Source organism: Mustelus asterias, chromosome 10, assembly GCF_964213995.1.
Source record: "Mustelus asterias chromosome 10, sMusAst1.hap1.1, whole genome shotgun sequence".
Classification (NCBI taxonomy): Eukaryota; Metazoa; Chordata; class Chondrichthyes; order Carcharhiniformes; family Triakidae; genus Mustelus; species Mustelus asterias.
Window position 1 is genome coordinate 98679530 of NC_135810.1, and position 135997 is coordinate 98815526.

At 44.5% G+C, this 135997-nt stretch overlaps 1 protein-coding gene across 6 annotated transcripts; it reads right to left on the reverse strand.

Moving 5' to 3' along the window:
- Positions 1 to 11749: 11749 nt before the first annotated feature.
- On the reverse strand, positions 11750 to 116542 carry LOC144499799 (periostin-like). Of its 6 annotated transcripts, XM_078222293.1 has the most exons (23): positions 115959 to 116344; positions 115576 to 115674; positions 84736 to 84800; positions 75131 to 75288; positions 73441 to 73605; positions 67781 to 67927; positions 65949 to 66090; positions 61774 to 61986; positions 60077 to 60211; positions 57218 to 57366; positions 53105 to 53241; positions 50726 to 50856; positions 48693 to 48823; positions 46715 to 46817; positions 41187 to 41254; positions 38118 to 38163; positions 29249 to 29326; positions 26897 to 26977; positions 23695 to 23733; positions 19977 to 20063; positions 18174 to 18260; positions 16423 to 16464; positions 11750 to 12802 (listed from the first exon to the last, which is right to left on the reverse strand). In XM_078222293.1, the coding sequence occupies exons 1-23, from the start codon at positions 116075 to 116077 to the stop codon at positions 12738 to 12740; spliced, it is 2487 nt and encodes an 828-aa protein (XP_078078419.1). In that variant the 5' UTR covers positions 116078 to 116344; the 3' UTR covers positions 11750 to 12737. The 6 variants fall into 6 exon arrangements, with proteins under 6 accessions (XP_078078419.1, XP_078078420.1, XP_078078421.1 ...); XM_078222294.1 differs by lacking the exon at positions 29249 to 29326 and having other exon boundaries at positions 115959 to 116481; XM_078222295.1 differs by lacking the exon at positions 19977 to 20063 and having other exon boundaries at positions 115959 to 116121.
- Positions 116543 to 135997: the final 19455 nt, after the last annotated feature.

Sequence of the window (135997 nt, forward strand, 5' to 3'; positions counted from 1 at the left end):
TGTCAACAAAATGAAGGAGATTGTCATCGACTTCAGGAAGCGTCAAGGAGAACATGCCCCTGTCTACATCAACAGGGACGAAGCAGAAAGGGCCGAGAGCTTCAAGTTTTTAGGTGTCCAGATCACCAACAACTTGTCCGGATTCCCCCATGCCAACATTATAGTTAAGAACCTCTGTCCATTATAGTTAAGCACCTCTACTTTCTCAGAAGACTAAGGAAATTTGGCAGGTCAGCTACAACTCTCACCAACTTTTACAGATGCACCATAGAAAGCATTCTGGTTGTATCACAGCTTGGTATGGCTCCTGCTCTGCCCAAGACCGCAAGGAACTACAAAAGGTTGTGAATGTAGCCCAATCTATCACGCAAACCAGCCTCTCATCCATTGACTCTGTCTACACTTCCCGCTGCCTCGGCAAAGCAGCCAGCGTAACTAAGGACCACGCGCACCCCGGACATTCTCTCTTCCACCATCTTCCGCCGGGAAAAAGATGCAAAAGTCTGAGATCACGTACCAACCGACTCAAAAACACCTTCTTCCCTGCTGCTGTCAGACTTTTGAATGGACTTACCTTGCATTAAGTTGATCTTTCTCTACACCCTTGCTATGACTGTAACACTACATTCTGCATTCTCTCGTTTCCTTCTCTATGAACGGCATGCTCTGTCTGTATGGTGCGCAAGAAACAATAATTTTCACTCTATGTTAATACATGTGACAATAATAAATCAAATCAAATCCGTCTAAGGCTCCAAATGCTCCTTCTAAATAAGACAATGATTTATTCTGTTTTTCAATTTAGTCTACTGTATTCACCATTCACAATGCTGCTGGCTCTATATTGGGGAGACAAAATGTAGATTGTGTGACTTCTTTGTAGAATTTCATGTCCCTCCCCACCCCCCGATGGGATTTTAGGTGGAGTGGGTGGGGGCGTCAAGGGTGGATGGGGGTGGGGGGGGGGGGTGGGTGGGGGCGGAGGTGAAAATGAAGGGACAAGATTTTCTCTCAGTATCCACCCTCCCGACCACACAGCCATTTTACACAGGGGCAGGTAAGACCTCCAGTGGGAAGCCCATTCTTGCCCCAATTGGAACATAAGAACATAAGAACTAGGAGCAGGAGCAGGAGTAGGCCATCTGGCCCCTCGAGCCTGCTCTGCCATTCAATTAGATCATGGCTGATCTTTTTGTGGACTCAGCTCCACTTACCTGCCCGCTCACCATAACCCTTAATTCCTTTACTGTTCAAAAATCTATCTATCCTTGCCTTAAAAACATTCAATGAGGTAGTCTCAACTGCTTCACTGGGCAGGGAATTCCGCAGATTCACAATCCTTTGTGTGAAGAAGTTCCTCCTCAACTCAGTCCTAAGTCTGTTTCCCCTTATTTTGAGGCCATGCCCCCTAGTTCTAGTTTCACCTGCCAGTGGAAACAACTTCTCTGCTTCTATCTTATCTATTCCTTTCATAATCTTATATGTTTCTATAAGATCTCCCCTCATTCTTCAGAATTCCAATGAGTGTAGCCCCAGTCTACTCATTCTCTCCTCATAAGCCAACCCTCTCAACTCCGGAATCAACCTTGTGAATCTCCTCTGCACCCCCTCCAGTGCCAGCATATCATTTCTCAAGTAAGGAGACCAAAACTGTACACAGTACTCCAGGTGTGGCCTCACCAGCACCTTCTCCAGCTGCAACATAACCTCCCTGTTTTTAAACTCCATCCCTCTAGCAATGAAGGACTAAAATTCCATCTGCCTTCTTAATTACCTGCTGCACCTGCAAACCAACTCCTTGTGGATCTTGCATAAGGACACCCAGGTCCCTCTGCACAGCAGCATGCTGCAATTTAATCTATTTTGCTGTTATTCTGACCAAAATGGATGACCTCACATTTACCAACATTGTACTCCATCTTCCAGACCTTCGCCCACTCACTTAGACTATCCCTATCCCTTTGCAGACTTTCACATCCTCTGCACACTTTGCTCTGCCACTCATCTTAGTGTCATCTGTGAATTTTGACACACTACCCTTGGTCCCCAACTCCAAATCATCTATGTAAATCGTAAACAATTGCGGTCCCAACACTGATCCCTGAGGCACACCACTAGTCACTGATCGCCAACCAGAAAGACACTCATTTACCCCCACTCTTTGCTTTCTGTTAGTTAACCAATCCTCTATCCATGCTAATACATTACCCGTAACATCGTGCACCTTTATCTTATGTAGCAGTCTTTGGTGCAGCACCTTGTCAAATGGTTTCTGGAAATCCGGATACACCACGTCCACAGGTTCCCCATTGTCCACTGTACATGTAATGTTCTCAAAGAATTCCACCAAATTAGTCAAACATGACCTTCCCTTCATGAACCCATGCTGCATCTTACCAATGGGACAATTTATATCCAGATGTCTTGCTATTTCTTCTTTGACGATAGATTCAAGCATTTTCCCTACTACAGAAGTTAAGCTAACCGGCCTATAGTCACCCGCCTTTTGTCTACCTCCTTTTTTAACAGTGGCGTCACATTTGTTGTTTTCCAATCTGCAGGAACCACCCCAGAGTTCAGCGAATTTTGGTAAATTACCGCTAGTGCATTTGCTATTTCTCCCACCATCTCTTTTAGTACCCTGGGATGCATTCCATCAGGACCAGGAGACTTGTCTATCTTTAGCCCCATTAACTTGCCCAACACTACATCTTTCGTGATAATGATAGTTTCTCGGTTCTCACCTGCCATAGCCTTCCTTCAATTTTTGGCATGTTATTTGTGTCTTCCAAAATACCAGTTCAATGCCTCAGCCATTTTCTCATTTCCAGTTATTACATCCCCCCTCTCATCCTCTAAAGGGCCAATGTTTACTTTAGCCACTCTTTTTCGTTTTATATATTTGTCGAAACTTTTGCTATCTGTTTTTATCTTCTGAACTAGTTTACTCTCATAACCCATCTTACTTTTCTTTATAGCTTTTTTCGTGGCTTACTGTTGACTTTTAAAGATTTCCCAATCCTCTAGGTTCCCACTAATTTTGCCACTTTGGATGCATTTTCTTTCAATTTGATACCCTCCTTTATTTCCTTAGATGTCCATGACTGATTATCTCTTTTTCTACAGTCCTTCCTTATCACTGGTATATAAGTTTGCTGAGCACTGTGAAAGATCGCTTTGAAAGTCCTCCACTGTTCCTCAATTGTCCCACCATAAAGTTTTTGCTCTCAATCTCCCTCAGCCAACACCTCTCTCATTCTTTTGTAGTCTCCTTTGTTTACCACTAGTGAAGACATGTAATGGCTAATTATTGGTCACAAGGGCTGATTCCACCCCAGCATTAATTTTTGCGCTGATGGGAGGATTGAACTTGCCTGGGAGAAGGCGAAATTAAATTGAGTTAGATCCCGGACGGGAAGGGGGAGGGCAGTGGCAACTCCATCAAAAGCCCGCTTCTGAAGTCAGGCACCCGCCCCCCACACCCTTAAGGTCCAGTGGCCTCTGGACATCCCTCCCATCCAACCTCTCCCCTGAGACCCTGCTCATCTCCTTCACGCCCCTAAATCCGACTGTACACTCCCCACCTTGAGACCCCTTGAACTCACAAGGGCTTCTGATGCCTGGACCTAGTCTCAGGCGTTCTCCTGCATTTCTTCTTCCAGTCCACTGCAAGACTGCAGCACTGCCAGTCAATCTGGTTGGCTGACAGCTCTCTAAAGTTGGGCTTCCTCCAGAGTGAGGGACAGAAGTCCCTCCCACAACCACTTAATGCGTATTTAAGCGTGGAATGGTTGTAGGCACTCGGAGTTGGATGGGATGCCTTCCCCACTGACTGTTCAGATAGCAGGAAGTGAGACCCGACTATCTAAAAATTCTGGGCCCCAGTATACTCTATAATTATGACCCTGAGCTCCCTGACATTTGAACTTTTTTGCATTGCTCACATGCTGAGCTCTCTGTCCTCGATCTTCCCGCAGTATTCCAATGAAATTCAACCTAAATTCAAGAAATAGGACCTCATCTTTCAAATAGATACTTTAAAAACCAGACTCACTATTGAGTTCAGCAATTTTAGACTGTATTCTCTGCCCCCATTTAGTTCCCTTTATCTTGGCATGTTTCAGTTTTAATCTCGTTTTTGCTTTTGGAGAGTGTTCATTCATCTGTAATTCACACTTCCTCTAGAATGGTTCCTGCGATGAGAAACTTCAGTGATGAGGATAGATTGGAGGGCTTGGGACTGTTCTCCTCAGAGAGAAGAAGGCTAAGAGGAGATTTGATAGAGATGTTCAAAATCATGAGACGGCTCGACAGAGTGGACAGGGAGAAACTATTCCCTCTCAGAAAAGGATCGAGAACGAGAAGACACAGATTTAAAGTGATTTGCAAAAGAAGCAAATATGATGTGAGAAAAAACTTGGGTCTGGAATGCTCTGCCTGGAAGTATGGTGGAGGCAGGTTCAGTCAAGGCATTCAAGAGGGGATTAGATCATTACTAGAATAGAAATAATGTGCAGGGATACAGGGAAAAGGCTGGGGAATGGCACTAAATCATGATGCTCGTTTGGAGAGCCAGTGCAGACATGATGGGCCAAATGGCCTCTTTCAGTGCCATAATAATTCTGTGATACTGTGATTAGACACATATCTTTTGTTTCTTTATTTCTCCCATTACCACTCCTCTTTTGGCCTTGCATTGTTAACTCTTTTGTAGTTTATTTTGTCCCTTCTTCCACTCTGTCACAGACCATAAGACCATAAGACCATAAGACATAGGAGCGGAAGTAAGGCCATTCGGCCCATCGAGTCCACTCCACCATTCAATCATGGTTGATTTCAACTCCATTTACCCGCTCTCTCCCCATAGCCCTTAATTCCTCGAGAAATCAAGAATTTATCAATTTCTGTCTTGAAGACGCTCAACGTCTCGGCCTCCACAGCCCTCTGTGGCAATGAATTCCACAGACCCACCACTCTCTGGCTGAAGAAATTTCTCCTCATCTCTGTTCTAAAGTGACTCCCTTTTATTCTAAGGCTGTGCCCCCGCGTCCTAGTCTCCCCTGCTAATGGAAACAACTTCCCTACGTCCATCCTATCTAAGCCGTTCATTATCTTGTAAGTCTCTATCAGATCTCCCCTCAACCTCCTAAACTCCAATGAATATAATCCCACGATCCTCAGACGTTCATCGTATGTCAGGCCTACCATTCCTGGGATCATCCGTGTGAATCTCCGCTGGACCCGCTCCAGTGCCAGTATGTCCTTCCTGAGGTGTGGGGCCCAAAATTGCTCACAGTATTCCAAATGGGGCCTAACCAGTGCTTTATAAAGCCTCAGAAGTACATCCCTGCTTTTGTATTCCAAGCCTCTTGAGATAAATGACAACATTACATTTGCTTTCTTAATTACGGACTCAACCTGCAAGTTTACCTTTAGAGAATCCTGGACTAGGACTCCCAAGTCCCTTTGCACTTTAGCATTATGAATTTTGTCACCGTTTAGAAAATAGTCCATGCCTCTATTCTTTTTTCCAAAGTGCACGACCTCGCACTTGCCCACGTTGAATTTCATCAGCCACTTCTTGGACCACTCTCCTAAACTGTCTAAATCTTTCTGCAGCCTCCCCACCTCCTCAATACTACCTGCCCCTCCACCTATCTTTGTATCATCGGCAAACTTGGCCAGAATGCCCCCAGTCCCGTCGTCTAGATCGTTAATATATAAAGAGAACAGCTGTGGCCCCAACACTGAACCCTGCGGGACACCACTTGTCACCGGTTGCCATTCTGAGAAAGAACCTTTTATCCCAACTCTCTGCCTTCTGTCTGACAGCCAATCGTCAATCCATGTTAGTACCTCCACTTTGTTTTATTTCCATTCCCACACTTCACTTGCTTAACACAAATTAAACTTCTAATTTTCCCTCATTTCGATGGAAGATTGTCACCTGAAATATTTACTCTCTTTCTCTCTCCACAGATGCTGCCTGACCTGCTGAGTATTTCCAGCATTTTCCCTTTCTTTTTTTTTAATCAATGCCTGATAAAAGAGATGTTCATGTTTGATAGGTGGTGTTAAGACAGGTGGAAATACCATTCAATACTTTCTGAATAGTATATCTGATTAAACCTTGCTGACAAAGAATTTTTTTTTTTGCTGATGTTTCGGGGCTTTTTGCATTAAGGCTATTATTAGCTTTGGTGTTATTGTTGGATCCATGAAGTGTTTATTTGCACCTTCAGCCATAAAGCACAGAATGCAATAGTCCCTTGGAATTTCCTTGGGCAATGAAACTTTGATCTGGTTTTGAGTAGATTGTGTGAGGTTAGTTGGGAGTTATTTTTGTTCAAGTCACGTTGGACAATAATGAACTGATGTGAGGAAATGCGATGTATTGTTTGCTTATTTACTTTGCAAAGCCCATATTGCACTGAGTCAATGATGCAAATTTGGACTTAGATGTTGCTTTGCATGTTTATTGATGCAATAAAGAAAACTTAACTACCCATATCTCATCTCGCCAAGTGTTTTCTTATCTTGACTTAAAAATGATTAAAGGATCACATTGGTAGAATACTTCATTATTCAATTAGTTTCTCAGGGTGATGTTAGGTCACTATTACATTGGGAAATGTAGGACATACTGGTAATGCTTAAACATAACACATACAGATCATTTATAGGACTGGTCAACACAGCTATACCTAAGAGTATGTCTAAGGAAGATCCCAAACTTGTCAATGTCTGTCTTTGAACGCGTTTGTTCAAGAGGAAAAGCTATTGTTTCTTCAAGGTGCAGTGAGTCACAATATATGTACACAAGTACGAATCTGAAACAGGAGGAGTAGACTATTCGGCCCCTCAAGCCTGCTCCGCCATTCAATAAGGTAATTGCTGATCTAATTTTAACCTCAACTCCCCATTCCTGCCCTGATAACCTTTCACCCCTTTCCTAATCAAGAATCTACCTACTTTTTGAGGAAGAGGGTTCCAAAGTTTCACCACTCTCTGAGAGAAAAGTATTTCCTAATTTTTGTCTTCAGTGAGCGACACCTGATTTTTAACAATGGCCCCTCGTTCCAGATTCTCCCACAAGAGGAAACATCCTTTCCACATCTACCCTGTCAAGACCCGTAATGATCTTATGTTTCAATCAAGTTGCCTCTCACTCTCCTAAACTCCTGCAGACACAAGCTTAGCTTGTCCAAACTTTTCTTATAAACCCATTAATCTACGAAACCTTCTCTGAACTACGTCCAATGCATTTACACTATCAGGATGGCACAGGGCACAGTGGTTAGCACTGCTGCCTCACAACGCCAGGGACCCAGGTTCGATTCCCGGCTTGGGTGACTGTCAGTGGGGAGTTTGCATGTTCTCCCCATGTCTGCGTGGGTTTCCTCCGGGTGTTCTAGTTTCCTCCCACAGTCCAAAAATGTGTGGATTTGGTTGATTGGCCATGATAAATTGCTCCTTAGTCAAGGGGATTAGTAGGGCAAATACATGGGGTTACGGGGATAGGGCCTGGGTGGAATTGTTGTCGGTGCAGGCTCGATGGGCTGAATGGCCTCCTTCTGCACTGTATGTATTCTATGATCATAAGGAGACCAATACAGTACACAGCACCCCAGATGTGGTCTCACCAATGCCCTGAATAATTGAAGCACACCTCTCTACTTTTGTAATGAATTCACCTCACAATAAACCAGAACATTCCATTAGCTTTTCTAATTACTTGCTGTACCTGCATACTAACCTTTTGCGATTCATGCACAATAAAACCCAGATCCCTCTGCATCTCAGAGCTGTGCAATCTCTCACTATTTAGATAATAAGCTTTTTTAAAATTCTTCTTGCCAAAATGGATAATTTTACCTTTTCTCACATTATACTTCATTTGCCAGATCTTTGCCCATTCATTTAACTTATCTATAATCTATTGCAGCGTTTTAATAACCTCTTTGCAACTTACTTTCCTATCTATCTTTGTACCATCTACAAAATTAGCAACCATACATTGGTCCCTTCATCCAAATCTCTGTATAGTCCAGCATTTATTGCCCTTCCCTAATTGCCCTTTAGAAGGTGGTGGTGAGCTGCCTTCTTGAACTGTTGCAGTCCCCGAGGTGCAGATACATACACAGTATTGTTAGAGAGGGAATTCCAGGATTTTGACCCAGTGACAGTGATATATTTCCAAGTCAGGATGGTGACTGCTTTGGGGGGGGCCTCCAGGTGGTGGTGTTCCCAAGTATACGAACGTAAGAACTAGGAGCCGGAGTAGGCCGTCTGGCCCCTCGGGCCTGCTCCGCCATTCAATAAGATCATGGCTGATCTTTTCGTGGACTCAGCTCCACTTACCCTCCCCGCTCACCATAATCATTAATTTCCTTACTGTTCAAAAATTTATCTGTCCTTGCCTTAAAAACATTCAATGATGTAGCCTCAACTGCTTCACTGGGCAGGGAATTCCATAGATTCACAACCCTTTGTGTGAAGAAGTTTCTCCTCAACTCAGTCCTAAATCTGCTTCCCCTTATTTTGAGGCCATGCCCCCTAGTTCTAGTTTCACCTACCAGTGGAAACAACTTCCCTGTTTCTACCTTATTTATTCCCTTCATAATCTTATATATTTCTATGAGATCTCCCCTCATTCCAATGAGTATAGCCCCAGTCTACTCAGTTTCTCCTCATAAGCCAACACTCTCAACTCCAGAATCAATCTTGTGAATCTCCTCTGCACCCCCTCTAGTGCCAGTATATCCTTTCTCAAGTAAGGAGACCAAAACTGTACACAGTACTCCAGGTGTGACCTCACCAGCACCTTATACAGCTGCAACATAACCTCGCTGTTTTTAAACTCCATCCCTCTAGCAATGAAGGACAAAATTCCATTTGCCTTCTTAATTACCTGTTGCACCTGCAAACCAACTCCTTGTGATTCTTGCACAAGGACACCCCGATCCCTCTGCACAGCAGCATGCTGCAATTTTTTATCATTTAAATAATAGTCCATTTTGCTGTTATTCCTACCAAAATGGATGACCTCACATTTACCAACATTGTACTCCACCTGCCAGATCCTCACCCACTCACATAGACTATCGATATCCCTTTGCAGACTTTCAGCGTCCTCTGCACACTTTGCTCTGCCACTCATCTTAGTGTCATCTGTGAATTTTGACACGACTCCAAATCATCTATGTAAATCGTTAACAATTGCGGTCCCAACACTGATCCCTGAGGTATACCACCAATCACTGATCGCCAACCAGAAAGACACTCATTTACCCCGACTCTTTGCTTTCTGTTAATTAACCAATCCTCTATCCAGTATCTGCTGCCCTTGCCCTTCCAGTTGGTAGCAGTTGTGGGTGGGAAAGGTGCTGCCTAAGGATCCTTGGTGAGTTCTCACAGTGCATCTTGCAGATGGTACACACTGCAGTCACTGTTCATTGGTGATTGAGGGAGTGAACATTTGTGCAAGGGGTAACAGTCAATTGGGCTGCTTTTTTCTGGATGGTGTTGAGAATCCAGAGTGTTGTTGGAGCTGCACTTATCCATCCAAGTGGAGAGTATTCCATCACACTCCTGACTTGTGCCTATTAAATGGGGGACAGGCCTTGGGGGGGAGGGGGTGGGGAGTCAGGAGGGGAGCCTACCTACCACAGGATTCCAGACTTTTGACGTGCTCTGATAGCCACAGTATTCATATCGCTAGTCCAATACAGTTTCTGGTCAATGGTAACTCCCAGGATGTCAATAGTGGGTGATTCAACGATGGTAATGCCATTATTACTCAGAGTCCCTTCTAGAAAACATTCTGCTCTTCCCCCATACAGCAGGAGGAAAACAGTTAGGGGAGCGATCTTACCAGCTCCTCACACCAGTCAATCAGCGTAGCGAGCTGGTAAGATTGCTAGAGAGGCAAAAAACTGGGTCTGCGCTCAGTTTCTTGCGTCTCGTGACTGTACCAGCCTCGATTCTGCCAGCGTAATCTGTCTCATGCCTGGGAAGGATGCGAGGCTGATTTAAATATTCATTAGGTTATTTAAATGTTATTAGTGAGCCCCTAACACCACAGGTGGCCCTCACCGGTGAGGACCACGTATGGTCCCTGGCAACGGGGTCAGACGTCATGGCCTCGCCAGGGACCGGAGGATATTGAGGCCCCCCGGGGAGTTGGGGACAGGGGTAGGCAGTGCCCCTTGGGCAGTGCCAACCTGGCACTGCTGGCCTGGGACCCTGGCTACACCACCAACTGTTTGAGCCAGAAAAGTGGGAAGAAGTATAACTTCATTAAGGGTTAAGGTGTCATCGCTCCTCAGTCATAGCTCCACCAAGGCCATTCCAGTCACTGTGACCATCCACAATAAACTCACGGATGACACAGATTTTATTCACAAGGGAACATACGTTCCGGAGGGAGATGCAAAGTGGAGCAGTGACAACCACACTGGCAGAGTCTACAGGGTCAGAAGAGGGAGACGGATTGAAAGTATTGATTGCCCAACCTCCAGTGAGAAGCGGACTCAGAGTCAGCACCACCCATGAAATAGTGGCCTGTAGCCCCTGGGTCTCAGTCGACCGAAATGGGGGCCAAAAAAGTCAGGGCTGCAATCCCACAACTTCCAAAGCACCATTCCGTGCAATTGCCGCTCTTCCCAGAGTGCGCCAATCAGGGATTCAGTTCTTAAATTTCTTAGGGCTAATATCTCTGTTGATGAAGACCAAGAACCTACCTGCTTTGCTAACCACTCTCTCAATGTATTCTGCCAGCTTTAAAGGTCTGTGCCCTTGCACCCTCCTATGATCCCTCTGCCCCTGCACACTCTTCACAACTGCTCCCCAACAGAAGCGGGGGTGTGGAATGGCACTTAAAATACGAGGGGGCCAAAATCCCCCACCTGCGAGCTGTTCCCCATAAGATAGGTGGGCGGGTGCTGAGATCGGCTGAGCACCTAGCATATTCCAATAAATAATTAAAGGTTGATTGAGCAGGTTGTCAAGCCAATTGATCAGGATATTAAACTTTTATTTTATTCATTCGTGGGACATGGGCGTCACTGGCTGGCCAGCATTCATTCCCCGTCCCTGGTTGCCCTTGTTCAGAGAGTGGTAAAGGGTCTGGAGTCACATGTCAGTCAGGCCGGGTGGGGATAGTAGATTTAGTGATTTAGCCATTAGTGAACCAGATGGGTTTTTCTGACATTCAACAATGTTTCATAGTCACCAGTAGATTCTTAATTCCAGATATCTTTATTGAATTCAAATTCCACCATCTGCCGTGGCAGGATTCGAACCCAGGCTCCCAGAACACTAGCTGAGTTTTTGGATTAGTAGTCTAGCGATAATACCACTAGGCCATCGTCTCCCCATAATTTCTTTAGTTTATTTTTTTATTAGTGTCACAAGTAGGCTTACATTAACACTGCAATGAAGTTACTGTGAAAATCTCCTAGTCACCACACTCTGGCACCTGTTCGGGTACACTGAGGGAGAATTTAGCATGGCCAATGCTCCTAAGCAGCACGTCTTTCGGACTGTGGGAGGAAACCGGAGCATCTGGAGGAAACCCACGCAGACACGGGGACAACGTGCAGACTCTGCACAGACGGTTACCCCGGGGGTCGGAATTGAACCCGGGTCCCTGGCGCTGCGAGACAGCAATGCTGACCACTGTGCTACCATGCCGCCCCAGCTACATTCGAATGGATAAACATGGAAGAACTAAAACGAACAACACACGTGAGAAAGTACTCTTTATTGAATAATTGTTTCTCAAGGAGAATACAAAAAAAAGCACCAAGTTCAGCATATTTTCCACAGATTTTCAGGCATGGTAAAGGTTGGTTTCCCAAAAATAGAACAAGGTAGGATTTAAACTGCAAGAATAGCAAGAATGAAGGAAAAAAAAAACCTTTCAATGATACAAAACTTGAGCTACAAAAGTGTTGAGAAAAAAGGCAATACCACTCATTTTACAAAAGTACGAACAACTTGAACTTGTGGATGTGGACTGCAAAGCTTTTTATGCCTTAGTACAAAATACATGATAGAAATAGCCCAAAGACTCACTAGAGCAAGCAGTGACTTTAATATTTTTTTCTTCTTAATCACACCGACATATCAGTTTCCGAGCATTAGCCAAATCCCCGTCTGTAATTAAGCCCAGCTTTAAAAGTGGAAACAAACAGATAACATAAAGCAACCTTTAATCTTTTTAAACCGCTGACTTTGAAAAAATTTGAATTGATATGTCCTAGAATAGGTTCCTGTTGCATATAATCTCAATACTGAGAAAACCAAGAGGTACATATTGATTCATTTTATTTCCAGATATGCCCCGAATTTAAAGTAGCAAATCCCACTGTTAGTCCGGGGAATAACTGGACATTTTGACTATTTGGTAAATTTTGTATCCGTCTTACATTCTAAAAAAAGGTCCCTGACTTAATTTTCCAATAGTACCAATGGAATGCCTCCAGGATCCATCCAAATTTGACTCTCAAATATACTAACATTCAATGTGAAACATAACGAGATAGAAAGTTATAATACGCTTTGTCTTTTCCAATTCAACAACCATGTAACCTGACAGGAGTTTGTGACATGTGCAAAAAGCTGACATCCTTATCATTTGTCATTGCTGTCGGCCAGGCCTCAGTTTTAAATTAAACCATTTGCATTTAGTGGGATGTCCTGCATTTTCAGAGAGCAACATTTTCAAATCCTCCTCAAGCTCGAACCGGCTTTCTTCTTATTGGGAACTTCTTCCATGTTTGTCTAGCACTTCTTCCACCTGAATGGGGACATTATAAAAATCGGTGAGTGCGATACTTAAACTTAAAGGACATATTTGAAAATACAGCCAAGTGCAATAGGGCTGTTCTGTGAGGCCTTGAGGCAATCTTATGTGACAATCTCGAATAAGAGGTCACGGGTATAGGTTGAGAGGCGGTAGATTTAAAACTGAGAAGAGGAGGAACTACTTCTCGCAGAGGGTAGTGAATTTGTGGAACTCGTTGCCCCATAGCGTGGTGGAGTTCTAAATCGTTGAGTGGTTTCAAGAAGGAGATGGATATATTTCCAATAAAAAAGGCATAAAGTGATTTGGGGAACAGGTGGAGAGGTGGATTTGAGACCAGGGAGAGATCAGCCAAGATCTGATTGAATGACGGAGCAGGCTCGAAGGGCTGAATTTGCCTACTTCTGCTCCTAATTCCTATGGCTCTGTGTTCCTGTGCCTTGATGTGGACCTGCCGGCGTTGGACTGGGGTAAACACAGTAAGAAGTTTGACAACACCAGGTTAAAGTCCAACAGGTTTATCTGGTAGCAAATAAACTTGTTGGACTTTAACCTGGTGTTGTTAAACTTCTTCCTGTGCCTTGGCCAGATCTAATCAATGTTGTAATTATTCTAAGAACTGTTCATTATAAATCCAGTTGGGTGAGAACTTTTATTTACAATTTAACGGCTATTTCACTGTTAATCCAGTGTCAGAATTTTACATTTATCGTGATAATATGTTCTTTGAGTCTATACTTGCACACTGGGTACAATAACATGCCTTGAAAGGAACTTTCTGCTTCATCTGGAGGACTGTCTCTTAAACCTAGCAAGATCTAACTCAGCTGGAGCAGGAACAGACATCCGCGAAAAGTATAGTGTCAAAATAAATAGTGCATGGACCCTAGGCATTTATTGAAAGGAGAATTGGAGGTATTATAGGTAAACAGGACTGCCAGATATTTGCCCCAACAGAAATAGGAGAAGGAAATTAGTGTTTGTTGAAGCAGATTGAGGTTGACTGCGAGGATAGAGGAATCCATGAACACATAAGAGTACTGGATGGAGTGGAGTTGGTGAGCTTTTGCTCTGTTAACTCTTCTGTTCTTAGCCTAGAAACTGGCAGGTATATATAACCTGGCAAAAATCTAATTTTAAAGCTGCCATTTTATGCTTGTGATAGGCAACAGAATGATCTCATTTTGGTCGAGGAATGTAATGGGGTTGCCATCCATTCTCAGCTGCTAAAACGGGTACATAAGCTTTCAATTTGATGGGTGCTTATTATTTGCCAGAAGTGCGCCATTGACCACATTTGTTTTTATTCATTCGTGGGACATGGATGCCGCTGGCCGGCCAGCATTTATTGCCCATCCCTAGCTGCCCTTGGAGGGCAATTCAGAGTCAATCAGATTTCTGTGGGATAAGGCGGAAGGGTGGCCTGGGCAAGGTGACCTTTTGGAGAGCTGGTGCGGTCTCGATGGGCCGTAAGGCCTCCTTCTGCACTACAGGGATTCTCTGGTTCTAATGCTCTCAGTCAGAATGAGAGCTATTATTCAAAAACAATCAGTGATTGCTTATTTTGTGCGCAGTTGAAGCATTTGTATTTCTTGTGGCATTTTTCGTGTAGATTTTCAAACTGAGATTCTGGGACCTTAGGGTTTTATGATGGATTCTCGGGGGTCCAGGGAGACATCTGAGGTGGAATTTTCCCATCCCTGCTGCCATGGGAATTGCAGTGGGCGGGACAGAAAATTTGACGGACCATGCAAAGGTCCGTTGACCTCGGGTGGGAATTTCCGGCTTGGGGCGAGCGCAGCTGGAAAATCCCGCCTCTGATTTCTGTCTATCGACCGACCAAACTATTTATCCTTTGGACTATCAGATAGTTATTTGCTATCTGGTACATGACACTGAATTAAATAAAGGTGACAGCATAGAATTAGGCCATTCTTGCTATGCTGGTGACTCCTCCCAATCTATTTACTTTACCTTACTCCCATCAATTGTCCATCTATTCCTTTTCCCCTCATCTAGCTTTGTTTTAAATGATTCTATACCGTTCACCTCAACCATTCCACATGGTGGCGAGTTCCACATTCTCAACATCACTTCAATGCATTCCGGGAAGAGTATTTAACAGGCGACAAATGTAATAAAGACTCTCATTGCATTGTCGCTCGTAATGAATTTCTAGTTCACTGTCTTTTGGAAGGGAGGGATGCCAGAAATGTGAACACATTTTTGCAGAAAAAAACTGTATGGGGCCGATTTTACGAAATCGGGACTGAGTGCCGGGTCTGGTTGTCAAACGGATCCGCGCCCGGCAGCCGCGCTCCAGCGCGCCCATACTCCTTTTTTCGGCGCCGGTCTATTGGGCGGGGCTTAGCGCTGTTAGAGCGGCCGGAGCTCCAACTGCGCATGCGCAGTTCAGAACAGACCGCAGGCAGCGCGCCCGGGAGCGAAAGGCAAAGCAGCACAGACAGCAGAGAGGATGAAAGGATGCCCTTTGGAGGATAATGTCCACGTTATAATCACAGGAACTAAAAACCTGACAGTCCAAAATCTGGGATAATATTACAGGACAGGGATGGGGGATATACATTTTGAAATATTATCCCAGATTTTGGACTGTCAGGTTTTTAGTTCCTGTGATTTGGACATTATCCTCCAAAGAGAATTCCTTTCATCCTCTCTGCTGTCTGTGCGGCTTTGCCTTTCCCTGGGGGGAAGAGGGGGGGATGGAGAAGGGGAGTGACGTGTCTCCCGGGGGGGGGGGTTGATGTGCCTGCCGTTGGGGGGGAGGGGAGATGGAGAAGGGGAGTGACGTGTCTGCCCCTGGGGGGTGGGGGGATCCCTCCTCTGATCCCTCCTCCGGTGGGGAGGAGGGATCGGCCGCAGACTGGCAGCGCTGCCCCCCGCCCCCCCCCCCCCCCCCGCCCCCCGCCCCCCCAGGGAAAGTTAGAGCAAGGCCAGGAACGTGTCGACGGACTGCAGATCGGAAGGATAGTGGAGGGAGACCAGCAATCAAGCTAGGTTGGGGGCCTGCCTCCCCGGGGGATTCCGATCCGGGGGGGTGGGGGTTGGGGGGGGTGGTGGGCCGCCGGGGTGGTTCGCGGGGGGGGTCCGCGAAGGATGGTCAGGGGGGATTGGCTTCGGCGGTTCCCCTGCTGAATTGGAGTCCCATTCGGACTTTTATTTAGTAGGTCGTTTAATGCGCGGACGCGAAATGGGCCGCAACCTGTTAAAGTCGGATTCGTCGGTAAAGTTGGGCGCGAGCTTCATTAAGTCGATTTAAATGCATGCAAATGCATCTGAATCGTCGCGCCGGCCGATTCGGGTGGGGCTCGGTAAAGATGCGATCTGCCATGAGTCAGGTGCAGATCGTGTTTTAGGCCCGACGCCCAACTTTACCGCGATGGGCGTGAAATTTTGGTAAAATCGGGTCCTATGTACCACTAATTGATAATATTCCCACATTCTCTAAATAGCATAAACTGACTTGATCCACCGGCTTCGATTTTCCAATCAGAAAGCTGGTGTCTCTGTCTCTGGATAACCCAGGCTTCATGTCCAACACTGAAAGATTATGCAGATGGTAATATTATTGTAAATAATCAAGTCTAACATACCTGGCACTCGTCTGTAACCATGAGCAACTCTCCTTGATGGTTCTTCAAAAAAAAATACATTTGATTAGAAATGAAACAGAAATCCAACAAATGTACAGTTTCAAGTTTAAAAGTTTATTTATTAGTGTCATAAGTAGGCTTACATTAACACTGCAATGAAGTTACTGTGAAAATCCCCTAGTCGCCACACTCCGACTCCTGTTTGGGTACACTGAGTGAGAATTTAGCTTGGCCAATGCACCTAACCGGCACGTCTTTCAGACTGTGGGAGGAAACCCACACAGATACAGGGAGAACGTGCAGACTCTGCACAGACAGTGACCCAAGCCGGGAATTGAACCCGAGTCCCTGGCGCTGTGAGGCAGCAGTGCTAACCACTGTGCCACTGTGCCGCCCCAATCAGTCAATCAGTCATGAGCCATTAAGAGAAAAGGCAAACAATTTTATACTCGTCCTCAGAATTTTCAATGGTATGTTTTATTTGGTTCTATCTGATGGGTAAATCTAAACAGCTTTAGTGGTGTACATATACTTGGTTCTCTTTGCTGAAGATTTATTGATAAATGAAGTTAACTACACAAGAATAACATCAGAGACAGATGTGACATTTGTCTCAGTGTGGAAATCCTTGCCAGCAGTTACTGTGTTGGTTCTAATGCATCTGGCAGGATTTTCCAGCCCTTCCGTGGGGCCCCCACAGGCACAGGACGGATGAGCCAAGCAGAATGGCATAGACATCGGCAGGACCTTTTGGTCCCGCCGGCAGCCAATGGCAAGCTGGTTCCACTGCCGGAAAACAAGCCGGGCGGTGAGAGTGTGGCTGGGGGGGAAGGGGTGTATGTGTGAAAACCCTCCCATAGTTTTTGGAGCCACTTCATTCAATGTGCTAAGCTTTCCCAAAAGCTTTAGCAAACTATATATAACCAGGCCTCAGTATGAAGTTATCATGCAAATAGATCAGAGCTTTCACCATCTTTATGATGTTGCTTCACTAATTTCCATACAACTGATATATGAGTAAATACATAGAATCATAGAATCCCAACAGTACAGTAGGAGGCCATTTGGCCCAAGTCTGCACCGACAATAATCCCACCCTGGCCCTATCCCCGTAACCCCACATATTTACCCTGCTAATCCCTCTAGAATCATAGAAGAATCATAGAAACCCTACAGTGCAGAAGGAGGCCATTCGGCCCATCGAGTCTGCACCGACCACAATCCCACCCAGATCCTACCCCCACATATTTACCCGCTAATCCCTCTAACCTACGCATTTTAGGATTCTAAGGGGCAATTTTTAACCTGGCCAATCAACCTAACCCGCACATCTTTGGACTGTGGGAGGAAACCGGAGCACCCGGAGGAAACCCACGCAGACACGAGGAGAATGTGCAAACTCCACACAGACAGTGACCCGAGCCGGGGATCGAACCTGGGACCCTGGAGCTGTGAAGCAGCAGTGCTAACCACTGCGCTACCATGCCGCCCTCTAGCATACACATCCTGGGATACAAAGGGGCAATTTAGCAAGGCCAATCCACCTAACCCGCATGTCTTTGGGACTGTGGGAGGAAACCGGAGCACCCAGAGGAAACCCACGCAGACACGGGGAAAACGTACAAACCCCACACAGACAGTGACCCAAGCCGGGAATCGAACCCGGGACCCTGGAGCTGTGAAGCGGCAGTGCTAACCACTGTGCCACAATTGAAAATAAGAACAATGTGATTTTCAGAGGAAGATCTTACCTGCGTGAAGAAGTTTTGTGATTTCCTTTTCATGCTCGCTCAATGGCTCACCCTCAATCGTAATTTTAGTGAATGAAGAAGAAGAGCCTGCCAAAGTAGCAGTTAATGACAGCATTAGTAACTGACACACATTATCTGTACAGGAAAGCACTTCCTTCAGGAAGAATTCTGAACTAAGTCATGTTTGGTCGAATGCTAAAAAAACCTAATTTATTCCATGAAACACGGTGTATCCGTTGCATAATTTTCAAAAGTTAATAAACTAAATGTTTTGCATTCCACTGCAATTGGTACTGGAAAGATTGCAGTTTCCTTCAATCAGATGTGTTTAACAGAACACAAGGGCTTTTTTTATGTGCATCTGAGATATAAAAAACCCAATCATGTTTGACAAACACTTCAGCCTTTCGAACACCACGTAAATTTTGTCGATGTTAGAAATCTGTGAGTGACAACTTGGTGAATTAGAATCTCACGTGAACAAATTGTATTCATCATTGCTTGAAGTGTTGTGTGAATGTGATAAACAGTGACTGGGTCTCGCAACCCGCAACATGTTCCCTGTGAATGGAGCATCGTGTCGCTAGCTATGGTAGATGACTTGCCAACTTGACCAACTGCAATCAGTTCACATTGTGGCATAAAAAGCATGTACCACCACTATTAACCAGGTACTCTCGAAGTTGACCATGTTTGGTACCTTGGTATCTCGAACACAAATGAAACCGCCCTTAGACTGTTAATGGGAGGCTAAGGGGTAGGGATGATTATTCACTATTCAGAACACTATGCTGAATATGAATATTGTTAGTGAAGAGGAAAATGCAGGGAAGGAGGTTTCCACTGGCTGCATTTGAGTATCCTGATCTCCATGAAACACAACCACAATAATTAAGACACAAGGTTGTACATCGATAAGGCTGGGGGTGAAGGTGGAGTGGAGTTTACAAGTTTCATTTGAAGCGAATGTCCAATATCAATTGTAAAACATCTTTGCTAATGAATAAAATAAATTCCCCTCCCCTTTCCCCCTTGAATTATTTAACAAAAGACAATCGTACCCTCTGAATGTTGTGTTATTCAGTGTCCAGTGTAAAAAAAATCTCTTAGCACTGAAAATATGTTTTCTTCTATCATTCATAAGATCCCTACAGTGCAGAAGAGGCCATTTGGTTCATTGAGTCTGCACCGACTCTCTGACAAAAGTATTTTACCCTGGCACTCTCCCCTGCCCTATTCCTGTAACCCACACATTTACTATGGCCAATCCACCTATCCCACACATCTTTGGACTGTGGGAGGAAACCGGAGAGCCCGGAGGAAACCCACACAGACACAGGGAAAAGGTGCAAACTCCATACAGTCACCCAAGGCTAGAATCGAACCAGGATCCCTGGTGCTGTGAGGCAGCAGTGCTAACCACTGTGCCACCCCGTGCCGCCCATTAATAATAAATTAAATTGAGAATACAGATATAAGGAAGTTTCCACAAGAGTGAAGGGGGGATGGAAACAAATGCAACCTTGGATTGTTAATGTAGGTTAGGCAGAATATTTCTATGTTGGAGTTTGATATCTGGCAGCAAAGAACTAAACACAAAGAAATGTTTTTTTAGATTGTTAATGAAGGAAAACGTTGTTTGAGTCACAAATATCCAGAGAAAATTAACTTTCACACAAAATATAATGTGAATCCCACATGTAGGGTAAGAGATGGGAAACACAGGCTATTAGTTGGTTGGAGTTGTAAACAGGGAATGAAGATCCTATGAGTCCATGCCTCAGGAGCCGCAAGCTCACTAACCTCCGTGAAGGAGTTTTTGGATTTCTTCATCCTCAAGTAATTTGGGATCACCCTCAATAATCCTGGTAACCTTGGTGTACTGTGTTCCTAACAAGATACATGTCAATGATGAACCTTAAATATTTTCACTGCTTCCACCACAGGAAGACACATATATCGGAAATACAGAAAGATTATTGGAATCTCTGATTGTAATTACCAAATGTTGGCCGAAATTCTCCGGCCGTTCACTCCGGCGGGATTCTCCAGTCCTGCCGGCAGTGCGCCCCTGTCCGCGGGTTTCCCGCCGATGTGGGGTGGCGTCAATGGGAATTCCCATCGACAGTGGCAGGACCAGAGAATCCCACTGCTAGCAAACAACGCGCCACCTCCCGCCGGTGGGAAACACGCGGCTGGGAGGTCGGAGAATCTCGCCCATTTAGTGAAATTATTTTTTTTAAACTGAGTCTGATGAAATACATTTTATTAGCCTAAATGTTTCTTAAATCAGGTTCACACATTTTTATTAATGTCATTGAATGACCAAGACATAAAAAGTTATGTGATATTATTGAAATGCTTCATACATTGTGTTAAATTCCTGTAGCATATTTTAACAGATAGGTTAATAGTTTGATCCTGCTATTAAGAGGACGTTGAGACAATTACACAAAGCGTTTATACGATAATATCTCGAGAGATAATTTCTGGGTAATCGTTTTGGTGAAGGAAATGGAACAATTTTCATTTCCTCCTGTGATATTTATCTAATCAAACTAAGCGCTGCTGGAAGCACTCCATCTTCTTAAAATGCTTCAGTAGCATTAGGGGAGTCAATTTCGATTTTTCCTCTGAACTTACATTAATCTCAAACAAAACTCCAAATAGCTGTCAGGACAGAAAGGATTTTATTCCATTAGTCTGGACCAAATAATAATGTACAATCCATGAACTATGTTGTTCAGTGATTACTTCTGACCTTACGCCACGGAAGGCACAGCCCTGATGTATTCTCAGAGAAATATATCCGAGGCTGCACTATTGCTCTTGACCTTAATGAGTCATTTCCCCATGATTTTCTACTTCAATACGGTGATGTACATCAGTCTAGCTCCGCGCTTAAAAGGGTATTTTACTCATTCGTTGAAGTGACTTTTTAGTAGAATTGTGTCTTTCACCACCTGAACATCAGGGTGGCGTTGGATTCCAGGGCCTCATTGGGTATATGGCCGGTGAGGGGCAGAGGAATCCAGACTGGTTAGGCCAAAGTCAAGGACCTGCAAGAAAAATCTCCTTCGGTTAGGTGGGTGATAAGGGTGAGGGGATGCAGTGGTGCTAAAAATCAGGGGACGGGTGTTGTTGATCAGAAGTACAGGCCAAAGGAGGCCCAAGCACTCCACTTCTCAATGCCCACCAAGAAACTCTTAAAAATAATTAAACTTTCTGGGCTACCTCGAGCCATTGAACCATCTACGGGCAGCTTTGACCTGGGGGAAAAGCCACCATTGCTCCTCTGCTCAGGCCTCTGGTTCAAATCACAGATCCAATTCTGAAGACATCATTGGAGCCTGACCAATCTATGTAAAGAGAATTCCCACCAGCCTGGGATTGGTGTCCAAGCCTTCTTCAATTTGCACTCGATCAAACTTAGGACGTGGCAAGAAGTGGCTCAGTTCCCCATTCCATTTTAAGACCATAAGACATCGGAGCAGAATTAGGCCACTCGGCCCATCGAGTCTTCTCCGCCATTCAATCATGGCTGATATTTTTCTCATCCCCATTCTCCTGCCTTTTCCCCATAACCCCTGATCCCCTTATTAATCAAGAACCTATCTATCTCTGTCTTAAAGACGCTCAATGACCTGACCTCCACAGCAAAGAGTTCCACAGATTTTAGCTACCACCACCCACCCCACATCACCACCTGGCAGGGAGAGATAAAATGGAGGATATTAGCTCAAAACTCTGCCAACTTTCCTTAGCATTGTTGTTGTTACACAGCAAAGTGCAACTATGAAATGGGCAGAAGGGCAGCTAATGAGATCGGCATTCTTGGCTTCCTGCCTCTGTCTCCTGCAGCTGTGACCATCGATTAGCTAAAGGGGCAGCCAAAAGGCTGGTATTGGTTTCACCTCCCTCAACCTAAAGCCTGTCGTGAGATTTGGAAAATCCTGCATGTCAAGTGCTTTACTCGTGTCAGATATTGTGGGAGTGGAGTCGGGGAGAGGGGAGGTTGCCGGAATATAAGACAGAACATTAATCCTAACACATGCCCTTCACTAAACCAATATTAGCACACAGGATTTGTGCGATGGATACTTTTAAAACACGCGATAAGTGCTTGCTATTGGATTAATTCTTACATATCTAGCTCACAAGATATTATTCTAGCTCACTGGCAGCTTGTACTCTGAATTGTCTTTGGATTCAGAAGATTACATTCTGCGACTGACAGTGACTGAGAACAATGTTACCAACTCTACCACCAGCTCTGATAAAACCCGGCCATTGGCAGTTTATGGATCCTTTCTTCACCCTTATCGAGCAACATCATTAAAGCTATCCTTGGCAAGAGAATCCTGCGGCATAAATGTGTGCACATCAAGTCGGTGCAAAAACGTTTACCACTAGCATCAGTTAGGGCAAGACGGGCTGTGAGCTGGTCTATGCTGATCGATTTGTGGAAATCATTTCCTTTACCACCCTCCCTTTGTTTGAGAGCACCATGGCCTCTTTTTGCTCTTAACGGTTAAGCACGCAACCAACCTATTAAAATTGCACTCCCAGTGCTAATTGCTGATAAAGGCAACACACAAACTCTGACAGTCAGGGTTTTTTATTTTTACATTTTATACTTGCCACTTCAATGTTAAAACTGACGGTGGGCGGAGAGGGGCATTCCATTTGTGCCATTTGAATCAAAATTACTGTGGAACGCTTGTCTGAACAGTTAACTCAGTGTTATTCTTGTAGCATAATCTACTCGCCTTATGAGGGGATGAAGCCCAGTGATCAAAATAGGATTACTTTTTTTAATAGTCTCACAACACCAGGTTAAAGTCCAACAGGTTCATTTGGAATCACGAGCTTTCGGAGCGCTGCTCCTTCCTCACCTGATGAAGGAGCAGCGCTCTGGAAGCTCGTGATTCCAAATAAACCTGTTGGACTTTAACCTGGTGTTGTGAGACTTCTTACCCCAGTCCAACGCCGGCATCTCCACATCATGGCTATTTTTAAAATGGCATTTCGACTTGCTGCTCTGTGAATACTTAATAAGTTAACGTCACTCTCCATGTAAACAAATCTACAAAAATAAACTTTTCTCCATTAAAATGGCCACAAAGGGTTTCTCAGCATTCCTAGAAGTAGAGATCCCAGGAATGTTTGATGATGCAGAGGGGAGGGGACGTCCTGGGAGAGATGAGCGATCAAAACTAGTCCATGATGTTAAATCAATCCCAAGCCAGTTGATGATGGATAAAACGAGACACTAATAATTTTCTTAATAATTAGTGTATTTAAAGAATGCAGCATTACTTATGTCTGCTTCCTACTAATTGGCCCTGCGTCCCAGCAGTCTCTCTTTATAAGTACTCTAGGTACATAATTAAACAATATCCTTCATTTGTGTATCTTAACAATATAATTTATATACTATTAACACAGGACCCCAGCTTGACTATGTTATAAATTACACCAATTCTTGGAAGCAATTTTAATTTAAAAAAAAACTACAAACCTCCTCCATCAATGAGTTTGGTACTTCCTTCAATTGTTCCTGAATAGCCAATGAGAGAGAGAATAAGTTAATTCCATTACGTCTCTGCTGAAACTATATCAATACTTTCTTGGTATTATAACATTGTAAATCAACCAATATACACAATTGGGAAATTCATTCTGAATTTCATATGCTTTCTGTTTCTAATCTTGGCACATCTATTATTATAACTTTGAACAATTAATTATATTAAAATATTACTGATAGGTTTGCACAGAATGGTTCCTGTGCCCAGACAGGTAAGTCTGATAGCCATCCAAAACTGATGAACGAGCCTCAATGGCATGATACCAGTGAGTTGTATGCCTCCAGGCAGGTTGCCTAGTGATTTCAACATTGGCCCTTTACATCACCTGCAGTAGGCCAAAGGTAGGTCTAGTGTGAGAGGGGTAAGCAATCGGGAGGGAGAAGGGCAATAAAGAGAAGGTAGGGACAGCAACCGGCAGAGGGAGAGAGAGAGACAACAATCATTTTGTGGGGTTAGGGATGGTTGGTGGCTGACAGCAGCCCAATTTTTTGAATGTTTAATGAGGCGGGATAAGCAGTCCTGTACCTCACAGTTTTCAGATTCAGTGATTTAGTGGCAGATTGCAGTGGTTTCTATAAAGACGGCGTGTGAAACCTTGGGTTTTCCTGAAAGCTGGTGCCGGCTATGTTCAAGGCAAACCACTTTGATAAAATGGGCATTAAACAGACATTAGGACCCATATTTCCTTATGCAAAGGGCCTAATGTCTGCTTTAAGCCCATTCTTTGATAACCTCTTTTGAAGAATGTCTCAATTAGGCAGATGGCACAAAATCCAAGACACACATGTTGCATGCCAGAAAAATGACTGATAATGAAACAATTCCTGAAATTTGTTTAGTATTGTTGAAATACTAATTACGGTTGGCTTGGCAAAAACTAATACAATGCTTTCAAATAAAGTGGGTTCACATTTAGTAAAAATAATTCATTTTCTGTAGAAGCTGGTCTATGCCAATTGCACTGGTTTGCTTCTATTCTCGTCAACCTAAATGGCAACAAATGGAGGTTTGTTTCTGTTTCTCACACTCTCGGTTCAGTATATTTTGAATCGGTGGATGTGTGGGGGGCTGAGGGGGTGCATGGATGAGCACATGAAGCTCCGTGTATTTTGCCCCATCAGTGTGTCATATCCAACCTCAGATGATGAAGAACATGGAATCAGATAGCCCCTCAGAATTTAGATGGTTAATTAAGTGGCAAATAGTGAATGGTTGAGTGGTATAGGCTGCTGCTGACTAAGTAACGACATTATTCCCAGTGCTAAATCTGTGGGGACCGTTACTTTTCAGCTCCCCTGTCTTGGTCAGGATTCAGCAGCATGGCTACCAAGATGCAAGTTATTTTTAAAACATATGAACCCTTCCTGGGGAGCCAGGAAGAATAGAATTGTTCCCCTGACTTCCATAGCTTGAAGATCCTTGCCGGCCCCTTTCCACTACCTGAGGGCTACAGGTGCAGTGACCCATAATTGTGTCTGCTTCATTGGTACGCTACCTGGGGATGTGCAGTAGGGGATCTGTAGTTCGTGTGTCTAACTTAAGTAAGGCCTGAGGCCAAATTCAATCAGGCCTTAGGCTTACATGCTGCAGCACACAGATTATTCCCTGCATCCAGTTTGCATTGTTAGGCTGGTGCTATGCAATTTATGCCCTGCTTTACTCATCATTATCCTCCCTACAAATCTTCAAACTTCAGGTAGCAATACTGCGACCGCATAGCCCCTAATTTAAGTGTACTATTATCTTTTCTAATCCCACTAGTGTTGAATTCAAATTCATCCTTTGTCACCACTTTGTCCACACCAGTGGTTTAAAAATTCCCTTCTTTTCCCAATCATCGTCACTTCCATTTGTTCAATGTTCACTCCTCTCCACCTTGGCTCAATGTCCTCGTCACTTTATTCCTTGCTAGTATGAAGCCACTATCCCTGTACTGGTCTTTGCTGCTCCCTTTGCCCAACAGCCCTCAAGCACCTTGCAGGATTTGACCTACCGTTCACTTCCTCCTGGTGTCTATCATGTGCATTTCTCTCTCTGCTGCTGCTACTGGCCTGATGTTCTAGTTTCCCCTACTGACCAAAGCACTGTTACCTCTGCCCTAGTGCCAGTCTCGCTGGCTCACTCCTATCTAACCTCCCACTGACCATAGCCTCACGTTGACTAATGCCTCCTCTTCATATCTCACAGAATTTATAGAATCTCTACAGTGCAGGAGGCCGCCATTCGGCACACTGAGGCTGAAAGACAACAACCTCACCCAGGCTCTATCCCCATAATGCCACATATTTGCCCTGCTAATCTCCCTGACACTAAGAGACAATTTATCATGGACAATCCACACATCTTAGGACTGTGGGAGGAAACCGGAGCACCCAGAGGAAACCCATGCAGACACAGGGAGAATGTGCAAACTCCACAGAGACAGTCACCTAAGGACGGAATTGAATCCGGGTCCCTGGCATGTGAAGCAGCAGTGCTAACCACTGTGCCACCGTGGTGGCCACATTTGTCCCCAGCAAGCCTGCTGGATGACATTTGAGCTTGCTTCTGCTCAGGGTTATCTTAGCTTCCTCGTCGGTTCTGCAATTTCCATCATAGAATCCCTACAACGCAGAAGGAGGCCATCCGACCCATTGAGTCTACACCGACAACAATCCCACCTAAGCCCTATCCCCGTAACCCCACATATTTACCCTGCTAATTTCTCTAACCCTCGCATCCCAGGACACTAAGGGGCAATATACCTTGGCCAATGTACCTAACCTGCACATCTTTGGACTATGCGAGGAAACCAGAGCACCTGGAGGAAACCCACGCAAACACAGGGAGAACGTGCAAACTCCACACAGATAGTGACCCAAGCCGGGAATCGAACCCAGGTCCCTGGAGCTCAGACTCAGCTGTGCTAACCACTGTGCTGCCCTCCTCTTCCTTTCTAGCACTGTTAGTGATTTACTAATTCATAATTTACTTTTTAAATTGAAGTGCGCCTATCAAATGTATATATATGAATGTGTGAATGAAACAGAGAACTGCTGTTTGATTTTCCATTGTATTCACTCATGAAAACTGCTTATGAGAATGGCACATAGCTAGATAAAAAATGATCAAGATAAAATATGAAGAGCTCACCACTTTGGATGACCTTTCCACTAATTACTTTTATTTCTGGTTTAGATGTAACAATTCTTGTAACTTCTGTGACCTTAGTTTCTGAGAAGCAAGGATATTTGTGTTGTTATTTAACAAGAATTCACTCCTTCAGATTCAAGTCCAGTGGACGTAGAAAACCTCGGAAATGATAAGTACATGAAAAGGGCATCCTCCGCTGAATTGCGCTTAACATAAAATTGAAACTTCCTTACACAATGTAGTATCACCATTCATGCATTTGTATCAAATTCCTTGGGTCACTACTTTATAAGCAAATGTTAACTCATTTTAAATAGTTTCACTGGTCTCAACATCAGGACAACTTGTATTTCCGTGGGTCTTAATCCCCTATCTGTACAGTGCTGCAACTCGATTCAGCTTTGCAGATTTACCGAGCATCTTTTGATTTTCCAATTCTGAAAGATCAACTGAGGTAAGGGAAACTGGAAACTCATTTTATTTTCAATCATTTTGCTTTTTAAAACTTGCAGTTTGGTTGCAATCCTGTGCTACTCCTAATGCAACTTCAAATGTTATTAGGGTTCAGATACAACAAAGTTAAATGGATATCAAAGTGGAGTCTGCCTTTTAATTACTGCCAACTAAGCAGAGGCAGAAGATCAGTTAGATATTTAATGCTTTCATTACCACTCGGTAAATCAGGAGATGGTGGAAAAGTAAGACTTTATCCCCTTATCCTACCCCTCACCGTGGCTACAGGACACTGTTTGTTAGTATGCCAAAGTAACTTCACTAGTTGCTCCTTTATATTTAGGTAGCTCGAGTACCGATGAATCATATCCAGCAGGATGTTACATCTGAGTGTAAAATGGGCAGAAAATATATTCATCCAGGAGTGGGATGCACTAAAATCTGTGCAGGCGTTACATTTGTGGGACCTTTTATTGAGGTGACCCAAGCCCACTCCAATCACTGCACCGGCACTTACCCGAGGGCCAGTCTTCTCTTGGGTGAGTGAGCCACCTTTAGAGATAGGATGAGGTCCGAGGATCAATTTCTATTGATTCTCATTCCTCTTGGTTTGGTTTGGGGCTGGTCTCACAGTGTCGATTCTACCGGAGCCAAAACAATGATGATCCCATCAGACACAATTTCCAATTGTTTCCAGACGGTCATTCGGCAAAATCTGGAACTGATGAATTTTGCAATGCTGCACGGCCCATGAAGGTTCCTGTTGCAGCAGCCAATTTCCTTAACCTCAGCATTAAGGTACAACATGTGCAGGTCGAAATCTAGTTTATGATATTAACCTGACACCTGGGAATACATCAGGGTCAAACGGGACAAAACCCAGATCCCTCTTACCTCACTTCCTTCCCCCTAGATGTTGGCAATAAGTCTCTTTTTGTTTGCAATGTCATTCAGATTTACATAAAAATACTTTTCATACTTTTGTTTTAGTATTGATACAGTGAAATGTCCATTTCATTCAAAATGGACATCTTCTCACTGGGTTAACATTGGCACAGAAGGTTTTACAAGTTCACATTCCCGGCGCAAATCGATATCTGCTGCGTGCAAATATTAAACATTCAGGTGCATGCTCCTCAGGATTTTAGATCTGTCCATCATTCCTTAGGCTTGGGCAGTCAAGAATTGGGGGGACAGGGAGGGATCATTTCTGTAACATTGTTATTGTGAGTGGGAATAGAGATTAGAAGAAATTTGTTCACACGGGGGTTACTGGAGAATACGATGCCATGACACAGGGAGGGAGAGGGCATGGCATCTTTGAAAGGCAGAAGTGGAAACGTATTTGAAGCAGTGGAAGTTACAGGGCTATGGGGAAAGTGCTGGGGCAGTGGGACTAGTTTTGGGTTGCTCCATCAAAGAGCCGGCACAGACAACAGAACCATGGCCCTGATTTTACCGGCATGCCTGCCCCGATTCAAGGCGGGCGAGGCTCGCAAAATGGCATTGTCCATTGGCCTTGGGCGCGATCTTACAAGCCTCGGGCAGGCGTGCCGGTAAAATTCTGGCCTGAATCTCCTGTACTGCAAGTGTTTACGGTCCCATTACTGGCAGGCGAGGAAGTAAATCCTTCGTCCTTAGATTGCTGCCAAGATATGTGACCTTCTGCACAGAAAGAGATCTAATCAGTGCGTTGTTTAGCGTTCAGTGAATATCTGATGGTGCTTTACAGCCATTCGTTAGAAAGGAAAAATAATTCAGTAGCTCACACCTCCACAAAGCCCGGGTCCCATTAGCTTCAAGGGAGAAGGGTAAAATGAGGAAAGATTAGAGGAACAACAGTTGGGTTAAAGAAAAAAAAAGGTGTTGCAAATAGAGTGCCTGTGAACGTGTATCTACCATATGGAATCACTCGGGTAATAGTTGTTCCAATCTCTCGGGGAATGTTTGGCTGAGAAATGACCTTGATAATGCGAGCTGAAAATGCAAGGACAATATGATTTAAAGGCAGGTATCCTCAAGCTATAATACATTAATCGATCATCACTTCCTCCAGTTTCACCACAATCTGCAATCCACGTCATACTCCCGTGGCTGAGGAGAGGCAGCTGCAAAATGATTAAAATGCAACACATTTTGTAATTATACACATCTGTCTCTGCAATTAAATGGGATTTAAGCTTGAGTTTGTTGTTATGCTGAAGTCTTGTCAAAAATAAATTCTGAATAAGTTGCTTGTAATCAATTGCATCATAGTTTATCAAAATGTTGTTTACAGACTGAAGGTTGAAAGAGCTAGGTCTTTTCTCCTTGGAGAGGCGAAGGATGAAAGGTGACCTGATAGAGGTGTATAAGATGTTGAGGGGTATTGATAGAGTGGATTCTCAGAGGCTTTTACCCAGGGCTGGAATGGTTGCCACAAGAGGTCACAGGTTTAGGGTGCTGGGGAGTAGGTACAGAGGAGATGTTGCAGGTAAGTTTTTCACTCAGAGGGTGGTGGGTGGAGGCGGATTCGATAGGGTCTTTTAAGAGCGTTTTGGATAAGTTCATGGAATTTAGTAAGATAGAGGGTTATAGGTAAGCCTAGTAGGTAGGGACATGTTCGGCGCAACTTGTGGGCCGAAGGGCCTGTTTGTGCTGTAGCTTTTCTATGTTCTATGTTCTATGTTCTATGAAGCTGATTAACCCTGCCCAGCAGTTCTGTATGGGCTTTCAATGGACACTTTGTTAAGTGATTATGTGAGATAATTGTCAAGCAGTAGTTATCAGAACCAAACAGTCCATAGACGCTCCAAATTCTGGTCTGATGCCCCACTCAGTCATCTTCCATTGTTCCCCATTCTGGTTTGTTTCACATCCCTTTTGTCACCGGGTGGCATGGTGGCACAGTGGTTAGCACTGCTGCCTCACAGCGCCAGGGACCTGGGTTCAATTCTCGGCTTGGGTCACTATCTGTGTGGAGTTTGCACATTCTCCCCATGTCTGCGTGGGCTTCCTCCGGGTGCTCCGGTTTCCTCCCACCCTCCAAAGATGTGCTGGTTAGGTGGATTGGCCATGTTAAATTGCCCCTTAGTATCAGGGGGACTAGCTAGGCTAAATGCATGGGATTATAAGGATAGGGCCTGGGTGGGATTGTGGTCAATGCAGACTTGATGGGCTGAATGGCCTCCTTCTGCACTGTCTAATTCTAACTTTTTTTCCACCAAACTACAATCACTTCCATCACCTTCGGTCACTTCCATCAATCTTCAGCCTTATGGGACACATGTGGTCCACTCAAATCTCTTGTCATAATCGAGTCTTTTGATACTACAAGTATGTCAACTGCTTCTCATTACTTCTTGGACAATAATGATTATCTTCTTTGCACCTTGTGTTCCAAAATATTCTTAACATCCTTCTGGTATGTCCACCCTTTAGCATGATAGTGTAGCATTGCTCATTCTCCTCACCACTTACTGATACATCTTCAATCTTCCATAGTCTGTCAAAAGAATCCATCACTGCAGCAATTTATTTCTTTAATATTTTATCATCTCTCTTGATCTTTGCAGGCATATAACGCTCCCAGCATTTTCTTCACCTCACCATTGATGTTCACTTTTTCCCCGACCTTTTTCCTTCCTCTTGCTGCTAGTAGGTCTAAAGGCAGATGATGCCGAACCATATTTCTTTCTTTCATTGTGATTTAATTTCTATCATCATTGTGATTTAAGACTGAGATAAAGAAGAATTAGACAGTTGTGAATCTTTGCAATGATCTACCCAAGAGGGTTATGAGTGCTCTTTCAGTGAATAGGGTCAAAGCTGAGATTGTGGCCGTGATATTTCCGGCTCACCCCTCCCATCGCTGGGCGGAGCAAGCCAGTGAAATCGCACAAGGGCCGAGAAATCAGGATCACGTCTGGTTTTTCACCTCTCACGTTCTTGCCAACAATGGATATCCAGTGTGCCAGAAATGGGTCTGCCCACTGACTCAAGTGGCTGGAAATGGTCTAACCCATTTCTTTCATCCACTAAGTGCATAGGATTGGGAGTACAGACAATTTAAGGGTTGTCAGGGACAAAAGTGGGGAATTATGCTTGGAGCCCAAAGAAGTAGGGGAGATCCTAAATGAATACTTTGCGTCGGTATTCACAAAGGAGAGGGATGTGTTGACTGGGAGTGTCTCGGAGGGGAATGTTGAACCGTTGGAGAAAATCTCCATTACAAGGGAGGAAGTGTTAGGTTTGTTAGAGAATATAAAGACTGACAAATCCCCAGGGCCTGATGGAATCTATCCAAGGCTGCTCAGGGAGACGAGAGATGAAATCGCTGGGCCTCTGACGCAAATCTTTGTCTCGTCACTGGACACAGGTGAGGTCCCAGAGGATTGGAGGATAGCTAATGTGCTCCTGTTATTTAAGAAGGGTAGGAAGGATAACCCGGGTAATTATAGGCCGGTGAGCTTGACATCCGTGGTGGGGAAGTTGTTGGAGAAGATTCTTAGAGATAGGAGGTATGCGCATTTAGAAAGGAATAAACTCATTAACGATAGTCAGCATAGTTTTGTGAGAGGGAGGTCATGCCTCACTAACCTGGTGGAGTTTTTTGAAGAAGTGACTAGAATGGTTGACGAGGGAAGGGCCGTGGATGTCATCTATATGGACTTTAGTAAAAAGTTTGACAAAGTCCCTCATGGTAGGCTGGTGAAAAAGGTTGGATCTCATGGGATAAAGGGGGAGGTGGCTAGATGGGTGGAGAACTGGCTTGGTCACAGAAGACAGAGGGTGGTAGTGGAAGGGTCTTTTTCCGGCTGGAGGCCTGTGACTAGTGGTGTTCACAGTAAGAAGTCTCACAACACCAGGTTAAAGTCCAACAGGTTTATTTGGTAGCAAATACCATAAGCTTTCGGAGCGCTGCCCCTTCGTCAGATGGTGTGGTTATCTGTTCTCAAACAGTGCAAACAGACACAGAAATCAAATTACAGAATACTGATTAGAATGCAAATTCTAATCAGTATTCTGTAATTTGATTTCTGTGTCTGTTTGCACTGTTTGAGAACAGATAACCACTCCATCTGACGAAGGGGCAGCGCTCCGAAAGCTTATGGTATTTGCTACCAAATAAACCTGTTGGACTTTAACCTGGTGTTGTGAGACTTCTTACTGTGCTTACCCCAGTCCAACGCCGGCATCTCCACATCATGACTAGTGGTGTTCCGCAGGGCTCTGTATTGGGACCTCTGCTGTTTGTGATTTATATAAACAATCTGGAAGAAGGTGTAACTGGGGTGATCAGTAAGTTTGCGGACGACACAAAATTGGTAGGACTTGCAGATAGTGAGGAGCATTGTCAGAGGCTACAGAAGGATATAGATAGGCTGGAAATTTGGGCAAAGAAATGGCAGATGGAGTTCAATCCTGATAAATGTGAAGTGATGCATTTTGGTAGAAATAATGTAGAGAGGAGCTATACGATAAATGGCAGAACCATAAAGGGTGTAGATACACAGAGGGACCTGGGTGTGCAAGTCCACAGATCCTTGAAGGTGACGTCACAGGTGGAGAAGGTGGTGAAGAATGCATATGGCATGTTTGCCTTTATAGGACGGGGCATAGAGTATAAAAGTTGGGGTCTGATGTTGCAGATGTATAGAACGTTGGTTCGGCCGCATTTGGAATACTGCGTCCAATTCTGGCTGCCACACTACCAGAAGGACGTGGAGGCTTTGGATAGAGTACAGAGGAGGTTTACCAGGATGTTGCCTGGTATGGAGGGGCTTAGTTATGAGGAGAGATTGGGTAAACTGGGGTTGTTCTCCCTGGAAAGACGGAGGATGAGGGGAGACTTAATAGAGGTGTATAAAATTATGAAAGGCATAGATAGGGTGAACGGTGGGAAGCTTTTCCCCAGGTCGGTGGTGACGTTCACGAGGGGCCATAGGTTCAAAGTGAAGGGAGGGAGGTTTAACACAGATATCAGAAGGACATATTTTACACAGAGGGTGGTGGGGGCCTGGAATGCGCTGCCAGGCAAGGTGGTGGAGGCAGGCACACTGGGAACATTTAAGACTTATCTAGATAGCCACATGAACGGAGTGGGAATGGAGGGATACAAAAGAATGGTCTAGTTTGGACCAGGGAGCGGCACGGGCTTGGAGGGCCGAAGGGCCTGTTCCTGTGCTGTATTGTTCTTTGCCCAAAAAAACGGATCTGAAACTCTCCCGTTTCCACACTAACTGGACACTTCGAATTTTTCTCATAAAATTTCGCCCAGTGAGTTAGATGTTTCAATTCCAGAGGAATCAAAGGATATGGGCATCAAATCAGAAAGTGGGGTTGAAGTCAAAGACCAGCCAGCATCCTTTTGGATGGTAGGCCAGTTCCTATTTTTTTTTGTTATACACTCAAGCTAAAAAGTAACCAGAAACTGTTTTTTGATCTTTTCCCAGGTATGGTGAGAATTATTTGGTGGATGCGCCTGTTCATTGAATTGGGCATGCTTCGTGTGTGTCACTCAGCTGTGATCAAGGGTTGGTGCCAGCACGGTCCTCAAGATGAATGGTATAAATATAATCAGTCCAGAGAAGAAGAAAGGGTGAAAGAAATCACAGAACGACTGAGTCAAAAGTGGAGCTGCCACTGGGAAGTGGTAAGCCCTGGTTACATGGAGGGAGTGTTCTACAGGAATCGAACTATCGGTGCACGTGTGGAGGAAGGGAAGGGGCTTCAGATAAAGTGCATCTGCAATGGGAATGGAACAGCGGTGGGGATCCAGTGGCGGTGGTTTCAAGACCAATTTGGCATGTTTGCCCCTTTGGTAGGGGATGTCGGGGTGCCATATAAAGGAAAAATATCCCAACAACCCAACGGAAAGAATGGCCTGATACTAATTCAAACATTAAACTGGCCTCAGTTTTGGGAGAGGCACAGCGGTAATGTCCGTTGTGAACCAAGTGATGACAGTGCCTACGGTAGCTCTCATGTGAAGTTAGAGGCTATCAGGAAACCAGATAAAGATGCTGCCGGGCGTCTGGGCACCCCTTGCCCCATCTTGCTTCCTAATCCACAGACAAATGGGTTAGAAGTGATGGAATCTGGAGAGTTTTTATATAATGATGTGCGCTTTGAAATTGTCCCAGTTGTTTTTAATTTAAGCTCTCTGCATATGCCGGACGGATTGTGCCATAGTAACTATTTGAATTTGTTCCACCTCATGCTGAAGGAGTTGGTTGGGGACTCACAGGCGAGGAACCAAAGGACAGACTGGCAGAGCCCTGACCCAGACATGGGTGAGGGGCTGAAGACCACACGCAAAAGAAGAGGCCTAGCTGAATGGGTAGGGATAGGAGCTACCGCGGGTGTGGCTGGCCTGAATCGTATAGACATTGAATCAATGTGGGAACACGATGAAGTCATGCGGAGGCAACTGAAGGGGCTTTTGACTAAATTAAATGACCAAAGTGGGGACTTAATCCACGAACAGGGTAAAACTCTGCTCTCCACCCAAGAGATTGTGACCGCCATGCAGTCCATTGTCAGTAAGGTCAATGAGATCATTGGGGAAAAGAATCAGGAGTTTGCACAGCAGAACATTTCCAAAGCAGTCACCTGTAGCATGTATGGAAACTTTGTGCTGACCTTGCTGCAAAAGGGATTATCTGACCTTGAATCTAATCGCATTCCTGCCTTTGTCAAGAATCACCACCTGGCCATGTGGTTAGGGAGCAATAAGACGGAAGAAGAATATAAGCGCATCAAGAGGCATGGCTTGGCCTTTTTCGCCCCTCGGGCCCACTCTCAGGGCACTGACGGCCAGGTTCCAGTGATACTGGCAGTCCCAATTGTCATGAACTCCACAGCCTTTCCTATGCAATTGTATAAGGTGGAATCCATAGGAGTCATTGAACTTTCCAACGACAATGCCATCTTTAAGGAATTTCGGGACCATCCTCACTGGTTGATTAACAAAAGGGGCACATGGCTAGCCCCAGACTTAGAGTGTTGCCGACAAGCTGGGAACGAGTGGGTGTGCAGGTGTGACGTGTACCAGCATACCACACCCGCCTGTGGATTCACACTGGATAAACATTCTCCAAACTGCACAGTCGCTGTAAGCCAATGGAGTCCTGGGCAGGCAAGAACTGCCTATGTGGGCAGGGGAAGGTACTGCGTTACAACAAGTGCCTCGTACCTCTATCATGGGGAGACCTTATGCCCGATCAATACTCCGATGTTTTGTCTCTCTCCAGTGGAACCGGTCAAAGTTGGAGGCAAAATGTTATTACCGGTTCACCTGCACAACGTGACAGAAATACAGTTGGAACTGCCCCTTCAGGAGGAAGCTCTAAAGTCGGTGGTCCATTTTGGACACCCTATTCCCCCTCTGTCTATTAGTCTGAAGTCAATCCTTCAACGTACAGCTACCTCGCAAGAACATTTGGTCCGTATGCAACAGGACAATAAAGATATTGAAAAAGGAGTCAAAACCTTAGGAGACCACAGATGGTGGGATGTGGTATATAATGTGGGACAATCCGTTTGGGCTCGCATGACGTCCTATGGTTTCTTAATTGTTCAATTTGTGTTAACCATTACAGTCATTATTACTTTGAGACATTTGCGTGGCATTTGTCACCGGTTGGAGACTCAGCTGCATGACCGGCGGGCTCTACCTGTTTATATGGGCCTCTTGGAAGGTCACCATGAATATGTGTAGCTCCCATGGAATGAGCAAAATCCACAAAATTAGCAGTAAATAAATTGGTACGATGTAATTTTTTGTAAACTCAAGGTGAACAAACTGTGAGGAACGCGACTGAAAAGGAAAGGGGGAAAAAATCCAGAGTGTAAAAACCAAGGTTGATTAAGAGAGAATGCTAGAATTGGCTTTGTGTCAAATATCCCATCACGGTTAATCAAATCTTGAGGATATTATCCAATTCCAATGTGCTAATATTGGATAGCAATTTGAACAAAGGGAAAATAAGAATCACTCAAGTCGTTAACATTCGACGCGAGATGTTAGTCTTAGATTGGGCAGGCCTATAGAGTCACTGCAACTTGCAATATGGACTATTAACCATCTGGAATGACCCAATGCATCTCCTTATAATGTCAGAATACAAACAGATTAAATCGATTAAGTATTAAGATGGTCATTATGTCACAATCTGGTGGTTTTGTGAGAGGGAACCTCACTTCAATATAAATTCTGTTTGACTTATGTATCATTTATGATTTTCATTAAAAGGGAAAGTCCTTTAAAGATACTTGGAAGGTCTTTTGGGCATCTGATAGATGGGATATATAAGAATGGGTAGCAGCCAGCATGTTGTTAAAGTGTATGGGACTGTCAGAGGTCCAACACCTACAGAGGTCAGACTTGATCACAATGTGTCTTCAGGAAACCAGGTTGTATAATCATGATGATTATTATACTATTGGTATCTGAGTAATTAGCTACATTTGGACAATACACTCGAGCCTGAATCACAAGGAATTATTCAATTGAGGCTCACTGAATGGGCTTCACTGATTCCTTCAGCACATTCAGGTTGATCATGTGACCATTCATTTTAACCTGCAGCAAACTGATAGTCAGCTCCAGTATTCACTCCTTTACTTTTCTTCCATTCAGAGTCACGATTTTCCAGCCTCTCTGTACCTGGCGCAGATCATGCCGATCCCGGAAAACTGCGTATGGGCCTAAAAATCGGTTTCGTGCCTGGCGTAAAACTGTTTGCAATCATGCCGGCCTCTTTCTAATGGCGCGACTGGATCGTGCCCAGAAAGGGCGTGAGGCCAATTAGCATGTTTAAAGTGGCATTTAAACATGCACAACCCATTTGATGCAGAATTCTCCCCAATCCCGGCCCTTCCGAGCTACAGGCGAGACTGATCAGCATCACTACTCGGCGTGATGGCCATGCCGGGGACGCTCAAAGACCAGCGAATCCCTGGGCCGTCGGGGACATCTGGCAGTGCCCACCTGGCACACTGGCAGTGCCAGTTATGCACTGCTAGTGTGCCAGGGGCAGTACCAAGGGGGTGGAGCCTGAGTTGCGGTGGAGCCTGAGTGGAGGCTATGATTGGAGGAGGCTATGATGGGGGGCTATGCAGGAACAATTCCATTCCCAGGATTTTCCACCCCACCTACCCCATGGCAGCCTCGGGAAGCAGCAAGAACAGAATTAATTTGGGGGAATATCATGGGGCGGGAGGGGGTCTGGGTTCTGTTGTGTACCACCCCTCCCTACTCCTGACCCCCTGCTGCCCCTCAGTGATACCCCCCAACTTCTACCTTTATTCATCGGGCCAGGAATGAAAGACCAGCAGCGATCCCAGTAGGGATGCAATGATGAGGTAACGGCAGTGTTTTCCTTCATGCTGTGCTGTGATCCTGCCTGATCATGTGGGGAAATCTTAGTTAACTACTGAAAGGTTCTCTAAGGAAGGGACAGACACTTGTATTTGACAATCCAGTCTCTGAGTCATTGGGATTGAAAACATTCTCTCTGGGTTTCATGCTTGAAGACAGGCAAGTCCTGATAACCATGACAAATATACATGTCAATAGCAGATCTCCCATGTGACATCTTCATCCTCTGATCCTTTCGGTTTCACCTTACTGCTATTTTTTTTTCCTTGTTTCATTTTACCTACATATTTCAAACCTTAAAGTACTAATTCAAATAAACGATAAATGTTTTATAGCAAGAAGCATTAATTACAATACAAACAATTTCAAACTTTATAGAATATTGCTAATCGCTAAAGAACTTACTGATGATGGGCAGTCTGATTTCTTTGTAGGTGTAACCCGGGACGAACTAGCCAAAGAAAACAAAGTAAAAAAGATCAGCGATCATTATTGTTTTATAGTACCTCATTCAATCTTCTTATAGTAAATTCTAGAGAGTTAACATCCCACTGACTAAACAACAGGTTTATATTACTTCCCAGTCTCCCAACCATTATGGCAAGGTAAGTATGAAAACAATAAAAGCACAAAGCCTTGTTCTACAATCTACTTTTTTACCTAAATACTTTCCAATGGGACATCATAACTGATTGCCTCTGCTGAGATTACAATTCATCAAAAATGCATTCACTATGACAAGAAACCAAACTAAAAATGAAATAGAGCCTGAGTGGTGTAATCATTAATCATGACAGAGAGACACCTCTTCTTTCCCCATGTTGAACATAAGCAATGATTAGGAATGATTCTGGATGTTAAAGGACATACAGCATTGGATAAGGCAAGAGAAAAGTGCATGACCTGCTGAATTCTATGAATTGTCTTTAGTTCGAAGGAATCCAGTTAATCTGGATTTGACTGTGAATATGCTTGAATTTAATTCCAGAATGGGAAAAGCTCCCTTTTTTCTGGTTCATTCGTGGAACATGGGCGTCACTGGCAGGCCAGCTTTTATTGCCCATCCCTAGTTGCCCTTGAGAAGGTGGTGGTGAGCTTCCTTCTTGAAACGTTGCAGTCCATGTTCTGTGGGTTGACGCACAATGACGTTACAGAGGGAATTCCAGGATTTTTACCCAGCAACTATGAAGGAATGCCGGTATATTTCCAAGTCAGGATGGTGAGTGGCTCGGAGGGGAACTTACAAGTGGTGGTGTTCCCATTTATCTGCTGCCCTTGTCCTTCTAGATGGAAGTGGTCGTGGGTTTGGAAGGTGCTGTCTAAGGATCTTTGGTGAATTGCTGCAGTGCATCTTATAGATAGTACACACTGCTGCTACTGAGTATCGGTGGTGAAGGGATTGAATGTTTGTAGATGTGGTGCCAATCAAGCGGGCTGCTTTGTCCTGAATGGTGTCAAGGTTCTTGAGTGTTGTTGAAGTTGCACCCATCCAGGCAAGTGGGGAGTATTCCATCACACTCCTGACTTGTGCCTTGTAGATGGTGGATAGGCTTTGGGGAGTCAGGAAGTAAGTTACTCGCCGCACCTTCCTCACTGGACTCTCAAATACACTCTCAGAAAATGGCCAAGTTCTTTTTCCCAGGGTAGATACTGGGGGGCATAGGTTTAAGGTGAGAGGGGAAAGATTTAAAAGGGATCTGAAGGAGCAACTTTTTCACACAGAGAGTGATCCGTACATGGAATGAGCTGCCAGAGGAGGTGGTAGAGGCGGGTACAATTACAACATTTAAATGACATTTGGACAGGTACATGGGTAGGTAAAATTTAGAGGGATATGGGCCAAATGCAGGCAAACGGGACTAGTTCAGTTTAGGAAACCTGGTCGGCATGGACGAATTGGGCTGAAGGGCCTGTTTCCATGTTATATATCTCTATGACTCTATGTCATAAATTCAATGCTGCAGGAAGCCTTGAGGGATGTACAAAGTGCAGAGGTGAAATTAAAAAGGGAAATTAGGTCAGCAAAGAGAGGACATAAAAAAGTACTGGGAAGTAAAGTCAAGGAAAACCCAACCATGTTTTATAGTACATAAAGACCAAGAGGGTAACTTTAACAAGTGTAGGTCCAATTAGACATCATGAAAGTAACTTGTGTGTGGAGACACATGGGTATACTTTTCAATGAATACTTTGCAAGTATTTTCACGAGAGAGAGATGAAATACACTTTGTAGGTAAGGTGGAGGGATGTGATATATTAGATGGAATAAGCATAACAAAGGAGGAAATATCAAGATGGTTTTGTATCTTTGAAAGTGAATATATCACCGGGCCCAAATTAAATCTATCCCAGGTCGCGAAGGGAAACAAGGGAATAGTGGAAGTTCTGATCATTTTTTTCCCCTGATTCTCTCTGGCTCCAGGGATGGTGCCAGAGGACTGAAGGTCAACTCAGATTGAACCATTGTTTAAAAAACTGCAGCCTGGTAATTAAATATTTGTTTTTTTTGAAAAGATATTTCAGCTTCTACCTTAAGCCCATGTGCATGTGCCAACCTTTATTCCACTCCCTGTAAAATGATATTAAAAAGTGTGGAGTAATCAGGCCTTTTCATAGAATACCTACAGTGACAGAAGGAGGCCATTCAGCCCATTGAGCCTGCACTGACAACAATCCCACCCAATCCCTGTAACCCCACTAATTCTTCTAACACTAAGGGGCAATTCAGCACGGTCAATCAATCTAACCTGTACATCTTTGGCGTGTGGGAAGAAACCGGAGCAGCCGGAGGAAACCCACGCTAACACGGGGAGAGCGTGCAAACTCCACACAGACAGTCATCCGAGGCCGGAACTGAACCTGGTTCCCCTGGCACTGTGAGGCAGTAAAGCTAACCACTGTGTCGCCATGCCACCCTTTTAATGTCCTGGTTTGCTGTCTGTGAGAATACTCCAATATGACTGCTTAACCTGCTGGTTGCCTGGAGATCTCTCTGACTTGGTGCCGGATTCAAACAAAAGGGAAATCTGCACCATGGCGACCACTGGATCTTTGTGGGCAGCCTTTTGGCAAGGCCAGCTGCAAACACTGTCACTTTGCCACTCACTGTGATATCCAGCTCATTGTATTCGTTAATCTTGTTAATATGGGGATTATAGAAATACATTTGAAATCACAAATTTGGAACATCATAAAGACATAAATTTATGTGAAAATATATTTTAAGTATATTGTGTGTAGGAATTATTTTGTTAACATAAAGATATGATCACTATGTAGCCACATCTTCACCAAAGGAATGTGTTATAACACATTTGCTGCACACAATTTAACTGTAATGCCAATGCTTCTAACTCACTGTTGATTATTATATATTTACACATTATTTATTATTACTAATGCAAAATGTTATGCATCATATAATGCTTGGCTCAGTTATTGTGATGCTCTAATTTTAAACTAAAAGAAACTTACCTTAAACTGAATGTACTTGATCATTTTTGTCAGAATCCTGTACAGAAAGTCACTTCCTACGGGAAGATCTGCGGAAGTAGATTCAAGATTTAAAGTCACGACCTTAAATATTTATAAACCTTCACTATCGCAACACTTTAATAATCAGTTACTTCCCTCCCTAACAGCACTGTGGGTGTACCTACACCTCAGATACTGCAGTGGGTTTGAGAAGGCAGCTCACCACCACCTTCTCGAGGGTGACTAGGGATGGACAATAATTGCTGGTCTAGCCAATGATGCCTACATTCCATAAATGATTATAAAAAATAAGAATGATTAAGCCAAAAAAAACAAAATTTTGACATAAACGCAAAATACTGCGGATGCTGGAATCTGAAACAAAAACAGAAAAATGCTGGAAAATCTCAGCAGGTCTGACAGCATCTGTGGAGAGAGAATAGAGCCAACGTTTTGAATCGAAATGACCCTTCGTCAGAGCCCCAACAACCCCAGAACAACATTCTGAATTGTTATGAAAAGGTAATGCTGAATTATGTCAAATAATCATGTCCACTCATGTCACCCTTAAGTTGATAGTTTGCCTTCAGTAGAGAAAAATACTAAATAAACAAGACAAGTTCACCCAGCCTCCATTGGCCATTTTGCTTTGTTCTGCACCATACAGAGCAGCAAGGTTTCACTTCCAATCCTTTGGACTGAGGCAGCTCTGGTGACGGTGAGAATCTACAATTAGCCTTTGTAACCTTTGACTGAAGCGAGGAAGGTATTAGCCACATTTGCTTTCACTGCACACTTGCGGCTCGGTACTGAAATAATGTGCAAGTGTAACCATTGGGATTGAGCGAGATTTTGATTCCCCCTTTAGACTGAGAAGAATGCCAATGTACACTGTTCAGGCTCATAAGTCAAGAATGACCCCTCTTGTTTGAATCATAAATCATGGATTAATCCATATAAATTCCAAAGGGAGCTGGATTGCGGTGTGATCCATATGGTGGTGGTATTAGCTCATTTCCCACAACATGGAACTCACACAGGCTAACCATTTGTAAAGATAAGTACAAAATATTTTTTTTCCAGAGTAAGGGAAGAAGAAAGAAATATTTCAATTCATGCAATTAGGAAATATGAATTCTGGACAATGCCAGCATTGAAATATCTCAAACTCTTCACATGCTTTTGGAGGGAGTGATATCTGTTGTTGTGTCAGCAAAGAACACAGTTCATACTGTGCATTGAAAAAATATATTTCTTGGATTGGATCATGCTGGATTTTTATCAATATCAGCAAACAGTTTGGGTTGGAGTAAAACGGTTCTTTGGGCACAGGCGCGGGCTGGGAGGTTGGTGGGGGTGATATTGGGTGCCCATAAGTTAATGAGGGAGGATCTGGGGTTGGCGGACCTATCATCTCTCCGCTGCCATGCCATTTTGTCATACTGAGAGATTGGAGAATGGCTCTCCAATCCAAAGGACAACTGAGACAATTAGGTGGCCTATTAACAGCTTCTTCCATGACCACTGATATTTTACTAATCACATTCAAGAAGCTTGACACCATTCAAGACAAAGCAGCCTGCTTAATTGGCACCCCGTCTACTGCCTTAAATTTTCACAGTCATCACCAGTGATGCACAGGGGCAGCAGTGTGTACCATCTACAAGATGCAGTGTAGAAAGGCTCACCAAGGCTCCTTTGGCAGCACCTTCCAAACCCATAACCTCTATCATCTAGAATGACAAGGGCAGCAGATGAATGGAAACATTACCCACCTGCAATATCCCCTCCAAAACACACACCATCCTGACTTAGAAACATAGAAACTAGAAACAGGAGAAGGCCATTCAGCCCTTTGAGCCTGTTCTGCCATTCATTTTGATCATGGCTGATCATCAAACACAAAAGTCCGATCCTGCCTTCCTCCTCATATCCTTTGACCCCTTTGCCCCAAGTGCTATCTCTAACTCCTTCTTGAAGACATACATTGTTTTGGCCTCAACTGCTTTCTGCGAATTCCAGAGGCTCAGTACTTTCTGGGTGAAGAGATTTCTCCTCATCTCAGTCCTAAAAGGTTTATCCCTTATCCTTAGACTATGACCCTGGTTCTGGGCACCCTCACTATCAGGAACATCCTTCTTGCATCTACCCTGCCTAGTCCTGTTAGAATTTTATAGGTTTCTATAAGATCGTCCCTCATTCTTCTGAACTTCAACGAATATAATCCTAACCAACTCAATGTCTCCTCATACGACAGTCCCGCCATCCCAGGGATCAGCCTGGTAAACCTTCATTGTATTCCCTCTATAGCAAGAACATCCTTCCTCAGATAGACCAAAACAGTACACAATATTCTTGGTGTAGCCTGTATAATTACAGCAAGACATCCCTACTCCTGGACTCAAATTCTCTCACTGTGAAGGCCAACATACCATTGCCTTCTTTACCACCTACTGCATCTGAATGCTTGGTATCTGAGACTGTTGTGCGTCGACACCCAAGTCTCGGTGTATGTTCCCCTCTCTCAATCTATAGCTATTCAGATAATAATCTGCCTTTGTAATTTTGTTCCCAAAGTGGATAATCTCACATTTATCCACATTATGCTGCATTTGCCATGCATTGTCCACTTCCTCAGCCTGTCCGAATTATGCTGAACATCTCTGCATCCTCCTACAGCTTTGTGTCATCTGCAAATTTGGAGGTAATACATTGAGTTCCCTCACCTAAATCTTTGACATATACTGTGAATAGCTGGGGTCCTAGCACTGAGCCCTGCATGCCATTCGGAAAAAGACTAGTTTATTCCTACTCTTCCTCTCTCCCAACCAGTTTTCTATCTATCTCTATACACCACCCCCAATCCCATGCGCTTTGATTTTACATGCTAATCTCTTATGTCGGACTTTGTCAAAAGCCTTCTGAATGTCCAAATAAATCACATCCACTGCCTCCCCATCATTAACTCTACTGGTTACATCCTCAAAAAGTTCCAGTAGATTTGTTAAGCATGATTTCCCTTTCATAAATCCATGCTGTCTCTGTCTGATCCTGTCACTATTTTCCAAGTGGCTCTGCTATGAAATCCTTGACAATGGATTCCAGAATTTTCCTCACTATCGATGACAGGCTTACTGATCTATAATTCCCTGTTTTCTCTTTACATCCATTTTTAAATGGTGGGGTTACATTAGCTGTCCTCTGATCTGTGGGAACTGTTCAGATTATGTCTGTAGAATCTTGGAAGATGTCCACCAATGCATCCATTATTTCTAGGGCCACTTCCTGAAATACTCTGGGATGTAGATTATTAGCCCCTGGGGATTTATTGGCCTTCAATCCTACCAGTTTCCCCAAGACCATTTCTCTACTAATACAGATTTCCTTCAATTCCTCCCTCTCACTAAACCCTGCGTTCCCCAACATTCTTGGTATGTTATTTGTGTCCTCTTTTGTGAAGACAGTCAGCCATTTCTTTGTTTCCCATTATAAATTCCCCAATTTCTGTCTCGAACTGACTTCATTAATCTTTTGCTCTTCACCTACCTTGAAACTGAGGACCCTATTTTACCATTTTGAATCTAAGTGCTCGGCGAACTTGAAAATAAGAACATAAGAACATAAGAAATAGGAGCAGGAGTAGGCCATCTAGCCCCTCGAGCCTGCCCCGCCATTCAATAAGATCATGGCTGATCTGATAGTGGTTTAGTTCCACTTACCCGCCCACTCCCCATAACCCTTAATTCCCTTATTGATCAGAAATCTATCTGCCTGTGACTTAATCATATTTAACGAGGTAGCCTCCACTGTTTCAATGGGCAGAGAATTCCTGAGATTCACTACCCTCTGAGAGAAGAAGTTCCTCCTCAACTCTGTCCTAAACTGACGCCCCCTTATTTTGAGGCTGTGTCCTCTAGTTCTTGTTTCCTTTCTAAGTGGAAAGAATTTCTCTGCCTCTACCCTGTCTAGCCCCTTCATTATCTTATATGTCTCTATAAGATCTCCCTTCAGCCTTCTAAACTCCAACGAGTACAGGCCCAATCTACTCAATCTCTCCTCATAAGCTAACCCCCTCATCTCCGGTATCAACCTGGTGAACCTTCTCTGTACTCCCTCCAAGGCCAATACATCCTTCCGCAAATAAGGGGACCAAAATTGCACACAGTACTCCAGTTGCGGCCTCACCAGTACCTTGTACAATTGCAGCAAGACCTCCCTGCTTTTATACTCCATCCCCTTCGCGATGAAACTGGGAGTGTTTCAGATCCGACTTTTAGACCCGTTCTCAGACATCCCCATACGCACGCTGCCTGAACAAATATCAGCAATTTCGAACAGCACTGCAGAAACCTGGGGGTGGGGCTTAACGTGCCTGAAATCCTGCAGCTCCGATCGGTGCCTCCAACTGCGCATGCGCAGAAACAAAAATAGAATGTGGCTCCCTGCCACATCGCTCCCAGGCTGGATGATGCCTCCCCCTGGGCCCCACAGACATTGGCCCACCCCCACAACATTACTGACCCCCATCCTCTCTACCACCCAGACCGATCGCAGGCCCTTCCCCCCCCCACCGATCCCAGGCAGCGTGGCAGCGGACCCCCCCTTTCCCCTCACTGATCACAGGCAAGAGTGGCAGCGGACCCCGCCGATCTCAAGCAGAGAGCCGTCGGACGCTCAGCACTTACCTCCTCACTAACTGGAGCGACCAAATCGGACTTTTGTGGAGCATGTCTGTTTCACGCCGATTCTGGATGGGCGAACGTGGTGGTAAAGGGGGAAGTGCCAGTAAGGTTGGATGTGCAGCCCATTAAATCAATTTAATTACATGCAAATGCATTTAAATGGCCGTCGCGCCTGTTTCGGATGTGGTCCCGATCACAACCATTTTCAGGCCTTGATAAAGGGGGAACGAGTGCGGAGGTGGCGTGGATCACGCTACTTGCCTCACGCCCAACTTTACCAAGTTTTTGTACCTGAAAACGGGCACCACATGATGGTAAAATCGGGTCCTATATCATTGATTCTTCACTGTGGCTGGGTCAAAATCCTGGAACTGCATTCCTAAAAGCACTGTGGTTGTACCTACAACACATGGATTGCAGTGGTCCAAGAAGGATGGTGACCACCACCTTCTCAAGGGCAATTAGAGCAATGAGTGATGGCTTAGTCAGCAATGTCCACATTCCACAAAACAGTATTAAAAAATACACGACATGGAGAGTAAGATTCAAGCCTTTGTGAAACTGTTCAGACAAGACACCAAACATTTCCTCTGAGGTTTTCCTAATTGGCTGCTCTAAGTCTGGCAGCTGATAAAAGGAAACCCCAGAAAAGCCAGGTAAAAGGATTGCAGTAATCCACCATCAAAGGTACATCAACTAAGGAAATTCCTAATACTCCAAAAGACATACAAACAGGCGAATAGGCAGCAGACAGATTGAAAGGGTCCATTTAGCATCGAGACCTTTCAGATTTCACTTATTGTAAAATTGGGAAGGGTTCAACCAACTAGAAAACAAAAAGCTTACCTTTTGGAAAGAGTAAAGAATTAACCACATGAATAACACCATTGTTTGCCATGAGATCAGGTTCTTTGGACTTGACGTTGTTTACTAACATTGTGTTGTTCACCTGAAAGCAGAGAGAATTGATGACTTGAATGCATTCCCAGCCTTTTATCAATAATCTGTTTTCTTTCGAATAGATGACCCATATACTGCGAAGTTCTGAATGAGGAGCTGTCTTGGTTTCATGTTTTAAAGCTAAGTAAGTTCATTTACCCAATGAATAGCTGAGCTATACAAACACCAAAGGTCTCAGGGTCAATCCCCCAGTCTGTGCAGGATTAGTTGACCGCAGACAGGACAGCAGTTGAGTGCTGCAAGTGCCCCACAGCATCTCTGGGTCATGGACAACAAGCGACTCAGAGTTCTCATTCGGCAACCCCTGTTACAAATACAGGTGAACACAGTTGTGGGGTGGGAGTTTGGCTGCAAACCCAGTGACAAGGTTCATGTACGTAAATAATGTTCACATAAGTGAAATACTAAGATTGTTCTATGCTGATGGAACCTCAGTACAATAAATTATTTCAGTTTTTTACTAACTTGTTGTTGGCCACTCTACCACCAAGATTGGTGGCATAATGGCCAGCAAAGAAGGTTATCTAGGATTGCAATGGGATCTTGATCAATTGAGCCAGTGGGCTGCTGAATGGCAAATGGCGTTGAATTTAGATGAATGCGAGGTGATGCATTTTAGTCGATCGAACCAGAGCAGGACTTAATGGTAGGGTATTGGGGAGAGTTAAGTAACAAAGAGATCTAGGGGCACAGGTTCGTAGCTCCTTCAAAGTGGAGTCACAGCTGGACAGAGTGAAGAAGGCATTCGGCATGCTTGGTTTCATTGGTATACAGGAGTTGGGATGTCTCGTTAAAGTTGTACAAGACATTGCTAAGGCCACACTTGGAATACTGTGTACAGTTCTGTTCACCCTATTATAGAAAGGATATTATTAAACGAGAAAGAGTGCAGAAAAGATTTACGAGGATGCTACCGGAACTTGATGGTTTGAGTTATATGGAGAGGCTGGATAGACTGGGACTTTTTTCCCTGGAGCATAGGAGACTTAGGGTGATCTTATAGAGGTCTATAAAATAATGAGGGGTATAGATCAGCTAGATAGTCAACATCGTTTCCCAAAGGAAGGGAAATCTACAACTAGAGGGCATAGGTTTAAGGTGAGAAGGGAGAATTACAAAAGGGTCCAGAGGGGCAATTTTTTCACACATAGGATGGTGAGTGTCTGGAACAAGCTGCCAGAGGTAGTAGTAGAGGCGGGTATAATTTTGTCTTTTGAAAAGCATTTCGACAGTTACATGAGTAAGATGGGTATAGAGGGATATGGACCAAATGTGGGTAATTGGGACGAGCTTACTGGTTAAAAAAAAGGCAGCAAGGACAAGTTGGGCCGAAGGGCCTGTTTCCATGCTGTAAAACCTGTATGACTCAATGACATGAAACAGATGCAGATATAGTGACTATGACGTTATCTGTAAGAAGGTTAGCTGTTCCATGTATTAAGGACATATGCTCTGCTGAAGGATAAATTGTCATTTATTCCAGTAAATCTGACTGTGATTCCTTGTTAAAATTTCACCTACATGACAGAATCTGGCTGTCATTTTATCAGGGATGATTTTGGTCAGGTAATTTTTTTTATACATCAGAAATACTTGCCTAGAATTTGAATAAGTAAGTGTTAATTTGGGGTGATAACGGCTGGAATTCTCCAGTCTCGCTCGCCCTGCTGCCGCTGCCAGCGAGAATGGAAAATTTGGTGCTCAACTCACGGGACTGGAGAATCTCAGGTGCAGGCAAGGTCAGAGAATTCCGACCAACATCTTTTATCCGATGTGTAACAAGGAATCAAATATACATGCTGTGGAATATTCCCACTTTAGGTAAACTGGGCTGAAGGGTGTCTCTATCCAAGGTGGAACTCACCAGTTTGACCATAACTCTGCCGCCCTGGTATGATTTCAGTACATTGGTGACTCCATATTCAATTCCACCGCCAACGTAAACTCCCTTCAGGAGGTGATACAAGAGGATCTGTCTGAGAGCGTTTCTATCACCTGTAAAATAGATAGCAATTTTCATCTGATTTTCCTCTCAAAAGTGAATTTCTGAGCATTTCCTAATTAGAAGCAGGAAAGCCCAAGAAATGAGCGCCATAATCTTCTGTTCAGCATGAACTCTGCCACTTGCATCCTAATTTGCACCAAGTGCCATTCACCCATCGGCCCCGATGGTCGCTGAAATACTTCTGACTTACATGTAAGCAATGCCTCGATTTTAAAATTCTCATCCTGGTTTACAAATCACCTCATGACCCTATACCTCCCTATCTCTGTAATCTCCTTCAATGCTACAACTCTCTGAGATTTCTGCTCTACTCCAGTTCTGGCTATTTCAGTATCCCTGTTTTTAATCATTTTTTTTGTGTATATCCAATTCAATCCAATCAAAGTCCAATTCAAAATCTCAGCAAGTGAGACATTCCCGATCCAAGCTGACAAGACAGGGCTCTCACCTCCTGTCTTGGGCTTGATCTACCTGATCCAAGCTGACTGAAGCAGGCATTGCACCTCCTCCAATCGATCTCATTTGCATCTTAGCCGAAAGGTCTGGATGCCGCTTTAAAATTTGCTTCAAATGAAGCCTCAGTGTTACCTCATGACTTTAACCAAGTGCAGCACAGCAAAACTACACTTGATCTTAACCAAAAGGCCGAGAAGCGGTTTAATCACTTTATCATAGGCAGACATGCCTTCAGCCGGCAAGACAAGAAGCTCTGGACTCCAGCCCCTACATCTCACCAGCTCGCTTCTTTCCTTTAAGATGCTCTTTCAAATCCACTTCCTTGACCAAGTTATCAAGGCTTGAACCCACAGCATTGGAACACATATGCACCAGTAACCATTTTAGTAACATTTTGGAAGTTAACTATAGATACTGAAATAGATACAAATAAATCTGAAAAGGCGAATACAAAGTCTCTTTAACAAAGCTACAAAAATAAAACAAAATGGGGACAAAAACCCTTTGTGCCCCAAACTGTGTGAGATTCCAGAGTCATGTACAGACAGGAAGATCCATGGACTGAAGTAAAAAATAAACAGAACAGATCAAACAAGCTGCCCATGCCTATTAATTCATCCCACATAACGACCCAGGATGGGATTTTCCATCCGTGCTCACTCCAAGACCGGAAAATTCCACCCGAGGTCAACTGACCGTTGCATGGTCTGTGTCCCGCCTGCTACAATTCCCGAGGCGAGCGGAATGGGAAAATTCCACTCACCCCCAGAGTTAAGTCTACAAGGAGGGCGGGGGGGGGGGGGGGCAATGATCAGTGAGGGGAGGGAGGGCGAGCAATTAATGGCTTGCTTTTGCCTTAGTGAGCTCGGAAAACCATGGCTGATCCTTTGGTGTCCACAAAATGCAATATTTTAAAAAGATTTTAGCCCTTTTTTTTTAAAGAGGGTGGCCTTCAGCCATCCCTTTAAGAACAGGTCACGGTGTTCAAGACTTTTGCACTGCAAATTCCGAATGGAATATACAAAATTAGGAGTCAGTGTCTGACATGTGGCCTGGCTTCTCATTTCAAAGCTGCAACTGGATGTGTGTTCATTTCAGGATATAGTCAGGGACACTTAAAAAAAAGACCCCAACCAATTCAGTGGTGGCCTCACCTCTCGTGCAGATAAGGACAGGGGCAGGACTTTCTGGCCATGCATGCCCCAAGACTGGAAATTCCTGCCCGAGGTCAACGGACCTTTGCATGCTCTGCCAAATTTTCTGTCCCATCCACTATAATTCCCATGGCGGGCAGGACGGGAAATTCCACCCAGGACCTCTGTATTGGTCAATGAGTTATTGTCACATGTGCTTTAGGCCCATAGTTAATTCTAGAACCCATTCTTTACAATCTTAAACCTTTCAATTGGATTCTTGAGATTTTGATTATTTCTTACTTGTCAGCTGCTTTAGCTCTTCCGACGAAAGGCTTTCAAATACATCATTGGTCGGAACAAATAAAGTCCAGTCTCCTTCTTCAGTAAGCAGTTCTGTCAAACCTGCAGATTCTGCCAGAGTCAGGAATATGCTGATAAGAAAAGGAACCATCATTTTAGTGGGAGAGATAACTCTGCAGCAGATATCAATGGGAAAAGGGCAGTCATTCCTCCCTTAGCTGGCTCTAATATGACAATCTGACAGGACTGTCTCATATCTCTTCTGCATTAACAAAGATTCTGAGTTATTTTATTTCTTCCAGTCAACATTTACTGCACAAACTGGAAACATGTTCAACAATTTGACAACTGTTGAGAGTCTGCAATCACAAAGTTCCTTGAATTTGTAAGTCAGCTAATGTATTTTTTCTGGTTCAATATAGCAATGTTGCCAGGGGCCCCACAAAATTCACCTGGGCTATTATCTCACTGTACTGCCCTTTCCATGATCATAAATCCTGATCTTTGGCGGCACGGTGGCACAGTGGTTAGCACTGCTGCCTCACAATGGCAGGGACCCGGGTTCGATTCCCGGCTTGGGTCACTGTCTGTATGGAGTCTGTACATTCTCCCCATCTCTGTGTGGGTTTTCTCCCACAGTCTGAAAGCCGTACTGGTTAGGTGCATTGGCCATGCTAATTTCTCCCACAGTGTACCTGAACAGGCGCCGGAGTGTGGCGACTTGGGGATTTTCATGGTAACTTCATTGCAGTGTTAATGTAAGCCTACTTGTGACACTAATAAACAAAGTAAAAAAAAATTAAGCCTTACCTGCTAACAGACAGATTCCAGCCCAACTGATTTAGTGCCATTGCAAATCCAGTAAGTTTTTTTGTATAATCATTTGCGAGATATGGACTGCACTGATAAGGCCAACATTTACTGCCCACCAGCATTTGCTGCCCACCCATAAGTGTCCTCGAGAGGCCGGTGAGCCACCATTTTGAGAATTGAATGACTTCCTAGACCATCTCAGTAGGCAGTTAAGGCAATCCGATTGTCGGAAAAAGCCATCTGGTTCACTAATGCCCTTTAGGAAAGGAAATCTGCCGTCCTTACCTGGTCTGGTCTACAAGTGACTCCAGAGCCACAGCAATGTGGTTGACTCTCAACTACCCTCTGAACAAGGGCAACTAGGGATGGGCAATAAATGCTGGCCAGTCAGCGACGCCCATGTCCCATGAATGAACAAAGAAAAATATATCGAGTGGACCAGGCATGGACAACAGATTATCTGCTCAGAAGGATATTTGTGCACCAGATGGATGTTTACGATGTTTTTATTGGTTAACATTACTTGCATTGGCTTTGTAGCCCAGATTTTACTTATTTAATTGAATTAAGTTCCCCATCTGCCATGGTGGAATTTGACCTCGTGTATCCAGGTCATCTGCCCAGGCCTTCTAGATTATGGTTCAATAATGAAATCACTATACCACCACTGCATCAGGATGCCCATTGGACAGCCAAAAGCTCACTGGTTCCATTTAGATGAGGGTTGGAATTTTCTGGCCATTCATGGCAGCAGGGTTCTCTGGTCCCGCTACAATGAATGGAGATTTGGCTGAGCGCCAAATTCTCCATCCTCACTTGCAGTGGTGGTGGTTCGTGAACAGCCGGAAAATTCCGGCCAGGTCGGGACCTTAAAATGGCTGCAACCTCATCCCTGCCAGAAACGGCCAAGTGACCTGGCATAGAAACAGAAAGTGCTGGAAAAACTCAGCAGGCCTGGCAGCATCTGTGGAGGAGAAAGAGTTAACATTTTTGAGTCCAATATGGCTCTCCTTTGGAACCCGGCAGGCGACCTGAAATGCCCTGCTGAGATATCTATGATAGAATTATAGAATCCCTACAGTACAGAAGGAGACCATTCGGCCCATCGAGTCTGTACCGACCACAATCCCACCCAGGCCCTATTCCCGTAACCCCACATATTTACCCTGCTAATTCCCCTGACACTAGGGTTAATTTATCGTGGCCAATCAACCTAACCCGCACATCTTTGGACTGTGGGAGGAAACCGGAGCACTCAGAGGAAATCCACGCAGACACGAGAAGAATGTGCAAACTCCACACAGACAGTGACCTGAGGCTGGAATTGAACCTGGAACCCTGACGCTGTGAGGCAGCAGTGCTAACCATTGTGCCACCGTGCCACCCAAAGAAAAATGAGTTTTTAGCCAGAAGTTAAAATCTACTGCTGCGTGTATGGCCGTTGGGTTCATTTTCTTCTGCTTTGATCAGTTACAACTGAAACAACTGACCCGTGGGTACCAGGGACTAATTAAATCACAAAAGGACTTTCTTAAACCCCAACAGCCGGATCAGCTCAATACTCACCTGAAGCGAGGATCATCTCTCAGAATTTGCAGCATTGACTTCTCTGAAGGGACAATGACCTTTCGGATCATGTGAATTATACCATTTCTTCCCTCCTTGCTGCCTCTGAGCATGCAGGAATTCTCAATGCAAACTGCCTGCCAGAGAGTAACAAACCAACTTCAATACCCTGACAATGTTAGCCACATCTGACTGCAAAATAAAAGTTAGTTTTTCTTTGGTAACTGAGAGGGTTAACAATCAATCATATAACCTGTGAGAGAAACCAGAGGTCTTTATTAAAGTTGACCCAGATAAATGTCAAGGTCCTTCATCTGAGAAAATTCATTAAATCACACATCTGGACATGATTGAGATCCACAAACCCAGACACAAGCTGGGACATCAAGGATAGCTTGCAGCAGTATTGAATTAGGTCAGCAAACATGATTAATCTTCATGTTGATTGGATATTACAGTTAAGGAAGCGTGCAATGCTGGTGATTGGTGTTGAACATTGTTATCCTAGGCATGATGTAACCTTAATCAGTAGTTGACAGAGGTTAGAAATAAACCCTATACCTTTATTGATATAGGATCATTAATTGTAATCAAATCTGAAACTATTCCTGCTTGTGCATTCCTACATCCTGTACTCTGGCTGGCCGTAGCTAACCTTCATGAGTCCTTGCTATATAATTTGATTAAACAGCTGATTTGAAAAACTCTCTGACATGACTTCCCTGTAATCTATGCCTTGACTGATAAAGGTGAGTGCCCCATATTTCCTTTTCATCATCCTTCTAACATGCCCTTCTGCTTTCAGAGATCTCTGGACAAACACGCCAAGGTCCCTTCATTCCACAGAACTTCCTAGTGTCCTACCTTTCATTGACTACTTCTTTGTCAAATTACCCCTTCCAAAGTATATCTTTTCAGACTTTTCAAGGTTAAATTCAATCTGCCACTTATCTGCCCATTTGATTATTCTGTCTATATCTTCTTGTAGCCCAAGACACTCCACCTCACTGTTAACCACCCATCCAATCTTTGTTCTTCTTGAAGTAGCTAGACCAAGTCAAAACTTTGGTGAGGCCACAGCTGGAGTACTGTGTGCAGTTCTGGTCACCACATTATCGGAAGGATGTGATTGTGCTAGAGGGGATACAGAGGAGATTCACCAGGATGCTGCCTAGAATTGGAACACTTAAGTTATGAAGAGAGGTTGCGTAGGCTTGGTTTGTTTTCGTTGGAGCAGAGAAGACTAAGGGGTGACCTGATCAAGGTGCACAAGATTATGAGAGACATGGACAAAGTGGATAAGGAGCAGCTGTTCCCCTTCGTTGAAGGGTCAGTCACGAGGGGACGTAGGTTCAAGGTGAGGGGTAGGGGGTTTAGGGGGGGATATGAGGAAAAACATTTTTACCCAGAGGGTGGTGACGGTCTGGAATGTGCTGCCTGGGAGGGTGGTGGAGGCGGGATGCCTCACATCCTTTAAAAAGTACCTGGATGAGCACTTGGCACATCATAACATTCAGGGCTCTGGGCCAAGTACTGGTGAATAGGATTAGGTGGGAGTTCAGTTGTTTCTAATGTGTTGGTGTGGACTCGATGGGCCTCTTCTGCTCTGTTTGATTCTATGATTCTGTGGAAGTTGTAACAAATTAAAAGGCAGAACACCAAAACGCCCCACAACAGCAACTCAGAAGGAAATGCTTTTTATCAGGCAAGACATTTTCCTTGATTGTTGTTACTTCCAGATCCAACTATTTTAATACACTGTGAGACTGTGTCAGTCAACATAAATTTAAGTAAAATTATTAAGATAACTGTGAAATGTATCTCTCATGAAACTTTTACAGGCTTTTGCTCTGCAACAAATGCAGAGGCATCGCACAGCTGGTGGGCTGAAAACTGATTTTCTCAGAAGTTTTATTTTAACTTCATTCATTGACTATTTTAGTACTTTAATTTGGGTGCACCTATTCCTGTTATGCATCAGAAGGGATTATGGACATGGGAAGATCCCTACTTGAGGCATTTTAAGTATCGCAAAGTAGAATAAAGCTCACTTTTCACCGAGACATAGAACCTCCCGGCCGTGGCACAAATGCCTGAAAATCATCAGCCCTGCCCCAAACATGGCAATTCCCATTTTCGTGGGGGCCGGGAATGGGGTCGATTGACATTTTGCAGATTATGGAGCCACTTAAATTATCAGTTATCTCCAATTGTACCTAAACTGGTATTATTATGATTTAAATCACTATGTTCCTTCCCCATCTGATTTACTTCCCCCAACAGCTTTCTAATTTTATGTAGTTCACAACATCTAGATAATGGCCTCAGCCTTGTTCCCTCCCCTGTGGCGGGATGGCCAGGAAGAGAGGGGTTGGATGGGAACATTGCTGCCTTCCCACCTATGTCCCCATTACATTTATAGCTAGAATGCCCATGGATGGCCTTTCTACCCCGCCGCCAATTGAGGGCCTCAAGTGGGTAGTTAATGGGCAGACAGGGGACTCACCATGTCATAGAGTCATAGAGGTTTACAGCATGGAAACAGGCCCTTCTGCCCAACTTGTCCATGCCGCCTTTTTTTTTAAAAACCCCTAAGCTAATCCCAATTGCCAGCATTTAGCCCATATCTCTCTGTACCCATCATACCTATGTAACTATTTAAATGTTTTTTAAAAGACAAAATTGTACCCGCCTCTACTACTACCTCTGGCAGCTTGTTCCAGACACTCATCACCGTCTGTCTGAAAAAATTTGCCCCTCTGGACACTTTTGTATCTCTCCCCTCTCACCTTAAACCTATGCCCTCTAGTTTTAGATTCCCCTACCTTTGGGAAGAGATATTGACTATCTAGTTGATCTGTGCCCCTCATTATTTTAGAGACCTCTATAAGATCATCCATCAGCCTTCTACGCTCCGGAGAAAAAAGTCCCAGTCTATCCAGCCTCTCCTCATAACTCAAACCATCAAGTCCCAGTAGCATCCTAGTAAATCTCTTCTGTACTCTTTCTAGTTTAATAATATCCTTTCTATAATAGGGTGACCAGAACTGTACACAATATTCCAAGTGTGGCCTTACCAATGTCTTGTACAACTTCTACAAGACATTCCAACTCCTGTATTCAATGTGGGGAACCCTGCAGTCGAACGCTGCCATGTTAGCCTGCAGGCTTCCGGGAATCTCCCTCATTCAAAGGCTCTCAGTGGCTGGTCAAGGAACCCAGCATCAAGAGGGGAGCCTGCTGCGAGCCAGTCCCTGATCTTTCATGACCATCCTCACCTCCCCATCCCCCCTCACAGCAACTCCCACCCCACAATTCCATTCCCGCCAACAGTCACTTGTGCCTGGGTCCCTCTCCAATCTGAACTCTTATGTGGGTGTAATACTGACAGCAACCACCACCTTCCCATTGGCACTACTGAAGAGCTGCTGGCCTCTGATTTGCTGTGGAGATGCCGGCGTTGGACTGGTGTGAACACAGTAAAACACCAGGTTAAAGTCCAACGGGTTTATTTGGTAGCAAATACCATTTGCTTTCGGAGCGCTCCGAAAGCTAATGGTATTTGCTACCAAATAAACCTGTTGGACTTTAACCTGGTGTTGTTAAAACTCTTACTCTGATTTGCTGACAGAATTTGGCAGGCGTGACCTACACCTTCTGGGTCCTTGATCCCAGAGGACAGCCAGCTGCTGGCCTGTTAAGTGCCTGTTTTGCACAAGATGAGGAAGGCCTTATCAAAATGAGGCAATACGGGGGTCTTGCTGGCTCTCTAACCTGCAGCCAAGACCACTGTCGTCTCCACAAGATTCCACCCAATTTATATCAGCATTATGGAGTTATCAAAGTTCCATTCTCAAATTCAGTGCTTCCTTTACATTGCCCTTGCATCATTTTATATTTAAAACATTGCATATAAAAAAGGGGAAAGAAAACAAATAGGTTGAGGGCTGATAATGTTTTAATTTGACAGTCTTGAGGGCCAGATTTGCTTGCTGGGTATGCGTATTGGGAAATCAGAATGGAAAGCCATGGGGGCTACACCTCAGACTGGTAGCCTTGCTGGATCGACCCCAGGAACACACACACATGGAAATTCCACCCCTGTGTACTTACAGTGCGGTAGATAAAAACCCTGAGGAAATTTCCTCCTAATGTCTCCAGCTTTTGTCCGTTGTGCAACTCATTGAGGACCACTTTCAGTTTCAGAATATGGTTTTTCAGGATTACTTTCAGTATTCGTTGATCAAGTCCCATAACATCCGCTGTCAAATAGAAATGGAAAAGATCAGTTTAGAACTGAATAGTCTGAAGCGGACATCTATATTTAAGGAAGGGGTGCCACATGTATGTATTTATAAATAGAATCACTATTCCTTCCTTTTCTTCATTCATTCCTGGAGTGTGGGCACCGCTGGCTGGTGCAGCATTTATTGCTCATCCCTGAGGATACTGAAGAGTCAACCACATTGCTGTGGGTCTGGAGTCACATGTAACCCAGACCAGGTAAGGACGGCAGATTTCCTTCCCTAAGGGACATTAGTGAACCAGATGGGTTTTTCCGACAAGCGGCAATGGTTTTGTGGTCATCGTTAAGACTTTTCATTCCAGATTTTTATTGAATTCAAATTTCACCATCTGCCATAATGGGATTTGAACATGGGTCCCCAGAGCTTTGCCCTGGGACTCTGGATTACTAGTCCAGTGACAATACCACTATGCCACTGCCTCCTCATTCATTTCAATTATTGTTCATTCATCATATATTACCATTTATTGAAGTATTTTTGACTAAACAACAATTACTTCTGACAATATCTGGGAATTTGGTTATGTCGTGTGAGTGAACTATATTAGTGTAAGTCTGTACAGCCATCAACCCAGGATTTTTAGTGCCATTATCGGCTAACTTCATCCCTTGAATTGTCAGATTTCAACCATTCAAAGCAATCACTAGCACTGGTTAAAAAATGAAGAAATTGAAGAAAAGGAAACTAAAGGCTATCAACTTGTGAACTGGATTCTTTTTAATCATTGATATTTAAAGTACTGATGGTGGAAACACCTCCCTCTTCAATTCATCTTACAATGGAGCAGACAGGTTAAAAATAGAAATAGGCCAACAATGGAAGCAAATCACTCATAGAATCCTTCATAGAATCCCGAAAGTGCAAAAGGAGGCCATTCGGCCCATCAAGTCTGCACCAACTCTCCGACATCCCACCAAGGCCCTATCCCTATAACCCCACATATTTACCCTGTTAATCCCCATAACCTACACATCTTTGGACAATGACAATGCAGATAGTGATTAATTCCAAGCATATGTGTGCACGCTATGTCCAAATCAATGGAATTTTAACTTATTGATCCAGCATTCCTCACCACTCTGTCTAAGGGCATTAGTCAAGCAGAGAACAGCCAAAGTATCTAACGCAGCCCAAACCTATCTGAATTTGCCACTTTAGGACATTAACACAGCCCTGGCTTACTCATTTCACTGACAGCTCCTGTAACTAGAATGGGGGCCAGAAAGTGGAATAGGAAGTTGTAAATGTATCATTGGCTGCTCTTCTTGCTGCTTTTAGTTTGCTTGCCCAAGAAGCATCCAAAAGACCCGCAGCTCCAAAGAACCTGATTGATGTTGTATATGGAGGTTCGTCACAAGCAAAGAGCAGCTAACAAAAAGCAATCATTTTGAATATGGATGCACTGAGATAACATCAACAAGCAACTGAAGGTACAAACTCTAACACAAAAACTTGTTGCAAACTCACTGCATGTTACCATGTATTCATAGAGGCTGCCACCTAGCAGTTCCATACTAACTCTAAATTAAGTAGCTGGCAGATTGGTTACTGTCCATTTTGAAATTTGTAAAAGATTTACTTCATTCAGAAGATTGCTCTATCTAAAGTATAATAAGAGCAATTCAATGTTACCAAAGTCCAAAATATTACACCCCACTGGGAGTAGGCCAGCAGGCAAGGGAGTGGAAAATCAGGTGGGATATATTTGGGAAGGGATCACATGGCTTACTTGCCTCAGTTAATATTTTACCAACAACATGGTAGCTGGTACACAGCCCACCCACCTTTGGGATAATTGAGACCCTTAAGTGACCAATTACTGACCCTTATGGGCCTCTTCTCAGAGGTCCCTCCTTGTCCAACACAGAATCTCTCTAACATGATCGCTGAATTCTCCTGTTCCACCATACCCCACACCGAACCCCTCCCCCACAACCTCCTCGCTGGGACTGCCCAACTGGTCTTGGTAGGACAACCCCATCCACTTTTAATTCCACCTGCTATTTTGTTCTTCGTGGTGGATAGATTGTAGATCCAACAGTGTCCACCGCTCTCAGTGGTGCTGCTGAGACTGGAGAGCTGCTGGTCATCTGATTGGATCAGCAGCTGTAGGAGGCAATGCATCCTCCTGGGTAGGGTGGAAGCTGAGACCTTAGTCACTTAACACTTAGCCCCTAGGCTGGACCACCTCCCCCAACCCCGAGGCTAGCCCATCTCCTTCAGCCAAAGTGTTTCAAACAATTATCCTGAAATAACTGATTGCATTATCAGAGACAAAGGTCGGAGTTTTACCGGCATGCCCGCCCCAATTGTGGAGGCGGGCAAGGCTCAGAGAATGGCATTCTCTGTTGGCCTCAGGCGAAACTTGGGTGGATGTGCCGGTAAAAGTAAGCCCAAAGGCACCACAATGGTCTGAAAAGTCCACAATATCCTTGCATTATTGATTAACATGCTTGTGTCAAGTTAATATGCCTGCCATAATTTTACCATTCTAAAAGTGGTATTAAGCTATTTAAAATATCCACCTTACAGTCTCTGCTAAAAGAGCAGTCAGAGAAATGTCATCCGAATGCATTGAGTATTTATATAATACCACAAAATGTATGTTGGTGTTTGCAAATAAAAATCAACGTGTTGCATGGAACATTTGACAGTGAGGATTTACCATCAAAGGCGTCATTCAGAGGAGCAAGTAAGGTGTACTCATGATCTTCAGTGAGAGAAGCCGAGACTCCAGTTTCCTTCACTAAGTCGTAAAAGGTGGTCTGTTTGCCATTAGTCAGCTCCAAGACCTGCATAGCTTTAAATGCAATAAGAGAAAGAGTATCGGTAATGGTACAGTGTCTCAGTAGTTGATCTCAATATTTCTTTACTTTGTGTTAAGGACAATCATTCCACTCAATCCAGCTCTTTGGCTGTAGGATTCAGATTGGGTAATATACAAATGACTATTGATTAAGCATTGACATTTTACCTTGGAGAACTGTAAGTTTCTCTCATTTTTATTATTAGTATAGAGCTATTACATCTTATTAGGATTGTTATTTTAAAGTGGAAAGGTACACGCGTGATTCAGGCATTCCATGTCCAAAGTCATACACCTCCTTTTCAAATCCCAGACCACTACAAACATAATATATGATATGGGATATATATGATAAAACGTCTATATGTTTCTTACACAAATCAGTGCTTACTGTGTTAGGAGCAAACATTTGAGTTTGTACCAATTTGAAAACTACTTATTACCAGGAATTAATTTACGATGCTGGAATTATCAGTGTTTATAAAAACACAAGTATCCTTACAACGGGGAGAATACTTTAACCAAAAGTCAGTATTGTATCAGTTATTGAATACACACAATTACACTGATGCAGTGGGTCAGAACTGACAGAATGTACATTCATTGTGAAGTGTTATTCAGTTAAATGTGATACTGCACTGGCAGGCTTACAGAGAGTTTTAGCACATCATTTTCTTCCCTGGAGGAACAGATTTGATAGACAAGGACAATCAAAAGAGGCTATCTCATGTAATCCTGATAACATCCTCCCCCAGCATTCACACGGGCACAATTTTCCATTTAATCTAACTTGTCAACACAAGAATTCAAACTGTGGAAAACTAAAAGATTTGAAAAAAGGTCAAGTGTATCGCAAAGAATACATTCAGCACAATGATTTTCAACAGAGCGCTGCATTATTTTACTTACAATTGTTATACGTCCAATTAACTGTAGGAGACCCAATGAAACTGCTACAATAGAAAGTTAATTCAACAGGATTTATGTAGCGATGTTTGTGTAACACTCAGTCATTCAATGGAAAAATGTTTTTACTTGTTAGAAAAATTACACATTTGAAGAATCATAATTCTTTCAATTTCACAATAGAAATCATAGAAATCTTGCAGTACAGAAGGAGGCCATTCGGCCCATCGAGTCTGTACCGACCACAATCCCACCCAGGCCCTACCCCCACATATTTTACCCGCTAATTCCTCTAACCTACGCATCTCAGGACTCTAAGGGGCAATTTTTAATCTGGCCAATCAACCTATCCCTCACATCTTTGGACAAATGTTAAATACATTTAAATGAACAGGAAAATATTATAAATTAATGTATTTGCAGAATTGTACAAACTCACATTTTTGCTCCTTATACATTAAGCACTGAATTGTGTAAGAAACGTATAGACCTTCTGGCAGCTTCAGATTAGACCAAAGAATTGTGTTTAACCTTCATTGAGTTGCCAAAACTAGAATTGTAACAATTTCTTTGAAAAAAATGTGTACCAGGAGGAAACGAAGTACATGTCCTTTGAGGAATTCTGTCACCCATTGGCTTTCATCAATTACCTGCATCTGGAATCAGCACTTTATCGATTAAGTGAATCACACCATTGCTTGTGACAATGTCTTTGCGATTGACCATCCTCTGCCCATTAACAGTAAGACTATCACCGTCACATCCAATCTCTAAGTGTGTTCCTTCCAAGGTGGCATAGGTTGACCCGGACATAATGGCTTCTGAACACTGGACAGAGTTGAGAATGTGGTAGTTCAGCATAGCTGCAAGAAAATTACATCAGGTTAACTGACTAGATCGCATTCAACAAGCTCTGGACTGGAATTCTCCCATCCCGTCCGCCACTGGAATTCTAGCGGGCGGGGCGGGGCAGGGGGGGCGGATCGTGTAAAGGTCCATTGAAGTCGAACGAGAATCTCCGGTTTTCAGGCCAACGCGGCCGGAGAATCCCGCCTCTGATATTGAATACCACCCGAAAGCATTGGTGGGAGTTGAAGTCTGTCGGGTGCAAGGGGTGTGTCACAGCACTACTAGAGACCTTGGGAGATGATCCTTGATAATATAAATCAGGAATGTGGAGTAGGATTGGGACAGTCTTGACACTGGATTAATCCAGGACCAGGGGAGAGGGGGAGGGGTGGGAGCCGTGGGCAAAGAAAGATCCAAAGGTATCCATGTGTGTCTGACTTCCATTAAGTAAAATGAATGTGACCCACCAGTGGCCAGGATCATTTTGTTATTCATTCATTGGACATGGGCATTGCTGGCTGGCCAGCATTTATAGCCTATCCCTAGTTGCCTGGGAGCAGTTGAGAGTCAGCCACATCGCTGTGGCGCTGGAGCCACATGTAGGCCAAACCAGGTAAGGATGTCAAATTTCCTTCCCTAAAGGACATTAGTGAACCAGATGGGTTTTTCCATCGACAATAGTTTCATGGTCATCAATAGATTCTTAATACCAGGTAATTTTCCTTATTGAATTCAAATTCCACCATCTGCCGTGGCCGGATTCGAACCTGGGTCCCCAGAACATGAGCTGAGTTTCTGGATGAATAATCTAGCGATAATACCACTGGGCCATCGCCTCCACTGCTTTTATTGGAAGGACTGAAAATTTGCAGGGTGTAGTCAGGCCTATGTAAAATTGTGTCGATGGGGCATAACCCTGCCATTTAAATTAGGGGCTTCCTCCAAGGAGTCAGGGAGCTATCCCATGCCTGAATTCAGATAGCTGAGGAAGCATGGTGCAAATGGGATCTTAGCCACACATTCACCCTGTTACCGCTGAGAGAGATGGGCAGAAAGGGGTGATTAAAATCAAGCAGGCCTACTATTTCAACCACAGCCAGTAAAAGTGTTTAAAATCATTCATTAGCTCAAGATTCCACACATGTTCACAATGGATCCCATTTCTAAACATGCCCGACATAGCTGCCAAATTGGTGATTTCAAGAAGAATATGGAAGGCAGTGTTTTAAAGCTAAAAATATATCCAAAAAGTCTTTGTGCGAAAAACAAAAGTTGAAATCAATGAAGTGAAATTGGGATAAAGGGTGGCTAAATTTGGTCGGTAGATTTTGCCGATTCATTCCTATCTCTTGTTGGAGAATTAAGAGTGAATGATCAAACTGAACTGTTGAACGATAACTGCTCATGGAGCAACAGGCTTCCTGGGAATAACAGGAGAGATGGAATAGTAGGTTGCCTATGAGCAATGCGGGATGAATTATATTCCACTCCAGGCGCCTCTTGTCATCTGCAAGGGGGGGATGTGTGTGTGAGGAAATACAATATCAACCACGAATGATTAATGTATAGTTTTAGCGATGAGTGTTACAAATACAAGCGGAGAGATCAATTAACCATAGGTTGGCTGTCCTCAGAAAGCTCGGGAGACAGTAAATTCATGAAGTCTGGAGGTAATTAATCATGTGAAGTATTAGACATGTTAGTAATCATAAGGAGAGAGGAAAATCCACCATTACTATTTTTACTGTTTAGAATGACCATCTGTGCTGGACAAATAAAGTCTGTTCCGTAAACTCAATCATGTGAAAATCTTATTTGAAATGAGTTGCTGACAAATGTAGAAGGAAGGAGGTTGACTCAAGGTGAGAATTCCCTGGTCTCACGGACGCCGCTACCTCGGCCACCAGAAGCGGAGAATTTGGCATTCAACCAAATCTCTGTTCACAGCAGTTGGACCGGATAATCCCAGCCATGGACAAGATTGGAGAATTCCGGCCAACATGTCCCCAGTGCTCTGTCCCTGACACCTGCTGCAGACATCTATCTCCTGTGGCACAGCCACTTCTCACTCCCTTCAAAGAAGGGATTTCCAAGAAAGTTATGCTGAACTTTTATAAAACACTAGGTTGACCTCAACTGCAGTATTGTGCCCAATTCTGGGAACCACACTTCTGGAAAGATGTGAAGGGATTAGTGAGCGTGCAAAAAAGATTCAAGAGAATGGTCCCAGAGATGAGGGAGTAGGTAGATTGGAGAAACTATGGCTGTTTCCCTTAGATACGGGAAAAAGGTTGAGAGGAGACCTGATAGAGATCGTGAGGGGGTTGGATAGAGTAGATTGGGAAAAACTGTTCCCAATGGCAGAAGGATCGAGAACCAGGGGGCATTGCATTTAAAGTAAATGGCCTGAGAGTGTGATGGAGGCAGGTTCAATCATGGCTTTCAACAAGTACTTGAGTAGTTAGTTGAATAGAAACTAATTTTCAAGGCTCCATGGAAAATGTGGAGGAGTGGGAATAGCTGAGTTGCTCTTGCAAAGAGATAGCATGGGTAAGATGGATCAAATGACCTCCTATGTGTTGTAACCTTTGATTTTATGATTTATATAGTGCTTTTCACAACTTCAGGATGTTCCACAGCATTTTCCAGGCAATACAGTTCTTTTGAAGTCAAGGCGATGATAGCAGCATGTTTCCATGATGGACGTAAACAGAAGCACTGTTCTAAAGTAGGAAATGCACAGCAAGTTGTCACAAACAGCAATGTGATAATGACCAGATAATCTGTTTCAATGATATTGATTGAGAGATCAACATCCCCAGGACATTGGGGATAATGGTATGCTCTTCTTCAATATAGTGCCATGGGATCTACCCATCTGCAACATCCAAAAAGAAGGCGTCTCTGACACTCCAGTGTTGCGGTGTCAAGTGCAGGTAAGAACTCAAGAGCAAGAACAAATTTTACCCAAGTCTTTATGTGAGCTTGAGTTGACTGAGCACAAACCCTATTGCACTACGCTTATTGTGGGATTTCCACCACCCCCCTCCCCCGCCTTCTCCCCCGCTGTCTGTTTTTTGGCAACAGAGGTGGCCGACAGCAGGATCTTCCAGTCCCGCCGATGTCAATGACATTTGCTTTGTTCGTCGGCCGTGCTGCCAGCCAGGGACCCCGTCACGGAGGGTCGCCTGTGGCAGGACTGGAAAATCCACTGATGGGAAGGGCGGGAAAATTCAGCCCTTGGTCTGCAGTGCAGGCTGGCCTGGAACATTTGAGCATTCAGGGTGTGATAGAAAAGTGTGAGGAATCTTATCAAAGCTTAAGGCTTTAATTTGAATGAAACGTGGGATTTTTATTCCATTGAATTTCCAAAACATCTGTATTTAATGTGATATCCAGAAATGTAATCTTGGACAAAATTAGCTATTCTTGAATCACATCTGTCAGCACATTCAAAGGTGAATAAAATGATCAGTCAAACCCTTGTGAAAACATGGGTTTGTGTTGTTTCTAAGTGACTAGTGCATGGAAAGCTATTTATGTGCAGCTGTAAAGACTATTTTGCCATTCTTTAAATTATGTTTACAAAGCACCAGGACTGGATTTATGACAAAGAGGAATGTGATTTCAAAAACTCTTTGCAGCCGGCAAGCACTTTAGGGAGGATCTTTGTGCAATAGGGTGAAATGCATTGTTCCAGTCAGCAGCCTGCCTTATTTACCCCTTTCCTGGATTTTGTTTTACTGACCTCATCGGATAGCTGACTCGTTAGCTGACTTTACGCTTTAAGATTTACACCCGTGCACCAATTAGGCCAGCAAACCATTTTAACATGTCTGAAACGCAGATACTGACACAAATCAAAGACAGTCATGGGATGTGGGGCGTAGCATCCGACAAAAAGAGGGTAGTCCAAATGTTTGCTCACTGACCTTGCTGTGTCATTCACTGTATTGTGCATCACTTAACAATGTACCTTTCAGTGCCACAGGGTCACTGAGGATGCGTTCCAGCATCTCTTGGGAAAGACCATCAAAGGCTTCATTGGTCGGAGCAAAGACTGTGTAATGTCCATCTTTGCTAAGGGTTTCCAGCAGTCCCGAAGCAGTGGCAGCAGCCTAAAGGGAATGCACATTAGATAGCACTCAATAAATTACAATTCTTAACATTTTAGAATCTCACAAATGAACATTTATCCAATGGCCCAAGGTTAAAATGCACCTACGAAACGACAAGTTCAGATACCAGTACTTGTGCAAAGAAGTCATTTCATAATTTTCCACAAAATAAACAGTATGAAAATACACCACGGGATAGCAGTTCCAAATTATTCATTGATAAAAATGGCAAAATAGTCCCTGGTCTGAAGTTAAAAAATCTCATTTTTAACTACATGATACAATTATACTATATATTTTCTGATTCGCTTTCCCTTACAAACTTAATGCAAATTGAAAACAAAAGGAAATTGGAATAAAGAACCATTACCCCGGACATTAGGAACAGTAACAAAGGTTGAAAAGTCATATACGCTAAAGGTTGTTTCTTTAAACTGCTGTAACTCTTTAAATCCATTCTCCAATAGGCAACCTCCCAATCAGACATGTTTAATGCTGAGAATTCATGTCTAATTTGGTGATGAGGCTGACTCATTACAAGTGGTGTTGCCCACTAAAGGTGAAACCTATATTTTTCAAGGTCACTGAATTATCAGTTGAAATTTCAGCTCAATAAGGAAATATAGGTATATGGGTTTTTGGGGTCAGACAGAGAGAGGACATGTCCCCTTTTCTTCTTACTCTGCCTCTTTTCATTCAGCTCACGTCCAAGCCTTGTTGCCCCTTGTGATTCCTTGCCCTTATACTATGGCTTGTTGTCTTCTTGTCTCCTGGGCTTAGAATGGCTAGTTTACCCTCTTCCCATCATCGGTAGGTTAGATGGATTAAGCCATGGGAAATGTGGGTGGTTATGGGGATAGAGTGGAGGGAGGGCCTGGGTGGGATGTTCTTTTGGAGAGTCGGTGCAGGCTCGATGGGCTGAATGGCCTCTTTCTGCACTTATAGGGATTTTATGGTTCTACTGATTCCCTTTCCTGTGACGACATTAGATCAAACAATGCCTGGTGACAAACCCTCTGGAGTCACAAGGGAGAATAAATAAATAGCTGCATCTGGCAAAAAGACTCATGAAATTCTAAGTGCTGAAAATGAAGGAAAACAGTTTTTAGAAAGCCAACTGAACTTACCTTGATATGGTCCAAGTCCTGCAACCTGCAAGTCCCACTGCACCATGTCAAGCTTCACTAGCATGCTGGAGACTTGATCAGCAGCAGGCCTCAGGCCTAGAAATAGTGTGAAGCCCTTTCACGTGCCCTCTGAGTACATTAACTACTTTAGGTGGAGGCTTCAAATCCATGCCAGACCCAACACAAAAATTAAACAGGACCTGAACCAAATGGAAATGTAATTTGCCTGATTTTCCTTCCGCTAGTGTCCAGAATTGGGATGAGAGTGAGGCAAAAATCACCTCCAATATGTGTCAATTCATAATGTCACATTTTAACTCACTTCATCGTGCTGGGTCAGTCACTCAGGTTTTCAGGTAGAATATTAAGCATTTATTCAACAGATGTTTAAACATAATAGTGTTAAAATACTTTTGAATTAAATCAAATGTTAATTATTTAATTAAATATCTAGTCAGCATCGTGAAATTCAACAAATTGTCAATATTTAATGTGCCGAAAATCAGAGATTTATTCTGTTGTGATGATGCTTAATATGGATCATCTGTTCGACATCAACTTACCCTGAGGGATGAAAGTTCTTCCATTCCTTCAATAACATCCGCGATGGTGTTGCCGACGGCCGTGATGACTCGGTCAATGACGTGCACAATGCCATTGGTTGCAATCTGGTTTGCGGAAAGTATTTTCGCACAGTTCACTGTAACAATCTGCAAAGGTTAAAAGGATCAGGCTTTTGCAATTTTTCAAACATTTCTACCTTAGTTCCACATTTTCAAGACCCTGCTGACAGAGGAAGGTTATAGACCCTGTTTTTATTTAACATCCAAAGCATAAGAAGAGTATTTTCCAGTTAATATTTCATATTTCTTACACTGTCTTCAACATTGGCCCACCTTTGTGGCAGGTCCTATCATCATTCCATTCCTATCTATTCCAGTTTAGCCAACCCTCTACCTAAAATGTCTTTACCTTCCATGCCCACATAGCCATGCAAAGGTCTGTTGACCTCAGATGGGGATTTCTGGCCTTGGGGCGAGCGCGGCCGGAAAATCCCACCATCCAATCTTTCCCCAATTCTACTTTTTAACTGCATTTGGCCTGATTGGAACATATTCAATGGAAGCACTTACATTATTGCAATAAATTCAGATAAACACAAAATTTAAAGCAGTAGAATGGCCTCCTTCTGTGCTGTAAACATCTATGAATCACTGATAATTAAAGTTAGACCAAAAATTGTGATATTAAATAATCTGTATGTTTCATATGAATGAACATAATCACTGTGGCTGCAACAGCAGGTCAGAATTCACCTCCTGATTTCCTAAAAACTGTCAGCCATCTATAAGGTACAAATCCAGAGTGCGATGGAATACTCCCCACTTGCCTGGATGAGTCCAACAAAACTCAAGGCCATCCGGGACAAATTAGTTCACTTGATTTGCACCCCAGCCACAAACATTCACTCTCTCCACCACAGAGTTGCACAGTGGTAGCAGTGTACACCAACTATAGGATGCACTGCAGCAACTCGCCTTCAACAGCACCTTCCAGACCCGCAACCTCTAATAGATAGATGAATAAAGTCAGCAGATGCATGGAAACACCACCACTTGCACATTCTACGCAAGTCCCACACCGTGCTGACTTGGAACTATAACACCATTCCTTGCCCTGTCGCTGGGTCAAAATTCTAGAACTCCCTCCCTAACAGGGTGTACCTGTATTATGTAGACTGCAATGATTCAAGAAGATAGCTCAGCGCCACATTTCTGGGGCAGTTAGGGATGGGCAATAAATGCCGGCCTTTCCAACTGCACTCAAATGAATAAGTGAAAAATAAGTGGCAGGGATGTGACAATTGATTATAGTCCTCACGGCCTCAGAGGGGGAATAGCCAACCAGGGGTTCTGCTTTTTGCTCAGTATCCTAGCAGTTACCACCCCAGAAGAGTAGGCATGTGACTGTCAAGCAAAAATAGGATAACAAAAGGTAGTGATGGCCCTCAGGGTCAATATTTAGCAATATTGACTGGAAAGGTTCGCATATCGAAGATAGGCACTTGGGTGAGGGACCGGTCCACAGCTAGAGTCAATTGGTGGGATAGCTCTCAAAAGTGAATACTGCGATTTTGTCACACTTGTTCACTGGATGTTCACATCCCTGCTCATTATTATGATTGCTGAATGCATTCAGTGCTAACTATGCATTCCATTGACTACACCCTTAAACAGGGTACCCGATATTGTAAGTTGTTAGCAGTATTTAAAATCAGCCCCTGTCTCTGAAAGGGAAGGGTGCTGCTGTGATCATTTGGGATAGTGTTGCTCAAGAATTGCCTGACTATGATGGGGGAGAGCATGCACCAAGGTTTTCCAACGCTGGACTGGAGGCCTTCGAGAGTGGGGAGAAGGAGTGGTGCTTTGTACCCCCAGGAAGCCCTCCAGACACACATCGAGTACTAGATGACTGAACCAGATAGCCACGAACCACGAATGTTTACTTCAGTCATCGCCGGGGCCAGTCCAGTTAAGAGTCAGTCACATTGCAGTGGGTCTGGAGTGATATACAGGCCAGATTCGATAAGGAGAGTGGATCCTTCCGAATGGAATTTTTTTCACCGCTGGAGAGGCCGGCAGCATAGCGCTGTGCCACTGTGCACGCATCGATCTGTTAGCACCGAGATCGGCGCAAGTAGCCCCACACTACTGGCCTCCTGATCGCTGACCAGCACAGCAACCCCGCATCACTGCCCCGCCGATCCCCCCACTCTCCGATCGCTGGCCTCCTGGACATCTCCAGGCCAGCCACGATGTCCTCCCCCCACCCCACCGTCAGGCCCGACCTCCCAACCCTCTTCCCCCTCCGCCCGTCCTGATCTCCCCCTCCCCCCCCCACTCCCCTGCAGTCTCGAACCCCACTCCCTCCTTGATGGCCAGCCCCAATCTGCCCTTTCCCTCCCTCTGCCACTGATCTTGACTGCAGGGTGGCAGGGGGAACCCCCACCCCCACAGATCGGCCTCCCTATAGGCCCTGCCCCCAATAAACCCTGCCCCCTTGGCACTGCCCAATGCCTGGTGGGCAGTGCCAAGGTGCCCCTCAGGCATTGCCAGTTTTCCCCGTTGGTCAGTGCCAGGGAATCAGGCTGGCATTGCCAGGCTGGCACTGCCAGGGGGCACCTCTCCTTACACCCGACCTACTGGCCTCCCTTCACTTCAGCGGGGTCGGACCGCCAGCTCCCCATCAGTGGGGGGCTGTTGTAAACCTCGCTGGAGTGAACCACTCCTGGCTGTGGGGGACATGCCAGCAGGCCCGGAGATTTCAGTCCCGGGACAGTTAATTGGATTTAAGTGGCGATTATAATATTTATATCAGCACTGCGCCGATTTCCGGTGTGGAGCTGACGACGCCATAAATCCTGTCCCCACTGACATGCAGAGGCCGTGGCGCCCAGTGGGGAGCCTGCTAAATGGCCTCTGCTGATGTCTCCCAGCCTGTTGTGCTGCTAGAGCAGGACAGTGAGCTGGGAGAATCGCACCCCATGTGTTAAACTCTTTTCCAAGATGGCCTCCAATGGATTTTACGCCATTTTGGAATTCTAAAAGCATTTGTAGTGCTCCAAAATGACAAATGTCTGCCCTCAGTACCTTCAGGAAAGAAGAAGAAAAGCACAAAAGAGGTCAGTCTTTGGTGCACATGCCTTAAGCTTTAGCACTTCTTCTGGATTATCATGATTTGCCCACAATTTATAAATTACCAAGGATATATTAAGATTATATGAGCTGGAACTTTGTTGCTTCAGAATATGTACCAGGTTCTGCCACAAATCAAATCACATTTACGGTGGTACAGTGGTTAGCACTGCTGCCTCACAGCACCAGGGACCCGGGTTCAATTCCCAGCCGGGTCAGTGTCTGTGTGGAGTTTGCACGTTCTCCCCGTGTCTGCGTGGGTTTCCTCTGGGTTCTTTGGTTTCCTCTCACAGTCCGAAAGATGTGCTGGTTAGGTGCATTGGCCATGCTAAATTCTCCCTCAGTGTACCCGAACAGGTGCCGGAGTGTGGCGACTACGGGATTTTCACAGTAACTTCATTGCAGTGTTAATGTAAGCCTACTTAGAATCATAGAAGCCCTACAGTGCAGAAGGAGGCCATTTGGCCCATTGAGTCTGCACCAACCACAATCCCACCCAAGCCCTACCCCTGTAACCCCACTTATTTACCCTGCCAACCCCCTGAAACTAAGGGATAATTTAGCATGGTCAAACCACCTAGCCAGCATATCTTTGAAGTGTGGGAGGAAACCGGAGCACCCAGAGGAAATCCACACAGATATGGGGAGAATGTGCAAACTCCACACAGACATGACCCAATCTGGGAATCGAACCCGAGTCCCTGGTGCTATGAGACAGCAGTGCTAACCACTGTACTACCGTGCTGCCCCTTGTGACACTAATAAGTAAACTTTAAACATTTTTGCCTTGCATCCAACTTTCAAGCTGAGTAAACACTTATGCTAACTTATTTTATATTGAAGGCACCTTGGTAATTGGCTGTAGTCCACCAAGGATCACGGGTATCCCTCTCCATTAGAGAGACACAATGGGTTATGTAGCTCAAGGGGCACCACTCTGCACAGCAAGCGTGGGGCAAGAGGAGATGGCAGATCTCCACGAACTATCACTGCTGGCATGGGGATTGAACCCGTAATGTTAGTATCATTCTGCATCACACTCTTGCCATCTGAGCTAACCAAACCACCACGAAGGAATAGAAACATAGAAACATAGAAAACTACAGCACAAAACAGGCCCTTCGGCCCCACAAGTTGTGCCGAACATATCCCTACCTTTTAGGCTTACCTATAACCCTCCATCCTATTAAGTCCCATGTACTCATCCAGGAGTCTCTTAAAAGACCCTATTGAGTTTGCCTCCACCACCACTGACGGCAGCCGATTCCACTCGCCCACCACCCTGTGTGTGAAAAACTTCCCCCGAACATTTCCCCTGTACCTACACCCCAGCACCTTAAACCTGTGTCCTCTCGTAGCAGCCATTTCCACCCTAGGAAAAAGTCTCTGAGAGTCCACCTGATCTATGCTTCTCAACATCTTATATACCTCTATTAGGTCTCCTCTCATCCTACGTCTCTCCAAGGAGAAAAAACCGAGCTCCCTCAGCCTATCCTCATAAGGCATGCCACTCAATCCAGGCAACATCCTTGTAAATCACCTCTGCACCCTTTCAATCTTTTCCACATCCTTCCTGTAATGAGGCGACCAGAACTGAGCACAGTACTCCAAGTGGAGTCTGACGAGGGTCTTATATAGCTCCATCATTATCCCCGGACTCCTAAACTCAATCCCTCGATTGACAAAGGCCAGCACACCATATGCCTTCTTAACCACCTCCTCCATCTGCGGGGCCGATTTTAGAGTCCTATGGACCCGGACCCCAAGATCCTTCTGATCCTCCACAGTACTAAGAGTCTTTCCCTTTATATTGTACTCCTTCATCCCATTTGATCTGCCAAAATGGACCACTATGCATTTATCTGGGTTGAAGTCCATCTGCCACTTCTCCGCCCAGTCTTGCATCCTATCAATATCCCTCTGTAACTTCTGACATCCCTCCAGACTATCCACAACCCCACCAACCTTCGTGTCATCGGCAAACTTACCAACCCATCCCTCCATTTCCACATCCAGGTCATTTATGAAAATGACAAACAGCAAGGGTCCCAGAACAGATCCCTGGGGCACACCACTGGTGACTGACCTCCATTTAGAAAAAGACCCATCTATACACACTCTCTGCCTCCTTTGGGCAAGCCAGTTCTGGATCCACAGGGCAGAAGCCCCTTGGATCCCATGCCCTCTCACTTTTTCTAGAAGCCTTGCATGGGGGACCTTATCGAACGCCTTGCTAAAATCCATATAAACCACATCTATCGCCTTCCCTTCGTCAATGTGTTTAGTCACATTTTCGAAGAACTCCACCAGGCTCGTAGGGCACGATCTGCCTTTGACAAAGCCATGCTGAGTATTCTTGAGCATACTAAACCTCTCCATAAGAACATAAGAAATAAGAGCAGGAGTAGGCCATCTAGCCCCCTCGAGCCTGCCCCGCCATTCAATAAGATCATGGCTCCAAATGCTCATAAATCTTGTCCCTCAGAATGCTGAAAGATATAAAACTGAGTAAAGATCAACAAACCTACCCCATTTGGATAATGATTGATGAGGATGCCGAGCTCATTGTACATAGACTGTACGGTCATTCCATCCTTCATATCCTTTGTCAATAAGCGATAATTGACCATATGGTAATGCAGAGCGTTAAGGAGTTCAATGTTCACATTGCTTAACAATGCATCGCGAATCTCCTATTAGGAAATCAAAAGAGAATGTCAGCTACTTAACCAGTCCCTACAATTTATAATGGCAATTAGGAATGTAATATGCAAGATTAAAATTTCACCGTTGAATTAATGTAGCGAAATATCATCGTCGTCTATTTGTCAGATCTTATAAATATCTACTAATAACTATCTCGTAACTTAAATTTTAAGAACAGTCATGAACAGAGAAATATTTTTAGCTGACGGCAAGCATGTTTATGAGCTCGGGTTTTTCAGTATTATATTTTATCCTGATACATTTCTCCCTGGTTAGACATCTCCTCCTCCCCCAACCCCAGCACAGTTACTGCTTCTGAATATCCTCTCTCCAGCTCAGCCGGCAGCTGACTGGGTCTCAATCTGACCAGGCCATTTTTAATTCTGCAAGTTTCATGTTTCCTTTTAGAATTAATTATTTTTACTTTGAAGGGAGATTTTCTGAGGTGGGACACTGTCATGATGAATGGTGACAGACTTTGTCAGGAACTCAGAAAAGTATTTATTAATTCGGAAACATCGTACAGAAGTTGGCAAGCCCCACCCACCCCTCCGCAGCTGCGGAGCAGTCCACCAGTCTCTATACGTCTTCTACAGGGTGGCACAGTGATTAGCACTGCTGCCTCACAGCGCCAGGGACCCGGGCTCAATTCCAGCCTTGGGTGACTGTCTGTGTGGAATTTGCACATCCTCCCCGTGTCTGCATGGGTTTCCATCAAATGCTCCGGTATCCTTCCACAGTCCAAAGATATGCCGGTTAGGTGGATTGGCCAAGCTAAATTACCCCTAAGTGACCAAAGATGTGTAGGTTAGGGGGATTAGTGGGGTAAATACATGGTTGGTTACGGATATAGGGCCTGGGTAAGATTCTCTGTCGGAGAGTCGGTGCAGACTCAATGGGCCGAATGGCTCAAGGGATTCCACACATGTTTTCAGGCTGTCTTATGCCTAAGAGAGGACTCCACCCGCTGGAGTGATTACCCATTCTCAGTCCCAATTGGCCCCTCAAAGCAAATGACCCTCCACTCCTGAGCTGCCCTTAAAGGGACAGTCACCACAGACACCCACAGGCACAGTGGTTCACAGCACCAGGGATCTGGGTTCAATTCCCGGCTTGGGTCACTGTCTGTGCGGAGTCTGCACATTCTCCTCGTGTCTGCGTGGGTTTCCTCCAGGTGCTCCAGTTTCCTCCCACAGTCTGAAAGACACGCTGGTTAGGTACATTGGCCATGCTGAATTACCCCTCAGTGTACCTGAACAGTCGCCGGAGTGTGGTGATAGGGGATTTTCACAGTAACTTCATTGCAGTGTTAATGTAAGCCTACTTGAGACTAATAAATAAATAAACTTTAACTTTAACTCATTGATTACTGCCATCAGCCAGCAGTGGAATTCAAACTATAGCCACTGCCGTTCAAATTGACTGTCCCTCAAATAACTTGCAATTTGCTATCCTTGCACAATCTTGTTGTCGAGGGCTATTTCTCACATGGATATTTCATGGACAACTTACGGCATCCAGCAACATCCAAGCATCATCACTCGGTGCAAAGAACGTGAATGATCCAGCCCCTTCAATTTCTTTTTTTAGATTAGATCTTTCTGCATAACGCTGTGTACTTATGGCGCCCACGACACCCAAAGTACCATAGACATGGTCAATAGGGGCAACTACAAAGAAAAGATAAACAAGGAAGAGTTTCAGTCGAAACTTATCATCAGAGGAATATACACCAGCAAACACAATGCAAGCCTTTGAATTTCTGCAAGTTAAGAAACTGATAATAATCTTAGTAACAGACAGCTGGGTTGCGCTAAATTATCTGAACGGTAGACAGTGTCACCATTTCCGCGATGGACTTTCCCAGTGCTGTGGTAACTGTGCTCAGAAGCTGGACAGTCAATATATGTGTAATTTGGAACAACATGACATTAGTCTCGTTTTTGAGGCAGGGTTTAACATGACGTATATTTTACTTTAATCAGTATTGTAAAGTATGTCACAAAAACAGAACATGCTGGAAAATCTCAGCAGGTCTGACAGCATCTGTGGAGAGAGAATAGAGCCAATGTTTTGAGCCAGGATGACCCTTCATCAGAGCCTTTTTTTCATATATACTTTGGTCGGAGGGTGGGTTTCTGCCAGTTACAGCGGAGAATTGGGAGATGTCCTTCAGAATGTCCAGTCACATGATTTTATCACTGGTCGGTAGGTTCCGCTGCACTGTTGAGGTCTGACGAAGGGTAATCTTGACTCAAAACATTGGCTCTATTCTCTCTCCACAGATGCTGTCGGACCTGCTGAGTTTTTCCAGCATTTTCTATTTTTGTTTCAGATTCCAGCATCCGCAGTATTTTGCTTTTATATTATAGTGTAAAGTGTGTCACCTGATCATTCTTTTAAAAGTCTCTCAAAATGTCATTGCATGTGAACTGCTTCAGTTATATTACATCATACACTGTGGGCAGAAATTTCCCATCCTGCCCGCCACGGGAATCGTAGCGGGTGAGACATGGACCATGCAGAGGTCTGTTTTCCTCGGGCGGGATTTTCCAGTCTTGGGGCGAGAGTGGGGTGAGAGTGGCTAAAATAAACATTGGTCCTTTAGAGGACGAGAAGGGGGATGTAATAAATGGAAATGAGAAAATGGCTGAGGCATTGAACAGGTATTTTGTGTCGGTCTTCAGTGGAAGACACAAATAACATGCCAAAAATTGATGACAGGAAGGCTGTGGCAGGTGAGGACCTAGAAACTATCATTATCACAAAAGAGGTAGTGTTGGGCAAGTTAATGGGGCTAAAGGTAGACAAGTCTCCTGGTCCTGATGGAATGCATCCCAGATACTAAAAGAGATGGCAGGAGAAATAGCAAATGCACGAGTGGTAATTAACCAAAATTCGCTGGACTCTGGGGTGGTTTCCGCAGATTGGAAAACAGCAAATGTGATGCCGCTGTTTAAAAACAGTAGAGGTAGACAAAAGGCAGGTAACTATAGGCCGGTTAGCTTCTGTAGTAGGGAAAATGCTTGAATCTATCATCAAGGAAGAAATAGCGAGACATCTGGATATAAATTGTCCCATTGGTAAGATGCAGCATGGGTTCATGAGGGCAGCTCATGTTTGACTAATTTGGTGGAATTCTTTAAGAATATTACATGTACAGTGGACAATGGGGAACCTGTGGATGTGGTGTATCTGAATTTCCAGAAGGCATTTGACAAGGTGCCGCACCAAAGACTGCTACATAAGATAAAGGTGCATGGTGTTACGGGTAATGTATTAGCATGGATAGAGGATTGGTTAACTAACAGAAAGCAAAGAGTGGGGGTAAATGGGTGTTTTTCTGGTTGGCGATCAGTGACTAGTGGTGTGCCTCAGGGATCAGTGTTGGGACCGCAATTGTTTGCGATTTACATAGATGATTTGGAGTTGGGGACCAAGTGTAGTGTGTCAAAATTCACAGATGACACTAAGATGGGTGGCAGAGAAAAGTGTGCAGAGGACGCTGAAAGTCTGCAAAGGGATAGGGATAGTCTAAGTGAGTGGATGAGGGTCTGGCAGATGGAGTACAATGTTGGTAAATGTGAGGTCATCCATTTTGGTAGGAATAACAGCAAAATGGACTATTATTTAAGTGGTAAAAAATTGCAGCATGCTGCTGTGCAGAGGGACCTGGGTGTCCTTGTGCAGGAATCTCAAGGAGTTGGTTTGCAGGTGCAGCAGGTAATTAAGAAGGCAGATGGAATTTTGTCCTTCATTGCTAGAGGGATGGAGTTTAAAAACAGCGAGATTATGTTGCAGCTGTATAAGGTGCTGGTGAGGTCACACCTGGAGTACTGTGTACAGTTTTGGTCTCCTTACTTGAGAAAGGATATACTGGCACTGGAGGGGGTGCAGAGGAGATTCACTAGGTTGATTCCAGAGTTGAGAGTGTTGGCTTATGAGGAGGGACTGAGTAGACTGGGGCTATACTCATTGGAATTCTGAAGAATGAGGGGAGATCTTATAGAAACATATAAGATTATGAAGGGAATAGATAAGATAGAAACAGGGAAGTTGTTTCCACTGGTGGGTGAAACTAGAACTAGGAGGCATAGCCTCAAAATAAGGGGAAGCAGATTTAGGACTGAGTTGAGAAGGAACTTCTTCACACAAAGGGTTGTGAATCTGTGGAATTCCCTGCCCAGTGAAGCAGTTGAGACTACCTCATTGAATGTTTTTAAGGCAAGGATAGATACATTTTTGAATAGTAAAGGAATTAAGGGTTATGGTGAGTGGGCGGGTAAGTGGAGCTGAGTCCACAAAAAGATCAACCATGATCTTATTGAATGGCGGAGCAAGCTCGAGGGGCCAGATGGCCTACTCCTGCTCCTAGTTCTTATATTCTTGTGTTCTTGCGAGCACGGCTGGAAAATCCTGCCTTGTGTTGTAAAGTATCATTCCAAATGCTATAATCTGCAGTGAGTTAGATTTCATTTGATTTATTATTGTCACATGTATTAGTATACAGTGAAAAGTACTGTTTCTTGTGCGCTATACAGACAAAGCATACCATTCATAGAGAAGGAAATGAGAGAGTGCAGAATGTAGTGTTACAGTCATAGCTAGGGTGCAGAGAAAGATCAACTTAATGCAAGGTAGGTCCATTCAAAAGTCGAATGGCAGGAGGGAAGAAGCTGTTCTTGAGTCGGTTGGTCCATGACCTCAGACTTTTGTATCTTTTTCCCGATGGAAGAAGGTGGAAGAGAAAATGTCCGGGGTGTGTGGGGTCCTTAATTATGCTGGCTGCTTTTCCCAAGCAGCAGGAAGTGTAGGCAGAGTCAATGGTTGGGAGGCTGGTTTGTGTGATGGACTGGGCTACATTCACGACCTTGTGTAGTTTCTTGCGGTCTTGGGCAGAGCAGGAGCCATACCAAGCTGTGATACAACCAGAAATAATGTTTTCTATGGTTCATCTGTAAAAGTTGGTGAGAGTCGTAGCTGACATGCCAAATTTCCTTAGTCTTCTGAGAAAGTAGAGGTGCTGGTGGCTTTCTTAACTATAGTGTCGGCATGGGGGAACCAGGGCAGGTTGTTGGTGATTAAGTGACAGCGATTAATTTCTTGCTTCATTCACATTAGGTCAAGAGTGTCTATTCTGGGAGGAAATCTTGCAGTGCAGTGGGTAGCGTCCCTGCCTCTGAGCCAAGCAAGCTTCAGGTTCAGTCTCACTCCAGGACTTGATGGCCAAGTAAGGTGCATTCATAACGCAGGTTGAGAATCAACCGGCACATTCTTTCAACACACATCATTGGCAAGTGGTAAAAGTGGGAGAGATTCCTGATTAGCCATTATGGGAAAGAACATTGGAGTCTCTACCATCACTATCCACAACTCCAGGCTACAACATGCATGTAAACAGGGTAGTTGTCATGGGGGACTTTAACTTTCCAAATATTGATTGGAACCTTTGTAGGTCAAATAGTTTGGATGGGGCACTTTTTGTGCAGTGTGTGCAGGAGGGTTTCCTGACACAATATGTGGATAGGCCGACAAGGGGTGAGGCCACATTGGATTTGGTACTGGGAAATGAACCGGGCCAAGTGTTAGATTTGGTTGTGGGAGAGAACTTTGGAGATAGTGACCACAATTCGGTGTCTTTTGTTATTGCAATGGAGAGGGATAGGGCCGGACGGCAGGGCAAGGCTTACAATTGGGGGAGAGGTAATTATGATGCGATTAGGCAAGAATTAGGGGGCATAAGATGGGAACAGAAACTGTCAGGGAAAGGCACTGATGAAAAGTGGAACTTTTTCAAGGAACAAATACTGGGTGTCCTTGATAGGTATGTCCCTGTCAGGCAGGGAGGAAATGGCCGAGTGAGGGAACCGTGGTTCACAAAAGAGGTGGAATGTCTTGTGAAAAGGAAGAGGGAAGCTTATGTAGGGATGAGGAAACAAGGTTCAGATGGCTCGATTGAGGGTTACAAGTTAGCAAGGAACGAGCTGAAAAAGGGGCTGAAGAGAGCTAGGAGGGGACATGAGAAGTCCTTGGCGGGTCGGATCAAGGAAAACCCCAAGGCTTTTTACTCTTATGTGAGGAATAAAAGAATGACCAGGGTGAGGTTAGGGCCGGTCAAGGACAGTGGTGGGAACTTGTGTATGGAATCAGTAGAGATAGGCGAGGTGATGAATGAATACTTTTCTTCAATGTTCACCAAGGAGAGGGGCCATGTTTTTCAGGAAGAGAAGGTGTTACAGGCTAATAGGCTGGAGGAAATAGATGTTCGGAGGGAGGATGTATTGGCAGTTTTGAATAAACTGAAGGTCGATAAGTCCCCTGGGCCTGATGAAATGTATCCTAGGATTCTTTGGGAGGCGAGGGATGAGATTGCAGAGCCTTTGGCTTTGATCTTTGGGTCCTCGCTGTCCACGGGGATGGTGCCAGAGGACTGGAGAGTGGCAAATGTTGTTCCTCTGTTTAAGAAAGGGAATAGAAATGACCCTGGTAATTATAGACCGGTTAGTCTGACTTCGGTGGTTGGTAAATTGATGGAAAAGGTCCTTAGGGATGGGATTTACGACCATTTAGAAAGATGCGGATTAATCCGGGATAGTCAGCACGGATTTGTGAAGGGCAAATCGTGCCTCACAAATTTGATAGAATTTTTTGAGGAGGTAACCAGGTGTGTTGATGAAGGTAGGGCGGTTGATGTCATATACATGGATTTTAGTAAGGCGTTTGATAAGGTCCCCCATGGTCGGCTTATGATGAAAGTAAGGAGGTGTGGGATAGAGGGAAAGTTGGCCGATTGGATAGGTAACTGGCTGTCTGATCGAAGACAGAGGGTGGTGGTGGATGGAAAATTTTCGGACTGGAGGCAGGTTGCTAGCGGAGTGCCGCAGGGATCGGTGCTTGGTCCTCTGCTCTTTGTGATTTTTATTAATGACTTAGAGGAGGGGGCTGAAGGGTGGATCAGTAAATTTGCTGATGACACCAAGATTGGTGGAGTAGTGGATGAGGTGGAGGGCTGTTGTAGGCTGCAAAGAGACATAGATAGGATGCAAAGCTGGGCTGAAAAATGGCAAATGGAGTTTAACCCTGATAAATGTGAGGTGATTCATTTTGGTAGGACTAATTTAAATGTGGATTACAGGGTCAAAGGTAGGGTTCTGAAGACTGTGGAGGAACAGAGAGATCTTGGGGTCCATATCCACAGATCTCTAAAGGTTGCCACTCAAGTGGATAGAGCTGTGAAGAAGGCATATAGTGTGTTAGCTTTTATTAACAGGGGGTTGGAGTTTAAGAGCCGTGGGGTTATGCTGCAACTGTACAGGACCTTGGTGAGACCGCATTTGGAATATTGCGTGCAGTTCTGGTCACCTCACTATAGGAAGGATGTGGAAGCGCTGGAAAGAGTGCAGAGGAGATTTACCAGGATGCTGCCTGGTTTGGAGTGTCGGTCTTATGAGGAAAGGTTGAGGGAGCTGGGGCTGTTCTCTCTGGAGCGGAGGAGATTGAGGGGAGACTTAATAGAGGTTTATAAAATGATGAAGGGGATAGATCGAGTGAACGTTCAAAGACTATTTCCTCGGGTGGATGGAGCTATTACAAGGGGGCATAACTATAGGGTTCATGGTGGGAGATATAGGAAGGATATCAGAGGTAGGTTCTTCACGCAGAGAGTGGTTGGGGTGTGGAATGGACTGCCTGCAGTGATAGTGGAGTCAAACACTTTAGGAACATTTAAGCGGTTATTGGATAGGCACATGGAGCACACCAGGATGGTAGGGAGTGGGATAGCTTGATCTTGGTTTCAGATGAAGGTCGGCACAACATCGTGGGCCGAAGGGCCTGTTCTGTGCTGTACTGTTCTATGTTCTATGTTCTATGTTCTAAACGTGTATTTTGCCACAGCAACTCGGACTCAGAGTGATCTGTAACTCATTTAAATGTGGCTGACTTTGTTACATCGACCAAAGCTGACACCTTGATAAGGAATTACATCTGATAAAAGTGAAGAAAGTCTCATCTAATGTCAAAAACGTGGGATTAGATTTCATGGTGGTGGGGTGGGGGATTGGTATTGTTCATCCACTGCAAGAGTCGACCATTTACCGACACACCTCAAAGAATCCCTGCCCCACAGCTATAATGTGTTGCCAGCAGGCTAAACATGCAGAGATTTTTGGGGTCGGACAGAGAGAGGACGTGTCCCCTTTTCTTCATGCTCTGCCACTTTTCATTCGGCTCACATCCAACCCTTGTTGCTCCCGGTGATGCCTTGCCCTTATCTTGTGGCTTGTTGTCTCCTTGTGTTGCCAGCAGGATAAACAGGCAGAGAGTGAGACTGTTGCTGCCTCTTGGTGGGAGTCCTGCTCTCTAGAGCAGTGGGCCACTCTGATTAGCCGGCAGCTCTCACAGCCCCTGGAGTACCTGAGCTCAGCAGTAGGCATTGCTGGGAGTGCAAGTAGGAGACATGAGGGAGAGCGATGGTGTCTGGACTGAGATAAGCCCTGGGCTTCTGGGGCAGGAAGCGATCCTAAAACCTGGGAGGAGGACAGGGGGGATGCGGGGGGTGGTGCAAGGAGGGTGGGAGGATGGGTTTTAGAGGTCACTGGGGGAAGGAACAAAGCGGGTATACATCTTGGCAGGGGAGAATGCCCCTGATGTGTAAAGGGCAGCCCATGAAGGACGTACCTCACTTCCTTCCTATCTTTTAAGTATTTTGTTTAGGAGAAAGGCCTGCCCACTCCTGCCTGCTTGCCCATGCCAACCACATGATGATCTGAGCAGGTGATTATCCCAGGCAATTGACATGGTAACAAACTCGATTGACCTTTTATTTAAAAATAACGGTCAGGCTGCCTATTTTAACATCTGCCTACCTACCATGTTATGGGGGGCATCTCCAGGGTGGGTGGGAAGGTGATGAAGTGGCCACCCTTCCCCGGCCTCCACCCACCCAAGGATTTTACTTTTACTGACGATGCATGGAATGATGCACTGTTACACAGAATTGCCTAACAGACTAGAAATTTTTAGACTTTGATTGGTAGATGGGTTAAATATTATTGAACAAAGGGAATGATATTCTCTAACCCCTTTTGTACTGCAGCAGATAAATGTTTAATGATTTACACGACAACTCAGGACTTCTAAGCTCTCTTTAAATGATTAACAGCGCAGCTCCCCTGATGGCTCATTGGGGTTATCCAAGGATTAACTGTACCATGTGGAATGGGAAAGCAGCCAATGCTGATAGAATAGCTTCAGAGTATTAGAATTAATTCCAGCACTTCTCAATGAGGAGAGCAGGAAACAGAAGCGCTGCCCTGATCCTCAGTGTCTGTGTGTGACTAGAGCGGCTCCATAATTACTCTCAGCGTCGAGGTGGAGGGGGGTGTAACCACATTAACGGAACTACAGTTACCCTCAATATTTCTAGATCGGCAGTGGAAAATTAATCAAATATGACTACTGGATTACAAAATGATAACCACACCCTGGGTTTAGTCTGAAAGGAAAGTTTGTGTCTTAGATAATTATCTTCAGAATCTGACCTTCCATTCTAGTTTACTTAGGCTTTCTTCAATATAGTGCATAATTCATGAGAATAGTCTTGAATGAATGGCACAGTGGTTAGCACTGCTTCCTTTCAGCGCCAGGGACCTGGGTTCAATTTCTGGTCTCAGTCACTGTCTGTGTGGAGTTGCACATTCTCCCAGTGTCTGCATGGGTTTCCTCCGGGTGCTCCGGTTTCCTGCCACAGTCCAAAGATGTGTGGGTTATTTGAGCGGACATGCTCAATTGTCTTCCGTGTCGGGGGACTAGCAGGGTAAATAGATGGGGTTACGGGGATAGGGCCTGGGTGGGATTGTGGTCGGTGCAGACTCAATGGGCTGAATGGCCTCCTTCTGCACTGTAGGGATTCTATGATAGAGGAAGCCACTACTTCTATGCTTTGTTATTGATGCACGATGATGGATTCTTTGTTCCAATTCTCTTCCCACACTTAGTTGTGTTCTAAGACAGACTTTCATCCGTTTCCATAGCTAGTAATTCCCAGAACAGGTCACTAGTCTGTCTCTAGATCTTCATAGTTTGAGGGGAGCCACTCCACATCAAGCATGGCTGACCAGCAGTCTCACCCACCCTTATCACCAGCCATTTGCATGTTTAGAAGGATCTGCAGGTTGACACTTGTTTAGCGCACCTTCTTATGAACGTACCTTCTTTGGCCATCGAGTCTGGGGTGGAATTCGAACCCTGAACTTCTGGCTCAGAGGCAAGGGCACTAACCCACTGTGCCACAAGAACACCATTGTTAGTTACTAATTACTAAATAACCAGCACAGATACATCAACATCCAGTGTCCCATTTAAATTACGTGCCTTAACATCCCGTCAGGCTTCTTGCAGGAAAGGCTTTGATCCCGACACCATCTTATAGTACAGGCCTGATCTTATAGTACAGGCCTGATCTTATAGTACAGGCCTGATCTTATAGTACAGACTGCTGACATCAACTCACGTTGTGTGACATAGACTAAGGGCAGGGTTTTACAGCCTCTTCTGCCCGGCAAGATATTCCAGTCCCCCTGAAGTAAACGGGGATTTAAATGGCCCACTGCATCCACCAGGAGGAGACACACTGTGGCGGAGCTGTAAAATCCTGGCCCAAATATTTTGTGATGTGGAGATACCGGCGTTGGACTGGGGTAAACACAGTAAAACGTTTAACAACACCAGGTTAAAGTCCAACAGGTTTATTTGGTAGCTACCAAATAAACCTGTTGGACTTTAACCTGGTGTTGTTAAACTTCTTACCAAATATTTTGTACCAGGAAACTAAATTCAATGTCTATTATTTGCTCTCTATCCTCATTGCTGTACAACCACTGTATTGCGACAAAATATAATATAAAGCCAACATTTAGGATCTCTAGATTATTCACTAATCTCCATTATCCATAAATAAGTAAGTACCCTGGATGGTAGGAGCTAATAGAGATACCATTGCATGAACAGAAAATATAATTAGAATAACATTGAATTACATTTTGTTTTGTGACTTTTGCATACGCAACAATTAAAATCCAGTGTTAACAATGATTAAATCAGGACAATTTAATTACCTGCTGGGCACCCACGTCCTCCGTCAAGCCTCATATAACCTGGGCAGCATTCATATAAAACCAACCTGCAGTCAAAGGAATGAAAATATGCAAATATGTGAGCCAAAAAAAAATTGGACTGAGAACAAACAAGTCTCCTGAAAATGAGTTATGATTGAATTGTTCTTCGCTCAACGTATAACACATGATTCTCTGTGCTTGGTAGTTTTGTCCAAAAGCTAGCTTGATTAATATGAGAATATTCCATATTCAAATAGAAATGGTATGCTAACTGACCCCAAGATGAGTTTTTGACCACATATTCACATCACTAAGGCAGCTTCTTTTCACTTCTGTAACATTGGCCAATTTCACCCCTGCCTCATCTCATCTACCCATGAAACCTTCATTCATGCCTTTGTTACTCTTGATTTGACTATTCCAATGCACGCCTGGCTGGTCTTCCACCTTTCCTAGAAATCTTCCAAAATTCGGCTAACCATGTCTGAACTCATACAAAGCCCCATTTACCTCACAGCCCTCAGTTCACTGGCCTGCATTGGCGACTGGTCAGGCAACATCTTGATTTTAAATTCTTGTCAAACATTTGTTTTCAAATTCATCATGCCATTGCCCTTCCCTAATCCCATAATCTCCTCCAGCCCACAACCTTCCGAGCTACCTGTGCTCATCTAATTCCAGCCTCCTGGACATCTCTGATTTTAATCTTGCCAGCAATGCACATATCCCATGAATGAATATGTTATACGATTTAGATGGCGCTCCATTATTGGTGTCCATGTGTTCAGTTACCTAGGAGTGAATCTCTGGAATTCCTTGCCCACATCTCTCCATCGTTGGACCTTGCTTTCCTCCTTTAAGATACTCCTTAAAACATACCTTCTTAACTATCTGATCTAATCGATCTTTATGAGGTTCAATGTCACATTTTGTTTTTTTGTTGTTGCTGTGCAGTGTCCTGGGGAGCTTTAGTACGTCATTATTCTTTCACAACTGCCAAATATACATTGCAGCAGGTTGCCTTTGAATTAAATGAGTCTGCCATTGTATAGCAACAAACATATCGTTTTATTCATGTAGTTTTTAAAGTTTTAAAACTTCATTTTTATTAATTAGTGTCATAGGTAGGCTTACATTAACACAGCAATTAAGTTATTGTGAAAATCCCCTAGTCGCCACACTCAGTGTTAGGGTTCACTAAGGGGCAATTTAGCATGGCCATTGCACCTAACCAGCACGTCTTTCAGATTGTGAGAGGAAACCGGAGCACCCGGAGGAAACCCACGCAGACACGGGGAGAATGTGCAGACTTTGCACAGACAGTGACCCAAGCCGGGAATCGAATCCAGGTCCTTGGCACTGTGAGGCAGCAGTGCTAACCAGTGTGCCTGTGCTGAGTTCTTCTCAGTTACAAAATATAGGGGTTAAAATTCAATTCTGGTGGGACGCAAAATGAGTAAGAAGTTTAACAACACCAGGTCATCGACGACGCAAAATGGCCAGTGATGACTCGGTCAAGCTTTATACATCATCGTATTTTCCATTCCTTTATGCACCTCAGCTAGTTTTCTAAAGGAGAGGCAATCTGCTGCTCTTGGTTTAATTTTACCTCCATAATCACACACATCTTGATTGTTATGTTATGCAGAAAGCACGATTTGGTGTACATGATATAGTGGGCAGGATTTTCTGTGCGATCTTGCCACATGTTGCACAGCGGCAGAGGTGGCCCACCATTGGCTGGTCCCGCTGTTGTCAGTGGGGTTTCTCATTGGATGCACCCCTCGCTGCCGGGAAACCCACGGCAGGGGTTCACCATTGGTGGGACTGGAAGATCCTGCTGGTGAGAATGGTCTGAAAATTCCAAACAGTATAAACTGGTAGGAAACTCTAATGATTCTGCATCTATTGGATAAAGCAAATTTTAAATGTTACTCCCATTTGGCTAAATACCTACCAGCATAACAGCAATTAAATTGATTTAAGATCAACACTGCAGGCCCAAGTTTAATGGCACTCAACATAACAGGGTAGTCATGTGTGTCCCACTTACACTTCGCTATGATCCTCAGTAGACCTGCTGTTCGTAAAGAGTTGGGTGTCAGGTCTACCATTTCTGGGGCTGGCTTTACAAATGTGCTTTCTGAACATCGTAAACTGAAGGCTTGTTATAGAATCAGTGAATGGTTACAATGTGGAAGGAGGCCATTCAGCCCATCATTTCAGTGCCAATTCTCTGCAAGAGCAACTTGGCTAGTTTCACTGCCCTGCCCTTCTCACGTTACCTTTCAGCTATTTACTCTTCAGATATTTATCCAATTCCATTTGAATGCCACGACTGAATCTGCCCCATCAAACTCTGATGCAAGAAGTCTCACAACACCAGGTTAAAGTCCAACAGGTTTATTTGGAATCACGAGCTTTCGGAGCGCTGCTCCTTCATCAGGTGAGTGGAGAGGTATGTTTCACAAACACGGCACATATCCAGCCACAGTCCAATGCTGGCATCTCCACATCATGACTCTCAGGCAATGCATTCCAGATAATAGCCACTCACTGCGGAGAATAGTTTTTCCTCGGGACTCTGGCTTCTTTTGGTTATTCACCATAAATTGCTGTTGTCTAGTATGCAACCCTTTCACCAATGGGAACAGTTTCTTCTTATCAATCATCCAGAACCCTCATTATTTTGAACATCTCTATCAAATCTCCTGTCAACCTTCTCTTCTTCAAGGAGAACAGCCCGAGCTTCCAAAATCTATCCACATCCCTGGAACCATTCTCGTAAATATCTGCACCATCTCTAAGGTCTTCACATCCTTCCTAAAGTGTGGTTTTCAGACTTCGACACAATACTTCTGTTGAAGCCAACCCAATGTTTTATAAAAAGGTAAATCATAACATGTTTGATTTAATACTCCATGCTTCTATTAATAAAGTGCATGATGCCCTCCGCTTTATTAACCACTTTCTCAACCTGCTCTGCCACCTTCAACAACTTGCATGCAGAGACACCCAGGTCCCTTTGCTCCCACACTCCTTCTGGATCATATTCTTTATTTTAGATTGCCTCTCCTTGTTCTCCTTTCCAAAATGAATTACTTCACACTTCACCACCTTAAATTTCACTTGCCATATATCCATCCATTCCACCAGCCTGTCTATGTCCTCATGAAGTCTTTCACTATCTTCCTGGTTCACGATACTTCCATGTTTTGTGTCGTGCAAGTTATGAGATTGTGCCCTGCTCACCCAAGTCTAAGTCATTAATATAGATCAAGAAAATCAGTGGTCTTAGTACTAATCCCCTGGAGAACCCCTCTGTATACCCTACTCCAGCCTGAAAAAAAGCATCCATCCTTACACTGCAGTTCCTGACACTCAGCCATCTTTAGGAATATAGGAACAGGTGCAGGCCATTCGGTCAGTCGAGATTGTTCCGCTATTCAAATGATCAGCTACCTCTACACCATCTTTCCACTACTATCCCCATATCCCTTGATAGAAACATAAAAAATAGAGGCAGGAGTAGGTCATTCAGACCTTTGAGCCTGATCCACACCATTCATTATGAACATGGCTGATTATCCAATTCATTAGCCTGATCCCATTTTCCCCCGTACCCTTTATTCCCTTCGCTCCAAGAGCGATATCTAACTCCTTCTTGAAAACATTCAATGTTTTAGCCTCAACTGCTTTCAGTGGTAGTGAATTCCACAGGCCTACGACTCTCTGGCTGAATAAATTTCTGCTCCTCATAGTCTTTAAAGGCTTACTTCATAACCTTAGACTGTGAACCCTGGTTCTGAACTCCCCACCATCAGGAACATCTTTCCTGCATTTACCATATCTAATCCAATTAGAACTTTATAGTTTTCTAAGAGATTCCCCCTGCATTCTTCTGAACTCCAGCGAATATAATCCTAACCGACTCAATCTCTCCTCAGTGTGGTAAACCTTCGCTACATTCCCTCTATAGCAAGAACATTCTTCCCCTGATAAGGAGACCATTGGAATGGCAAAATCTATCTATTTCAGTCTTGAATACACTCTATGCCCAAAGCTCCTGGGGGTAAAGAATTCCAAAGATTCAGCATTCTCTGCATGAAGAAATTCCTCCTCATCTCAGTCTTAAATGGCCTGCCTCTTAATCTGAGACAATGTCTCCTGGTTCTAGACTGACCAGTCAGGACAAACATCCTGTTTACATCTACCCTGTCACACCCTGTAAGAACTTTGTATCTTTGCTGCTACTGTCCCTTTTATTTCATGGATTAAACTTTGCTGACAAGCCTGCAAGCCTGTTATGTGGCACATTATCAAACGCCTTTTGGAAGTCCATATACACCACACCAACTGCATTACCTTCATTAACCCTCTCTATGAGCTTACCAAAATCTCACCAAATGCTCAATCATTGTTAGTTAGACATGACTTGCCTTTAACAAATAAATGTAACCTTTGCTCAGTTAATCCAGATATTTATCCAATGTGGTTGCCCTCTGCCCTAGCATACCAATCAATTCAAAGGAGATAGGGATGGGCAATGAATGCTGGCTCAGGTAGTGATGCCCAAATCCCATGAATGACTTTTTTTGAGCAAGGGTGCAATACTTGCAATTCTCTGTCCTGGATCTAATGAAGATTGAAAGATTATGGCCATAGCCTCAACAATTTCCACTCTTATTCCCCTCAGAGTCCCCAGGGTGGCACAGTGGTTAGCACTGCTGCCTCACAGTGCCAGGGACCTGATCTGATTCCCAGCTTGGGTCACTGTCTGTGCAGAGTCTGCACGTTTTCCCCGTGTCTGCATGGGTTTCCTCTGGGTGCTCCGGTTTCCTCCGGGTGCTCCGGTTTCCTCCCACAGTCCAAAAGACGTGCTGGTTAGGTACATTGGCTGAGCTAAATTCTCCATCAGTGTACCCGAACAGGTGCCAGGGTGTGGCAACTCGGGGATTTTTGCAGTAACCTCATTGCAGTGTTAATGTAAGTCTACCCTTGACACTAATAAATAAAATTTAAACTTGAAAAGATTAATCTTCTCTTGGATGCATCTCATCTGGTCCTGGTGATTAATCAATATTATATCAAGATATAATCAATATCTCTGCCAAATTTCTAATACCTCTTTATTAATTTTTGTCTCAACTATCTGAAGCATTTTCTTCCTTGATAAAGACTAAGCCTTGCACTCTGCCTCCATGCATTAATAGAATTTTAGGTCCCAAATCAGTCCTGCACTGCATCAGTCTACATTTCCTGCTGCCTTGGAAAAGCAGCCAGCATAATCCAGCACCCCACGTACCCCAGACATTCTCTCTTCCACCTTCTTCCATCGGGAAAAAAATACAAAAGTCTGAGATCACATATCAATTGACTCAAGAACAGCTTCTTCCCTGCTGCCGTTAGACTTTTGAATGGACCTACTTCGTATTAAGTTGATCTTTCTCTACACTGCATTCTGCACCCTGTCCTTTCCTTCTCCCCTATGTACTCTACAAACGGTATGCTTTGTCTGTATAGCATGCAAGAAACAATACTTTTCGCTATATATTAATACATGAGAATAATAAATCAAATCAAAAAAATCTTCTCATAATCTCTTCTTAGCGCTTCTCTTATGCTGATTCCACTACACCTCCAAACTTTTGACATTCAGCCTTGCTCTCACAGGTCTTATCAATCTGACACCCGTCACATACATCCTTTCCTTTCTTCATTTTATCTCTTTCATCATCCAGGGGGCTCTGGCTTTGTTTGTTTTTTCTGGCCATTCGTCTCAATTGGCCGGAATCTGTCAGGAACGTGCTCGCGATTTCCCAGTTTAGACTCTCGACAGGCAAAAAAAAACTGCCCCTCAAGACAAAAGAATTCTCCTAAATCCACAGTCAGGATTTAGTCAGTCAGCTTGCTGAGCTGGAGGGTATTGCTACGACTGAGGTCAGCATTGTTCTCTCCCCCTGCTGTCTTGATGGAGCTTGGGTCAGTCCTGAACAGGGGAAGTGCGTGGCTTTTACTGTGGAACAGCTCAGCGTGGTCTATTGGGAATCTGGAACTCATTGTGACAGGCATTCCCTGATGCGGACTGGCTTTCCTTCTCGCTGGGCTGCAGCATTTCAAACCATCCCTAAAAGACCTCACAGACGATGCTGAATGAGACTGTTGACCCCAACAGAAAGTTAATAAATAATAAAGCAGCATTAATGTACAAGGAAAAGACTTCCCCTGAGCTCTGTGTGTGACCTTAAGCATAAACACAGCAGGGGTGATTTACCTCGCCTTTTCAGTGAAATAATTATTGAAATAACAAGTGTATGATTGTGCTGGGAAACAGCGAATAGAAGATATGTTCCGACCACGTTTATGATCCCACCAATACAGAGAGATAATATTCACCCTCGCTGATAGTCCACATGCAAATTTTAGATATGGCATGTTTTATTTCTCGTAGAATCAATACAGCTGGGAGCAGTATTCAAGGCATTAGTGGCTGCCAGAGAAAGAGCAATTGAGTCATTCCATTGAACCATTTAAGCCGCATGGCAAATAGAACTGTGTATTATGTCTACGGCAGAAAGCCAGACAGAATTTCATTGAACTGACATCAGATAGCACATGAACACGTTTGGAATTAACAATGAAAACCTTAAGATGACGGCAGGGTGCTCAGGTCCACTTTGGCCGCACCTGACTGTATTTGAACACGCCTGTGAGTCATGTTACATCGCTGCAAAGCAAATTGAAACTCACACCCTGCAGGTGGGAGCCTGGCCTGCACAACAAAGCCAAATCAGACCATTTTTAATTGCTATATACACCAGCACATGCCTAATGCGGAACAGCTGCAAACCTGGTGCAGAACGAAAAGACAGCTGCCAGTTAACCGGGGTCCGAGACAAATACCATCACTCCAAGTGATGGAAAGAAAGATCAATGTTAAAGTGTGCAAACAAATAAGTTCACAGCAACTGATTAGGTTCACTGACATGTCACATTCCGGACAACTGAATGTTATTTTGGGGAGATGGTGGGTAACGTGGCGCCTCCTATGCTTTATTTTTCAACCAGTGTTTGCTTTAGCAGACAAGGGGAATAAATGTGCCACATCTGCCATCTGTGTGAGGAACATTAGAGTCCAGGAATTGGGCCAGGGTGCATCTTCTAGCAGCAGGAGCACGGTCAACTGGTGTCCTTGGCCTAATTTCCTTACTGCCGGAACAGAGCAGGTCTACCCCACAGGCTGTGGTCATGGAGGTCATAGTTACAGAGGCCAGTGTCACACCAGGGGTGTAACCTCATCCGGCTCATATGGCGGCCAAAATCCAGACAAACATATCCTGATGGGGAGGCATGCAAATACGAGGAGTGGGATTTGATTTGATTTATTATTATCACATGTATTGGGATATAATGAAAAGTATTGTTTCTTGAACACTGTACGGACAAAACATACCATTCATAGAGTACACAGGGGAGAAGAAAAGGAGAAGGAGCAGAATGTAGTGTTACAATCACAGCTAGGGTGTAGAGAAAGATCAACTTAATTTATGGTAGGTCCATTCAAAGTCTGATGCCAGCAGGGAAGAAGCTGTTCTTGTGTCAGTTGGTACATGATCTTGTGGGATTTGAGTGGTGACTAGCAGGGGCTTGTAGATTTAACATGAAGCTGGGAGGGGTAATCCTTCTTCTTCTGTCTCTCCAAAGTCTCTATAGTTTAAAAAAAACTAACTTACCTTTCTGATGGCAGTGTCCAATGGCCCTTGATAGATCTGCTCATTTGATTGTCAAATACTCGAAGAAACAAACCACAATGCAGTGCATGCAATTTTGCAAGGGATATTAAACATATATCATGCCTCACATTTGCACATTGCTGACACCCATTTCAGGCATTCACCCTAAATACCTGTGGAAAAACCATTACCCATTTGGTGAGTGGTTCTTTGCCAATGAGAAATGAGCATACGCATGCCATCCACCACATTGCACCCATGGTCATAGGTGTCAAAAAGCCAATGCAACTTCTAAGCCTAACTTCTATTTTAATGGATTGATTTGTGTTTTCAAACAGTCTATGCATGTGCTCTCATCTCAAAAGACAGCACAGCACTTCCTCAGGGCTATATTGTCAATGCAGATTAGGGGCGGGATTTTACGACCTCGCTCGTGCAAGATCATGAAATGCTACCAGAGGCCAACAGAGATTTCCATTCTGGAAGCCTCACCCGCCCCGCAATCGGGGCAGGCAAGGCGGTAAAATTCTGGTCAAGATTTTTGAGTTGCTGGGGTGGGATTTAAACCCTCAATCTTTCACTTCAGAGACAAGTAACATTCGCACCACACAAATGCCAGGCAATGACCATCATCAACAAGAGACACTCTAACCACTACTCCTTGGCATTCCATGGTGTTACCATCACTGAATCCCCCAATGTCAACTTCCTCGGGGTTACCATTGATCAGAAACTCAACTGGACTCGCCACATAAACACAGTGGCTACAAGAGCAAGTCAGAGGCTAAGAATACTGCAGTGAATAACTCACCTCCTGACTCCCCAAAGCGTATCCACCATCTACAAGGCACAAGTCAGGAATGTGATGGAATATTCCCCACTTGCCTGGATGGGTGCAGCTCCAACAACACTCAAGAAGCTTGGCACCATCCAGGACAAAGCAGCCCGCTTGATTGGCATCACATCTGCAAACATCCATTCCCTTCATCACCAATGTTCAGTAGCAGCAGTGTGTACTATCTACAAGATGCACCGCAGCAATTCACCAAGGATCCTGAGACAGCGCCTTCCAAACCCACGACCACTTGCATCTAAAAGGACAAGGGTGGCAGATACATGGGAATGCCACCACCTGCAAGTTCCCCTTCCTGCTGCTCACCATCCTGACTTGGAAATACTTCGCCGTTCCTTCACAGTCGCTGAGTCAAAATCCTGGGATTCCCTCCCTAACGGCATTGTGGGTCAACCCACAGCACATGGACTACAGCGATTCAAGAAGGCAGCTCGCCACCGCCTTCTCAAGGGCAACTAGGGATGGGCAATGAATGTTGGCCAGCCAGCAATGCCCAAGTCTTATGAATGAATAAAAAAAAGAATGCTACTAAAGGAGCTAAAGTTGACATGACAGAAATTCATAAGAGAATAGAAAAGTATTGAAGATGTTATATTTTTACTTAACTAACCTAAAAATGTTTTACATCTGTTCAAAAATAGTTGGTGTAGCAGGCATATACTGACAAGCAGTGCAACATGAGTTAAACCCCACGAGTAAAATACATAATTCGGGAGTGGCTATCACACAAGTGAGTTATGGTTCTGAATGGAATTTGGAACAGATAAACATTGGATGCAGCTGCAAGTTCCTCAGGCCCGTGACCATACCTCAGGCACTGGAACCATTGGCAACCAATTGGGTAAAATGAATGAGAGTGTTGGGGTGGTGTGGAAGGAGATGGTGGGGTAAACAATGTGGGTAAGTTTTAATCAAGGACGTAAAACTGGTTTCAATGGAACAGAATGGGAAATTGAACAGGATGTCTGACTGCTGATCCGATAGTGTCAGTTTTGCACTCCACAAATTCAAATTTACAACCAATGGCAGAGGCCTTGCCTTGATTTTTCCAGTTACCCTGGTAACCCGCAAGAGTGTCTGGTTGGTTGGACAATGGCATGGTGCCATCTTTGGGGCAAATGGGATCAAAGGTTATGAGGAGAAAGCAGGATTAGGCTATTGAGTTGGACGATCAGCCACGATCGTGATGAATGGTGGAACAGGCTCGAAGGGCCAAATGCTCCTATCTTCTATGTTTCTTTGGAAGATCTGCACTGGGGTGTGCTACAAAATGGTAGAGCAAAGGAAGAAGTGGGACTCCAAGAATACCTCTTCCTGCCTCATGAACACGACTCAGCCTGATACATGCCAGTGCTCTGTACCCTGGGGAACCCGGTAAAATCGAGTCACAGACCAGGAAGCACGTCCTTTGCCCTGAAGGGCATCAGTCAACCAGTTGGATTTTTATGACAATGATTAGATTATTGAGTTCTATTTCACAATTTACGATCACTAGATGTCTAGTTCCGTGAGTCTGCACATTCTCCCCTTGTCTGCGTGGGTTTCCTCTGGGTGCTCCAGTCTCCTCTCTCAGTCTGAAAGACGTGCTGGTTAGGGGCATTGGCCATGCTAAATTCACCCTCAGTGTACCCGAACAGGCGCTGGAGTGCAGTGACCGGGGGATTTTCACAGTAACTTTATTGTAGTGCTAATGTAAGCCTACTTGTGACACTAATAAATAAACTTTAAACTTTAAAAACTTTATAACTACTAGACCATTATACTGAGCAAACTCTGTACCAGAGAAGGTAAGTGCGTCGGAATCCCTTTCACCAAACTCCAAAACAATTTATTTTGGTCAAATCGAACCACTTCCCACTCTATGAAAGTTATTAGAAAATAAGCCAGTCCAGATGCTGAAATGACACATGAACAGTTTAGGCCTATACTCTCTGGAATTTACAAGAATAAGAGGAGATCAAATTGAGGTATACAAGATGATAAAAGGTATGGATAAAGTAGATGTGGAGTGGGTGTTTCCTCTTGTGGGGCATTTTAGAACGAGAGGTCACGGTCTTAGGATAAGGGTTTTTTTTAGCAAATTTAAATCAGAGTGGAGGAGAAACTACTCCTCGCAAAGGCTTGTGAATCTGTGGAATTCACTACTCCAAAGTGCGGTGGATGCTGGGACAGTGAGTAAATTTAAGGAGGAGTTAGACAGATTTTTAATTGGTAATGGGTTGAATGGGAGAAGGCAGGAATTTGGGGATGAGGAGCATATGAGATCGAATGGCGAAGCAGATTCAATGGGCTGAATGGCCTAATTCTAGATCTTATGAGCTTATGAACTTTGGACTTTGAATTGGTAAGCGGTGGATTGGTAGGAATGATTCATCGGCCTCAGATTTTGAGTGTCCCTGTGTAAACACACACTGCAGCATACATGGAACTAATGAATACATTGTGGCATTCTGAGTTTGAGAAGAAAGTGGAACACTCCTGTTTGCAGCTGTATAACCTGGCTAACATAAGTGAGGCAGTGTTATTTAATAAGCTTCACTTGTGCTGGCCCAGTACATGCAACAAAGGCAAATGCATACGTGGCTTCAAAATATAACAACCGATTAACTACCGTCTGCATTACCTGTTCCCAGCAGAAACAATCTCCTGTACTGAGACTTTTGGAAACCGAATTTACATTTTGGAAGGAAGCCATCGGGAAAAGCAAACATTCTTTCCAGCCAGGATTACATGACATCTGTACACTTCCGACATAATATCATAGAAATCATCGAAATCATAGAAACCTTATAGTGCAGAAGGAGCCCATTCGGCCCATCGAGTTCGCACCAACAACAATTACACCCAGGCCCTATTCCTGTAACTCCACATATTTACCCCACTAATCCCTCTAACCTATGCATCCCAGTTCACTCAGGGGCAATTTAGCATGGCCAATCAACCTAGCCTAATCTTTGGACTGTGGGAGGAAACCGGAGCACCCGGAACAAACCCACGCAGACACAGGGAGACAAGTGCAATAAGTAACACATTTCGACTTGGTAAAGGGTAAAAAAGTACTGCGAGACTGTGATTTTGAGTGGCCAGTTCCACTGAATACCTGGTCCCTAGAAAATGATCCCAGCATAAGTCATTGCAGAAGATGAGCCCAGAACTGCTTCTGGAGAAATCACTCGTAAACAATCAATGGTTAGAGAAACAATGCACCAGGCTGAACGAGTGTCTTATCTCTTCTGCAGGCGCAGGATTTCTCTCGGGGCTTGAGTTTTCTTATCAGTCAAAGTCAATATTCCCAGGAACTGGAAAGTAGGAAGCCAATTTAACAATGAAGAACTTTGAGTAGTTTTATCTCCCTGATTATCCTGAAGTCAAAATAAATCACTTGGTTTCCACAGAAATTAACATTACTGATAATGTGAAGAGAGCGGATGGTGGAAGGGCCCTTCAGCCAATGTACACGGAGGGGCTGGTAACTGTGCAAGACCCCCTTGGACTGTGTGCTTAATCCTAATTCTATTGTATTGAATCTAATTCTATGTATTGAAGCACTGTAGAGTGCAATATGGCCAATATATGTCGTTTGTAAAGAATTTTACTTTCTCCAATGAAAATATTGAAATAAATGTTCTCATTACTGAACTGAAGCACCTCAGAGTGCACCTTGATCCCTGGAGAAATTGTGAATGATGTGGAGATGCCGGCGTTGGACTGGGGTGAACACAGTAAGAGTTTTAACAACACCAGGTTAAAGTCCAACAGGTTTATTTGGTAGCAAATTTGCTACCAAATAAACCTGTTGGACTTTAACCTGGTGTTGTTAAAACTCTTACTGAAATTGTGAATACCATTGCACTTTACAAGTTCAAATGTTTTGTAACGTGTCTTTCAGATGTTATATGAACATACTTGAGCAAAATAAATATGGAGAGAGCTGATGAACGGTGATACCTGAAACATTGACTTGTCTGCTCTCTCCACAGAAAGCATTCGACCCACTGACCACTCCCAGCATTGCCTGTTTTTATTTCCGATTTCCATTATCTGTTGCATTTGATTTTTTGACCACAGATAATTTGTACACAAACAGGATCTATCTCAAAGCTGATTCCCCATCAATGCAGTATTCAAATGTTAAAGGGTAAACAAAGTCCAGCTTTCTCATGAACATATCTCTTCAGTGTTATCGAATGTGTAAACAAACGCTCCCATGTCAAAGCTTAGCAATGCAGTTACCTCAAAAGCTAATACTCTTTGACACATTTTCCTGTAATTGTTTGTCTTGAGGTCCAACGGTAAGATCTACACAACTGAAATTTTAAAATATTTTCTCAAAACACATTGTGCCCAAGGAGTGACACTGCTGTCTGCTTGAGCTCCTCCATAATGTAGGCTTTTAATTACTCTCATATCCTGTAAAAGGCACAATTGTACTCCTAAACGACAGGCAGACAGATCATCTCTCTCTCAATCTGTAATGTTGCCTCACAATCAGAAACTTTACAGTCCTCCTGCAGCTCCGACAAGGGGTCATCCAGACTCGATGGCCGGAATTTTACCGGCATGCGCCCCCAGAATCGGGGTGGGCGAGGCTCGCAGAACGGCATCCTCCATTGGCTTCGGGTGGGATCTTTCGAGCCTCGAGCAGGCGAGGCGGTAAAATTCCAGCAGATATGTTTGCTCTGTCAGACCTGCTGAGACTTTCCAGCATTTTCTGTTTCAGATTCCAGCATCTGCAGTATTTTGCTTTTATCTCCTGCAGGAATTCTTGTCTGCCATTTGTTTTTCCCAGTGAAAGAGCAGTGTACTTTGTGACTCCTTACTGACCTGGTCAACACTGGGATTGACACCTATTTTGCAAGTGTGAATACAAGCTTGTATCTTTCCTCTCCTTAACCCCAGTCTGTTGGTACTGCCCAGTTTTCTTTTTAAGTGTGAGCCTGTATAATTTTAAGTCTTTTTAATAGCATCTCCCTCCCTTGCTTCGTCTTCCTTTCCTTCCTCAATGCTGCAAAGGAAATACACAAAAGGAATGAATATATAAATGATTTGGAGGAAAATGGAGCTGGTCTGATTTGCGGATGACACAAAGATTGATGGAGTTGCTGATAGCACCGGGGATTGTCAGGGGATACAACATGATATAGATAGATTGGAGACTTGCGCACAGAAATGGCAGATGGAGTTTAATCCGGACAAATGAGAGGTGATGCATTTTGGGGGATCAAATTTAGGTGTGAATTATGCTGTAAATGGCAGAACCCTTAGGAACATTAACATACAGAGGGATCTGGGTGTGCAGGTCCACAGTTCCCTAAAAGTGGCTACACAGGTGGCTAAGGTGATTAACAAGACACATGGCATGCTTGCCTTCATCACCCGGGGCACTGAGTACGAGAGTTGGGAAATCATGTTGCAGCTATATAAAACTTTGGTTGGGCCACATTTGGAGTATTGCATGCAGTTCTGGTCACCACACTACCAAAAGGATGTGGAAGTTTGGGGAGAGCGCAAAGAAGGTTTATTAGGATGTTGCCTGGTCTTGAGGGTGTTGGCTATGAGGAGAGATTGAATAAACAAGGATTATTTTCACTGGAAAGACGGAGGCTGAGGGGAGGCCTGATAGAGGTCTACAAAATTATGAGAGGCACAGACAGGGTGGACAGTCAGAGGCTTTCCCCAAGAATGGAAGTGTCAATTACAAGGGGGCACAGGTTCAAGGTGAGAGGAGGAAAGATTAAGGGAGATGTGCGGGGGAGGTTTTTCATGCAGAGTGGTGGGTGCCTGGAATGCGCTGCCTGAGGAGGTGGTGGAAGCAGGCACATTAGCAACATTTAAGAGGCATCTGGATGGGTACATGAATAGGGAGGGAATAGAGGGATACGGACCGAGTAAGGGCAGAAGGTTTATTTTTGTTAAATTAGGGCATCATGATTGGCACAGGCTTGGAGGGCCAAAGGGCCTGTTTCTGGGCTGTACTTTTCCTTGTTCATGAATTTAAGATGCAAGTTCCTCAAATTTTTTTCTCCTCTTTCTCTGGTCTCTGCAGGCAATTATCTGGTTTGTTCCCCTCCACAACCACATGGCTGAGACTGAGAACTGGTTCGTGAGAGATACACCATAGAAAGCATCCTTTCTGGATGCATCATAGCTTGGTTTGGCTCCTTCTCTGACAAGATGGGCGGTATGGTGGCACAAGTGGTCAGCACTGCTGCCTCACAGCGCCTGGGGCCTGGGTTCGATTCCCGGCTTGGGTCATTGTCTGTGCGGAGTCTGCACGTTCTCCCCATGTCTACGTGGGTTTCCTCCGGGTGCTCCAGTTTCTTCCCACAGCCTGAAAGACATGCTGCTTGGGTGCATTGGCCGTGATAAATTCTCCCTCAGTGTACCCGAACAGGCGCCGGAGTGTGGCGACTAGGGGATTTTCACAGTAAATTAATTGCAGTGTTAATGTAAGCATACTTGTGACACTAATAAATAAATTTTAAACTTTAAGACTACAAGAAACTACAAAGGGCTGTGAACGTAGCCCAATCCATCACACAAACCAGCCTCCCATCAATTAACTCTGTCTACACTTCTCGCTGCCTTGGAAAAGCAGCCAGCATAATAAAGTATCCCGTGCACTCTGGACATTCTCTCTTGCACCTTCTTCCATCGGGAAAAAGGTACAAAAGTCTGAGATCACGTACCAACTGACGCAAGAACAGCTTCTTCCCTGCTGCCATCAGACTTTTGAATGGACCTACCTTATATTAAGTTGATCTTTCTCTACACCCTAGCAATGACTGTAACACTACATTCTGCACCCTCTCCTTTCTTTCTCCCCTACGTTCTCTGTAAATGACATGCTTTGTCTGTATAGCGCGCAATACACACTTTTCACTGCACACCAATACATGTGACAATAATAAATCAAATCAAAGAGATTGCGGATGTGAATCTCGCTCACGTGTGGCACGGCATGCTGGGACACCAAGTCATGGTGTGGGACTGCAAACTCTTTCTGTTTTCTTATTTCTCTTTTTTCTAATGCTCATTCTGAAAAAAGCTGACAATTCAAGAGTCATTCAGCTCGTCAAGATTTGACAGTTTCCTGCATTCTCCAGCCTGGGTACGTCATGGTTTGAATGAAAAGCAAGGATACGGTCTATCTACATCTGTCTGAGCCTCTTCCTCTTCCAAGAACTTAAAAAAGAACTCCTTTACTACACTACTGGGATATTTCATTTCCCAATATTTCCTGTCCTTTTGAATTAATTTTAAGGGTGGGAGGGATGCAGAAACCACTATAATAACAGCTATTGCTGAATTGTGCACTTTTGCACTCCTTTTACTGGGAATAGAATAATGATCACTGATGATCAGAGAGCAAAATCTTTCATTCTGCATGTCTGAGCTAGGTTCCAGCTTGCTGGGGAACACGGCCCATGTGATTACATTTTGTATTTCATGGATGTTTATCTAATTACGGCAAGGCTGGATGATTCCGTGTTCATCATTTTCACTGAATGCTTACACATACACGCTTCACTGCTGGGTTAACAAACTTTTCATTGTTTATTCCAATTAAACCACTTCTTTGTTGCTTAACAAGTGTTACAGGGTCATTATTATAACTGAAAATGGTTGACTGTTAACAACATTTTATTTCATGAAATTGCCCACAGCAAAATCATTCATTAAAGATAATTAAACGCTTTTCAAAAATTAAAAAAACTAGTCCTTAGGGGAAAATTGGCAGCAAGGGCGGCACAGTGGCAAATTAGCACTGCTGCCTCACAGCACCAGGGACATGGGTTCAATTCCCAGCTTGGGTCACTGTCTGTGTGGAGTTTGCACGTTCTCCCCATCTCTGCGTGGGTTCCCTTCAGGTGCTCCAGTTTTATCCCAGTTAGAAAGATGTGCTGGTTAGGTGCATTGGCCATGCTAAATTCTCCCTCAGTGTACCCAAACAGGAGCCGGAGTGTGACGACTTGGAGATTTTCACAGTAGCTTCATTGCAGTGTTAGCATAAAGCCTACTTATGACATTACTAAATAAACTTTATAAGACATTTACAATATCACCAAATTGAACCACAGAGCCTTACAGTATAGAAGGCCGTTCAGTCCATTGTCCCTGTGCCAGTTCTTTGAAAGAACTGTCCAATTTAGTCCCATGCTCCAGTTTTTCCTCATCACAGTGCAAGTAAGACAACCAGTTTTGAAAGTTCTTGAGGAAATTGATTCGACCTTCCTTTCGAATAGCACATTCCAAATCTTCCCAACCCTCTGTGTGAAAAAGTCTATCTTCACTGGTTCATTGCCAGTTGTTTTAAATCTATAATCTCTGGCTATAAACCCACTTTAAGGAGTCTAACAACACCAGGTTAAAGTCCAACAAGACGGCCTCAGGTTGAGACCGTCCTGTTGGACTTTAACCTGGTGTTGTTAGACTCCTTACTGTGTTTACCCCAGTCTAACGCCGGCATCTCCACATCATATAAACCCACTTGCCAGATGAAGCAATTTCAATTGTTCCATGATAGAATCCCTATCGTGCCGAAGGAGGTTATTCGGCCCATTGAATCTGCACCGACTCTCCAAAAGAACATCTTACCCAGACCCACCCTCGACCCCCACCCTATCCCTGTAACCCCATTTACCCTGCTAATCCCTCTAACCTACACATCTTGGGACACTAAGGGGCAATTTAGCACGGCCAATCCACCTAATCTGCACATCTTTGGACTGTGGGGGGAAACCGGAGCACCCAGAGGAAACTCATGCAGACTCGGGAAGAATGTGCAAACTCCACACAGACAGTCATCCAAGGCTGGAATTGAAAATGGGGTCCTATCTGATGGACTTTAAAAGCTGTATTCAAGATTGATAAAGTTCCATTTTGGGATTCCTGGATTAACACTAATCTTTACATTCCTGAACTATGCAAAGTTTCCCCTTACAATTCCTACAGTGTAGGAGGTCAATCCGTCCATCGAGACGTCACCGACTCTCCGACAGAGCATCTTACCTGGACCCACCTCCGCCACCAGATCTTGGTAACTCCACATATTTATCCCACCAATCACCCTAACCTATGCATCTTGGACATGATGGGGCAGTTTAGCATGGCCAATCCATCTAACCTGCACATCTTTGGAGTGTGGGAGGAAACCGGAGCACCCGGAGGAAACCCACGCAGACACGGGAAGAATGTGCAAACTCCACACAGACAGTGACCCAAGGCCGGGGTTGAACCCAGGTCCCTGGTGCTGTAGACCGAATCGTGGAGAAATGAATAGGAATCAGACTTGGGGCACCAGGCAAGTTTCCAATTGATAATAAATCATAGAAATCATAGAAACTCTACAGTACAGAAAGAGGCCATTCGGCCCATCGAGTCTGCACCGACCACAATCCCACCCAGGCCCTACCCCCATATCTACCCACTAATCCCTCCAACCTATGCATCTCAGGACACTAAGGGCAATTTTTAGCATGGCCAATCAACCTAACCCGCACATCTTTGGACTGTGGGAGGAAACCGGAGCACCCGGAGGAAACCCACGCAGACACGAGGAGAATGTGCAAACTCCACACAGACAGTGACCCAAGCCGGGAATCGAACTCAGGTCCCTGGAGCTGTGAAGCAGCAGTGCTAATCACTGTGCTACCATGCCGCCCAGTGGAATTTACCAATGTTGAGGCAAGAGACATGTGTGAAAACATGAATATCATGGCCATGGATACTGCAGCAATGGAATCCGTGAAAGGATTCATGTGGTGATTGATAAACCGCTGCATGAAATTTTAATTGTTTGACCATATGCTTATTGACACATATTCTGGCATGGGCCGTTCATGTAAAGAATTCCCTTCTGATTGGTGGACAATACAATCCCTAGCTATCAGTTTATAAACCAAATCCCAAAATGCCTTCTGTGCTGTGCTGAGCAGATAAATAATTTGCAATTGATGTGGTTTTCAGCGCACTGACTACTGCGTTAAACGCTTTTGAACTCAAGAGTTTCATAGCTGAATACAAGTTAGCACAATTCCGTGCTGAATTCTGTCAAAGTGTTTGGGTAGGGATAGTCCTCCAACTCTTTTCATTTTTCTTGCACGTTTAAATGATGCACACATGGAGGCAGACCTTTCCTCGAGGCTGAGGATGTGTAAAAGATTCCGAGAGCAGTATGGCACAGGAGGAGACCATCTAAGACAGAATTTAACTCAAGTGATTTGGTGTATTTGAAACGGAGAGTAGTAGGGAATAGAAAGGCACGGATTCAGAAATGGGTCATGTCAGTAAGGCAGTATTTATCGTAAATTACAATCAAATGGTTTATATGCATTCCTCACAATTAATCAGAATTAATGACCAAAATCCCAACTCTCTTAAATGACACAGTAAGAAGTCTCACAACACCAGGTTAAAGTCCAACAGGTTTATCTGGAATCACGAGCTTTCAGAGTGCTGCTCCTTCTCCAGGTGAGTGGAGAAGTGGATTCACAAACACGGCATATATAGACAGAGACCCAGTTGCAAGATAATGGTTGGTTTGGAAAGATAATGGTTGCAATCGGGCCTTTGTCTATATAGACAAAGCCACGTTTGTGAACCCACCTCTCCACTCACCTGATGAAGGAACAACCTGGTGTTGTGAGACTTCTTACTGTGCCCACCCCAGTCCAACGCCGGCATCTCCACATCATCTGTTAAATGAGGCATTTTGAACTTCATTTACTCGTATTTTGTGACGGAAACCTTGAGGAGTCAAAAACATTAAAACAAAGGCTGGATAATGGCGATGTGACTGATCCTGACACACAGGACAGAGCTGCCATATCCACAGGCTCTGAATGGGTAGCTGGGTGACATATATTCCAGAGGAGTATAGTGAATGGAGGGCTGCAACAGTTGTGGAATATGCATGAAAAGCTACTGAAAGTTTAAATATTGATTGAATGTTCAAGATGACTGCCAAGAAGTGAGGATCATAGACTGGTATGTAAGAATGGAAAGTAAGAAAGAGCAGTGCAAGGATTGATATGAGGTCTGAAAGTATTAACTGACTTGCTGGAATAGAATTTATTACTGCACTACATTCACCACTGCTCTCTGTTACTTCATCAAGGAACTTAATAAGGTTGGTCAGACACTATTTGCCTGAACAAATTCCTGCTGGTTGTCCTTTGTCAGCCCATATTTCTCCCAAGAAGAATTAAACTTATCCTTGAAAGTGGTCTCAAGTCAGTCTCCCCCTACAGACATTTGATTGATTGACCTGTAGTTTTATCCCTCCTTTGTTGTATGGGGATGTAACATCTGCAATCCTCCAGTCCTCTGGCACCACTCCCTTATACAAAGAGGATTGAAACATTATGGTCAATGCTTTTGCTATTATCACCCTAGCTTCTGTCTGCAAGCTTGGATGCATCCCATCTGGACCGAATGATTGGCTAACTTCTGAGTGATGCCATCCTATCTAGAATTTCATTTCTATCTATTTTAAACCATTGAACATTTCTGCTCTGCTTCCTTTAATATCATTCTCTTCTTTTGTGAAGATAGACACAAAGCATTTATTCAGTACCTCAGTCATGCCCCCAGAGTTTGTGTCCACAAGAAAACTTCCTTGTTTATCCCTAATCATTTCTTTAACTATTTTTAAAATGTATACATTTGTAACATATTTTGGATATCTGGTTAAGGTACCTGCTAATCTTTTCCTACGCTCTCTTTGCCCCGCCATCCTTTTTTCAATTTTCCCCCACACCCTCTGTATTCTGGCTCATTTTTGGCAGACATTAGTCAGAAAACTCCTTGTTTTGTTTTGCTTTAACCTCGATTTCCTTTGTCGTCTGTTGAGCTCTAATTTGGATGCCTAATTTTTCCTCTTGATGGGAATATGTTTGGTTTGTACCTTAACTATCTTGGTCTTAAATGCCTGCCATTTCTCATTCACGGTTTTCCTAGTTAATCTTTCATTCCTGTCCACCAGTGCTGGATCCTTTCCCAAATCAATGCAATAAACTCTCTTCCAGTTGGGTATTTTTATCATTGACTTTTGTTTGTCCCCTTCTGAAACAACTTCAGAAATCGACTGAGCCTCCCATCCACTGACTCTGTCTACACTTCCCGCTGCCTCAGAAAAGCAGCCGCATAATTAAAGACCCCACGCACCCCAGACATTCTCTCTTCCACCTTCTTCCGTCAGGACAAAGATACAAAAGTCTGAGGTCATGTACCAACCGACTCAAGAACAGCTTCTTCCCTCCTGCCATTAGACTTTTGAATGGACCTACCTCGCACTAAGTTGATCTTTCTCCACACCTTGGCTATAACTGTAACACTACATTCTGCACTCTCGCCTTTCCTTCTCTATGAACAGTATGCTTTGTCTGTATACAGCACAATAAACAATACTTTCCACTGTTTACTAATACATGTGATAACAATAAATCAAATCAAATTAAGCCTAATTATATTCTATATCACTGAAACAAGCTGAACTTACCCTATCTCATTCAATCTGGGATGCATTGACTGAAATGACGGTGGAATTAACTTTCAAAAAGAAGTTGGGTAAATAGCTGAAGGAAAAAGAAATTGCAAGACTATTGGGAATGAATTATGGAACAGGACCAGTTAGCTAGCTCTACCCAGAGCCAGGACAGGCACAATGGGCTGACTGGCCTCTTTCAGTGTTGTACCATTCTATGGTTCCCCAGAACTAGGTCTAGCACTGCTTCTATTCTCTTTGAAATAGAAATATACAGATTAAGGAAGTTCTCCTAGATGCATTTTATCAATTCTTCTCCCACTCTGCCCCATGCACCATTTTTCTCTCTCCATATTAGGACTATTGAAGTCCTATACTATTACTGCTCTATCATTTTTATATTTCTTAGAAATTAACCAACCGACTTGCTCCTCCATCCCTTTTTTGGGATTCCATTGTCAACACTCATAAATGTAACAGTTCCTTTTCTTTCCTGAACACTAAACAAATATACCCTCCAATACACCATCGCTCAGTGGGGCTATAATATCATCCTTGTTCAGTATTGCCACACTCATCCTGACTTTTTTCCTTCCTTCCCCGTCCTGAATGAACTGGATCCCGGAATGTTTAATTCCCATTTCTGACTATCCGAAAGCCAGGTCTGCATCATAAGCATTATATCGTAACCGCAAATGGCAACTTGCGACTGGAGCTTTACCACCACTGGTTTTCAAGGGGAGGTGGTGGCCTAGTGGTAGTATTGCTAGACTATCTATTAACTCAGCGAATGTTCTGGGGACCCGAGTTTGAATCAATAAAAATGAATTCAATAAAAAATATCTAGGAATTAAGAACTGATGACCATGAAACCATTGTCAATTGTTGGAAAAACCCACTTGGTTCAATGATGTCCTTTAGGGAAGGAAATCTGCTGCCTTTACCCGGTCTGGCCTACATGTGACTCCAGAGCCACAGCAATGTAGTTGACTCTCAACTGCCCTCCAAGGGCAAGCAGAGATGGGTAATAAATGCTGGCCAGCCAGCAACATCCATGTCCCACAAATTAATTTTAAAAATTCAACTAGCAGTGGACAGGGGCCATAGCATGTGGGTAAACTAGCAGGTGAACCCTGGCAAATATACTTGCAACTAGGGGTGGGGGTTGTTCCTCCTTCTTGGGCATCCTGTGTTAACAAATGAACCCACTGGTGGTAAGGGAGGGAACCTTAAGAAGATACCTCACTTCTCTTTACAATTACCCTCTCACTCCACCCACTCACCTCCTGTCCCTTGCTGACTGACTCCAACAATGTCACGTCACTTGCCTTTGTCTCTGGGCTCCAGACTTGACCTTCACTCTTTGGCCTCTGGCAATACTCGCAATCACTCCCAGGCACACTAAAGAGCTACCGGTTTCTGATTGGCAGGCAACTCCCGGAGGTGCAACATATGCCCCATAACAAGAGTTTTAGTGGTGGAGTCAGGAACCTCAAAGGGAATCAATCCCAATGGCACTCACAAAAATGTCCACTGCAGTGTTGCCACCAGTTCTCCATCCGGTCGAAGGGTCCATCAGCATGACCATTAGATGCTGCCCAAAATTAATGTTTCAGGTCAATGACATTTTATCAGAAGTAGTAAAAGTTAGTAATGTAACAGGCTTTAAGCAGGTATGGTGGTGGAGAAAGGGGTGAGGGGAAGAAGGCCACAATTGATGATGGCACAGTGCAAGAAAGAGATGGCAATAGGACAATAAAGAAATATAAGATGGGTCGAGAGGAAAAGAGGTAAGTAGAATTGTCAAAAACAGCTATGGTTTGAAACAATAAGTAATTGCATCAATAAATGGGAGAAGAGGTAATGAATTGAAATTATTGAATTCAGTGTTGAGTCCAGAAAGCTGTAAAGTGCCCAATCAAAAGATGAGGTGCTATTCCTGAGACTTCTGTTGAGCTTTATTGGAAGAGTCTAGAAGGCCAAGGACAGGGGTGTCAGAGTGGGAGAGGGGCAGAGAATGATCTGAGCTTTAATCTCTGAAGAATTGCTGACTAAGAATGCATATCACAAGTATGACTTAATGTATAATTACTTTAATTATGTATTTTCAAGAAATCCAATATACATTGGAGTTGTTGCTTGTTCTTGCATGTTGCTTCAGTGCATTGGTGAAAGCGTGGTTATATGGGACAATAGTTTGATTACACATAAATCAGAAAAAATAAATGCTTGTTTTGATTTTAATGTCCATAAACTAGTAATTCATTGTTCACGTGCCTTTAAACTTGACGTAATGCTACTACATTTACGAGGAAATAGTTCTTAGAATGTTGATGGCACAGAACAATGTCACTTAGCTCCATCGTCAGAGTGCCGTGGGACTCCAGGGACTCCTTAATTCGTCAGAAGTCAAAACACACATTGTCAATATTGGAAAAAAGAAACACATAGACATACACTCATTATACTTCAATTTTGTATTATCCATCACAGTTATAGCATTAAAGCTTAGTATAAAGATTACGAACCAAAGCTGTTGATGTTTAGAAATTTTGAGTTATGTGCCTCAGTCTTTGAAAACCATATCTTCTGCAGATTAAAAGTACCTTTTAACAATGTATAGACAGTGACAATTTGAATGAAAATTATCATTTTCTCTTAACTTGTTATTCAAATGTTGCTATAATGTCAAATGTAAGTATCCAACATATAGCCAACATTGCTGGGGGTGTCACAGGGGCACAGTGATTAGTACAGCTGCCTCACAGTGCTAGGGACCTGGGGTCAATTCCAGCCTTGGGTGACAGTCTGTGTGGATTTTGTATGTTCTCTCCATGTCAGCGTGGGTTTTCTCCGGATGCTCCGGTTTCCTCCCACAGTCCAAAGTTGTGCAGGTTAGGTTGATTGGCCATGCAAAATTGCTCCTTTGCGCCGGGGGGACTAGCAGGGTAAATATGTGGGGTTAAGGGGATAGGACTTGGGTGGGATTGTTGCTGGTGCAGGCTCGATGGGCCAAATGGCCTCCTTCTGTACTGTAGGGTTTCTATGATTCTATTATACATGCATAAATCCAACATACTGGTGTCAGTATGTTGCTTTTCTTGTAGGAGTTTAGCATTTGTTGAGATGGAGTGATGCTGCAACTACCTAAGATTTATATTAATGCAGTAGTGCCAAATTATCAGATGATATTATCTTGCTGAATATGTGTCAGTCTGGGTTCAGCAAACTGTTCTTGCTGTTGTCTATACAATACCACTTGTGCCTACCTGACACTTGCATTAAGCTTTATATCCTGATAAATCGTTATGAGGGAGTATTGCCTTCTATCTAAGATTAAAAATCATTTAACAATAGGTTTTCAAAACTTTTCAGGGCACTTTTAATATTTAGCTTTGCACCAGTCTGTTTTTATTGGGGTCAATTCTCCAAGTATGTGATGTGTTGGTGTACCTCTTTCATAGGCTACTATGTTGCAAAATCACAGGCAACGTGAAACGACTTCTTGGAGATGAGGGTCACACCTGGGGATCAAGATCAACTTGACCCGAGTTATATTTCCAGCTTTAGGTTAAAATTGTGTTATTTCAATGTAAATTTTGTTTTCTAATTGTATTGTTAAACCAAGTCACAAAATTTGGGTTCCAGTTAAATAACTGCTGCATTCATTGCAGGAACTGGTACCTTATTCACAGGAAGCAACTGTGTACAAAGCTGGATAAAGGCACAAGCAGAGTGCTTATAATTTAAATGCTTAGAAAAGGGGGTGGCGAAATTTCCATTCCATGAACATTTAACTGGGGCTAGGTGGGTGTGCATGTTTCCTTTGTAAGCCAGGTTTGCCATCACACTGGATTTGTACTCCATGTGGTGTTCAAATAAAGGACATTGAGACTGTCTGCTTTGAGAAGTATCATTCCAACATTTCTGGAGGCAGGTTTCACCCTGCAGTAGATTTACACTCCCCAATTCATGTTGGTCTAAAGCCCAAATACCAAACTGGAAGTGTCAACACACTTTCACTGACTGAATACAGAAGATCAACATCACTAAAGGCTCTGAACAATTGAGTCAAGAGAGTATTGTCAGCAATATCAGTTAGCCTGTTTATTTTAAATGTAAGAATGCAGTGTTAAAATAGCAGGGAATGCCATGTAAACATGTTAAGCATTCATCCACTAATGTTGACACCAATAATATTTCCATTTAAGGATTCAGTGTGTGCGTACAGTGGAGCCCCGTTGTAACGCGATGGTTGGGGTCCATAAAATGTTATCGCGAATGCTATCGGGGTCGCGCTAAATCGGGGTCGCGCTAAATCACTAAACCGGAAATAGTAAAAAAAAGGGTCCAATGATTCATCGCATCATATCCGATTTCGTGCTAAATCGGGGCACGTTGCAACGGGGCTCCACTGTATATATATCCATTTCAAAGACCAACTTGGATTAACTGAGGACTTATCCTGCTACCTCAACCAGGCCTTTCCTGAAGGCTCATCCATGCCTTTATTCAGACTCATCACGTTCAACAATCTTCTGGTCAACCTTCCATTCTACACCTCAATAAATTTCAGTTCAGCCAAAACTCTGTGGCCTGTATCCTATCCCACGCACTCCTGCGTGTCCATTCCTTGGTGCCCCACACTGGCTACCAATCCCGAATGTGGAGATGCCGGCGTTGGACTGGGGTAAACACAGTAAGAAGTCTCACAACACCAGGTTAAAGTCCAACAGGTTTATTTGGTAGCACAAGCCACTAGCTTTCGGAGCGCTGCCCCTTCGTCAGGTGAATGGGAGTTCTGTTCACAAACAGGGCATATAAAGACACAAACTCAATTTACAAAATAATGGTTGGAATGTGAGTCTTTACAGGTAATCAAGTCTTAAAGGTACAGACAATGTGAGTGGAGAGAGGGTTAAGCACAGGTTAAAGAGATGTGTATTGTCTCCAGCCAGGACAGTTAGTGAGATTTTGCAAGCCCAGGCAAGTCATGGGGGTTACAGATAGTGTGACATGAACCCAAGATCCCGGTTGAGGCTGTCCTCATGTGTGTGGAACTTGGCTATCAGTTTCTGCTCAGCGACTCTGCATTGTCGTGTGTCGTGAAGGCCACCTTAGAGAAGCGTTCTCCAAGGCGGCCTTCACGACACACGACAACGCAGAGTCACTGAGCAGAAACTGATAGCCAAGTTCCACACACATGAGGACGGCCTCAACCGGGATCTTGGGTTCATGTCACACTATCTGTAACCCCCATGACTTGCCTGGGCTTGCAAAATCTCACTAACTGTCCTGTCTGGAGACAATACACATCTCTTTAACCTGTGCGTAACCCTCTCTCCACTCACATTGTCTGTACCTTTAAGACTTGATTACCTGTAAAGACTCGCATTCCAACCATTATTTTGTAAATTGAGTTTGTGTCTTTATATGCCCTGTTTGTGAACAGAACTCCCACTCGCCTGATGAAGTGGCAGCACTCCAAAAGCTAGTGGCTTGTGCTACCAAATAAACCTGTTGGACTTTAACCTGGTGTTGTGAGAGTTCTTACTGTGTTTACCAATCCCTAGCCATGCCAACTCTCAATGTATCTACCATGGAGGCATGATCACATGATGTCCAATTGCATGGCATTAATATAGGGCAGAAATGAATGGTCTGCTGTCAAATGTCAATTTATAGTTCCTCATTTGGGTGTTGGTCATTAGAAGTTGATTTAATTATTGTACCTCATCTGAGAACGGTTGACTGGTACTTAAGAAAGAAAACATTCCTCTTCTTTGCACTAGTGACTCTCACCTTGCTCAAAGTTTACAACAAAATGGTTAAAATTATATGTGCTGACTCTTACAATTTGCCAGTTTATTATTGTTCCATCTTCCTTTTCTGATCTGTAACTTCCCAGCCACTAGAAATCAGTAGCTTGCATAATCTATCATGCTTTTGAAAACTATTATATACTTCTGGCTATAATTGCTTCAGTTACATCTAATAGACAGATGCAAAATGAGAAAATAAGCCTTTGAAATGTACTGTGGACTTTGTCCAAACCACATCGCAGGTTGATTGATGTTTCCACTGGTGTTACAAAATATAGAAATGATTGCCTAGATGCTGTGATGTTTGGTGAATTTAGTGAACCTTACTTGAGATGGGCATTGATCCTAAGCAGCAAAAAGTGCAATTGGTGCCCAGGCATGAACTGGAACCCGAATGTACATTTCCCCAGGTTTGCCTGCAGCAACATTCAGAAGATCGCCTGTTCATTCTGGGAATCTCCTGAACCATCCAAGGGGATTACCAACTCCCTTTCAGTCTCCGAACACTTCAAATTGTGTTCATCCTTGTCCTTAATTTGTTCCATGGCTGTGTCCAACCCTATCTCTGTAACCTCCTCCACCTCTGCCACTCCCAGTTCCTCTGGTTTGGGCATCAGAGAAATCATAGAAAATTTATGACACAGATGGAGACCATTCAGCCCATTGTGTTAGTGCTGGTTGACAAAGAGCTTCTCAGCCTAACCCCACCTCCCCGAGTAGGTCCATAGCCCTACAGGTCTAGTAGATATCCAGATATTTTTTAAAATATGGTGGTTGGTTCTGTCTGAAGCACCTTTTCAGTCAGTCAGTGGTTTACAAGTCCCTACCACCCACTGGGTGAAAGAATATTTCCATATTTCCCCTCTAATCTTTCCACCAGTTATTTGAGAGCTATGCTCCCTGGTTTTTGCCCTCTCTTGCTCAGTTAATAGATTAATCGCTCTATCTAAGCCCCTTGTAATTTTGTACACCTCAATCAAGGCAGCCCTCAGCCACCTCTGTTCGAAAATAAATCAACCCCAGCCTATCCAATCTTTCCCCATAGTTAACATTTCTGGCATTAACCCTCCCAATTAACATTTTCCAGTTCGGCCAACATCCTCATAACTCTCCTCTGAACCCTCTCCAGTGCAATCACATACACCCTGTAGTGTGGTGACCAGAACTGTATGGAGTACTCAAGCAGTGGTCCTACTAGTGTTGTTCTAGCATAACCTCCATACTGTCATGTTGTATGCTTCAGCTATTAAGGAAAGCATGTCATTATACCTTCCTTACTACCTTATCGACCTGTCCGGCTCCCTTTAAAGTTCTGTAGGTAGACAATCCATGGTAACATATTCTTCCACACTGATCAGTATCCTCCAGTTTATTGGAAATTCTTGTTGCACCCCCTGAACTGCCCTCCTGCTTCCATCCCACCATTTTCAGTTGTGCATTCAGCCAGCATGACTGTGCGCTCTGGAATTCCTTCCCCAGCTCCTTCTTCACCTTGAAGACTTCCTTCATAGATCACCTCTTTAACCAAGGTTTTGTTCACCTTCCCCAGTGTCGCCTATTTCGGTTCAAGTGTCTATTTTTGGACCACATCTCTGTGGGGTGATTTCCTCCCCAACACCCGGACCAGTTGTTATGATTTCATGCCAGGCACTAACTGTCCTGAAATTTCCTTAAGAGTTGGTCCACCCATGCGAGAATTCTTGTCGAAGTCTTCTTTACCAGCATAACCCATCTCCTGTCATAGAGCAGCTATCAGCAAGTATTATTTTGTAATCACATCTGACGAAAGTTCTTTTTTTAAATAGGGGAGATGAGTTTTTAAACTTGGCGAGGCAGGGGGAGTCTCTTGTCTCAGGGAGTAAACCCCTGCTTCTGAGCGAGAATGCTCTGGGGTCGAGTCCCACTCCAGCATTTGTTGGCTGGAGAGGAACTGGTGGGTGGCACGGTGGCACAGTGGTTAGCACTGCTGCCTCACAACGCCAAGGACCCGGGTTCAATTCTGGCCTTGAGTGACGGTGTGGAGTTTGCATGTTCTCCCTGTGTCTGTGTGGATTCCCTCTGGGTGCTCCAGTTTCCTCCCACACTCCAAGGTTATGCGGGTTAGGTTGATTGGCCATGCTAAATTGCCCCTTAGTGTCAGGGGGATTAGCAAGGTAAATAGGCGGGGTTACGGGGATAGGACCTGGGTGGGAATGTTGTCAACGCAGGCTCGATGGGCCGAATGGCCTCCTTCTGCACTGTAGGGATTCTGTGATTCTATTCTATAATTCTATGGTGATGGCAGTCCAGCATATACTGGAGCCAACCTCCAGCCCGAATAAATCATAGAATCGTGGAATCAAATGGGGAGGGTCAGTGCCAGGAAGATAATCCAACTGGAAAACCACCTGCCAAATCCAAACACAATGGTTGATTTGAATGAAGGTGGAGAGGGGTGGTTATCCAATATAGTGGTGACACCGCAAGCCCCCACACCCCCCACCCCCCCCACCCACCATGCCCCCCCCCCCACCCCCCACCCCCCCCACCCACCATGCCCCCCCCCCCCACCCCACCCCGCCATGACATTGGAAAAGCTGGAAGAGTCATTAGTTCAACTAATTGTAATTTGGGTCTCACCTCTTCCCAATCTGTATCATGAGTTAAATACTGCACCTGATTTTGATTTCCAAATTTCAAAACTCCCCTTGTTAAGCCACCTACAAAGTGAAATCCATCTGTTCGAGCATTGTAAAATTGTTACGGCACAGAGAGAGGCCATTTGGCCCATCATCTCTGCACTGGTACCCCCAAAGAACATTATGACTTAGTTCCATTCCCCTGCCTTTTCTCCGTACGTTTCGATTCAAATAATCATCTAATCCCCTTCTGAATGCCTCGATTGAACCTGCCTCCCCCACACTTCCAGGCAGTACATTCCAGACCCAAGCCCCTCGCTGTGTGAAAAAGCTTTGTTTCTTTTACAAAATCACTTTAAATCTGTGCTCTCTCGTTCTCGATTCTTTTATGAGAGGGAACAGTTTCTCCTGATCTACTCTGTTCAGCCCCCTCATGATTTTGAACATCTCTATCAAATCTCCTCTCAGCCTTCAAGGAGAACAGTCTTAACCTCACCAATCTATCCTCATCACTGAAGTTTCTCATCTCTGAGACCATTCTTGTGAACCTCTCCTGCGCTCTCTCCAATAAATTCACATCATCCCTATAGTGTGGTGCCCAGAACTGTACATATTATTCCAGCTGAGATCTAACTGTCTTGTTTAAGTTCAGCATAACCTCCTTGCTCTTGTACCCTATGCTCCTATTAAAGCCAAGAATACTATCTGCTGTATTAACTGCTCTCTCCACCTGTCCTCCTGGCTATGCACATACACATTCAGGTCCTTCTGCTCCTGCAGCCCTTTTAAGAATTTTATCCTTATTTTATGTTGTCTCCCCATGTTCTCCCTACCAAAATGCATCACCTCACACTTCTCAGCATTGAACTTCATCTGCCACCAATCTGCCCACTCCACCACTTTGCCTATGTCCTATTGAAGTTCCTCAACTCCTACAATACTTGAAAGCTGCATCTGCTAACTTTGAAACTGTCCCCCGCACAGTAAGATGTAGCTTACTAATATATATTAGGAAAATCAGGGGTTCCAATATCAAGCCCCGGGGAACCCCACTACAAACCTTCCTCCAGCCGGAAAATTATCAACTGAGAGAAGAATCGAGAAAATCAACTTTCTCATAATCAAAGTTTTTAATGTTACGGATTTAGATCGAATGAACGCAACTAATTGCAATCCCATCTGTTTCCCCCAATTCCAAAGCGTGACTCAAGCAATTTGCAGCTGTCTCCAAAGGTTCAAATAGCGGATTGCTACAATCACCAGTTTGAGATTATATTTTATCACCCTGCTCCTGAAGCGTTTGAGTGAAAGCTTGCATGGAACTTACGCTTTCTTGCCGCAGATGGACTTTCGATACCAGTTCCTGCAAGTGCTGAAATATTTCTTTTTAGTCCCGGCCACTTGCTGAAGGGCGCACACATTGGGTCTGCAGACAGCAACAGAAAATCAAATGTAAAGTGAAAAGAGCGATTGGAACTGTAATAATAATGTTGAAGAATGAATGGGCTGGAGTTCGGGAGGCAAGTGTATTCAATTAAAAAGTTGCAACATTAAAACTCTCGAAAGTTCATTGTAAAGTTGCTGTCCTACTTTATTGTAGGCAGATTCTAACTATATTTTCATACTTAGAATTTGTGAACAAAATGTACTTGCAGATTTTCATGCTTTGTTACTTGTTTATTAAGTTGAAAATTAAATCTATTTGCTTACCCCTTGTCCTTTGCCCTGATTCGACTGTGAGTCAGTATTTTGTCATAATAAGATGCTTCAGCTTGATCAAAGGATGTTAAGACAAAGAGACTGAAGGTGCTTAAAAATAAGAGCTTCATCTTGTCTGCTGTCCCACCTTCAGCAGCAGTGGAATAGGACAGGAGCAAAAGCAGCAGGCAGCTTTTATACAACAGCTGAGCCAGGAGGAGGACCAGCCCAGGCAGACATACCACAACACCCACCCTGGAAAAAAAAAAGCGAGATTAGGGAGCAAAACCGCCTGTCGATCACATCCAAAGCAATATCGTGCAGACTGCCAGACCAAACTCCCCGCAGCATGAGAGTTATCGAAGACCCACATCCATTAAAATAAATATAATCGCTCTAATGAATCAAGCCAGGCTCAGAATGCACACACATCTTTTTGTTTCAATTTATGAATCATAATCCAAGTGTAAATTGATTCATCAATTGTACCCTTCAGTAACATGTTAATTACATAAACATGTTGGCCTGTGTGTGTGATGATTTCCACTCCATCTGACGAAGGAGCAGCGCTCGGAAAGCTAATGGTGTTTGCTACCAAATAAACCTGCTGGACTTTAACCTGGTGTTGTTAAAACTCTCACTGTGTGTGTGTGTGCAGTGCTAACCTGACTTAGCCTTTAGCCGTTTCTTTACTGTGACCATTTACCCTTGATGCAGGCGAATTTCAGCAGATTATTCAAGTTTCATTCTCACTGTCCTCACTTCTATTTTGTTTCCTTAACGAATAACTCCAGGAAGGAGTTACTGTATCACGAGGAACATGTGTGAAAGTATCTGCACCCTTTATAACTCAAAGAAATTGAATATAAATCTAATAGGGGGAATCTGAAGATCCAGATGACACGAAGTGAATAATGTGAAGACTTTGGAATAATTTTAATTCTTTGCACTCAACATCCGGCAGTCGGGGTGAGAAGTATTATCAATGTACCACATTAGAATAAAAATCTTGTCATTTCTGCTCATGTGCGCCTTAATCAAATATTACCTTTCATTTTTGGATTTTCCAAAGGATTCATTCGCCTCTGCGAAATATTTTGGATGTGTTCTTACATTGAAGATGTCACAGAAGTGTAAGTTTAGATGTTATTTTTTTTAACTGACTGAAATTGTGGTGATTTCCTTGACACAGTCTAATCGTGGTTGTAATTGTGAGAACTTCCATCTCCAAAGTATGAATCTGCCGCCCTCTACTGGTTGAAACTATGCTAAAAACCTGTTCTCAGACACCAATGAACATTTCACACTGTGGGGTTTTATTTAATTATTAGTGTCACAAGTCGCCTTACATTAACACTGCAATGAAGTTACACTCCGGTGCCTGTTCGGGTACACTGAGGGAGAATTTAGCATGGCCAAGGCACATAACCAGCACGTTTTTTGAACTGAGAGAGGAAACCGGAGCACTCGGAGGAAACTCACGCAGACACGGGCAGAATGTGCAGACTCCGCACAGACAGTGATCCAAGCCAGGAATCAAACCTAGGTCTCTGGCACTGTGAGACAGCAGTGCTAACCACTGTGCCACCCTAGTTTCCCAATAATGTTCTGTAGAAGGGCCGTATAGTCTCAAAACATTCTCTCTCCACAAATGCTGCCAGACCTGCTGTGTTTATTCAACATTTTTTGTTTGCACACCAAAAAATCTTTCAAATTAACTTTTTAAGAGAGATTAATGTCTTTTCTTAGTTTAAATGAAAACCTCTAAGAACAGGGGGGGGGGGGGGCGAGGGTGCGGAGTGCTGTAATATAATAGTCCAAGCTGCTTCCTTCCTGCTAAAGGCACTAATGTTACAATTTAGACAAATAGTATAATCTGGATTTAATGCAGCCCCATTGCAATGAAAAGCATGTTGTCTGGATCCACTTTGTCTCTGGACAGGCTCCATTCAGGGTCCCAGTGGTGGCAAAATCCTCCTCTGGTTAAGTCAGTGGGTGGAAGGAGCTGATGTGGAATTTCTGCCCATCTGCAGCAGGACATCAGTTAGGTAAACATGCATACATGGAAACATATGTAGAAAATAGCAGCAGGAGTAGGCCATTCAGCCCTTTGAACCTGCTCCATCATTCATTATGATAATCAAATTCAATACCCTGTACCTGCCTTCCCCCGAGTATTCCTTGATCCCTTTAGCCTCAAGAGTTATATCCATAGAAGCAAACAAACGGTGGTGGTTGAGCCATTAAATGGAAGCCACGTGACTCTCCCCTGCTTTCTGGGTTTGCCAGCAGCCTCGTGGGGATGTCCCTCAATATAAAGCAATTGGTTCCCGATCAAAGGACCTGGCATCAGGAAGGAGGGAGGGCACTGCACTGAAAGCCACCCTGTGTCCTAGCCTCCAACTCCCCTGTCACCAACACAACCCTCTTCCTGCCAATCCCATTCCACCCTCACTCACTTTTGGCCTGAGCCTCTGGTGGGTGTACTGTTGTCAGTCACCACTGCTTCGGGTGGCGCTAACGAGCAATGGAAAGCTGCTAGTCTCTGATTAGCCGCCAGCTTTCCGCGGGCAGGATTTCCACCGCCAAGGTCCTGAATCCTGATTGTGCGGGGCAGTGGGGGCTGCAGGGAATGGTGATTACTTCAATATCCAACTTGATAGTCTCTGGCCTTTCCCCATGGAACTGATGGAGATCTCCGGTTCAGCCTGACTAAATTCAGCCCCATCTCAACTACCAAGGCAATGAATCACAATCTAACCTGGATAATTCCCTTCTGCTGCCAGAGTGAATACATTTGCTGTATGTTGAATTCCATGATGAAGTATTAAAGTGGTGTGTCTAACACAAATTCTTGAGTCACATTCCAAACATTATGGCAAGATTTTAGAGTCCGTTACTAAAGATGAGATCGCAGACTACTTGGAAGTGCATGATAAAGTAGGAGTGAGTCAGCATGGCTTTGTCAAGGAGAGGTCATGTCTGGCAAATCTGTTAAGAGTTCTTTGAGGAGGTAACAAGGAAGTTAGATAAAGGAGAACCAGTGGACATGATTTATTTAGATTTCCAGAAGGCCTTTGACAAGGTGCCGCATAGGAGACTGTTAAATAAGTTAAGTGCCCATGGTGTTAAGGATAAGATCCTGGCATGGATAGAGGATTGGCTGACTGGCTGACTGGCAGAAGGCAGAGAGTGGGGATAAAGGGGCCTTTTTCAGGATAGTAGCCGGTGAATAGAGTGTGCCTCAGGGGTCAGTGCTGGTATCACAACTTTTCACAATATACATTAACGATTTGGAGGAAGGAACTGAAGGCACTGTTGCTAAGTTTGCAAATAATACAAAGATATGTAGAGCGACAGGTAGTATTGAGGAAGTGGGGGGTTGCAGAAGGACTTGGACAGGTTAGGAGAGCGGGCAAAGAAGTGGCAGATGGAATACAATGTGGAAAAGTGTGAGGTTATGCATTTTGGAAGGAGAAATGGAGACATAGACTATTTTCTAAATGGGGAAATGCTTAGGAAATCAGAAACATAAAGGGACTTGGGAGTCATTGTTCAAGATTCTCTTAAGGTTAACGTGCAGGTTCAATCGGCAGTTAGGAAGGCAAATGTAATGTTAGCATTCATGTCGAGAGGGCTAGAATACAAGAGCAGGGATGTACTTCTGAGGCTGTACAAGGCTCTGGTCAGACCCCATTTGGAGTATTGTGAGCAGTTTTGGGCCTCATATCTAAGGGATGATGTGCTGGCCTTGGAAAGGGTCCAGAGGAGGTTCACAAGAATGATCCCTGGAATGAAGAGCTTGTTGTATGAGGAACGGCTGAGAACTCTGGGTCTGTACTCGTTGGAGTTTAGAAGGATGAGGGGCGATCTTATTGAAACTTACAGGATACTGCAAGGCCTGGATAGAGTGGACATGGAGAAGATATTTCCACTAGTAGGAAAAACTAGAACCAGAGGGCACAACCTCAGGCTAAAGGGACGATCCTTTAAAACAGAGATGAGGAGGAATTTCTTCAGCCGCGGAGTGGTGAATCTGTGGAACTCTTTGCCACAGAAGGCTGTGGAGGCCAGGTCATTGAGTGTCTTTAAGACCTTTAATGATCTTGAGATCAATAGGTTCTTGATTAATAAGGGGACCAGGCATTATGGGGAAAAGGCAGGAGAATGGGGATGAGAAAAATATCAGCCATGATTGAATGGCAGAGCAGACTTGATGGGTCGAGTGGCCTCCTGTGTCTTATGGTCTCATGCTCTGGCTGCCACACATGAATACATTAAAATCTTTGTGTTAGTTGTACAAACTCATTGGCTCAAATGTAACATTCACAGGTCACAACAAGTCACAACTGAAGAGGTAGAAAACCTACCAATCGGTAAGTAGCCAAAAAAAGTCACAGAATCCCGACAGTGCAGAAGGAGGCCATTCAGTCCATCGAGCCTGCACCGACGCTCTGACAGAGCATCCCACACAGGCCCTATCCCTGCAACCCCACATATTTACCGTGCTAATCCCCGCAACCTGTACATCCTGGGACACTGAGGGGCAATTTAGCATGGCCAATCAACGTAACCTGCACATATTTGGACTGTGGGAGGAAACTGGAAGAAACCCACGCAGACAAGGGGAGAACACACAAACTCCACACAGTCACCCCAGGCTGGAATCAAACCCTGGTCCCTGGCACTGTGAGGCAACAATGTTAACCACTGTGCCACCGTGTAGCCCTAGAATAGAAGCAACCAAGCATAAGCTTTGAAACACAAATGTCAATAAAAGAAGAAGGCAAACCAAAACACTCAATATATATTTTTTTGAAAATCTGTTCATCCATTTGGACTCCTAACCGAGGATCTTAGTGCAAGACTGGGAATATTTGTAACATAATAATTACATACATTTAAAAAATAATCAAACTTACTTGTTCTATAGTTTCTTTTCTGCAGTTAATGATTTCAGCAGGGGTTTAAGCATCTCTTTAAGGGACATCAGAGGTAACGATGCAGGAGTGGGAAGGGAAATCATTGTGTGTAATCATAAGGGTGGAGCCAGGTGAATGCAGTCTCACCCATCTGGATGACGGTGCAGAAGCACTGGCTTTTGCTTCTCTTTCTGAATGGATCAGTGTCAGACTGACCATTGGGCAGTTACTGCAAGGGTTTAGGCGATCGTGCCTGTTTAAAATAACCCCTCTGCTGAGGTGACATAACCATTGCGCCCTGCACCCCAGTACAGCATGACTGATACACTCTTAGATCATGGGCTTGACAGAAATATCTTCAGAAGCTCAGGAGATTAAACAATACAATTACAAGCTAGGAACCGTGTTTACAATTCCAAGCATACTGAAGCCTGAATGTGTGCCTTTTGGAGCAAAGATTTAGCGTGTATTACAATATAAGTCAACGCATGAGCCACTGCGCTCTATAAAGAGTATTTGAGTTTGCTTTTTCTCAAAATATCCAAAACCAGCCAAAACAAACATTGGAATCATCTGAGTCAAGTTTTGAAAGAGATACTATGTTTTACAAGTTCTTTATTAACTGACAGAGGGAAATGACGAGATGGAAACAGATAGAGCAATTGTCAGGGAGGGGGGAGAGAGAGAAAAGCTAACAAGGAGCCAGACTGAAATAGATAGAGAGTAAAAAAGGTAAAGAAACACATGATGCAATTTTGCTGTCCTTATCAGTCCAATCCCACTCATAAATGGATCAATTGTGGGGGGAAAATGTTTCATTCCTCCTGATCATTTATTGCCAATTTTGCAAATGCCTTAATATTCTGGATAAAATCCTTGGTGGCAAGAGTTCCCATCCAAAAGAGGCAGGAAAAAGGAATTATAAAAGGCAGAAGTACATTTTTTATGAGATATGGTATCATGTTCCATTTCCATTCCATAGTAGCACATGGCACTTAGATATAGCTCAGCACTGCTGTTCATCTTCAGAGAAGCAGGGTCTCAATGAAGTCATAAGCTATCTTTTCCTGTCTTCTTCAACCTGACTACAGTCTTTGACATGGCTGACCCAGCATCCTCCGCCCATGCTTCTCCACTCTCATCCAGCTGGGTGGGATTGTGTTCATCTGGTTCTATTCTTATTATCGCATGCAATGGTTTCTCTACCCGCTCCCATTGGTGCCCCCCAATGATCTAAAGTTGCCCCCTCCTAATTCTCATCTGCATGCTGCCTCTAGGTGATGTCATTCCAAAAACACACGTTACTTTTCACATGTATGCTGACAACACAGAAAGCAGTGGCAGGATCAGACAGAGACAGCATGGAGTTATGAAGGGGAAATCATGCCTGACAAGTCAGTTGGAATTCTTTGAATATGTAACTAGTAGAGTTGACAAGGGGGAACCAGTCGATGTGGTATATTTGGACTTTCAGAAAGCATTTGACAAAGTCCCGCAGAAGAGATTATTGTGCAAGATTAAAGCGCATGGGATTGGGGGAAGTGTATTGCGATGGATAGAAAACTGATTGGCAGAGAGGAAACAAAGAGTAGGAATGAATGGGTGCTTTTCAAATTGGCAGGCAGTAACTAGTGGGGTGCCACAGGGATCGCTGCTGGGACCCCAGCTATTCACAATATGTATTAATGATTTGGATGAGGGAACAAAATGTAACAGCTCAAAGTTTTCAGATGATACCAAGATGGATGAACTGTGACGAGGATGCAGAGATCCTTCAGATGATCTGGACAGGTTGGGTGAGTGGGCTAATCAATAGCAGATGCAGTATAATTTGGATAAGTGTGAGGTTATTCACTTTGGAAGCAAAAACAAAAAGCCAGATTACTACCTGAATGGCTGTAAATTGGGAGAGGGGAGTGTGCAGTGGGACCTGGGTGTCCTTGTGCACCAGTCATTGAAGGTAAGCATGAGGTGCAGCAGGTGGTAAAGAAGGCAAATGGCATGTTGGCCTTCATTGCGAGAGGTTTTGAGTACAGGAGCAGGGATGTGTTGTTGCAATTATACAAGGCCCTGGTCAGGCCACACCAAGAGTATTGTGTGCAGTTTTGGTCTCCTTTTCTGAGGAAGGATGTTCTTGCTCTCGAGGGAGTGCAGCGAAGGTTTACCAGGCTGATCCCGGGGATGGCGGGACTGATGTATGAGGCGAGATTGACTAGTTTAGGATTGTTTTCACTGGAGTTCAGATGAATGAGGGAGGATCTCATAGAGACTTATAAAATTCTAACAGGACTAGACAGGATAGATGCAGGGAGGATATTCCCAATGTTGGGGGAGTCCAGAACCTGGTGTCACAGTCTGAGGATTCAGGGTGGACTATTTAGGACGGAGGTGAGGAGACATTTCTTCACCCAAAGAGTGGTGAGCCTGTAGAATTCATTACTACAGGAAATAGTTGATGCCAAAACATTGAATGTATTCAAGAGACGGCTGGATATGGCACTTGGGTTGAATGGGAACAAAGGTTATGGGGAGAAAGCAGGATTAAGCTATCGAATTGGATGATCAGCCATGATCATAATGAATGGCGGAGCAGGTTCGAAGAGCCAAATGGCCTCTTCCTGCTCCTATCTTCTATGTTTCTATGTAACACTCAGTTCCATTTCCTCACCATCCCTTTCAAGCACTCCACGGCTGCTATGTTATCAGACTGTCCAACATCCAGTTCTGAATGAGCAGAAATTTATTCCAGCTAATCATTGAGAAGAACAAAGCCATTGCCTTTGGTCCTCTACAAACTCAATTTCTGAGGGCTATGTCAAAGGGTCATCCAGACTTGAAACATTGGTTCTATTGTCACTCCACAGAGGCTGTCAGACCAGCTGAGTTTTACCAACATTTTCTGTTTTTGTTTCAATTTCTTAGCTACTGACTGCATACTGTTGTGTTGTATGCCTTGGTGATACACAGAGATGACACACTGGGTTCGAGGTGTGCAGTGGTTTTATCCAGTGCTTTAGAAATGTCTGCTCTCATGCTTACAGCTGCTTGCCTGCAGTTAGTTAAGTACTCTCACACAGTGCAGGGAAGAATCAACAGACTCACATAATTAAACACCCAAATAATTGAACAACTGAACACTAAGGGCAGAACTTTCCCAAAATCTGACAGAGCGTCAGGTTCAGACTGAAAACTAGTGTGTACCGCTCCAGATGCACAGCCAAGTTTTGACTCCAGATGTTCTGGCACTCAGTGCACAGAGAATCTGGGTGGGTGGTTTGTGCCATCATTCTGGTGGGAAGGGGCCTGATAGAGCCAGAAAGACCAACTCCACAGAGATAGGGGCACCATCTTCAAAGGGTGCCCTGACCTCCAAGTTACATTTAATGCTCCCCTTTCCCCCATGGAGATCAGGACCCCCCCCCCGCCAACAGAGATCAGAGCATCCCATCCCCCACCACAATGGCAATATCGGGGCACACCACCCTCACTCGCAGGCCTTGGGGCTCTCAAATCCTCCACTCCACCACACATAAGGGGAACCCCTCCAATGGAGGAGGGTTACCCCCTGCCAGAGCCCCCTTTGTACTGTCCCTTTGTCAGAGGGCACTGCCAGGGTGCTGGGGGCAATGTTCACCTTTGTCCCTCAACCCCGGAACCACCAGCGCAGGTACCTCCACGCCCCCAGTGTGATGGTGCCTGGAGGGGAGGATATGTCGGGGGAGGATGCTCCAACCTCCAGCCCATTAATGCTATCAAAAGTTTATTAAATTCTATGGAATCAGGTCCACGCTCTCGCTCGCAAGAACCTGATTATGTCACCAGCGGACAGCGGGGTTAGAGTTAGGGCATCCCAATCAGCACTGAGGTGAAACTACCCCCCGAGTACCCACTCCCCCTCCCCCAACTACCACTAAGGTACCGGGGCTGCCCCCCTCCTCACCCCCAACACACAACCACCTCAGCAGTATCGCTGGTGCTCCACCCCCCCCCCCCCCCCCAGTGCCAGGCCGATCCCCTCACTGCCAGCCCCTTCTCTCACTGCCAGCCCCCTCCCTCACTGCCAGCCCCCCCCCCCCCTCACTGCCAGCCCCTTCCCTCACTGCCAGCCCCCTCCCTCACTGCCAGCCCCCTCCCTCACTGCCAGCCCCCTCCCTCACTGCCAACCCCCCCACCCCCTCACTGCCAGCCCCTTCCCTCACTGCCAGCCCCCTCCCTCACTGCCAGCCCCTTCCCTCACTGCCAGCCCCCTCCCTCACTGCCAGCCCCCTCCCTCACTGCCAGCCCCCTCCCTCACTGCCAACCCCCCCACCCCCTCACTGCCAGGCTGGCTGGGAGATTCAAGCGGCGTCTGATGTGTGGGATCCACGCTGGGTGTCCCGCCCCGATAGCATCTGCCAGCACCGGATTTCTGGCGGTATCAGCTCCGCGCTGGACATTAGTGGGGAGCTGCATATATTATTCAAATAACAATTTAAATATAATTTAAATAGAATTGGCGGGCCCAGGACTGAAATCTCCAGGCCCGCTAGCCCGGGCAAGCATGGGGAGCTAGCGATCGGGCTGCTTGGAGGGCCGGCGCTGCGGGGTTCGCGGGGCTGGCCAGTGATTTAGTTGCCAACAATCGGCAGGCCAGCAGTGCGAGGCCACTGCGCCATCACTGATCTCGGTGCTTACAGATTACTGGCCAGCTCCACTGGCCCTGCGACCCCACATCGCCGGCTGTGCGACCCCTCCCACCACCCCCCCCCACCGCCCAATTGCTGGTCCCCAAACATGCCTGGGCCAGACTCAACCCCTTCCCTGCAGCCCCGATCTCCCAATCCCCCCTCCCCAATCACTCCCCTGCACCGGCAGCCCCAAACCCCCACCCCCACGATCCCGACCCCCAAGCCACAGTCCTGACTACCCCCAGCAGGCTGATCCCTCCCACCCCATTGGCCAGCCCCAATCACTGGCTCCCCTCCCTTTGTCACTCAGCCCGATTGCAGAGTGGGAGCGGGACACTCCACCCCCACCGATCGTTCCCCCAGAGACCCCGCCTCCCCCTCACCCCCCCCCCCCCCCCCCCCCATTATCATCCCCTTGACACTGCCCTATTGCCGGAGAGCAATGTCGGGGGCCCAGGCTGGCACTGCCAAGATGGCAATGCTCAGGGCCTCCCTCCCACGACTGACCCTCTGGGGCTGGTGGGGGCGGGGCGGGGGGAGGGGGGAAGGCAGGGCACGATGGCACTCCTTCACTCCAACGGGGTCAGGCTTTCAGGTCCCCACAAGTGGGGAGCTGTACTAAACCCTGCTGGAGTGAAATACTCCTGGCACGGGGATGGGGGAGAGGGTAGGGGGGGTGGTGGGGGGGGGGGGGGGGGGCTGGTGGTAGCTAGCAGGTACGGAGATTTCAGTCCCGGGCCCGCTAATGAGATTCAAATACATTAAAATGCTAATTTGAATAAATTATGCAGCCCTGCACTGATTTCTGGCATGGAGCTGATGGTGCCGGGATTCCAGCACTGGGAGACGCATGGTGGCCGTGGCGCCCAGCGCGGAGCCCCGCGAAACGGCCTCCGCTACAGTGTCCCAGCCAGGGGATGGGAGAATCGGCCCCATAATCTTCCTTCATGTCACAGGATCACGACCCTGGAATCTAATATCATTGTGCGAAACAATGCGCCATTCAATGAAATGGCTACCACCACCTTTGATAGCAACTAAGCATTGGCAATAAGCACAGCTTTCCCAATGAGACCCACAGGCCAAGAATCAATCTTTGAAACTGAAATTTTAAAAAAACAAATACAACTTAATTGTATAAAAATCTAGAATATAAACAGTAACCTCTGAGTTTTCTTGTTTGGCTGCAAACCTTTCTTGCTACAAGTGAAAAGATCACACAAGCCAATAATGCCAAAAATAATTTTGTTGCTTGTAGTTCATTCATTTCTTTGCAGTGAAAGGGGAAATTTAGAAATTAAAGGGCCTTGAACACTCTGAGTAATTGATTGCAGGCTGATTTCAGGTCACTGAGACTTCCAGGGATGTGTTGGTGTGCCGCTTGAATGGGAAATCAGGACCACATTCCCTACAACACAGAGAATGGTTTCATCTGAGAAAATGGATTTGCAGCAATTTCCAATGTTCACATTCCTAATTGTGCTCGAATATAAATTTGTGATTTATTGCAATTCAGAATAACTTGGGTGTGATTCATCAGTTTTAGTTCTTGTCTCTGGACCCACTGACATCACATGCATGCTCATTTGAACAGACTCCGGGCGTGATCTTACGACCTCGTCGATCGGTGAGGTGAGGTGGTAAGATTGGGTGAGAGGTGAAAAATCGAGTTCCGCCGGTGAAATCGGAGAGGGAGCGATCGACACAGGGAGCAATCAGCGGGGGGAGCTTGGGGGGAAGGGAGTGACCAGCACAGGCAGTGATGGGCAGTTGTGGGGGTTGCGTGAGGGGGGGGGGGGGGGCAGTGTCCGTGGGATGGGTGGGGGGGTGGTGGTTGACAGGAGATCTTCCAGTGTACTGGGAGATTGGGGTGCCATGCAATGGCACCGCAAGTGCTCTGCAGCTGGCTTCACTGGTGAGCTTAGGCTCTGCTGCCCCACTACTGGCAAGAATCACATCTGGGCTTTGTTTTTGCATGAACTGCTGTAAGATCGCGACTTGTGGCTCACCGGAAAAAACCGGCACCATTCTCTCCCGTTTTCTCGCTCATTCGGATTTAGAATTTTTCGTAAGGCCGCATCCTCCGGCTTTAAACAAAGACCCCGCATCAGGGTGACTTTGATCTGGTATGTGGATTACAACTCAGCCCAAATTATACAGCAGGACTAAAGTTAATTGTATCCATCCTCAATAACTGGCTAAGTTAATGTTTCCTGATATTTAAACCCCGGTCAGAATTGGAAAATTGGCACGCTAATCAGACATTATACAATTTTTGTCCAGTGGTAAACTAATGTAGAAATTTTGCTGGTCAGAAAATTACCCCGACATACCTTAATTGTTATCGACCCATAGTCTGGTACAAAATCAAATAATTTAACACTGGAAGAATGAGTAATAAATTGCCTTTTTAGTTTCTTTAGTGGTTACGTAGTTGTATTTTATGAGACACGTCTTCATTTTATGTGAAAAATAAAAACATGATCTCACATTCTTCGGAAAATTTTTCCAGCAGTAGACTGCAAAACTGCATGTGTTTTTAATAGGAGTGAGCATTTCCTTTTTAACCTGGGATTTCTCTTCGCTTTGAGTAGAGAGGAAAGTTCTGGTATTCATGATCGTCAATCCAAAGATCCAACACTAATTCCATCAAGAGTCATCCAAATCCTGCTAGACGAGGGATTATGGATACACCCTTTGATGAAAGTTAAGGAGTGATTTATCTGCTCTTTAAGCCTTGCACACTCTGTACTGCATGTTTTCGACTTAGAATAGATTCTTTGAAGAAAGATACCAAAGTTAAAATGGCTTCTGTAACTGCATGCTGGGAAAATGGCTTCTATTCTTTTGGCTGCAATTCTGTTGTTGGCAAGTGGGATTAGGTGGGCAGATCAGGGCATTTCATGCATCGGTGCAGACTCAATGGGCCGAAGGGCCTCTTCTGCACTGTAGTATTCCGTGATTCTGTGATTCTAGCCGTGCAGAAAGCATACAAGGAAAAAGCTAGTCAAGCTATTGCAGTTAATTATTGACTGATAGGCGGCCAAACACAGGCGAGCGATGGACACAGTTTAGGTTTAAGTTTAGTTATTAGTGTCACAAGTAGGCTTACGTTAACATTGCAATAAAGTGACTGTGAAAATCCCCTAGTCGCCACACTCCGGCGCCTGTTTGGCTACACTGAGGGAGAATGTAGTATGGCCAATGTACCTACCTGACTAATCTGACACAAAGGGCCAACTCCTGAACCTAGTTTCTATGTTTCTGTGTCTTTCAAACTGTGGGAGGATAAGGAGCACCCAGAGGAAACCTATGCAGACACGGGGAGAACGTGTAGACTCCACACAGACAGTGACCCAAGCTGGGAATTGAACCCGGGTCCCTGGTGCTGTGAGGCAGAAGTGCTAACCACTGTGCCACCATTAACATGATCTAATCAGGATGGCCGTAATGCTGTAAGGCCCTGTCAAACTTCACAGCACGTATCAGCATGCGGCATCACGTTGAGTTTCCTGTCTAATGTGCAAGTAAAAAATAAATTAGAACTTGGGGATCATAGATCAGTGAATTTGATACTAGTTGTTGAAAAACTATTCCGAATCATTTCACAGGAGGTGGTTCCTGAACATTTGGAAACCTCTGCTGTTTTTTGGATTCTCTGCATGGATTCAGGAAACATGAGGCAGAATTTTACCATAATGATGCTCAAATAATTATTCTTAACAGTAGAAAATATCCAGAAAGAACTCACCGTAATAAGTTGGTGGCTATCAGCATGTTGAGCAAAACCACAAGAGAGATCACATTGTATGTTCCAAACATAGTGGCACCTACAAACTCTGTGAATTCATGACGAGCCTTCACATTTGTCACATAGAGGTTAATGAGACCAAATATTGACCAGAACAGTGATTGGAGAGTTTCAAATAACAAAATAAATGTGCAAAATGACAACAATAAGGATTTATAAACACAGGAGGAATATGAGGAGGTCATTCAGCCTCTCAAGTCTGTTCTGCCAGATCATGATTGGTCTATAAGCTAACTCATATCTAACCCACTAATACCTTTCTTCTTCTTCTTCTTCGTCGTCTTCAGGTAGCATCCTTGATTATTTGAGGGTCACTGAACTGCAACTTGATTTTAATAAAGGGCAGAACAAGGAGGTAGGCCCAAGTTTACCTCAGCCAGAGCAACAGTTGAACCCATGAATACTGTTATTCTGATCCAGCTGCTAGCCATCTCATCAACTGAACTAATCGTCCTCTACTCCTGCTGCTACAACTGTCACTTACAAATAGCCTTTCAGTGGACAATTGTATTACTGTTGTTTATAGGAGAATCTTAGTGCTAACCGTATTAGTATCAATTAATTCTGGTAAATTAGTAATAATTACTGATGAATTCAAAGTTTCTGCTAACTGAGATGTTCCTTCTGCCAAATACTCCCTCTCTTTAATTTTCCCCTCTTTCCAGCTGTTTTCCCAGTTCTCAGAAATATTCACAAAGGTACCTGACCACAAGGGACCCATGCTTTACATGTGGACACATAGTTATCCTCTAAGAGTGTCACTCCCATGCATGAAGATTGGAAAGCTCCATGCACCTTTATAACATGCAGGTGTCCCTCCCACTAACAGTGATGGACAAAGAAAGCAGACACCACAGAGTAACTATTAATTCTTATGGTGTAGATGCTCCTTTGCTCCAAGTTAGCAGGGTTGTATGGATTTCCACAACCCACATGATGAGTGTGAGGGCCATTTGAACCCACCAATTGTCAATATCCCCACTGGATGTCAACTCAGAATTCAGAGCTGCTGCCCCTGCTTTCATTCCTCAAGACTGTTTGGATGTGGGTTTCAACTCTTCTACTTTTGACTCAGATGTAGGAATACCACCATTTAGCCAAATGTTTGCTCCATTTCATTTGGTGTGCATAATTATAAGGCAACTAGGCGGAGTGAGCCTGATGATTTGTCTTCTGCTATTTTTCTACATTGCAGACGAATGTCTCACAGCTGAGATATTATTATGGTAGATTATATGTGGAAATACGACAACCTTGATTTTTCAATCAGGCATGACTTTGATGTACTTGCAACAGTTGGACATTTGCAGGTCGAACTGTGGATGTGATGCTGAAAATATCTTTCACCAGCACCTCATCCAAAATAATGTTCACGGTAACCTTCAGCATGAGGAGAAATTTCTTCAGCCAGAGAGTGGTAGGTCTGTGGAATTCATTGCCACAGAGGGCTGTGGAGGCCGAGACGTTGAGCGTCTTCAAGACAGAAATTGATAAATTCTTGATTTCTCGAGGAATTAAGGGCTATGGGGAGAGAGCGGGTAAATGGAGTTGAAATCAACCATGATTGAATGGTGGAGTGGACTCGATGGGCCGAATGGCCTTACTTCCGCTCCTATGTCTTATGGTCTTATGGAATCTGAAATGGTATAGAATGGTTCAGTCACATACACCTGCCAACATCATCATAAGACCATAAGGCATAGGAGCAGAAGTACAAAGAACAAAGAACAAAGAACAATACAGCACAGGAACAGGCCCTTCGGCCCTCCAAGCCCGCGCCGCTCCCCGGTCCAGGATTGAATCCTGAATCCAGGATCCCCGCCCAATTTTCCAGCCTATCTACATACCAATATCCTATCCACTGAGCTGTCCCTCACAGCTACGATGCTTTGTTCATTACAACCTATTAACTCACCCCCACCCCCCCATTCCAGACCATGTGATCTCCAGGGAGAGGCGAAAACCCAGAGTGAAAAACCCCAGGGCCAATATGGGGAAAAAAAATCTGGGAAATTCCTCTCCGACCCCCTGAGGCGATCGAAACGAGTCCAGGAGATCACAATGGCCCCGATCGGAAAATGCTTCCCAACCCTGGTCATTTCCACTTCCACGAACACCATATGAATTCCCTGCCCCCGAGACAGGTTCCCAACTATCCCCAGTCTCGCTCTGTACTGGCACCAGCAAGATGATCATAGAATGAAGCCTTGAAACGAGAAACAAGGAACAATTAGCCCGCGCTGCTCCCTGGTCCAAACTAGACCACTCTTTTGTATCCCTCCATTCCCACTCCGTTCATATAGCTGTCTAGATAAGTCTTAAACGTTCCCAGTGTGTCCGCCTCCACCACCTTGCCTGGCAACACATTCCAGGCCCCCACGACCCTCTGTGTGAAATATGTCCTTCTGATATCTGTGTTAAACCTCCCCCCCTTCACCTTGAACCTATGACCCCTCGTGAACGTCACCACCGACCCGGGGAAAAGCTTCCCACCGTTCACCCTATCTATGCCTTTCATAATTTTATACACCTCTATTAAGTCTCCCCTCATCCTCCGTCTTTCCAAGGAGAACAACCCCAGTTTCCCCAATCTCTCCTCATAACCAAGCCCCTCCATACCAGGCAACATCCTGGTAAACCTCCTCTGTACTCTCTCCAAAGCCTCCACGTCCTTCTGGTAGTGTGGCGACCAGAACTGGACGCAGTATTCCAAATGCGGCCGAACCAACGTTCTATACATCTGCAACATCAGACCCCAGCTCTTATACTCTATGCCCCGTCCTATAAAGGCAAGCATGCCATATGCCTTCTTCACCACCTTCTCCACCTGTGACGTCACCTTCAAGGATCTGTGGACCTGCACACCCAGGTCCCTCTGCGTCTCTACACCCTTTATGGTTCTTCCATTTATCGTGTAGCTCCTCCCTACATTATTCCCACCAAAATGCATCACTTCGCATTTATCAGGATTGAACTCCATCTGCCATTTCCTTGCCCAAATTTCCAGCCTATCTATATCCTTCTGTAGCCTCTGACAATGTTCCTCACTATCTGCAAGTCCTGCCAGTTTTGTGTCGTCCGCAAACTTACTGATCACCCCAGTTACTCCTTCTTCCAGATCATTTATATAAATCACAAACAGCAGAGGTCCCAATACAGAGCCCTGCGGTACACCACTAGTCACAGGCCTCCAGCCGGAAAAAGACCCTTCCACTACCACCCTCTGTCTTCTATGACCAAGCCAGTTCTCCACCCATCTAGCCACCTCCCCCTTTATCCCATGGGATCCAACCTTTTTCACAGTAGGCCATCTGACCCAATGAGTCTACTCTGTCATTCAATTAGATCATCTGATATGATCTTTCCCGCCTTATCCCCATAACCCCTGATTCCCTTACTGATTAAAAATCTGTCTATCTCAGCCTTGAACATATTTAACGACCCAGCCTCTACAACCCTCTGTGGTAAATAATTCCACAAATTCACTTTGCTTTGAGAGAAGAAATTCTCCCTCATCTCTGCCTTAAATCCGTGACCCCATACTCTGAGGTTACCTCCTCTGGTCCTGAACTCTACCACAAGGGGAAACAACCTCTCAGCCTCAACCCTGTCAAGACCCCTGGGGATCCTATATGTCTCAATAAGGTCACCTCACGTTCTTCTAAACTCCAATGAGTACAGGCCCAGCCTACTCAATCTCTCATAAGTAATATCCCTCTGTACCTGGGATTGACCTTATGAACCTTCTCTGGACTGCTCCAATGTCAGTATATGTTTCCTTAGATAAGGGGACCAAAACTGTTCATGGTATTCCAGATGCAACCTAACTAGTGCCTTGTATAGTTTTAAGAAGAATTCCCTATTTTTCTATTCCATTCCCCCTTGAAATAAAGGCCAACATTCCATTTGCTCAATACTGATTGAGTAATTGATCATACTTGCTGCTAAATTCATAAGCAGGAAAGATGCAATTTATTTTATTTTAGTCTTATTGTGAGAGTTTCAGTCATAGTGGGCGAAATCTTGAGCCTGTGTTTGCCGTCTGTGAGGATGCCAGAAGTTGCAGATCTTGCCAGCAAGAACACGATTTGGGATCTTCCCCGCCCGTCGCTGGTGAAGTCATCCCACAAACCTGCTTTGCATGCATTAACGTGCATTTCCATATTATTAACCCGTTCCCCCCGCCATATTTTGACACCGTGCTGACACGAGCCCTTGATTTTTTTTGGCAGAGTGTGCTGGAATCTGAAGAGTCAGTGGACCGGTTTACTGCCTGGTTTCAACCTTTCAAGGAAAGAGTAGTCCACCCTCAACAGATTCAGGATCGGCCACGGCCCCTGTTGGCCAACTTCCTCCAATGGGGCATTAGTGCCAACCCCTTATGTGGCCTGTGGGAGAGATCAGAGCTTTAAGTCGGCAGGCATTTGATGGGCTGAATTGCTGAGGTTTGTTTACACACGGACTTGATGGTCCATTAGCTGCTAAAAGCTTTTTTGACTGACAGCTCCAGGGCTGATCAAAGAGTTCATTGTTGATCCAATCAGTTCACATTCCATTAAGCCTGCAGTGCATCCTCTTCTCACCACATTGTTTTTTAACAATGCAGTTTTCCTTCAAGTCTCTGACCCTTCTAAGAAAGCAGTAAAGCAGAATTGAACCTGGGTCCATGGTGCTGTGAGGCAGCAGTGCTAACGTCATAGCAGAGTGTCCAATCCACAGACTCAGTGGAGGCCTACGCGCACTCAACACAGCAGGACTGGAATAAATTGCTTGGCTTAGGGGCTTTGCATTTGCTAAATAAATAATCATATCGCAAGCCTAGTATATATTACCTTAATGAACAATGGTTAGCAACAATGCTATGTTAGTTGTGCGCGATATTGATTGTTGTTGATGAAGGTAAAGATAATTAACTTCATGGCAACTTTTAAATAAAAGCCTCTGAGCTGAGGTGTTACTCAGAAATGTTCCAATATTAATGTTGATTAATATTGTGGGTCGAAATTTGTATTTCTCCATGCGTTATTTTTAATGGCTTGGTCAACGGGTGAGTAAAATTCTTGCATTTGCTATTTTAATGATGAACTAGTTTAAATGTATTTAAATCTTTGTTGAAACAGTGAACAGATAAACACCATTTTAACGTGTTTAACATTCACTAAGCACAGCACAAAGAGGATTTATCCTCCTAAGAGCAGCAGTGTATCTCTGTAACTGGCTAAGAGCTTCTCAAGCTGTACCCACTGCACATTGTGAGCACCACACAACCTACTTTCTCCAGCGTTCCAGGGAAATTGCTCCTCATTGTAATGTTTATCTACTGCCATCCAGTGTATATTAACATCTACTACATATTGGGCCAGGGATACTTACTAATTTGAAATTCAGCAGGATAAATTGTACTCATTATATATATATATCTTCTGCCCTAATTCAGATTCAAGGTTATTTTTCATTCCCACAGAACGCTCGGTGGACAGTGCACACTGACAATATGAAAAGAATTGCTGGAAATACTCAGCAGATCAGGCAACTTCTGTGGAGAGATACACAGTTAACGGCCAAAATTTCCCAGCCCTTCCCGCTGGACAGGATGTTCCAGTCTCACCAATGATAACCCCCCCCCCCAACCCCAACCTGCAATGCATTCCCTAGTGGTGGATGGTGCGGGACATGTAAATTCGTGTAGATTAAAGGGGGTCCAGAAGATCTCATTGACGGTCAATGGTGCCCATGACTGTCGGGAGACACGTAATGGGGATGGTGGTGGGGTTGTGGGTGGATGCGGGGCGGGGGGGGGGAGGTGGGGGGGGGGGGGGGGGGGGAGGGGATGTGAAATTCTGTCCAGGCTGAATTCTGCCAGAAAAATTCGAAGTGTCAAATTCATGGGAAAACTGGAGTAATTCACATTGCTTTTTTCAGTGGGAGTTCAGACAAGAATCTCCCTCACTCTGTGCACTGCAAAGGCCACCAGCATGAATATCATTACATTTAGGAGGCAGGGTCTATTCTCGCTGGAGAGGCAGGCAGCATAGCGCTGAGCGGACCTCTGCACATGCGCTGATCTGTCAGTGCCAAGATTGGCGCGCGCGCAGTGGCCCCACACTGACAGCCTCCCACTTTGCTGGCCAGCTCAACCCTCGCAACACTGGCCCTCTGCACCCCACCTGACCCCATCGCTGGCCCCATGGCCATCCCCGGGCCCAGCCCCAAACCCTCCTTCCTGGCCCGCCCAATCTCTCCAGCCACCCCCCCCCCCCCCCGCCCCGATTACCCCATGACAATTAACCCCCCCCTCCGGTGCAGTCCCAACCCACCTGCAGTTCTGACCCCTCCCCCGCAGGCTGACCCCACCAATCACCCAGCCCATCCCGATCGCTGTCTCCCTCTTTCCCCAACCAATCCCTAGGCAGAGGGGCAGCAGGACCCTCCACCGCACCGATCGCCTCCTAGGCCCTCCCCCAACTGGCCCCACCTATCAGGCCCTGCCCCCTGGGTCCCACATCATTAGACTCCATCCTTGGCACTGCCCTGTGCCCGGTGGTCAATGCCAAGGTGCCCCCTGGGCATTGGCACTTTGCCCCTTGGGCAGAGGTGGGTGATGCATAGAGGTGGAAATCTTCTAAAACGTGGGTTGAACAATTAATTTCT

What these genes read in the sequence shown, in the direction of transcription:
- LOC144499799 (XM_078222293.1), bottom strand. Translation starts at nt 116,077, where the DNA reads ATGAAGCTCTTATTTTTAAGCACCTTCAGTCTCTTTGTCTTAACATCC. An exon ending in AAGAACTTTCATCCCTCAGG is followed by an intron (nt 66,091 to 67,780) that starts GTAAGTTGATGT and finishes CATTCCCTTTAG; the next exon opens with GCTGCTGCCACTGCTTCGGG. An exon ending in AGTGCTGATTCCAGATGCAG is followed by an intron (nt 60,212 to 61,773) that starts GTAATTGATGAA and finishes TTGCATTTAAAG; the next exon opens with CTATGCAGGTCTTGGAGCTG.